Genomic DNA, 144,179 nt, shown 5'->3' with positions numbered 1-144,179 from the left:
GTTATAACATTCTTCATTTTTGTTGACACCTAATCTTCATGATTGGGTGAATTTTATGTAAATAATTAAATTAGGAATGTGATCAACCATCAATACCACTAGACAACACTATTGTGTCTTCACATAAGACCATAACCTCATTACACTACACCAAAGAACCATCACAACTTTGATCAACCAGGGTCAACCTCTATTCCAAAGATTTTAACTTCTCCAACTTACTTTGAAAATATCCAAGCAACTACTCCATTGTACCTTCCAAAGAAAGGAGCCTCCTTTTAAGGCCTAATGTTGAATGACTTTAGGCACCTCCACTACATGATCATTTTGATGGTCATTAGCCAACACAAGTAGATGTTGTAGTAGGTTGGTCCATAGTAGGAGTTGGATTGGTCGCCCTTGTATGATTGCAAGGCACATCGTAGACTTGCCAAGCACCCATGCATGATGACAAGGCACACTACAAACATTTGGTGTGCTTTAACTAGTTGTAAATGGTAAGACATGCCTAAGTGCCAAAGTGCTTGGAAAGAAATTTGGTTTTGGCTAAGTTTGGCAATAAGATAAGAGTTGCATTTTAGGGTTTGTTATAAATGTTGCATGGTGGCTTGGATGGGGAACATTCTTTATTCATGGGCATGCAGGCAACAATGAATTGACTTGGGGCATAACAACATAGTATATTGACATTTATGCCTTGTTATTTTGGTGTGCATTTCAAGTTGGACGAATACCTACCATAACTTGTAATGCAAGGAAGGGTAATTGGTGCCTTGAACTTTATTCAAGTAATATTCGACACATGAGACAACACCCTGGGTGCACAAGCAACATGTGTGGACTTAAGGGTTACAAGACCTTGTGGACAAATGGATGGATTGCACACTGGGTCCACTTTGGACATGGAATGGATTGCAGTCACCTTAGAGGAAAACACAAGGGAACTTCCACTATATAAAGAGGACACGTACAAAGTGGAATGTCATCAAACTCAAGCTTGGTCATTCACATAAGGTTGTGCAAGAACTCCACAATTTGTGCTAAGTTTTGGGGTTTGCATAATGAACTCTTTGTATGTTATTGGGACTAGATTGTGAAAAATCAAGACCCTTAAGAAGTAAGCCTATGAATTCTTCAATGATTGGATTGTGCTAGTGGGAGAAAGGCAAATTGACTTAGAATTACCATATATCTGTAGAAGAGTGGCTAGTAAGAGGTCACACTCTTTGTTGTATATGTTATAACATTCTTCATGCTAATAAAGATCAAGCACCTTCCTTCAATGTTGCCTATACATCTCTATTGTGGATTCTTTATGTGTTGGATGTTATTGTTGCATGCTTTGCTTTATGTCTGATAAACATTGAATAACTAGCTAAGTGTTAAAAGTATTGCTAGGATGTTATAAAGGCCATGACTAGATGTGTAGCTATTGCGCATGACTTTGCATTTCACTAATTGTAGCTTAAGGAAAAAAAAAAAGTGCAAAATGGTTTGAGATTGATGACATTGATGTATTCAGTGACTCCAAGGTGACTATTTAATGGGAAAATCAAAGATCCTCTGTAGGTGCTCATGGACCCACACATTGGATGGATAGGATTCAATCTTTGATCAGATCTTTCTCTAGGATTTTTGTCTCACGCATCTGCTAGGAACAAAACTCGAAGGTTGAAACACTATCTAAAGCAGGTGGCGTACAAGGCCCAAGTAAGTTTTATTACTCTGTATTCTATAGGTGCATTTTTCTGAGTTCAGTGGAGATTGACATCTGAGGGATGTCATCTACTATGCTATCTTTTTCTGCTCTGCGATGCTAGGTGACAGATTCTGGATGAACGATATTTTTGTTTTATTGTATTTTTTGGATCTGGATGATGGAAAGTGTCCACGTCTTGATTTTTGCTAGACTAGGATTAGCCAGTCAACTTTTTTTTGTGCATACCAATGGATATGAGACTCAGAGATGGTTTTTTTATCTAGTTCTTTTTTTGTATTGCAAAAAAAAAACTCAAGGAAAAGTTTTGTGGAAACCTAAATCAAAGAGGCCTAGCCTACTTGCAATAGGCATATGCTAGCCAAGCCCCTATGATGGAAGGCATGAGAGTGTCACATAGCCTCGGGTGCCAAAACAAACTTGGGCAACTCCAATTGTACAAAGAAGGATTTGCGAAGATTGTGGATCCATGATAGGTCGTACCAAAGCAATTCAAGCTATATTCATCATGCTTGAGCAAAATTTATGTAGAGAAACAAGTTTAGGGATGAGTTGGCTAGTGATACAATGGAAATTAGAAGGATGAAATGTACAACTTAGTGCCTTGAAGGAATAGGTAGCCAAGATAGTTTAACTGCGTAGGCCTCAGAGACTTAAGGCACTCTCCACCATGACTTGGAAAGTGTAACTTTATGCAATAAGCTTTAGTGACAGGTTGAGCAGGTGGACAAGAACAAACTTAAGGCAACAAAGTAAAATTGAGTCTATGAAGACTTGAAAAAAGCCCAACTACAATTGATTTTGAAGGCAAAGCCAACTTCAAAGGAGTACAAGTGCAACAAAATTCAAAGGCAACCCTGGAGATTCTCAATGACTTAGTTTTTTTCAAGTCTGAACCATGCAAGTTGAACATTCCTAAGCATCATGTCATTTCCCCCATTCAATGTACCAACAACATTGAGAGTTCACTCAAAGCATGTGAAGACTTGGCGAAACGAGGACATGACCTTCACGGATTACTAAGTGTTCACATGGAGGGATGACAACATGGTCTCAAAGAAGGTGATCAGTTGTTCAAGTATAAATAGCTCAATAAAGGCATGCATTAACACCTAAACATGCTACTTTGCATAACAAGCTCAACCCATACAATGACAAATAGCTAGTCATGATAACATCCTCTTACAAGGAACACATTCTAACAAAACAATCTTTGAAAACTTAATGTATTATATATTGACAAGCAAAAATCATCAGCATATTACCCATGAAGTAAAGCTATCATATATGCGACTGCACAAGGTGGATGACAATTCACGTGATTTGGTAACCTTGATGACTAACTCGTCCAACAACCTCAAGATAATCAAGATGTACTATCACATAGCAAAAATGACCAACAAGAGGAGAACAAAAGGCTTCAACGAAGGAAAACGCAATTTGGCAATCCAATGGATTATGTGTTCTCTACTTCAAGGCAACAACATCAATGAGTTCACTCAGTGTGTGAAGAATTGATGAAACAAGGACATTATCTTTAAGGACTACCAATTGTTCGCAAAGGGATGAGAACATGTTCTCAAAGAGAGTGATCAATCTTTCAAGTATAGATAGCTCATGAAAGGCATCCATTAACACCAACGCATGCTACTTTACAATACAATCTCAACCCATACAATGACAAATAGCTAGTCACGATAACAACATCACCTCTTACAAGCCAACATGTTCTAATAAAACAATCTTTGAAAACTTATTGAGAAACAAAAATCATTTAAATATTACCCATTAAGTAATGCTATCAAGTGACTTTCTCCTAGTGTTCAAAAACCATCACAATATCACACACTAAATAAAGTAGCCATATATGTCATTCTCCTAGTGCCTTATTACTCCATCAAAACATCTAAATGTTTCTAACAAATTTAAACACCTAAATGTTTCTAAATGTTGCTAACAAATTTATTCCCCATTTCTTTAACAAATTTAACCACCATGCTCATTTAGAGTGACTATCTTTAACAAATTTAACCACCATGCTCATTTAGAGTGACTATCTTTAACAAATTTAACCACCATGCTCATTTAGAGTGACTATCAACAATTCAACAGTGATAATAATTAATTAAGAAAAGGATAATTAATTTAACTTGTAAAAAATCATGCTATTACAATTACCTCACTATTTTATAACATTGAATATTCATATAAAAAAATAATAATTTAAATACATAAACAAATTCATGTCATTGTAAATAACTTACCTTTTTAGCCTCTAACAATTAGGGCCTCTACATCTCCCAAACATCAAATATTACACATCTTATGAATCCTTTAGAACACCTTTAAAAATATCCTATGGACAACTCGTATCTAAACCAGGTACTTGTTGTACACACGCAACTTTTCTAGAAAGTGTATCAATCACATCTCATTAATAAAACATAAAAAGCAATATAAAAACTATCCCTTTAGAAGCCATAGTTAACACTAGTCAATCAAGGGAATTAAGAGGCTGGGAGACTACAACAAACGAGGAAAAACAAACTAACCCACCCATATCTTCTATGTGCAAGTTTACCAAAGCAATAGGCTAACGCATTTTGTATTTACAATTTGAACAATGATCCTGACTATATCATGTGCCATCTTGAAAAAGCAAAGCAAAACGATGTACTTCAAAATTCTCGTTCAATCAAAACCCCCATTATACATTTAAGTAAAACTAAAACCAAGGAAAGCACACCATAGATGGTCTTCAGCGGTCGTTAAAAGAACATAGAATAAACAACTTCAAGATATTTTTGTTGAATATCAATAAGCAAGATGTTCTTGCTCTATGAAGATTCTTGAAAATAATAAACATAATAAACACAGCTAAAAGAATTTCAATAATGTATTCCAAAATTACAAACCAACCTGTGTATTTATTATCTGGTAGAATGAATTTGAGTGTAATATGAGACAATAAAGCTAGAAATAAGGATACAAGTTTCAAATCAGCCCGAACATTCCTATAGTAATGTCTATGCTCCCCACACAAAAGGCAATATCATAATCATCAAATACATTTATAATAACTACTCATGCTTTGCCATTTAAGCATAATGAGCTATATATAAATTAGTTCATTCCTAGCAGATTGGCACAATCAAACCCATAGAAGAAATTGAATAGTAGTCAAAAGTCAGTTTGACTGCACTTATTTCTTCAAACTGTCTCTGACAAAAATGAAATAAGACGACATTGCCCTACAAAATTCCAGGAACCCAGTTCACCATATTTCTTCAAGCCTGCAAAAGATAAAGGAGAAAAATTAGAAATTTCATCCGTTTTGTTGTTTTTTATAAAAACTCATTAATATAGGATAGCATGTGTGCTTTGCCTTGTTTGCAATGTTGTTAGAGAGCCAATCCAAGCCCTCATACAAGCCCTCGCCAGAAGTGGCACAAGTGCTTTGGATATACCTAAAAGCATAACACAAATTCAGTCAGACAAATCCAATCTTCAACACTGTTCATTGATTATTGACACTTGCATATCATGAATGTTATCTAAATTTCACTAGTAGCATGGAAGCAACAATACCTTGTCAATGAATACATGAAGGCATTTCAAATAGGTACAATACCAAAGTGGAAATCAATGGATAATAACTTACCAGTGGCGCTGCCTAAGGGAATGCAGCCCAAGTTTGTCAGTTATCTCTGCAGCATTCATAGCATTTGGAAGATCTTGCTTATTTGCGAACACAAGCAATACAGCATCACGTAGTTCATCCTGCAACCAGAAGGAAATAGCTGTCACAATCTCTTCTACAAGGAAACATACATAAACACAGGTTTTAAAGCATTGAGGTCAAGTTCTTTGTACATGATTGATTAAAATTAGCCACAACTTATTGTGAGGGAAGAAGCACTTCAAAGGTTCACTCATTCATAGCAAAAGGGGAACTATTTTATTGCCTACAGTAACAACTCAAATTTTACCGAAGGCTAGTTTTTATATACTAGAAATGCAAACATAATATAACCTAATTTAACAAACTAGTGCCTTAAATACATAAAATCTTCTAGTTTAATATACTAGCATAATTTAACATACCGGTGCCGGTGCCTAAATGCATAAAGTTGTTATCTTTATGTATATAAATAACGTCATTAATAGTATATTTTAACATACAATCGGCTTATCTATTATTCATTACTTATACATTTATTATTATTTCTTGTTAATATCCAAGTCAAAAATATTTCCAAATCAAAGATAATTGCTTCCCCTACAAAAGTCTTCTAATTTGATATACTAGCATACCTTCATAGTACCTTCCATGAGGTGTAAGCTCAAGTGACAGCATATAGGAAATGCATCATACATGGTAATAACAAGCTCAAATTTGAAACATGTAAAGTATTCTTTACAGAGAGATGACCATTGTAAAAAAGCATAGCTCTTTAAAATACTAGTGAATTTTCCGATAAGGATAAAACAGAGAGGCCACTGGTTTTGACCCAAAATATGTAGAGATCTGGTTTATCATTTATCTATCCCTCTTTGTTGGAAATGAAGACTAGTAAAAGTTTATGTCTGGCATTTTGTAACATTTTCCTGTGACAAATATGGCAATGTACTATTATGATATTAAATCTGCTATATGATCTTAATACGATGCAAACCCTACTGAATATTTGAACCAGTCAAGAAATTGCAGAAACATATACAAAAGAGAGTTTGCATAGCGTTGAAAATAGTACCAAGGAGGTGTTTCCTAGGCATTTCTCCTTTTGGCCTATGGAGACACATAAATCACCTTTGTCAAAGTCATATTATGAGTATATTAATATCAAGGGGGCTAATGTACTTTTTATGTGGAGATGTACTAGGTACTTTATTATTAAAGTCACATGTGATTTAAAAGTTACTTTATGTGGAGATGTACTAGGTACTTTACTATTAAAGTCACATGTGATTTAAAAGTTACTTTATGCGGAGATGTACTAGGTACTTTATTTATTAAAGTGACTTTTATAATGTAAAGTGACTTTATAAGGAATAAAGTGACCATAGTACTCAAACATTAAAAGTACTAGGGAGGCTCATTAATAGAAAAGGGGACCACATGAGGAGGCGTCAATTGGGGGCACTCATCTCCACCCTTGATCTATGGTTTGAGATTAAATCTCAACCATTAGATCTTAGGGATTGGGTTCCTATCTCATTGGAAAGACAAAGAGAGAAAAGGAGCTCATACTTCACTACACACTTGAGAGAGCAAGAGGAGAAGAGAAGTGAGAACAAGAAGAAAGGAGGAAGAGGTTGCTACAGCCAACATTTGCAGGAGAACTTAACAGCAGAGGAGCTTCTACAACAGCAGCCCTAAATTTGTGGAGGCGGAGTTTTAAGGAGCCCGAAAATTGTGAAGGTTCCAGAAGTGGCTCATTAGCTGTAGCAGACAAGAGGTTTGATTCCCTGTGTGTGAGAGCTGCCAAGAGAACGAATTCCTAGCTGGAAGGAGGATGACTGAAATTATCAGTCTATGATTTCTGAGTAAATCTGAAAATTCAGTGCGCACAATCTACCAGGCATATCAGCATTTAATGCTACAGCTGGTTGTGATATAAGTACTGAGTTATATGTACATAAACTTTATTTTCTCAAGCATATAAAATCCTCCTTAGAAGGCTGGTGTTAGCCAAGAGGCTGTGGGGTTTTTCCCGGGTCAGTTTGACCAAAAAGTAAATGCATGTAGAATTTATATCAGCATGTCAAAACATGTGGGTTGGGCCTAAACAAACACTTGCAATATTGCAAACTGGGTTAAGGGTTCAGAGCATATAAATTTTCTACACATGGATGAACAAATACAATAAACAAGTTACACATACATGATCCTAATTGAACATTGAACCGTCCAATTCATACTTTATGTTTTCAATGTTTTCAGTGTCATCACACTGCGTTCAGATCTACCTTACGCTATGTAATAACTTTCATTCTATAATTCTGAAACATTTTCATACTGAAATCTTTAACTATAGATATTTCATAATTTATCATTAAACACATCACATCATATAACATGAAAGTTACCTCATTCAGCATTCTATGTAGTTCATCCCTTGCTTCTACAACACGGTCTCTATCATTGCTATCAACCACAAAGATGAGACCCTGAGTATTTTGGAAGTAGTGTCTCCATAGTGGACGGATCTGTTTAAAACACAAATTAAAAGAGCAGACCAGGACGTGAGATATTTCAAGTCAAACAGAAGAGTATAAAACAAAATACGATGCACTTTTTAACTACTGAATTTAACAAAGGAACAGAGCAAAATTTAAAAATAAACAAGCATAAGCAATATACTATTGGAAAAAAGGACAATTAGACAACCTTGTAATAGAAAAGGACAATATAAATTTGCATATATTCATGGAAATCAGAATGAGATTGAAGAGAAACTTTAGCAGGCCTAAAAATAGAAAACTGTAAAAGCTAAAAGTGGTGGCCCAACAATTAGTGTCTAATATATAGATTTTGCCCCTGGAATCGTGATATTCTCAACTAATTATGGCTTTTGCTTCCATCATAGCACCCTCTCTTCCGTTTGCAATTGTTTACTCCGAGCATTTCTAAAAATAAGTCAAGCAGGGTCAAGCATCTTACTGTAGTGGGTGACTCCACAATTATAATCCAACATATGCGAGGCCAGTCAAACACATAAGACATTCACGTAGGTATGCCCATTCATAGAGCTCAAGGTCTTGAAAAGAGTTTAGAAAACATTAAATTTTTCAGGTCATGAGGGCAATTAACATCACAGATCAAAAGGCAAATGAAGCAAACATAGTAGAGGTGAGCATGATAAGCATAAATGGGTGTTCCAGTTATATCTCGCCTCGCATGAATTTATGTGTAGTATAGCTTGCAACATAAGTTTGATGGAAACATGATTTGATGACAACTGGTGGAGCAAATTTAAGTTTGAAGAGATGGGCATTAAAGCCCTTGTGTCCTCCATGTACTCACATTTACTCATGCATGAGGTGAAGGTCATCAAACTTATGGTCATGGTATGGAGGGATGAAGGCAGTATTAAGGAATGAATTTCAATATTGGCTATCTACAATGGATCTGTAGAAAATGGTGGAGTGCCAATCTTCAGAGAATTTGGTGGCCATCACTTGAATCATCACTGGAATCATCCCTGGAAACATGGTACTTGAACTCTGCTATCTCTGACAAGGCTTGTTATTCCTATTATTGTTTGGTTTAGTTATCTTCAGTTGTATGCTCTGTCTCCAATTTGGGTCAGTTGTCCCTTGGTGGACTGGTTCAAATAAGAAGTATCTGGTTCAGTCTAGTTATACAGAATCAATTATTATATTTATGAAGAACTCAGCACAGATGTGAATGCCGAGTAGTTGGTACTCAGGAAGATCTTTCTCACTTTAATGGCCAAATGTCTAGTGAAATTAAAGCTAAAAGGGCAACGGTTTCAAAAATTGTAAAGACATTATCTCATCAAAGCAATAAAATTGAGAAGCTAGAAACAAACTGTAATATGCTTTATAACTGGTCCTAGGCTTTACTAAGAGATTGCACCTGCTTGGAGAACCCTCATACTCCTTTATTAACCCTCCTAATGGTTCTATTGGCCATAGGAATTATGGTTAAAGATAAAGAGACTGTTAAACAATCTCAAGGCAACATTGAAATGTGAATTGCAGATCTGGAACCCAATTTTCAGGCTGGCATTAAACAGGAATTCCACAGTGGTCATGGCTTCAAATAAGTCCAGGTTTTTAAATGTATTGCAAAGTAGTTTCTTTACTGATTTTGGGCCTCTTTGGGAGACTGGATTTAGATTTACTATTCTCTGCTTTGTATTAACTTGCCATACAAAATGGCCATTGCAATACCACCTATAAGCATTTGATGATAACATATTAGTATATGGTAAGTTGGGTATGTCCATTGGGTTTTTCTCAGGTGATTGGGGGGAATGATTGTTATCCTCCCCACCCCGGTTCAATTCCCAGAAGTGACATGTTGAGCTTATATAGAGTATATTGTTGTAATGTCTTCGAGACATGTTGAACGGCCTTACCCCTGAAGAATATCTTACCCTTGCCTGCAGGTTGGAAGGCAGGGTGTTTGGTTACATGGAAAAAATATGGTAATATGGGTAGAGTGCATTACCATTTCATTAATTATAAGCAGGATGACATGGCATCAAGCCCCTGGTCCGACTGCCTCTACAGATATTAATGGGCCTCACTTGACGTCGCCGCTGGTTTAGGTTGCCAAAACTGCAACCGGCTGGTTTATCCCAGGTACCATCCTCAGAATGAGGGTGCCCAAAGGGTTCATCATGGTGTGTAATCCATCGTTTAAAAAAATTACCATATCATTATTTTAGAAATTAGTGGTAATGAATTATAAGGTGCACCAACAAGTGAGGAAGTAAGGGAGGTCAACTAAAACATATTTTATTGTGGAAAGTGAATGTTGAATCAAAGAGGAAAATAATTTACAGCCGAGATTCCTTGGTTCCAAGCAGTAGCAATTTCATGGCCAGCCTGTCTTGGGGCACTAGAGGAAAGAGGGATAGCCCAAAGGCCTGTTTAGCAGAGAAGAGGATCCCATTCCTTGTGTTGTGTAGGACCCAAAGGGTAAACAGAGGTTGGTCCATGAGATGGCTGTAGTAAAAATATGCCTAAGATATTAATTCCCTAGCTGAGAAGTAAGATGTAATTTGGGCTGAATAAGGAGAACCAGAGCCATAGCCAGTGAATTCATCCCCTGTTGTTTCATTTCCTAGCATGGGGGTGCCACCTACACAAACTGGTGCCTATGGCTAGGAGAAAAAATGCTCACCAGGAGCTGTTTCCCCAAGTGCAGAACTCATAATTCTGCTTCTGTTTTGTAAATTTAATGTCAGCTGTGTTCCATGGTAGTAATTAGCATCGTGGGTATCACCAAAGATACCAGAATAATGGATGTAATGTAATTGATAGTTATCAGAACTGAGTCAACTGACCCATGAAGCAACCGATAACATTCCTCACTATATCAGAATGAACATTTTAATGTGTTGAAATAGGTGAATATATACATGGGTATTGACAAAATTTGTTATGGGCAATGTTATTCCAATGCTACATATATAAGTGCCTGTAAATTCTATGTCATAATGCTGGTTGCAGCCTAATTTTCAAACTAAGCCATACAAAATCATATATTGCTTCACCTTTACACTAGCACTGATTCTCAACCATCATCATAATATCATATTTTCATTCAAATGATGATGCTACCGAGTTATCTTGACATAGTTGGCCTCAACATCAGCTACTGATGCCTCAATATTATATATCAGGTAAACATAATTGGCATGATTTCTGTAATTTTTACATCTGCAGCATATAATCACAGAATTGCGTTAATCAGGCATCTCTGGGGGATTCTATTTCACTCCAACTACATTCAAATTAAAGTCCCATGATTCAGACTCCAAAATGACTCAGCAAACCTATTATGAAGAGGTTAACAAGTTCCATCCACCAGGTGACAATCATTATCACAGGCCTTCACATGGAATGATGATGCTACTGAATTATATTGGTGTAGTTGACCTCAACATCAGCTACTGATGCCTCAATATTATATATCAGGTAAACATAATTGGCATGATTTCTGTATTTTTTACATCCTCTTATCTTCATAATGTAGCATATAATCGCAGAATTGCGTTAATCAGGCTCACTCCAACTACATTCAAATTAAAGTCCCTTGATTCAGACTCCAAAATGACTCAGCAAACCTATTATGAAGAGGTTAACAAGTTCCATCCACCAGGTGATAATCATGATCACAGGCCTTCACATGGACAAACAGGGTACTTAACGGCCCTTCCCAAGCACATCAATCTTAGAAGGGTGGACAGATGGATTGGCTTAGCTATGGGTATTAATTTGCAAACCCATTTGCATTCCCCCAATCCGCCATTCGACAACATTTAATTTGCAAATCCATTTGCATTCCCCCAATCCACCATTCTTAAATTCGCAGAGATGCATGGTGTCCTGCACATCAAAATCCCCATATCTGTAACAGGTTCTCAGATCTGTGGAGATCTGGTTTTAATGGTGCCATCAGAATCTCACCTCGAGAGAGGCATTGAGGATTTATGCAGTGAAAACCCGGTCTTTGAGCATCACCCTCTCTTGTTTCCAGGTGCATTCATCATCTCTATTTGAATTTGGAGTGTGTAGTCATGGGGGCTGAGGAGGTGCAAGCTCCGGAACTAGAGATGGATCGCTGGAAAAAATCCATTGAGAATTTATTCAGGGTGCTGATGGGAATGGTTGAGCTCACACCCAGAAGGTTGGAGCTTATTGAAAGCAAGAGGGGGGCGAGAGCCAACCTGGCAGAGAAAAAAATTGAATGGCTTCAAGCTAGAATGGAGAGAGTTTGCAAGTCTGGAGGCAGATCTGCTTTCAAACAAGTCAGAAGCAGCAGGCATTGAGCTCTACACAAGTGTTCCAGAGTTCAAGACTGGCAAGACAGAAACTGGCACAGACACACAGGAGGAGCAGGTCAGATGTGCTTCAACAGGTGGTGGATCATTCCATGGGAAAGAGGTACTTCAGTTCGGAGATGCTGAGGCTGGGACTTCCAGGCCCATTTAATTTCTCTTGCTGATAATGTACTGCCAATATGTAAAATTTTTGAGTCAATTTTGTAGACAGTATGGAAGGTATCAGTGTAGAATCCTAGTCCAGAAGGCCCATAGAGGCAAAAAACTCTGTTTTGGATTTGCTACATCTGCAACATAAGTTAGATCAGTAGTTAGTACTATCGAACCTATGTATTTGGGCCCATACTGGGATCATTATTGCCCTCTATGAGAAATCAGCATTTATGTCTATCTTCAAGGATCAGAATGTGCATTTCTATAAGGCGACAAGATTATGAGACTACTTAGTCCTCTGCTATAATTGGTCCTAGTTAGTCCTCTAATATGAACAACCCTAAACAGTAGAATAGCATATTAACGTATAACATATTAACGTATAAGGAATAAATATATTACCATAGGAAATTAATAACTACACTCATGTACTGAATGGACCAGATGGTTAAGTTATTAGAGTCAAGACTTAAAACTTAAAAGTAAAAAGTTAGTGAAGAGTCATAAGGACTCCCATTTCTCTATACCATCCTATCCATTCATTCTCAGTTGTCCACTCTCAAGATCTCTCTCGACATAAAAGGCACACATAAAGAAAAGAGCACCACAAGCTGAAATATTGCATATCTGTAAAAAGCCTCATAGTTCAAGGCATCAAATGTGGATTTGGCACAGTCAACTCTGCCCAAACACACCTAAACAATTCCATCTTGATGATGTAATTCATAGGATCATATGTGCACCTTACCAGCTTTTGAAAAACAAGTTCATACTTTATAGCACCATATGTACAAAGAGCATTTGAAACAATAATTAGTACTGTTGAGGTACTGAGTGATGTATATGTGTGTTGGGTGTGCCTGTCACAACAGTCAGCTGATTACCTTATTAAAATCTACAATTAGACAGAGATAGTTATAACAATTTATTAGGATGAAAAAGGAGACACCAATAGTTAGCAGTCAGATAAGTCAACATAGACTCGAATGACAAACATGCCCACATATATATTGACAGGATGTGACTGGAGTTTCCATACCTTGTCCTGACCCCCAACATCCCACACAGTGAAGCTGATGTTCTTGTACTCGACGGTTTCCACATTGAATCCTACTCCATGAAAGAACCAACTTAGAACTTGCCTCCCAATTATGCCAATGAAAAAACTAAGAAAAGGAAAGGGAAATCTGCTAGAGATACATTAACTGTTTTTTATAAGCCAAGGGAAAAGACACATGTAGAAACTAATACAAACTAATCGAATACACATGAACAAATAAATATATTCAGCACTGCAGATATAAACCTAAATATAACCCATGTTAGAAACATTAGAATTTAACAGAGGTAATATAATGGAAATAAATTCCTCGATATTGAAATGTGTTAAAAATAAATATTAATGAAAGCACACTACCCAATGATTGGCCATAGATATTTTAATTTTAAAAATTCGTTTGCAGGAGCATCAGCTTTATCCCAAATGGGCTTCTGTTCATCAATGCCCTGGGGATACTCGATATGATGAGGAAATACTGAAAGGCAGAACAAGGTGCTACTCCAGCATGCTATTTATTCAATATGCAACTAATACCATTCCTTTGAAAACCTGTGTGCCTAAACAAATAATCTCAAAAGAATTTTTGCCAACCTTATTTTTAACAGTGCCAACCTTATGGACCTTGTTTAGAATATCTAAGCAAACAGACGTGTAAAACTTATTTTGGATTTATGAATTATAATCATGCCTAGGTCCAAAATTTTATGAGGAAACATCAAATGATGATGGATGGGGAGTAGTTGGTTGTTATGAACTGCCACAGGTAGCCAGCCGGCCGAAGCCCGAGGATGACAACCCAGACCCTGAAGATGCAGTTGCCAGTGCCTAATTTAATGTTAATGAGTCATTCTGTTAATGTGCCGCCTAGGGCAGACTTTATTGATCTTTTGGGCCTTGTGCCAAGTTTTGGCTGATTAAGCTAGATCGCATGGCCATTTTGTTTAATGATAACCTACTTAGATTTGTAGAATTTTGATTTTCAAGAGGACAGTTATAAGTAAACCTTAATGACATGATGGTGGTGGCCTTATAATTTACCACATCATACTGTCATATTATTTAAGAGATGGAATGAAGCATTTTTACCACCAACCCCCAAAAAACAAATTCATTAATAACAATAAAATACCCATTTTTAACTCAAATCTAACATATTCTTGTCAAAGTATGATTTGAATTTTGAACTGAAGCCATCAACCTATTTCAATGTGTATTTACAAATGGTGGAGGCAGGGTTGGGACAATAGCAAAAGACCTGTATAGATAAATCCTGCCATTGGCATCGTGCTGTATTTCGGAAAACGATCGACTTACCGATGGTAGGGATGGTCGTAACGATTTCTCCCAGCTTCAGCTTATACAAGATGGTCGTCTTACCAGCGGCATCGAGACCAACCATCAGAATGCGCATTTCCTTCTTTGCGAAGAGCCGACTAAAAAGCTTGGTAAAAGTGAGTCCCATCTTGACCGCCTGATCAACCCCAGGTGCAGATCAGAACCATCATTAGAAAAATTCTTGTCATAGATCATAGATCAGAAGCTCATATTCTTGAAACATTTCTAATCTGATCAAACAGGGTAAAGACAATTGATCATAAACACAGATCTTACATTCGACGCAGATCTTAAAAGTACCCCTAATGTTTTTTCGTACACCCAAAATAAAATTAAGCAACAACCCACTTAGAACACATGGGGAAATCCCATGATTTATATACGACGAGGGGAATTCCATGAAAAAAGGAAAGAAAACACACGGATCGGAGAGCAGAATTGAATTGCTGTAGATCGCACTATGCTTCAGGCACAATAAAATACCAAATCGTAAGGAAAAATGATGAGAAAGGACCATGCCTGTTAGAGATCCCGAGTTGAAGGGTCAGATCTGAGATTCGAGGGGACAAGAATGGCTCCCCGCAAAGAGATCTGAGACGCCTCTCGAACACCTAGCACTGCTGCCGAAAAGGGGAGGAGGAGGGCAGGATATAGAGACTTGTGGGAAGAAATAGGTTCCTTCGCTCGTCGATCGGACGGTTGACTGTAGTTACAGTAGTCTGCTACCGTGATGGCGTTGCATGTGAACAAACCGCCTTTTGCGGGGCAAAGGTCCTGGAGGTTAAAGGGCTTAGGTTGGTCTCCTTTTATATATGACAAAAATTGTAAACATTTGTGATTAAAAATGGTTTTCACCATTGGTGCATATGTAATTATGAATCTAGAGGGTTTCTAGATTATCGAAGAGGTAATATTTAGTCTCAATCACCGGGTCAGAATTTATAAAATATTAATAAAAATGGGGAAATGGCGTTTTTTCTCCATTTCTATTTGTTATTTTGAAACTACCTCCCAAAGACAGTCTCTATGGATGGTTGGGTTGTTTTGAAATAGTTAATCTTATAACCTTTTTTTAATAAATAAATAAACTATAAATATTTTTTTATATTTTTTAGAAATATATTTTTTCTAAATAAAATATAATTATCTTTTTATATTTTTGAGAAATATATTTTTACTAAGGTTTAAATTTATTTTAAGTTAAAGGTTTTAATTATAAATCTAATTTTAGATTTTCAAAATTATCATTGTAAATTTAATTGCTTAATGTATATAAATTGTCAGGTGGGAAAGATATATTTAAAAAAGGATGGCTTTATAGTCTCGTAATTTTGCAACTTTTGCTTGTGGCCCTCTTACTTTTTTTTAGAGAATAAGGGTTTGATTTTTTGGGCTCACTAGTTTTTTCCCACTTTCTCGTTATCACCCCCTTCTTTTTCCAACCCTTTTTTGGTCACTTTGGCATTATGGAATATTGGGGGAAGATGAGGTGGACTACACATCTAACCCTGTCTCCCATCTCGAATCTATCTCCCAACTCGAGATCTCCATGTGCCACGCCAGTGCTCCATCCTGTCCGCTAGAAAATTTGATGTATGTCGGCCCCTCACTTTCCTTCGTGCTACTACCTCTCTCTAGCTCTTTCCTCCTCCCTCATCTCAATGTGGGTTTCCCTTTCCCTCCTACTTGCATGTCCCCAACCCTTTCCCTTTCGACACAATGTAATCCCTTTCCCCCTCTGCTTTAGTAGTCAACCCTTGTGCACCTTTGACTCATGATCTAAATAGCAAGTTGGGAAGGCAGAAGAAGAAATGCATTAAGCATCGACAGGGGTTGATAAGTTTTGTCATCGATAAGGATATCTCTCTCTTGGGTTTTGGACTTGTCGGGTAAAACCCTCGTAGGGCGCTTCAATGGCAGTTACAAGATCTCATGTATTGTTTTTTTTATTAAGAATTCTTGGGTGCCCATAACTGGATATTCTCCCACTTTTCATCTACTTGAATAGGGGTGGTTGACCTTCATATTCCAATGGAATGCTTATGGAGGGCCATTGGACCTAGGGAAAAGTTGGCCTCTCCCTCCAACCCTGATCTATAAACTTTGGCCCTTCCAAGGAACCTATGGATTTCATTAAAGTATGGGTTATTTTTCCTAGGCTTCCCCTCCCTTTTTTAAAAAAAATATACTCTTATGGTTATCTGTAACAAAATCAATTTTTTTGTCAACTTAGATCCTAGATGGTAAACTAAACCCAATTGTAGATGGGCTTGGATTCAGGTTGAAGTCAACCTAAAGGAAGGTCTTCTTGTTAAAATGGAGATTGAGATGGATGGTCGCAAATGGCTTCAGAAAATTAACTATTAGAAGATTCCATTATGATGCTTCCTTTGCCATGAGGTTTCCCTCCTTTGGGAGGATTTTTCGTTTCCTGATTTGTACTCTACTGCTTCTCAGAGGATGAACAGACAACGAATAAGGTCTCCACTTCCCCGTCATACCCTTATTCCTCTAGGCTAGTTGCTTTGATCATCACTATACTTCCTTCTCATGGTGGTTCAACCCCTAAGGGCTATGCATCAACAACTTATTTAGTTATGTCTCCATCTTCCCTCCCCTTGGCTACCCCTTTTCCCCCTAATGGGCCTTCCTATCTCTCGATCCCCTCGTCTTCCTTATCCCCTCTAGAAACATCCCTTCCCTTTTCCTACCCTCACTCCTTCCTCCCACACCCTCCCTCGATCCCTGACCCCCTCATCCCCTCACCTTCTTACTCCTCCTCTCCTTCGACCCCCTCCATCCACCCTTTAGCTCCCTCCCTTGCTAATAAAAAAAGAAATGCTTTTCACTCTTTTTCCAAGCCTCTGGAGCAACCTCCTTCTAGCAGAGGCCTTGCCCCAAACCCTTTAGTCATGAATTCGATTGGTTGCAAATCCAACCTCCATAAATCCGAAGAAAAGGCATTAATTGAAATAAAAAAAGGGAAACAAGTTCCCATATCCAAGGCCATTAGAGCTGGAAAATCAATTGCCTCTTTATCCAAATTATTATTCTATCTTTCAACGCTAAAGGGTTAGGGGTTGCATGTAAATTGTGGAAGTTTGGGGTCCAAACTCATGGCAAGATCCCTAGAGTGCTTTCTTTCGAGATTTTCTTTCTCGTCACAATTTAATTCCCATCGAGCCTATCAAGTTGATGCTAACATGGAGGAATGGATGATTTGATGGTGGTGAAGTAGTAAAGCATCTTGATCAATTTCTCATCTTTAAGGAACTATGGAGTTTTGGTTGTGCCTTTAAATATTCCATTGAATATAGGGGAATTACAAACCACAAGCCCATATTACTTCATATCAGTCTTAGGGGTAACAACAACTCATATCCTTTTTATTACAATCCCACGTGGATACAAGAGGAGGACTATCGCACACTTATTCACTCTTCATGGACACAGATTCTTCATATATGGCACAATTCATGGAGAGCCTCCTTACTCTTAAAAGGGTTTCTCGCACCTGGGCTAAAGCCCATGAAGCCAAATTGGTCACAGAACTAGAGGAGGTCAAAGCAAAGATCTTGAATATTCAATGCACTCTTGATTTCGACCTAGTCTCTTTGCCATCTCTACAGGAGCTTCGCTCTCTTAAAGAAAGAAGACATACCCTACTTCTGTTGGAAGAAGAGCGCTAACATCTTAGGAGTCGTGTTGTAGTTTGTCTTGAATCTGGTGACTACAAAACCAAATTATTTCATTAGTTCACAAACTTTCATAAGCAAAGGAATACCATATGGGAGATAAAATTAGAGGATAGTGCTACTTTACACTCCTTCGAGGATAAAGCAATTCACTCTTTCAGGTGCCTCTAGGATGCCCAATATGAGACATTCTACAATTGGTTTTTCTTTTCTTCTCATCCATCAATGAGGAAATGAATTCCTCTCTAACTGAGGAAGTAACGGAATCATGGATGGTTAAAAGAGATTTAATGGATTTAAGGATTTAACGCTTGCTCCTTAAATGATAAATCTATTTTATCTCATTCATCTAAAAAAATCACTAATTTATCAGATCTCATTCTAAATGAATCTATTATCAATCTTTTAGGTAAAGGGTTAAATTTCTCCATGACAGCTAGAAAAATCCCCATAGAAGACATCCTTTGTTACATTGAATATGGCATAAAAAGCATGCCATATGATACCAAAGAACAAATTAGACAAGTTTGTTCTATCATTCTTTGAAATTCCAAACCTCCCAAAAGGAACATCACAAAAGATGAATACTTGGCTCTAAAAGACCTAAATTCCAACCCTGACATTATAATATTAAAAGTAGACAAATTTGGGACCACAGTCATAATGAATAAGAAAGACTATAACGACAAAATGATTGATCATCTTAACAACAGTGGCTGCTACAAAAAGTTGGATAAAAAACCTTTAAAGAACATTACTAAAGAAGTTTCCACCCTAAATAAATCAAACAAAGAATCTGGTCTCATAATAAAAATAAAAGATTAGACAATTTCATCAACAGAGTCAACCTCCCTTATATTCAGGGTACCACTCATAAAATCTCCCATATCCTAAGAAAGCATAAAATCATGACCACCTTCAAGCCTATTAACACAATCTGTAGTCGCCTCAATTCGGCCAAAGATCCCATTGACCCTAAAAGCCAATAAAGGAGTTTATCTAATTCCTTGTTCCTGTGGGATTCCATATGTTGGGGAGACTGGAAGATCCATCAACACTCGCATCCTAGAACATTTTGTTGACATAAAACATAACCGGTTAAAAAACTCAACCCTAGCAAAACATTCCAATAATACTAAACATCACATATGCATTGAAAACACCTGCATTCTTGCTAAAGTTGACCACTATTTCCACAAAAAATTCAGAGAAGCCATTGAAATTAATAAACATCCCAAAAACCTCAACAGAGATGAAGGTTGGGTCATAAGTAAAAATTGGATCCCTACATTAAAATCAAAATCTTGAAATCTTAATACCCCTTAATCCTTATTTCATTTTCTTACTTACCCTCTTGTTTTGTTTTATATTTTTTTAGTTATTATTCCTAAAGCTTCTTAACCCTAATCCCTTAGTTATAAATATATCTCTCGAATATATATATCTATATATCTATATATATATATATAATTATAAAATTAAAATAAATTAAATTAAAGACATTTATTATACTTGAAATCTATAAAATACATTAATTATCCTTGAAATTTATAAAATACATTAATTATATTACATCAAATTATTAATCATATTATTCACTTTATGAATTTCAACATATAATTTTATTTAACCTAAGATTATTTAACCCTCGTTTAGAAATATAATTCTTTATAATGTTAATAAATATTAATTAATAAAATAATAAAATTTATTCTTGAAATTTATAATAATACATTAATTATTTAATATTATATCATAGTATTAATCATATTATTCATTCATTTATGATTCTCAAGAAATAATTTTATTTAATACATTATTTTAAATAATTACAAATCATATCATGAACATTCCCTTTGTCGGCCTTTCTCCATTATGATAATTTTCTTAGTCAGCGTTTTTTTACTCCGATACCTTTTTTCCTATTATTACCTAAGTAGATCAGTTTTCCTCACACACTTTTATCCTGATGATGAACCTTAGTTGCAGGTTCGAAACGTAGATTTTCAAGTCAATATGGATGGGATTTATTCAGAAAAATCACTACAACGAGTCAGCAATCCCATAAATCTAAAATTTGAAGATATAGGATCTATCACAAATTTTGCGTTGCGGATAGTCCTATTTCAACAAAGAGTGAATGTAAGGTGTAGGAAATAAGTTGAAGTTGTTGAGATACATTCTATTAGAAATCACTTGGCAAGCCAATGATAATGCACTCAAAATGGGTTTCCTCTCGACGTTTAAATGTATTATGGTAAATGTGGAGAAATTACATTTATATGAATTGCCCTTACTAGGAAGAAGAACTAGGTCTATCTACAATTGAAGATTTTGCACAAATGCACTCAAAAAGTTGGAGGTTGACAAAATAGCACAGAAGAAGGTATGAGCACTAAAAGAGGACATGAAGAATCATGGCAAGTTGAACTCAAGGGTGAAATTGCAAGAAGACAAAAACAATATGAGAAAATAAAATCTCTTAGTTGTTTCATCTTCTTTATTTTGGAGACCAAAAGCCTCCTATTAGAGAGCTTTGATCTGAATCATCAATGTCGAATGAGTAGATTGGATTAATGAGTATTGTTTTTAAGTGAATGAGTTTCTCTCTAGGTTGATCATAACATTTCAATGAATTAACTCGAAAGCCACTCATCATGATGGAATATCTAGGAAAAATGAAGTATTATCTAGTAGTTCTTATTATTCATAGTTGGATTATGGTACTCCTTTTCATTAAGTAATATCTTGAGAAATGGAAATGCACCCATTTATAGGTACGGAGTACATGTTGACTCCTCAACATGTATTAATTGTAATAAACAAAGTTGCAATTTATAAGCTCAAAGTTGATTCTCAGAGGCAAAACCCATCTTTATGAACCAAACTCACAAGACCACCATGTGATTTGCAATGGCCATCAAGCATGCATCAAAGCCAAATCCCATGTTCAAGGGATGAGTTTAATTAGGATCATAGTTGTGGACTAGTAAAAAAACCATGACCAAGAACTTGCAAAATTGAGCTTTGTTGCAGAGGATATGTGGAAAGCAATGCTTTGTTATCAATTCATTAGCTATAACCTTGTAAAATTTGTATTCCAATCTAACATTTATGTAAGAGCCCCACATCCCAAGAGGACAATGGTGATTGACCAAGGATGAATTGAAGGGAGATTGAATTATGATTTAGGATGATTTCTTGGTAGATCATTTCTATTCCTTTTTAGAAATCATACAAGGTGTACATACACATCCAACAGTGTTAGGTGGCCTCAACCCGCCCACTAGGAAACTCAGTCTATTGGCCATCTAACTATATTGTAAGCCATCCAAAATTTAAAGGTTCTCAAACTGTCTAGCAGTGCAATATAAGTATGAATATCCTTATTACTCCTAATATCTATATAGCTAAAACAGAGACAGAAAGACTGTAAAGCCATCATATTAACTACACAAAATTTTCACATAACATGGCCATGCTAATCATCTAGTTTACTCGTTGGAAGAGTCTATAGGCATCAAATATTTGGCGTTGGAACCTGGCCACTCTGTCTGAGGAAGGAAAGGGACGTGCTTCTCAATCCGGCTAAGGTGATCATTTTGGAGTTGGATTTGATGTTGGATCAAAATTAAAATTCCCTGTGAATTTCCTGGAGGTCTAAATCTGTTTTGGATGGCCCAACAAAAATGGACACAATTGCTTTTACCACTATGTTCTTCATAATCTAGTATCAATAAATTATATGTTGGAACTAAGTGTATCTTCCACAAGAGTGACCAGGGTCCTAAACTAAAGACTGTCATTCCTCCAAGTCCAAATCAATGTTCTCAGCTTGTTGATTTAGCTTTGTTTCCCAACTAGATATTAATTGACGGACAGGGGGATGCATATTGCAATGGTATGCCTAAGCAGCTTCCCAGGACTTCCCCACATTACCATGATGCCCTCTACCCCTAGATGGTGGAGGCTGAGCTTGCCCGCCCCCACGCTCTTGACCTTTGTTGCAGCTTTGAGCCTGGTCTCCCCACTATTGTTCCTTTTCTGAGAAGAGGGTCGAGCCATAGGAATAGTTTGAAGACCACACAAGGGTGTCTGAGACCAAAACCAAATACCAACCGTTCAGGAGCCCAACCAAGCAGATACCCGACCCATAAAGAGGTTAAAAAGCATAGGAGCTTTACCAAGCCAAAAATGAATTAACCCTGAAAATATGAGCAAACATGATACATAATAACAGTGAGAAATCGAGTTAGAGAACCCAGAATCCTCCTCAACTTTGTCCCAACCATGACCCAAAGGGCCATATTTGTTTGCCTTTAGAACCCAGAATCCCTTTGAAAACAGGGTTATCTGTCGGGCAAGGTAATTCTTCTTACAATTAACCCAGGCCGCCCAAAGAAGCTGGTCTATCATTAAGGAAACAAATTGCTTAAAATCCCATAAACCCAGAACACTATATGAAACCCCAACAATAATTGCAGAGTACAAAGCCATCAAAGAAAACATAATTCCAGAGAGAACAGACAGACTGGCAGGGAACACAGGTCGAAGTTCGAATTTAACAATTCTTTCTTAAAAAATGACCCAAGAACCCTCCAAACTTCCCAAACTTCTCAATTTAGAAACAACCATCATAATGTTCAAGCAATGACAAAGAATTGAGCTTGAGAGGAGAAGAAAAGAACTAACAAAGAGAGCATACCTCATCAATATTTTGCCGACTAGGAGACAAGGAAGCACAGGAGCCACTAGTCCATAGCCACGCTTGGAGCCTGGAGGAAATCCCTACCCACAACAGACAACCACACAACAATTTTGAAACAGAGCCTCAAAGTTGAGCTTGATAATCAGATTCAACGCCTCCCAAAACCCTTAACAATGTTCATCACCACCTTTTGCTTGCAAGGAGATAAATGAGGGTCATCATCCGACCACCTTGTTTTTTCTTTTGTTGTCACTGATACAACAGCCTCCAAAATTTTGGCCTGCACCAAATTTCAGAGCCTATCTTGGTCTTGCATGTTGTCATCGCAAACATTGAAGTCAAACCCATGTGTTCTCTTTAAGTGTTTTGGTCCCTTTTGCAAGAAAGGTAAAATGTCGTATCTTCGCATGTTGGTTGTCACATAATGTGTAGAAGCTTGTTTTGGTGGTATAAAGGGCTTATCTTTGTGCGAATTGGTTGATCTAACCATGTAAACATTTTTCATACTCATTCCCAAATTTTTAAGCATTGTCGCACAAGTGTCGTTACGATCGTCGCAAAGTGTATCTTTGGTGTCACACTTGTCGTAGGTCATTACAAAGTTGCCACATTGAAAGAAATGTGTGGTTCATGTGTCATGGATGATCTATGTAGTTGTGTTGTCAAATGTTTCAAGTGTGTGGTCACGGTCAAGTCATGCCATTGATCACATAATTTCATTGAACCCACACTTAGCCAATTTTCATAATTTTCCTAATAGCTTAGCCTCATCCAACCTTCCCCAATTGTGCATTGCGCAGTTTCAACCCTCAGGCTGCAACCTTGTCCCTTGCCACTGCATAATGCACAGTTCCTGCCTCCTAGGAAAGCACATTGCGCAGTTCCAGTGGTTAATCTCAGATCTTCACCCCCATAATTGTGCAATCTAATCATCCATCCTGGCTTCAATTGTGCATTGTGCAGTCTCTGAGCTCAAGCTCAGCCCTTGAGCTCTTGAGCTACACAATTGCGCAGTCACCCAACCTCCTTTGCCTCTCGATGTTGTACAATAGGTTGAACTAGTTCCCATCCCCTTATCCTGTCATACTGATCTCCCAGACTGTGTAGTTTCCTTCCTTAGTCCAACCTAGACTACGCATTGCCAGTATCCTTCCTTAGTCCAACCTGAACTACGCATTGTGCAGTTCCAAGGCTCAAGTGATTCAGGTGGATATTGGTGGCCACCCGCATATTCCATCAGTTTCATATGTTTCCTTGTTCATTTCAGCATTTACTATTTTTAGCAATTTTTCGGGTCCTGAACTTTTGGAGCAGTTTTGACCCCCTAAACGGCGTTTTTTTGGGGTCCGCAATAGGCCTATAGCAATAGGCAAGGGCTTGTGGTGAAACATGTAGTATTTAGAGAGACCTTTCCAACAAGGTATCATATGCGCCAAACAGAGATAATATGACCAAGTTACGACCCCGGGAAGTTGGTTGCCCGAGTAACCCCAACAGGGCCCTCAAACTCTTAATGTTACATCTCTTGGGGTTAGGGTTTTGGTTGTTTAGGGGTTTTTCAGGTTTTCCAATAATAAATAGGCCCTTGAGCCTCATTGTAACACAGTTCAGAGGCATGTAGATGACACATCTATTCTCATAGATAAGCTACCATCGCCCGAGTTATCTTATCTCCATTCTGTTTGTAAGCATAGTTCAATATTTTTCTATCAATGAAATGAAGTGTTTTTCTCCTGCATCTCTGTGTTTATGATTACATTTGTTAGTTGTTTTGTTCATGTTTAAGTTCATATCAGTGGTATCAGAGCAGTCTGCTCTTTCTCTGTTTTTCTTTACATGTCCCCAACGAGGTCAAGGTATAAGGAGTTAGGGCTTGATCTCGTTGAACCATTGCAAGATCAGCCTCGCAAAACCCGACGACCTCCCATGGCGGAAGAAAAGAAAGATGAGGGGGTAGGAGATCCTTTCAAAATGTTGCGCGAGGAAGCCCTCGAGCAACAGAGGGACGAGATGATGGATAACTTTGCCCTGATCCTTCGATGACTAACCACAGGCAATGCATCTTCATCTAGCAGCCACTCTGGAGGCACCACTCCTTTTAAGGTACAAGTTAACTTATATATTCCCATATTCGAAGGCATGATAGATGAAGACGTCATAGATAAATGTTTAAATCTATTGGAAGGATATTTTTCAGTTCATGACTTTTCCAATAGAGAAAATATTACTTTTGCACTTCTTAATGCCGCCCCACACATCAAGGATTAGTGGGAAACCTACTGTGAACAAAAGGACGAGAGTGAACCCTTGTTGTTTTCAACCGCATCCACTTGGAATTCTTTCTGAGACGCCATCAAGGAACAATATTACCCTGTTGTGAGCTACGAATACAAATACATAAAGTGGACCATGCTACAACAAGGAAGGGACCAAGATGTGCCAGAGTTCACAAATACTTTCCATACCCTTCGCACGAAGATGGGTATCAAAGATACTGAGCAGCATTTGGTGCTCAAGTACCATGGTTGTTTACACAAGTACATCCAGGACAAGATGGAGTTCCTAAACATTTACTCGCTTGGCACGATGTATTGGTACGCTATCAAGATTGAGCAGAAGTTTAAATAGAAGAAGCAGGACTTTGGATCTACAAATCCAAAGTAAGGAAAAGCGCCACCAAACCATAGAGCAAAGGACCAAGCTAAGGTGGGGCTACCTAGGACAGCCCGTCGAAGCCGCAAGAAAATAACAACACCCCAAAGACAAAGAAGGACACGGGAATATGGTGTGAGTTCCATAAGAGCTCCACTCACAATACAAGCGAGTGTCGAGCCAAGCAGTCACTCGTGGTTGAGCTAAAGGCTTTCAAATTAGACGTAGGTTCCAACTCTGAACCAGAACCCGATAAGGGAACTGAAGAAGGGAAGAAGATCATTGATGCAGAGCCCAGTGCCACTCTGACCACCACCAAGATCCAAAATATTGAGCTTGAAGATCCAGAGGAGGGGGAACACCTCTTCCACTCACAGATGTGGGTGAAGGGTTCTCCACTGCAGTTCATTGTCGATAGTGGGAGCCAAAATAATTGCATTTCAGCAGAGGTCGTGGAGCGACTAGGCCTAAAGACTATAGCACATCCACAACCATACACCATTGGGTGGCTTTACTAAGGACAAGATCTTCATGTCATCCAACAGTGTCGCCTCCCCTATAGCATCAAGCCCTTCATGGATGAGGTACTATGTGACATTGCTCCTCTTGAAATTTGTGATGTATTGTTAAGACAACCATACTTCTGGAAGCGACATGTTGTATATGAGTCTAGACCTTGCTCTGTGATTATTACTTTGTCTAATAAGTTGTACAGGATACTGTAGGTAGCCCAATGTACCGCCATCTCTTTGATCACTACAAAGCAATGCAATAAGATCATTTCCCAGACTAGGAAAATTGGTTTCCTTATGATTCCCCCCAGGGCAAGAAGAAGGTTGTGGCCGCGGCTTCCAGGCAGGGCTCCTTTTCACAGCAACAGCAGATGGACAAGCTCGTGGAGGAGTACAGGGATATTTTCGCCTCACCCATAGGGGTACATCTACATTGTCAGGTCAAGCACTCCATTGATATGACCCCGGGCATGTCACTGCCCAATGGACCGACCTATCGACGCTCTGTTCTGGAGAATTATGAGATCAAGAGGCAATTCAGGAACTATTGTAGAAAGGGCACATCAGGCCAAGCTCATCACCTTGTGGGAGCTCAATTGTATTAGTACAGAAGAAGGATGGGACCTGGAGGATCTGTATTGACTATCGAGCACTGAACAAGATCACTGTCTAGAATAGGTACCTAATCCCATGGATTGATGACCTTCTGGACCAGCTCAAGGGGGGCAAATATTTCTGCAAGATTTACTTGAAGTCAGGTTATCACCAGGTGCCTATCGAACCCTTCGATGTGTGGAAGACTGCCTTCAAATCCAAGGAGGGCCTTTTCAAATGGTTGGTCATGCCGTTCGGATTGATGAACGCCCCTACAACCTTCATGAGACTGATGGACGACATCTTGCGAGCCTTCGCTAATGCATTCATGGTGGTGTATTTAGATGACATCTTGATCTTCAGCCAAAGTTGGGAAGAGGACCTCCACCATATTCGACAGGTCCTTCAAACCTTGTGCTAACTTGGAGAAATGCACCTTTGGCCTGTCCCGGGTTCAATATCTGGGGTACATCATTGATGAGCAGGGTGTACATGTGGACCCATCCAAGATACAAGTCATTCGGGATTGGCCAACCCCAACCACTCTAACAGAGCTCCACAACTTTTTGGGTCTTTCCAATTTCTACCATAGGTTCATGTTGGGGTTCTCTCATATCACTTGGCCTTTAAGTCAAGTCACCAAGGGCGGAGTGAAAGAAAAGTTTTTTTGGTCAGAAACCTAACAACAATCGTTCTCCGAGTTGAAGAATTGTTTTTGTTCTGCACTAGTGCTCACATTACCAAACCTGCAACAACCATTTGAGATTGAGACAGATGTCTCTGACTATGCTATTGGTGTGGTTCTTACTCAACATGGGCATCTAGTGGCTTACCATAGTGAGACACTTTTAGACACAGTCCGAAAGTACCCCACTTACGACAAATAAATGTATTCCATTGTGCAGACCTGCCATTAATGGAAACATTACATTATGGGGAAGGAAATGGTCATCCACACAGACCACCGACCTCTACAGTTCATACAGACACAAGGGAAGTTGCATAACGATCACCATCAGAAATTGTCCACCTATTTGCAACAGTTCCATTTGAACATTATGTATAAGAAGGGCAGCGCCAATAATGTTGTTGATTGCCCCATCCGACCACCGGTCATGGCGTTGATCATTGTGCTTGACTCCTGTGGCACGAGACATCGGGGTGGCTGCATCTTTACAAGAGCGATCCAGAATTCGGCAGCATATACCAGACTGGAAAGGAAGCAAGTTCCAAATTTTCACCTTCATGATGCATTGTTATGCCACTTGGGACACATATGTGTTCCTTCAAGTGAGTGTGCCAAGATGATTTTGGAGGCGCACTACAGTCGGGTCACTGGACATTTCGGAGTAGAGAAAATAGTGGCGGTATTGTAGAAGTATTTTTATTGGCCGAAACTTCGTCAGGATGTTGGGAAGTACATTAGATCCTACACCGCCTGCGCCATTGCCAAACCAACCATCAAGAAGAAAGGCCTGTATACTCCTCTACCTACTCCTAGCCAGCCTTGGGAATCTGTCTCCATGGATTACATGTCGGGCCTTCCTTCTACTAAGCACGACAACGATTGCATTTTCGTGGTTGTCGACAGATTCTCTAAGATGGCCATCATGGCGGCCTACAAGAAGAGTATCACAACAAAGGCCACTGCTAAGCTCTTCTTTGAGCGAGTATGGGTACACTTTGGGATCCCACAGTCCATTGTCTCAGATCGAGGCAACAGATTATTAAGTACATTTTGGTCAAGTATCTAGTCGATGTTGGATACAAAACTTACTAAGTCCATGGGTTTCCATCCCAAACTGATGGCCAAACAAAGGTTGTCAACAGGATGATCGTACACATTTTGTGCATGTACAACTCGAAGCATCCATGCACGTGGGATGAAAGTCTCCCCTATGTCCAATACAGCTACAACAGAGCTCTCCACAACTCAACAAGCCACAACCCCTTTCAAGTAGCGTTGGGATTTCATCCATTGTGCCCCATTCATGTGGCCATACCATTTGCAGCCACTCAGGTAGATTTGGCTCACGTTCAGTCCAAAATTGAAAGGGCTAACAACTTCATTTAGCGCACTCAACACATCCATTAGCAGGTCCATGATATATTGGACAAAGCCAATGCTAAATACAAGAAGCGCCATGATCAACATCGAGTGTCGCATAAGTTCTAGGTGGGTGACAAAGTTTGGCTACATTTGCAGAAGGAGTGCCTTGCTGGACCCCATCGCAAGCTTCACTCACTCTGATATAGTCCATACATCATCACTAAGGCCATCAGTGACAATTCCTTTGAGCTCAGCATCCCACCATTCCTTGGTCTGCACCCAGTGTTCAATGTAGATCGCCTTCGACCATACTTTCCGCCATTGTTGGACACATCTGACATTGCAGAACATCTCACACTAATAGAGCTCAACCCGGACTACATGGAACAGGCCACAACTGATCAAATCATGGATACACAGATCAAGAACACTCACCAACAAAGGATACAACTATATCGAGTTGTCAAAGCAAGCCAACTCCTTCACCAGCGAAAGTGGTTCACTAGGGACTACGTTCAACAGAAATTTCCTCACCTCATGGAGGCTCTGCACGTAATGGGACCATTGCTTCCTGGGGGGGGGATGATCCAGGTGTATATTGGTGGCCACCCACCTATTCCACCCATACCCCCCAATTAGTTTCATTTCAACTATTTTTAGTAGTTTTTCAAGTCGTGAACTTCCATAGCAGTTTTGACCCCCTAAACGACGTTTTTTGGGGTTCTACGGCAAGCCCGTAGCCATAAGCAAGGGCTTGTGATGAAATCGATAATACTCAGAGAGACCTTTCCAACAAGGTATCGTACGCTCCAAACGAAGATAATATGACCTAGTTACGACCCCATGAAGTTGGCTGCCCAACTAACCCCAACGTGGCCCTCAAACTCTTGGTGTTACATCTCCTGGGTTAGGGTTTTGGTTGTGTAGGGTTTTCTCATGTTTTCAAATAATAAATAGGCCCTTGAGCCTGATTGTAACACAGTTCAAAGGCATGTAGATGACACATCTCTTCTTAAAAATAAGCTACCATCGCCCGAGCTATCTTATTTCCATTTTGTTTGTAAGCATAGTTTAATATTTTTCTATCAATGAAATGAAGTTGTTGTTGTTGTTTTTTTTTTTTTTTTTATCTGCATCTTTGTGTTTATGATTATATCTGTAAGTTGTTGCATTCCTGTTTAAGTTTGGATCATCAAGCTTCACCCCTGAGCTCTTGAACTGTGCAATTGTGCAATTACTGAGCCTCTCTCTCACCCTGCAATCTGGTTCCGGCTTAGTCAGTGATCAACATGTGCCATCTTAGTTTAGGGGTTTTATTGGACTGATGTTGTCTCTTCATGAGTGAATTACAGATGCAAGTACTCTATCATAATATGACAAGATGATGAAGAAGGAGATGGGGGAGGTAAACATGTGGAAAGACACCTGTGTAGCTTATTATAGAAGTTGATCAATCAACAAAAGACAAAAGGGATGTCAGTTTCCAACCACAGTTCAAGACTTGATATCATTGAAGGCCACTTACCTCTAAGCCATAAGGAGGTGGATAGAAGAGCATCCTCAAGAAGACATGTAACAAGCAACAATAGAAGTAGCTTAACATTGTGATGTCATCAAGCAGTCCATGTCAACAGTGTCAGTCATGTCATGTCATTAGTTGTCATATACCACATCATCATTGTGGATTATGTAATTATCTATTCAAAATGTATTGTAAATTGGAATTCCAAAGGACACATTCAGAATATGAAGAGTCATGAAAGGTCATAGGAGGTCAAAGAGTCGTGAGGGTAGTCAAAGAGTCACAAGGAAGGTGAAGCATCACCTCATTGGTTATATATACACCCTTCTTGTATGAGCAAAGGAGTTTTCACCTTGGCTCCTCCCGCATAACATTAGAGAGACAAGCTAGTTCTTTTGGAGAGCAAGGAGTGGCTCCAACACTTCATTATTGGAGCTAGTGATGTTCATTGTATACACGTGTCTTGGAACTTTTACTTAATATAAGAAGCCCCATGGCCAACACGTTATTCATGCATGCATTATGAATATTTGTAAGACTATTCTATGGATGTTTGTAATTCATGTTTGCTTTCATCTGTGCTAAAGTAGTTGAACTATTTCGGTTATTTTAGTACTTATCGGATTGAGAATGTGGTGTAATGGTTACTATTGTTGTCACATCCTTGTGGATTATTCCGCTGGATATTAGATAGATCTCTCTTGTTGATTGGTTGTTTGACCATCACATCTTTGTGTACCATTTTGTTGGGTGTTAGACGAACCCTTCTTGGTTACATGTGTCTCTACTAGGGTGGTACTATTATGTATCTCTTAGAGGCTCACTTTATTTTCTCCTTTCGTAGTAGAAGAACCTTGACACACTTACAACCGAACACCCACGAGGCACACTCACTTGCTTTTTGAAGGCACATTTTCATTCCTCTTTCTTGTTGATAGTTAGAGCCAAGGCAAATCTTTAAGACTCGGTAACTAGGCCTATATTTCGGATGGGGCTCCTATCTCAAACCATGTGAGGTCTAATTGGGACCACATATTGGGGAGACCCCTTGAATGTTGGAGGGTCCAACACCGTCAACATTTCTGGCGCTAAAAGGAGGGTAGCCAATTTTTTATGGCTGATAACCTCACCCACCCAAATCTTAATTCCTCCAGTTAAGGTAGTAATATCCCTAGCACCTCCCCTATGCATACTCTTGAAGTTGGTAATCCTTCTCTTCCTGAGACTATATAAACTTATGAGATCTCTTACGACTAGATTCGAGCCATCTGCCCTATCACCCGTAAGTTTGCAAGAGTTATTGAATTGATACCCAGAGTACATAATCTTCCATACTTTCCAAAGAGGAACCCAACCACCCCCACTAGGATAGTGGTTTCTACAATCAAAGATTTGGTTCTCGCCACCCTTAAAGAGTTAGCAGACTCTGAAGAAAATGCAAAAAAACCAGAGCAACCTCCATCCTTCAACAGTGGTGATGGTGATAACGTGGTACTCTTGGACGATACTTTCCGCGAGTTAGGTGGTGAAGAAGGAGAAAAAGACCAATTAGATTATGATGAAGAGGGGGGGAACTGTGACAAATACATGGCAGACCAAGACCTGGACTGGATAACTCAGGGCCCACTTGCATTGTCGGGTGTGTTACACAAGATGCCGAGGCACCCGGAGAAGTTGTTAACAAAGTATGACCATGAAAAAGCAGTGGAGGCCGAGGACCACCTGGAAACATTTTACCTGCATCTGCTAACGCTTGAGGTACATTACGATGATGTTGCATGTAAAAATTTTCCGTGAGCCTTAGTTGGTAGAGCAAATATATGGTATCACATCCTTCCTCCGAACTCGATCTAGAATTGGAGGAGTTTTAAGAAATTGTTTCTTAAAAAAATTTCTAATGATAAAACCCCCACCATGCTTTTAAGAGAGTCGGGCAGTCTTAAGATGGAGCATAAAGAGAGAGTGAAATATTTCAATCAAAGGTTTAACCATATAGCAGACATGAAACCTCATGACTCCATCACCATTGCTTATTTTACATATGCCTTACCAACAAGCATTGCGCAATTCATGAAAAGAACTACGAAGCCAACTTTGGCTGAAAAATTCAAAGAGGCAATCGCAGTTGAAAAGGACTTGCGTGCGATTGGAGTCATCACAAATGAAGAATCAATGAAGGACTCCAAAGACACGGGGAAAAAGTCTAAGGCCTCCATAAGAAATGCCAAGGAGAAAGAAGTAATTGATCTTGAGAGCTTGACCCACACTATCAATACTTTGTCGAACAAGTTGGCATAATTAAAATAAAGGTCAAGCGAAACCATCGCGAGCAACAAGCCTCCTAGGTTCAACATCCTGAGAAGGGCTTCTAACTCTAGTAGCAATAACAACCAGTCGGCCAAGTCTGCGCAGAGCTCGAATGTTGAAAGTATGGGCATGGATCAATATTGTTCGTTTCATCAAGAGTATCATTTAGAGAAGACATGCCCGTAATGGAACCACGTCATGAATGCTCTTGTTGCACACATTATTGATACACTACTTTTAGATGAGCAAGATGAGCCTAGAAAAGAGAAAGAAGAGAAGGTTGCAGACAAAGAAACTGCGAATTTTGGACACATAGTAACACACTCATTTCACAGCTGAGAAGAATAATGTTGCAGAAAAACCATTGAGTGAGGCCTCGACTCAACAATAGAACACTCGATACAATTTGAGAATCCAAGGGCCGACCTTCGCACAAGAGTTTATGAAGCAGAAGTTGAAAGAGCATTTGCTGAGAAATATCACACCACCAGTCAACTCATCTCAGAACACGCAGAGCAAGTATGACAATGCAGATACAACGAAAACTCCTTCCGCAAACAGTAAAAGTAAGCCCATCACTCTTGAAGTAGCAAATAAAACAACTCTTCCAGACACTTCGACAATGTCTCCCACACTTGATTATAACATAGTTGATGAGATGAAGAAAGCTCATGCAAATATTTCACTCTTCGAACTGATAAAGATCGTGAGCCAACGAGAACTACTTATCCACGCACTCAAACAATCCGCCTTAGGTAACGATGCTTCTTCGCAAAAGGGATCTAGTAAGTCCTATGGCTCCCTAGACTCTTTACTTAACACTTTAACAATTGATGCAAACACACTTTGCCCTCCATTTATGTTTACGTTCGAAATTTTTAATTATAATGTGCATAATTACATAGTTGATTCTGGTGCATGTGTAAATGTAATGGCTTTATCGGTAGCAAAGAAAATCAATGTAAAATGGGATAAAATAGATGCACAGATCCTCCAGCTAGACAAGACTCTTATTCATGTGATTGGTGAACTCAGAAATGTGCTTATATGCTTATCATCTTACCAACAATTTCACCAATGTATAAATATAGTAATTGTGGACATCTTGAAAGTATATGGTGTATTGTTGAGCAGAGACTGGTCTAGCAAGTTACAGGGGTATTTTGCTACAGACTGGTCACATGTGTGGCTTCCGTACAAGGGAAGAAACAATTAGATCTGATTGAACTCAGAGTGATACATGAAACACATGGTAACTCCCTTAAAAGGAGAAAATGAGCCAATGGCTTTCGTAGATCTTATCTTTGGAAATTTCTTTCCTGAAACTGATCTAGGGTGCTATCTTGCTTATCCACCGCCAGTCCCACCAGAAACATAGTTGGAACTCCTTCCTAGTCCAACTAGCGGAAATGACACCTGTATAGTTAGTATTAGTAGTAATAATAGTACTAGTGCAACACATAGTCCTTGTACATATGATGTGTGGACATTATACTTTGATGGTTCTAATACACAGGAGAGCTCTGGAGCTAGTTGTGTTTAAATAGACATATGACAAAGGAAAAATCTGATTTGCAACCACTTGGAATTTGAGTGCACCAATAACACCACAAATTAAAGCACTCATCTTGGGTTTGCAAAGAGCCATCGACCTTAAGGTTGCGGTCCTCAAAGCAGTAGGTGACTCAGAAATTGTCGTACAACACGTACGTGATACTATACACTATGTGTCACCTAATCTAAAAGGGTATCAAGAGGTATGGCATTTAATTTCTTGTTTCCAAGATTTTAATTCTAGCATTTGCACCTAATGTTGCAAAGGAAACGCCGTAAGGCATAGTGTGTGGAAGAATATTGAAATGTGAATGGGCTTTTCTGAAAGCAAGGGTTGATGATAATGAGTTTGAATTGAGGAAGCCATGCCGAAAACCCTATTCGGGGGTTAAAGTGGCTATGAAATAGAATAAAAGTAGTCATAAATATCCATTGAACTTGTTTAGATACCTTAAAGATTGCCTAGTTGAAGGTGAAGTTAAACAAATGAATTCACGCGAACAACAACTAGGTATCCCTATCGATATACAAGGCCACCAGACATGCTTTGAAACACGGGGATAAAGAATGGGACCAGGTAAAACTTTCTATTTCCCTTTTCCTTTTAGTTTCATTGTTTAATATAGCCTCTCCTCTGGATATGTAGAGAAGTCTTATTCACTGAAATGCTATAAACCACCTTAACTCAGGGTTTCGGAATGCCAGACATGCTCTGAAACACGGGGATAAAGAATGGGACCAGGTAAAACTTTCTATTTCCCTTTTCCTTTTAGTTTCATTGTTTAATATAGCCTCTCCTCTGGATATGTAGAGAAGTCTTATTCACTGCAATGCTATAAACCACCTTAACTCAGGGTTTCGGAATGCCAGGGTCTTGGGCATTATGGGTTGCAACAGAGTTGTTTACAACGGTGGTCCCCTAATCCATAGTTTTTGTTGAATGTTGTTGAACAGATATACTTGGCAGATTATAATCATGACAAGGCAGAGCAGTCTGTTCTGTGGACCTTAAGTGCAGATGTTGGAAATAGGTATCAATGTCTGAGGCCTGTGAACAACATTAATTTGAATATGGATGCGAAAGCTGCAGATAGCCATGTTGGAGGAATACATGATGGAAATGAACTCATCCTCTTTGAGTGGAAGAAATAGAGCAACCATAAATGGAAGCTCCAGCCCATCTATTGTAAGAAATCTAACAATAACAAGTTGTCTTTCAAGCTCTTTATTGAAAGTAGCATCATTTCTGTAAGTTTATCAATAGAAAGGACGGAGGGTTCATGCTACTTGAAAGTTTATCATTTTTGACATTTTCTGTAAGTTTTTCTGGCATCATTTTCCACATTCTTTTGTTTGCAGGTTTGGGTGTTCATCATAAGTTTTCTTGGCCTTGCACCTCTTGCTGAACATATAGGCTTTGTCACCGAGTAAGTGAAAAATTGCATGGTATATGTACATAGGTTATGTGTAATCTATACCTTGTACTGCAATTGTTTATACACTTGGAATGGTCACTGCAGTGCAGTGACTTCATAAAATATTATGTTTGTTGGTTCTACAATCTGATGTTTTGTTGTAAATTGTTGCAGACAAATTGCATTCTACACTGGACCAACAAGTGAGATTCTTATATGTATATGGACTATGTACTCATATTTGTGGATACAAGATATGAGCTAATTGATATATATGAGAAAGTGTTTGACATTTCAAAGTAACTGATGCAAATATATTGTTAATTAATTCTCCTATAGTTGGCGGGCTGCTCAACGCCACATGTGGAAATGCAACAGAGATGCTCATTGCAGTGTTTGCACTTTACCATGGCAAGACCAATGTGGTCAAGTATTCTCTACTAGGCTCTGTGCTTTCCAACTTACTTTTTGTGCTTGGCACATCTCTCTTTTGTGGAGGAATTGCCAACATGAAAAAAGAACAACGGTTTGACAAGGCATGTGATATATTTTTAGTTTTTCTTTAACAACCTAGGCCACCAAAACAAGTCCGACCTGCTCATGATATTCATTCATTAGGGCCTAACCATGGGTGTTGTATTGCTATATGACGTAGGTTATTTCTGGAATCGACTCCAGTCTTCTCATGATGGCTTCACTATGTCTCATGCACCCTTGGCCCTTCAACAATCTATGGCATATAGTGAAGCAGCTGCATCAACATTACAACTGTCTAGAGTTAGCAGCATCATCATGCTGATAGCTTATGCTGCATATTTGTTCTTCCAATTAAGGACACAGACAATTGTTTGAAGAAGGCCCAGAAACAAAGGAGCTTTTTCTCTGAATCCTCAGCAGCAAGAATTCTTTGTCTTGGGTGGTTCCACTCCATCCCCATCTCCATATACATCCATAATATTAACTCTGTTGAGAGACAATTGAGACTTATAGGAATCTGAATTCAGCATTTTCTTGACCACAATTTGGAATGCAGGCAATACATTTGTATTATCCAGAGCCAATTCATAGTCAAATGAATCCATGCATGATTGACTACAAGCAATGGCTTATATAATCATGATCCAGTGTTTGAAGGCTGCCAATTTGACTCAGAGGAAGAGGTAAGTGACGCTCCAATGGTAATTGGGGATCTCCTTCTAGATTTGCATGACACTGGCTTGGAGCTTGCAGCTCTGGATGAATCTATGTCAAATGGCAAAATTTTGTATCGTCTCAGATCGAAACTAGAATGTGTCTTGGAAAGGAGAGGCAAAAATGGTGATTTTTGGCACTCTAAATTTCTCGATTTCTTAGTGGCATTGTCTGATAGACGGCGCGATCGTGTTGAAAAGTGGCTTCACTGCAACACTGCAAAATTTTCTGGGAATGCTGATGTACAAAAGTTGCAACTAGAGGCAATTTTATCACTTGCAGAACTGAAACAGGGACTCTCTGTATGTGTTTGTAAATGTTCTGTATGTTTTTGGCGATGTGTTCTAGAGAAGGGCCATTCCTCTGATCACTCTTGTATGGGTAACCATTGTTGCGATGAAAAGTGCACATATTGCTCTCTTGAATCACACCAAGGAAATGAATTGGAGGAATGCCGAAACTTGGCAGGTCATGATGGGAGTCATGATTGCAAAAAGAAAAATCATACATGTATGAAGCTCTGTTCTTTATTTGATAAATCATCTAATTGTAACAAATTTTGTTGCTTGAAGGTTGGCCATGAAGGTTACAAATTGCTACAAATTGGCAAATGCCTACAAATTGTTCATTCTAATAAAATGAAAAGTTATTTGCAGGTGGGATGTTGTCTTTTAACAAGTAGACTTCCAAGGATTGCCAAACTAAAGTCCCCATATGGATTATTAAGCAATGATGCATTTGAGATTAGGACAAATTCTATATCAGCATATTATTATACAACCTTAACTAATGCATTGACTAGCTTTTCCACTAGGCAATCAACTAGTGTAACGGATTTCACTTCGAGTGGATCTTTTCCAATATAATTGACTACAAGCAATGGCTTATCTAATCATTTGACTATGAATTCTCATGGTGAATCTAATACAAAAATTCCATCTATAAGGGACATTTGTCTTTTCCAATGGTTGACTAAGACAATTGAAGTTGTCAATGTTAATGTAGGTACGATAAATGACTCAAGAAAGACTTGATAGAAATAGTGTGTTAGTGTCGCTTTCATGGCATGTATCCTAAAGGAATTGATCTCAATAGACATTCAGATGCACAAGTTTAATCTAAATGGGAGAATGATATGACTAAAGAGTGCAATTACTTTGATGAAAATAAAAGTTGACTTAGTTCCCCAGGCATAAAGAAAGAATGTGATGAAATGTCTAATGGTCTACAAGACTAAATTTACCATCTGCATAAAGAAAGAATGTGATGAAATGTCTAATGGTCTACAAGACTAAATTTACCATCTACAAGTGTTATTGAGAAACATAAATTTACTTGTGACAAAAATCTTCTCTCAACAAGATCATATTCATATTGACTACATTGAAATCTTTGCACCTATTGCAAATATGAACTCTTATCTACTTATTCTTTCACACATTATTCATTCTGTATAAGAGTTATAACATACATCCTACTAAAGAAATCCTTTTACACTTTGAAGCAAGCCTCCATAGTGTGGTATAAGAAGATTGATTGATTATTAGTTTTGGTTTCAAGCATCATGAATTTGATTGTAGTGTTTATATTTTGCAAATGATGATACTTACATGTTGGTGACTTAATCATAAATGTGCAAGCGATAATACTTACATGTTGGTGACTTAATCATAAATTGAAGTAGTGTCAACCTAATTTTGGGTTTGAAAAAACAATAAATAGAGATATTTAGAATTACAAACCTGAGTGTGTTGTATTTTTCCTTATGGAAGCCAAGTTTTGCAAATGGATAACAATATATTTATTTACCTAAATATAAATCGCCATTCATTATACATGTTTAGGATGGAACAATATAAACCATTTTTGGCACCATATCAATCAAGAGAGAAATTGACTGAGTGTGCCTTTGAAAATTAATGGTACTCTCTACAAGAAGACTACTGGAGCCTCATTTACTTGATTCATAGCAGATTTGATATATTATTTGATGTTAGTGTGGTCTACAAATCCATGTAGGATATGAAAGAGAGCTGCTTAGAGGCCACAAAAAGGATTGTTTATGAAAGATACATATTAGCACAGTATGAAGTACTGCATTAAGAATATGAAACTAGTCAGTTACTTTGGTCTTGTAAGAAGCAGGCAGAACTATTGACCACTAAAATTGAATATAAGGGTGCATGTTGGTGGGTCGAGGTCTTTTGGCCATTTACGCATTGTTTATTTTTTATTTGAGTTACTTCGGCTCTGTTGTTTGGGTCTTTAGGACCCAGTTGGCGGGTTTTGTATTTTGGTGTGGCTTTTACCTAGGGCTAAAAGGTTTAGCCTGTGGTTGTTTGCATTTTATGTAATTTTACCCTTTGAACATTTTGAATAGAAGGCACGACTCTTGAAATAGCAAAAAAAAGATAAACACCATTACCTATGTATGTTCATGTAACACATTGTGTACAAACTTGGGGCCACAATAATGACATCATTTAAGTCCATTTTAGCTACATTTTTCCCTTGCAACCATATCCCATGTGCATACAAATTGCATGAATTGCACCATCTACTTCAATGTTTTAGTATAGTCAAACATATTTTGTAAGTGACCTTTAATTAATTAACTTGGTGATAGGATATTGGGTTTGCAATATCTAGGTTGATATTTCCATGTCAATAACATTTTTCCTTGTTGAAATTAGTATGCTTAAAATATAGTGAAATAATATCACATCTCAAAATCAACAATGTTTACTCTATGCAACATTAGGGTATGGCACAAGTCCATTAAGAAATTATTTGATGACAAGTTTATCGTTTCTCTCTAGTAATGGAGCTTTTTGACATCCATATTAATTATCTTAATTAATTCACACTTACATTCATCACTACCCGAAAATTATGTGTAGTGATTCAACCTAGACATTAGTTAGAAAAAGTTACATCCTTATGTAGAAGTTAAAAAAGAATCACAAGCATGCATTTAATTTTCCATGTTAATCAATCAAGGGAACTTCACTTCTATGCTTTGTCAACCTAAAACCTAATTAAATATTATATCGTGTATTCTTAATCACGGAAGACTCAACCTTCAATATATTCTACCATCAATCCAACCCAAGTGATGGCACACAATCCCTTGAGTTCCCAATATTGTATGTGCACTTGCCTAGCCTAGTAGCATTTCCATGTGTGATGCAACTATAGGAATTGAGAAACCTCATCGTAATTTAGTTCATGTAACACATGCATTTCATTTTTTTTCTTACATCACAAGGTTGGAAAATTCTTTCAACGCCTATCTACATTATCCTCGTCATTCATATAAGTTGTTTGTGTTAAGGCAACCAATGTAACACAAAATGAAAACTTTGTCATACAATCTATGTTTAAGTGTTAAAACTAAAAGGTATGCATGTGTCTCCCACACACTTGGAGATGATACAACGCATAGCAACCTCCCATGAAATAACAACATAAATCTTATAAATCAGACAGAGAAAATCAACATTGCCACGAAATACCTGAAGTATCATCATCGCCGTTACTTCATAAAAAGTGCCAAACATAATACAAAGAACAATAGCACAAACAAGCACCACACACATTTGTAATAAACTTTTATTATTATGGGCTGATAAAGAAACAGAGGATACAGAGCTACACAGAGGCCAACCCCCAGTCAAGTCGATCACAAACAATGAACTATGATCATCCAGAGGCCAACTCCATTGAATTTGCTATACAATTATTTACATATTTTACATCATCAATACAACGGTATAAGAAGTGCAAGTGATCAGAAGTGCCAGTGGATTCAAATGATTTAAGAAAGAAGGGGGAAGCATTGTATTAGCTGATCCAGCGAAAACATACCACTGACCAGGAATCTCTAAACAGAAAGGTGGGGTGCAGTTCCTATTCGATGAAGGAAAGCAAAAAATACCAGCAATTTCCCCAAATTGTCACCTCATGTTGTACCAATCTCCTACCAAATCACACTCCTTTCAAATTCAGATGTTCAGCAAGAAGTCCAGAATCCAACGCCTTCTCCATTAGTCTGCCCAGTTCTTACAGATAAACTTGGGATCGTGCCTTCTACTTTTCAAAGGAAACCTCCAGTGGCTAAAAGGAGTATTTTACTTCCTACAAGGCCAAGAAGTGCTAAGAATCTATGTCAAGCACTAGAATCTATGTTAACACTGTGATTCATCAATGGTCTTTACCTGTGTAGTTTGAAGAGTTGTCATTTTGTAGAACAAAGACTATTTATCAGCTTGTAATTTGTACAACTTGTATAAGCAATTCTAGATTAGGTGGATTTAGTTCCTTTCTCCTACCACCACTGTAATTAGTGTTGTCTTCTTTCAGATCTACCAATTTTGCACACTTCTCTATGATGAGGTCAATTTCGCAATTCCTGGGTCATCAAATGACAGGGCCATGTTCGGCCAGTGTGGTGAATAGTTCTCCATTGCTGGTCTTCTATTCGATGATCAACAAATCATATTTGGAAAATCCCAGTGGTATTGTGCTTTCCAGATCCTGGCATTGCTGTACCCAATTTCTGTCTTTAGCAAGGTAATTGTCACAGTGGAAAACAGATGAACGACGATGGTTTTTAGAGAACCATCGTCCATACATACAACCTTCAAAGGCAATTACTTAATTCCATTGCAAGAGGCCCAAAATACAACATCTAAGAATAGGATTTTATCAATCCAAGACTGTAGAGAAAACACTCTGACTTTGATTTGAAGAGATCACCAAGGGAGAATCGGATGGCAGGTTCCCTTGGAGGAGATTTTGTATGCATACAGTCGTCTTTTACTTGCAAGATTGTTAGTCCAATTTCTTGGCGAACAACTTCTACTGTCTTGGCATCAACGGGGTTTCCAGCTGTATCAGTCACATAGAACACATCAGCTACCTTATCACCCCGCGTTGACACCTCTGCTTTTGTAACTGACATCCCATTTTCTCTAAATATGTGAGTCACCTCCGACAGAAGCCCAACATGGTCGTTGGTGCAGAGTTCTAGTCACATACCCTGAATTCATAAAATATCATCAACAAAACTCACACTAAGTTGACTAAAATTTAAAAAGGATCAAATTTGAATGCACCGGGAATCCCAAGTCTTAGGGTTTTGAATAAATTTCCACCATGGATTCGATCCTTGGACTCATACCTCTGATGTTCTTCGTCTAATGGCAGCCTCCAAACACTGAATCACACGTTGCTTCTCTGCTTCTGAATACACGGGGCAACCATCAGTATGCCTGATGTAGTACTCCTGTATCACAAAAGGGAAGAACGGAAATAAATACCCCAACTCTTCTTTAACCTAATTTAGATTCAATATTAATCCCATTAGGGATGTGATCTGAAACCACCTATACCTGGTTTAACAAAATCAAATTAGGAAATAAACATTTGAAAAAAAACAAAGATCCTATGAAAAATCAAGTCCCTTGTAGTTGCTGGAGCGATACCTGAAAAGTTTGTGGGCCTTGAGAGTCTATAGTGGCATGAAAGACAACATACTCCATATCTGTCAAGCTGCAAACATTATCAAAGAGAAGCTTAGGTCTGTCTTTACACTGAACAGTCACCACAGAATACCCCCTCTCCAAACAGTTGTCAACAGTCACAAGAGGCTTGGCGTTGTCGTTGTCGAAGTATCTAAGATAGGTCCCCAAGCTTTGCAAGTCAAAGTATCTAAGATAGGTCCCCAAGCTTTGCAAATCAAAGTATCTGAGATGAAGATCCAAATGCATTTAAGATGATTAACGTTGATTGTTTTCCTATTTTAGATGAGTTACTTTTAATTTTAAGCCATGTATAAATCATACCGATTGTCTTATCATTAAAATTATTTAGTTATCCATTTTATGTCAGGCAATGCTTACTTGTACTTCAACACTGTAAAGATATCTTTGAACACAACATTTTCTTGAAATTCATTATTCTTCGTTCCTGTAAGTCCACAGCTCTCTAACAACCATTACCATTGACTTGAGGACATTTAAAGGACATTGTGATATACTTAAAACCCTAGTTTTAAAAATAAGACATAAATTCCTTGAGAATTCACTTTCTTTAGATCCTTTGAAAGCTCATTTTCCATAGGAGTTCACGATTTGTTGTTAACTATCCTCGGCTGCACTTGGAGATGATACAGCGCATAGCAACCTCCCGTGAAATAACAACAGAAATCTTATAAATCAGACAAAGCAAATCAACATTGCCACGAAATACCTGAAGTATCATCATCGCCGTTACTTCATAAAAAGTGCCAAACATAATACAAAGAACAATAGCACAAACAAGCACCACACACATTTGTAATAAACTTTTATTATTATGGGCTGATAAAGAAACAAAGGATACAGAGCTATACAGAGGCCAACCCCCAGTCAAGTCGATCACAAACAATGAACTATGATCATCCAGAGGCCAACTCCATTGAATTTGCTATACAATTATTTACATATTTTACATCATCAATACAACGGTATAAGAAGTGCAAGTGATCAGAAGTGCCAGTGGATTCAAATGATTTAAGAAAGAAGGGGGAAGCACTGTATTAGTTGATCCAGCGAAAACATACCACTGACCAAGAATCTCTAAACATAAAGGTGGGGTGCAGTTCCTATTCGATGAAGGAAAGCAAAAAATACCAGCAATTGCCCCAAATTGTCACCTCGTGTTGTACCAATCTCCTACCAAATCACACTCCTTTCAAATTCAGATGTTCAGCAAGAAGTCCAGAATCCAACGCCTTCTCCTTCAGTCTGCCCAATTCTTGCAGATAGACTTGGGATCGTGCCTTCTACTTTTCAAAGGAAACCTCCAGTGGCTAAAAGGAGTCTTTTACTTCCTACAAGGCCAAGAAGTGCTAAGAATCTATGTCAAGCACTAGAATCTATGTTAACACTGTGATTCATCAATGGTCTTTACCTGTGTAGTTTGAAGAGTTGTCATTCTGTAGAACAAAGACTATTTATCAGCTTGTAATTTGTACAACTTGTATAAGCAATTCTAGATTAGGTGGATTTAGTTCCTTTCTCCTACCACCACTGTAATTAGTGTTGTCCACTGTAATTAGTGTTGTCTTCTTTCAGATCTACCAATTTTGCACACTTCTCTATGATGAGGTCAATTTCGCAATTCCTGGGTCATCAAATGACAGGGCCATGTTCGGCCAGTGTGGTGAATAGTTCTCCATTGCTGGTCTTCTGTTCAATGATCAACAAATCATATTTGGCAAATCCCAGTGGTATTGTGCTTTCTAGATCCTGGCATTGTTGTACCCAATTTCTGTCTTTAGCAAGGTAATTGTCACAGTGTAAAACAGATGAACGAGGATGGTTTTTAGAGAACCATCGTCCATACATACAACCTTCAAAGGCAATTACTTAATTCCATTGCAAGAGGCCCAAAATACAACATCTAAGAATAGGATTTTATCAATCCAAGACTGTAGAGAAAACACTCTGACTTTGATTTGAAGAGATCACCAAGGGAGAATCGGATGGCAGGTTCCCTTGGAGGAGGGTTGGTTTTTAGAGAACCATCGTCCATACATACAACCTTCAAAGGCAACTACTTAATTCCATTGCAAGAGGCCCAAAATACAACATCTAAGAATAGGATTTTATCAATCCAAGACTGTAGAGAAAACGCTCTGACTTTGATTTGAAGAGATCACCAAGGGAGAATCGGATGGCAGGTTCCCTTGGAGGAGATTTTGTATGCATACAGTCGTCTTTTACTTGCAAGATTGTTAGTCCAATTTCTTGGCAAACAGCTTCTACTGTCTTGGCATCAACGGGGTTTCCAGCTGTATCAGTCACATAGAACACATCAGCTACCTTATCACCCCGCGTTGACACCTCTGCTTTTGTAACTGACATCCCATTTTCTCTAAATATGAGAGTCACCTCCGACAGAAGCCCAACACGGTCGTTGGTGCAGAGTTCCAGTCGCATACCTTGAATTCATAAAATATCATCAACAAAACTCACACTAAGCTGACTAAAATTTAAAAAGGATCAAATTTGAATGCACCGAGAATCCCAAGTCTTAGGGTTTTGAATAAATTTCCACCATGGATTCGATCCTTGGACTCATACCTCTGATGTTCTTCGTCTAATGGAAGCCTCCAAACACTGAATCACACGCTGCTTCTCTGCTTCTGAATACACGGGGCAACCATCAGTATGCCTAATGTAGTACTCCTGTATCACAAAAGAGAAGAACGGAAATAAATACCCCAACTCTTCTTTAACCTAATTTAGATTCAATATTAATCCCATTAGGGATGTGATCTGAAACCACCTATACCTGGTTTAACAAAATCAAATTAGGAAATAAACATTTGAAAAAAAACAAAGATCCTATGAAAAATCAAGTCCCTTGTAGTTGCTGGAGCTATACTTGAAAAGTTTGTGGGCCTTGAGAGTCTATAGTGGCATGAAAGACAACATACTCCATATCTGTCAAGCTGCAAACAATATCAAAGAGAAGCTTAGGTCTGTCTTTACACTGAACAGTCACCACAGAATACCCCCTCTCCAAACAGTTGTCAATAGTCACAAGAGGCTTGGCGTTGTCGTTGTCCTTGAGAGAAAGAGATGCCCTGTCTCCAGTTCCATCGAGTTTATCATAGTAACGGTCAGCAAACATCAATTGATAAAGCCGCCTTTCTGTGTGAGTGAATCCCATTGACACCACCGTTTTAGCTTCTCTGTGTTAATTCAATTGTCGTATGTTCAACGGCTGCATCTAGACCTACTGGTTTTCCAAACAAAGGCACTACGCAAGGGTTTGTTGCCAACCTCTGCAATACAACGCATGGATGATTCAGAGGGATCCAAAGCGGCCTGGAGGGATCCAAAGCGGCCTGGAGGGATCCAGGGGAGGCAAGTCCTGACGCCCACCTGGAGAACACCACTGGAGAAACCCTACCTTTGGATTGGCGATTGGCACCCCGCGCTCTTCATTACCTGGACCGTCTCAGTGACTATTTTGATCGACGGTTCACGTGTTTGTAATCGTCTAACATCTAATCGTACGGTGTCAAAGGAGGACACGTAGGCAAAAATGGGGATGGATTCCAGAGGGAAACGCCTTACGGCGTAATTATTTATGTTCCTAGAATGCGTAACGCAACTGTAGATGCATTAGCAAATGTTGTTTCTAGGTTGTCACGGCTTAGTGACAATTTTTTTGTAGAGATTATTTATAGACCATATGTCCCTGGCATATAGCTAACTTACACATTTTTAATGATGACCAATAGATATTGTTCTTTATGGCGAATGTTTATGTATTCAAGGACGCAAGTATCGACGAAAATGAGCACGAGAAAGTGTTGCAAGATGCAACCCATGCAAACAAGGAAAACCCCATGCCAAAGGGTGTGGTATCACTTGAGAAGTTGTATGACATGCAAAATTGCTTCCGTGGGCCAGCGAATGCAAAAACCCATAGGTCAACATTATCGTACAAGCAAATAAATCTTGGAACAGAGAAAGATCTTATATTTTTCAATCTCGGTAATTGATGTACACCACAGGCGCAATAAGTTTTCATCCGCTTGTTTAAGTAGTACCAAGATGTTTTCACGTGGACATATGACGAGCTTAAAACATATGACACATGAATAATCCAACATGTTATTCCAATCAAAAAGGGGCCAAACATTTCCAACACAAGTTGTGAAAGGTACATCCAATGCTTGAGCCTATGATTCAAAAGGAGTTTAGGAAATTGTTAGAGCCTGACAGAGTCAAAACTACATTTCGCGTGAAGTGGGGCACGTTCGTATTTAGAATAATCCCATTTGGGTTAGTTAATGTCGGCGCGACATTTCAATGCGCCATAGGCATCGCAATTCGTAGACTCATCGAACAGAGCATAGTGGTCTATATTGACAATGTCATGGTGTTTTCTAAGAAGAGATCTGACCACTTGTGCCATTTGAACAAAAATTTTGAGCGATGTTGCAAATACAGGATATCTCTTAATCCCAAAAAGATCATTTTTGCAATGTCCGAGGGTAATTGTTACAAAACATTTTGTCACTATCCCTGTACTCCCCGTTCCATGATCCTGGAGGACCTCTACAGTGAACCCTACATGTTTTCCCATCATGAAGAAACTCCCATTATGTCCCTCTTCATGAGCAGAACAATTCCCTTTTGCATAATTTCCCAAAAATCGTCTGTTTTTCCCACTTTACAAGACCGACGCTAATGACCCGTGTCCTCCTTGTGCCGATATGCAAGGATTACAACTGTCCCTAGCGCTGATCGAAGTGACTAAGCCTTGTTCTAGTCGCGTCGATCCTCTTTTGGAAAGTTTTTTAAATAAGGGGTCGAAGCTTCCAGCTCTAAGAGCTTCGTAACGGAAGTCTGGTAAGTGGTTAGGCTGGATGGAGTCGAGGAGATTAGTTTGGGATCCTTTCCCCTATTAGGATGGAACTACCTCAAGAGATAAGACCTTCTCCCATGAGAAGAGGAACCATCTCCCTTCCATCCATGCTATATAAACCTCCCTTTTTCCCAAGCACAAGCTAGTTCTAATTAGGCTCTGGTTAAAGTTTTGATTGTGAAGTAATCAACAAGTTATTCATAGTTGTAGCTCTCTAGTTGTGTGTGAGGGAGAAGTGTGAATTTGGTTTAGTGTGAAGACTAAAGGGAAGAGCCTTAAAACTACCATTGTTGAGGCCATCATGGAATGCTAACAGAAGTGTGTGGGAACCCGGATTTGTTGGAGGAGAACAACAATGTCAAGACAACGGTTGTAATCTCTTCTTGATTTAATATATATGCAACTATCAATTGATTTCCTACATAATATGTCATCTCACATGTTTATGGCTTAATGTTTCTTGACTTGTTAAGTAGGTTGAATACAATTTGTCTATTATCACGGTTGTTGTTTGCTGTTGTTTACTTGTTTCAGGTGCTCGAAGAAGGAAACAGGAGATAGTTGGAGCGAGCAAGCAAGGTCATCACCAAACGGGATAAGCGTACTAAGAGGTAGGCCCTCTTAATTGGTTCTAACCTAAGGAAATCTTCCATATAATGTCTTGTTTGTGGCTAGACCTGCTATCGGGCTAGAGGAATTGTTTGTGTCCGCACTTAGAATTTTACTTCACCACAAATTGGCGACTCCACTGGGGAACCAATCCTTCTATTTGTTTGCTTGGAATTTCATGGTTTTGTGTGAACTTTTCTAGTTTCGCCATTTCCCTTTAGTTCGGTCTGCTTTGCTTTGTTTGCTGCCCTGGATCTGAAATTCACAATAGCAATTTTGGTCTCAACTTTTGAAATTTTTTATTTTTTTCTTTGCATCCTCGCTCAGCGTGCTTATTTCGCTGACAGTCGTGCCGATCAACACGATATGCTCAGAAACAGTCACGTCAACCCCCTTCTGGCACTTGTTGTCAGTTAGGCAGTTGCGCTGATGCCTGTAAGTGAAGATTAGGGTTCACCCCAGATCTTGGCCAGTGTATCTTGCTCTCCTGATTTCTGCCTCGTGGCTCGTTTAGACTATGTTCTCCTTGAATGGAAAGCTACATTTCACTTGGTTTATTTGCTTGTTGATTTGCCTTCTTTTCACTTGATTTCTTGGGTCATTGGATGGTTTGTGGCCCTAGGGCGTCTAGGTTGTCATCCATTCAGCTAATTGTGAACTCAGTGAGTCAAGTTGTTGGTGCATTTACTCCTTGCATTTCATTTATAGTCCTCTTATTGCTTTGGTCTCCATTACACAAGTTTGAAAAGTTTCGTTTGCTTGTCTAAACGTCTCTTTTCCGGCATAGATCACATTGTTTGTCTTGTTTTTGGTAGAGTCATTGCGTCATTAGTTTGAAAGAGATTCTCTTTTTGTGTTTTTCATTTGCTTGAGAATCGATTGTCTCGAAACTTTTTCATTGAAGTGTTTTATGAGAAATTCATTTTTTCATTTCATGAAAAGTACATAATTCTAGTTTGTTGTGTCAATATGTTACGTTAGTAAGCATCATTGAAGACTAGGATTGCATTCGCATTTGAAAAGAAAAAAGAATTCTCTTTACTTTTGAAAGGACTGTTTGGAGTGTACTTGTTAGGAAACTAGGAATTGGAATGAATTTTTCATTAGTTTATTTTTTCGAAAAGTGAAGTAGTGAAAAATCATTTTGCTTTCGGTTGCTTGGTTGTTTGCATTTGATTGTGTTTTCTACCCTCTCTAGTGTAGAAAATTCATCGAATTGAAAGGGTCTTGTCTCATTTAGCTGCATTTAGGGCTTTTCAAGTCACATCGCTAAGGCCTGAAAACCGAGACATAATTCAAGATAAACTTTAAAATGAACTCAATTAACCTAAGGCACATTTGAAACCTAATGATCACATCTAGAAGGTCTAGGCTAGAGACGTGTTCTGGTGTCTTTAAACCTAGCAGTTGTCGTTAGCTTCGGCACTAGACAGTGCTAGTACAGACTTATGCTCCTTGTATCATCGAGTATATAAGGGAGACCCCTCTAGGCTGCAATCCTTTATCCATAGGAAGCCGATTCTACCGCCTTGCAAACGTGATACACTGAACACAACATTTAGGGAGATTCTCTTCCCGTACTTCTCGATTCACCGGGAGGTATTATACAGTTCACGATTGCCTGGTAATCCTTTTACCTAGATCATCCGGAGTAGTCATTTGATCTTTTTGACTCATTAAACTTAAAAGATCATTCGAGCGCTTATCCTTTCGAGCTCATTTCCAATCGAAAGTGATAGAGTCATCTTTGCTTCTTTCTTGACTCTTGAAACATGAAAGAGCACCAGTTTATTTATGCGTCTTAAAAAATTGTTGCCCACAATCTTATCACATCCTGTTTTTTATCACATCCTGTTTCTAGACCAAATTGTGAGTTTTTCTTAAAGTACATTTTAAAGCCTTGAAATTTATCTCTCTTTTCCTGTTAACTAAGACAAGGTCATCGTGGCTGAACCATCTGGTTCACCTAGTTCCTCTTCCTCTCCTCCATCTAAAAGATTGTCTAAGGAGCCTTTTCTTGAATTACTAGAGTCACTCGAGGACCAAGGTGTTGAACTTGGAATCGTTCTGAGTATTCAACCTTTGTCATCTCGTCCTCCACCTACTTCAGATACTGGGTCACCTTCTGATATTGGCCCGGAATCTCTGGACAATCCCGTCCAGACTCTTAAGAGTTCACCGACTACTGAAGGTCAGCTTGGACTGGTTATATATCCTTTGAATCCTTTGTTCGACCCTGTTGTGATATCATCGCAGTGTCCATACAGTCCGTATGATCAGCCGAGTGTTCCTTTGGAATTATCCCCTCGTACATCTTTGGTCGTTCGTCATTGCTTGTTCCCAACTATGGAACCCAAAGCCGACACTCCAGTTACCTTTCCGGATCAATTGGAAGTTTCTACTCCACACACTGTCGAAGAGGAAGAACATAAATTTCCTCTTGAAGGTTTCCCCTATACGGGGATCATTCCCATCAGTGTGTATTGCGATTTGCCTCCTAATTATTTGACTTTAGCACAATTGGTCTCAGGTACACCTAGTGCCTCATCAATTTATCACAACTCTGTTTGGGTGTCTGGTGCTATGCCTACCACAGGTTTGTTTATTCAAAACCTGACCTCCCAACAAATGATGATTTCTACAGTTACCTCAGTCCCAGTACAACCCACCATTCCGAACCCTCTTGTCTCGTTCGTCCAAGTCACCCGACCGGTTTAACCGACGGTCTCGAGGCATGTTGTTATCAGTTCTTCGACCCCTCCAGTAAGTGGACAAGCTGTGCCATCGCCTGGGGGGTAGAATCTAAGTGTTTCTATGGTGTCAAGCACAACCAATGTGAGTAGCTCACAGGCTCCCATGGTTGGGATGAACTAACCTTCTTCTGGTGCTATTCAAAACCCTACTGGTCCTGCTGGATCGAGAAATGTCTAGTACCAATAGGTCCAAAATCTCGTTGATCCGTCTAGGTCAATCAATTTCTAGTATCAACAGCCTTATGAGGCTCAGATTCAGTACCAAGCTCCTTATGTTCCATATGGTTCCCAAGGAATGGTCAATTCGCCTTACGCCCTTCAGCCTGGATAGTATGTTCAGCCGGGTCTGTCCATTTTTCCTGGTGGCTATGGCTAGATATAGTTCGGAAATTTCCAAGGTCTTAATCTAGGAACTGTTCCAGTACCCTTGCAGTAGCAAGGACAGCCTTTGTAAAAACAAGGGAACCTTTGTCGCAGCAAGGGACGTCCACACAACAGTAGGGACGTCCGCATAACAACAGGGGTAAATGATGTTGCAGCAAGGAAAACTGCAACAACCACAGGGGCAACCCTCACAACAGTTGCATCAAACCATGCATGCGCAAATTCAATATGCTCCACAAACCTCCCAACCTATGTCTTCGCAAGGCCAACCTCTGCAGCTGCAGGGACAACCTTTGCAGCCGCAAGGTCAATCCTTGCAGCAGTAGAGCCAACCTGGGCAACAACAACCCTTATATACATATCAACAGGGTCAACCCTTGCAAGGACAAGGTCAGGGTCAAGTCCTGCAACAGCAGGCCCAAAATCCTAATGTCCAAGGGCAATAAGTTCCAAATCCTTTTTTTCAAGGGCAACAGGTCCAAAATCCCTATGTCCAAGGATAGAAAGCGCATAATCCTTATGTCCAAGGATAGCATGTCCAAAATCCTCTTGTTCAGGGGCAACAGGTTCAAAACCCGTATGTTTAGGAATAATAGGTGCAATATCCATATGTCCAAGGTCAACAGGCTCAACAACATTTTAACCTGTATGTTGCTTATCAACAACCTCTGGTCGGACAGTTTCAAGGCTTTCAAGGTCAAAATCCTCCCTATGGCCAAGGTAACCTACAGTGGGGACAAAATCACATGCCATATGGCCAAAACCTCCACTATGGGGACAAAATACTTACCAGTAGGAATGGGATTCTTCGGTTGGACCCGCTTATCGACCTCCCATGCCTTTCAATACTCAATTGTCGTTCTTGGCTACACTAGAGTTGCCAGATGTGTCTCGACTCACGAATGATCCAATTCTTCATTCGCCATACTGGCCTTCGCTTCCATCCAAGATCCCGAGCGATTGTTTGAAGTTCAATGGGAAAGAAAAAGAAGATCCTTAAGCCCATGTGATGACATATCACCTCTGGTGCTCTTCGAATTCCTACATTGATGATTCTATTCATCTCTGTCTTTTGCAACGAACCCTTACAGGTGTTGTAACCAAGTCATACATCGAACTTCCTCGAAGTCCTTACCATGACCTCAACTCTTTAGTCATGGCTTTCCTCATGCATTTCCAGTTGTCGGTTCGCTATGAAACTAGCACCTATTTGCTTACATCGCTTAAGCTAGATACTACGACGCACATCTCCAATCAAATCCATGAATGGAGACGTAGACGTCGCCTGATCAAATTCGAGATTGTTGACCAGTCGCTCCAATTGCTCGCAATATAGCTATGGGTGGATGTGTTACTAAAGAACAAGCCATTTCTTGTGCCCAATACTAGATCTCTTTTATTCTCAGTTTGGAACTTTGTATGAGTTGTTACCTGATGCTCCATGGCCATCATCTGATCCAATGACATCAAAGTCACAAGCTACACCTCATGTTAATGGAGTAATTGGTTTAGTGTCCCAGACCCCTGCGAAATCTTCTTCTAAACAGAAGTCGGTCTCGAACACTGCTTCCAATAGACCCTCCCAAAATCCACCTGGCCTTGGTAAAACCTCAGAGGTCCATGTTGTTCATTCTACCAGAGTGGAAAAATCCTTGAAAGGTAAGAATAAAGGCAAAGGAAAGGGTAAAGACGATGCCCCAAAATAGGTTCCTCCTAAGTCGTTTGTTGGTGATTCTTCACAATGGAAGCCTAAGTATTCGTGCCTCATTTGTGAGGAGGATCACTATACTAAGGATTGTCCCCAACGATCCGAAGTTAGTCGTTTTCTCAAAGGGACCCCAGCTGTCCTAAAAGAGTCGTTTCCGTCTCAAAAGACTCAAATGGTAGACCAGCCTCAATCGTCTGCTTCCTCAGGATCACAAGTGTTCATGATGAGTACGCCTATTAATGTGGCTACTAGATCAAAAGACTATCAAACTCCTACTCCGACAGTCGAGAAAGAGAAAGAGGCCACCCCTTCTTCTTCTACCCGAGTTCTGGCCCTCTTCACATCGAGCACCCTAACCCTAATTCCGCCATTTGACCACCTTCTCGAGGTGTGCTAAGGAAGTCCTCGTACAATCCCAACGCTCGAGTCGCTCAACACTATAATATTGTTGAGGATCTGGCTCAGGCACCGTCAGCTATGTCTTCTCTCGAGGTACTCCAAAGCTGTCCATCTCAGCGGAAATCATTACTGTCGGCTATTGGAGGTATTGATCCTACCGATTCCAATTTGATATGTTTTGATCTAGAGAACCACGTTCCGTGACTGCCTCATTAGATTGCCTTTCTCATTCAGGTAATCATCAATGAGAAAACCATTCATAGGACCATCATCGATGAAGGTGCTTCTACCTGCATCATGTCAGTCGCTTGCTGGAAGGCAATTGGTTCTCCTACTTTGAACCAATCCCCTAACACGTTGGAAGATTTCAACGGGCGCGATTCACGACCATTCAGTGTCTTACCCAACCTTGTCATTACTTTGAAGGGCAAGACGGTACACGTTGAGGTGGAGATTGTTGATGCTAATCTCAATTATAATCTTCTACTTGGACGAAGTTGGACCCATGCCATGCATGTTGTAGCCTCCTCCCTGTTCCAAGTGATTCGTTTTCCCGATCAAGGGAAGATTGTCACAATTGACCAACTGTCTTTCTTTGCTTCTTCCTCCTCAGATGGCAATGTTTTGTATGTCAAGCACACCGGTGCTCCTTATGAGAGTGTGGGGGCCGGACTTTTTAAAGATTCTGCCTTGATGTGAATTTTTCCGCTCCCACCTCCTCATGTTGCTTTTGTCAACATGATCTCGGTCAAATCTGAACCTTGGGTCATACCTTCACCATATCTTGTTGATACCTGGGGTGAGGTTATGCTACTTAGTCCTGCCGAAGTCAATTATGTGGAAATTGTTTCGGCCTCAAGTTCCGTATCCTCTGATTTTCATGTTTCGAGGACATCTCTCGAGACATATTCTCAATCCCCGTGGCTTGGTGCTTCGACATCTCCTGATCCCTTAGCCGAGAATTTTCTTGCTGATGAGAGTATCATGGAAGTAATGTCTCTGGAGGAACCACCTTAGAACGATACTCATCATCGTTCCTCATTCCTGCCTCGCCTGACAATCATGTCTATGTGTTTTGAGACGTTCTCTTCTCCGCTGCTTATTGACATGTCAGTTTCGCCGTCCATTTTCAAGATCTTTCAACTGAGGGCACCTTTATCCCTTCATGGCTTCAGGTTTTTCTCCCTCCCCAAGTTTTTACCGATTTGCTATTATTGCAATGGGGTTTTCATATGACTCGTAACCCTCCCTCGCCCAGGGGGCATGGGGGCAAAGCCTTATATGAGTTCTACTCTATTATTTGGCCGAGTTGATGCTTACTCGTCATGACAACGGTAAAACTCCAGTGTTCATCTATGTTGATTTCTTACTCGAGTCCGAGCATGGACTCTCTTAAAAATTAATATGCTTAGGCCATATTGCATGGTTACTTGTGTACATTAGTGTGTCATTCATTTTTGTGCAGTGCGTTTTGGTTCATTAATTTTCAAACAACTTTCTTGTTTACTATGTTTTTCCCTACTTTGCAGATGTCTGTGACTCCTCACATCGGTTTCACTGATGGTGCTTGCCGTAGTACCCAGAATCTATCCTCCACGGCATGGGCCATTTATGACCCTCATGGTGAGTTGATTGATCTTCAAGGTATCTGTTTAGGTCGTACAACTAATAACATTGTTGAATACAACACAATTATCGAATTGTTGTCAGAAGCCATTGCTCTTGATGTTCGAGAATTGGTTGTCAACCTGGATTCACAGCTTATTTTCCTTCAACTCACCGGGCAATATTCCGTCAGAAACCCTTAGATATTACGAATGTATATACGTATTCGTCTACTGGAAATAAATTTTAATTACATTACATATCATCATATTCCTAGACACATGAATACATTGATATATGCAATAGCTAATTATGTGTTGGATAGACATTTACGAAACATGTGAAAAGCTAAAACAAATCATTTGTACCATAGTAAGCAAGAAAATACAACATATATAGATATGGCGATAATTTTTTATCCATCAAAACCCCAAAAAATAATGTGTGTGTTCAAATAACATCGACGGCTCGCAGGCTTCATATATCCGTGGCACACAGGCCTCAAAAATGTAAATTATGGACCTAGGAACTAACTAGCATGGTGATCATGGTAACATGAAACTGCTCATGCTACATGAGTCAGCAATCGGCGGATCTGATCCGATACCCCCATCGTATGCCTCTAGTACTGGCGTGGGATGTCTCCCACCCAGGCATACTCTGGGATACCACGAGTCAACCCCTCAAGGTTCCTCGCGATCTCCTCCTCGTTGTCGCTTCCTTCCTAATAAGGAGCGACATCAAACTGGTGAGCGACGTGCCTAGCTATCGGGGACATCCCGATAGGACGCTCTGGTCCAACATCTGCATTGATAAAACAAAATGTTATAAACACACATATATATAAAACAATTGAAAAATCAAAAAATCAAAAATTGATTTTTTACCTTCATCGTCGAAATCCTCCCCATCTGGAAGCGGCATATCCAGATCTCCGCGGAATTTGGTACCGCTGTACGACCAATCCTCCACTACATTTAGTTGTCGTTGTAGACATGAGAAGAAGGCGAGCTTGTAGGACATATGCTGGCCCCCAGTGATTCTAGGCATCAAATGAATCCAACGGACCATCCATGGGTCTCGTGGCATCGACAGATCTACCTTAGTTATTTGGTACTAGAACAACGGAACCCGCTCCAGGAAGAAGGTCACTAGCACAAATTCGAAGCAAAATTGCGTCAAATTCCTCGCCTTAGCTTTTGACAGTTGGCGTTTCATGTTGATCTTCATGGCTTCCGCCCAATTGAAGATCGTCGATGTTGTATAGTCGATAGCATATAGAAATTTTGACTTGTTGGTTTCGTGCTTTGCTTGGGACCCAGCCACTCTATTGATAGTCAACAATAGCACTCTCAGTGTAAGATCTCGCACAATGGCAATCTCAATCTTGCCGCTCTTGGATTTGAGGGCTTCTGGGCAATGTTCGGCAAGTAGCATGGATATTCTTTCCCCAATCAGCCGTGACCCATATAGGTTGACTGGTTCCCTCTCCGGGACAGTCTTGTGATGAAATAGATGTCTGAAGTTTCCAACTCCAGCTCCTGGTCACCAATGATAAAAATTTCCCGATTTATGTCCCAGAGACTAATCAGGTATTGAAGCAGCTCAGGTTGAGCCCGCATCCCTGGTGTGAGAAAGAACTTGAGGAGCCCACAATTCCTCAAGGCATCCAAGCAGTTTGGATCATTCATTGCCTAGGTGTCCACATCTTCGTGCTCACGTTCTTTCCAGTCTACCATTTTCGACAATTCTTTCCTGCAAAAACCATGTATTCAAGTCAATAATCATTTTTGGCAACTAAAATTTGGATTCAAACGGTGGATTTAAGAGAAAAAATGGTTTTTCCTTTGTTCACAGCATCGGCATGCCTGTTTTAAAAATAGTTGCGCCAACGGCGCGGTTGGTCATTTTAGCAACCCTCAACCGGCGCGATTTTGTGCCCGAAAGTCGCGTTGAGCGAGGGCGGTTTTTTTTTGCCAAAAACTCTCTCAGAAATCCAAAAAATGGATAAAAACAGGAATAAACAGTATGGAAATGAAGCTTAGGGACTTGGCTCTTACCTACAACTAGCGGCTCGGCGAATGACCTCTCGGATCTCCCGCAAACTGCTCCGGAAAAATTAGGGAAAAAGTGGGTAAAAAGTTTTTCACAATAAGGTAAAATGGTAAATGGTAAAAAATATTTACTTTTCCCTCTTTTTATTCAGTTTTTCATGAAATATTAGGGTTTTAAAGTATTTTGACCTATTTTGCCTCAAGAATTGGATAATGCATTTTACCTTTTTGCACAGCGACAGGTGATGGATGTTCGACGATGGTCCTGAGTCACGTTTTAGCTCTTTTATCGACTCGTAAAACTCGAATGAAAAGATTGTCGAGTATTTTCCCTTTTGACTCGTAAAAGAGAATAAAATGGGGGTCCACTTTCAAGCTCTTTTTTGACCCTTTAAACACGAAAAGATTGCCGAGCTCTTGTCGTTTTGAACTCATTAACAGATGCGAAACGTCATGCGCCCAGTATATGTTTACCCCTTTTTCGGGTTGGGATGCACTATTTACGAAAAAGGTACTCCTTGACTGAAATGGTCAAGCGGTTCCCTCAAGTATCGTTTTCTACCTTTTCGGGCTCGAGAGACACAAATGTACGAAAAGGGACTATGTGGAGTTTTATTTTCCATGTCTTTTTCAAACTCTCTAAACATGAAAAAGATACAACGACATCGAATTCATCACCATGACGAACATGAGCTTCTCCTTCCTAGGGCTCGTTAAACTTACTACGTCAGATTCATTTGGAGGATGGACTTAAAGTGCAAGCATATGCTATCCCCTTCAAGATCGCGATTAAAAAATAATTGGGGTACCTGCGATAAATGGTGAGGGAAAATTTGGAAATTCAATCAGCCGTGTCGGCCCACTCTTGAACATGACACTTTTTGCTTTGTGTTGGGTTGGGATATCCTCACTTCATCTTCAACCTTCCTGGGTTGGTCCGTTTATTTTTTCCTTCCATTTGATCCCTGGCACGTCATTATGACCACTGATCCTATGGATCCAAAAGTTGCCAAACTTCCAGTCGTGTCACCGATATGTTCAAGAGTTGTCCTTCTGCAGTTACACTTACCCCTGATTCTCTGTATCATCCAAAATCATTTTGCATCCCTTTGTCTCGCGTTGATGATGTGGGATACATTATGGCCCTCCTTTGAAACGGTCACTTCCTATCGACTTCGGCTCATTATCCAGGAAGTTGACCGAGAGACTCCCTTCCAATACCTTAGAGCTTGCATACCCTAATGGAAAGTTCTTCGCACTCGATGACAAGATCACATCATTTGCTTTCGATCGGGTGATTTCACAGGTGTTCGACTTCAGTTCCTTTATTCACATTCCGTGAATTGTGCTGATGGTACCTTGAGGACCATTTTCATTATTGGTAGTTTCTCTCGTGCTTGTTAACATTTTACATCATCGGCAGTAATCAAGCGATTTTCAAGAATGTTTGACATCAACACATCTATTCACATGTTAGAATTTGTACTTTGATTGGGTCGTGTTGGAGCGCAAGACCCTGGGATCAACTTACACAAGTCCAGGTTGCAAGGCGGTGTGACGTGATTATGTTGATATACATGTCTCTTTCATATTGGTAGCTGCGACCATACCATGAGTTGTCATATGTGATCCTTCTCATTATTGGATGGCTGCCACCATACCTTGGTTTCAATATGATCCTCTTTATTAGATAGTTGCGCCCATGCCTGGATCCATTTGCATGTTCATTCTTTGGATGGCTGCGTCCATACCACGATTCATGTATCATTTGACAAAGTTTTCAGTTATGTATATGTATCTGTACTTGCTTTCAAGTTTTCCGAAGGCAGACTCTAGTTCCCCACACTGGGTCATAAAGAATTTCACCCCTCACTCTAGTTCGGCCTTCACGCTTTAGGGGGCATCTGTTACACATAATTTTTTCACTGTCCATGTACTCCCCGTTCCATGATCCTGGGGGACCTCTACAGTGAACCCTACATCTTTTCCCATCATGAAGAAACTCCCATTATGTCCCTCTTCATGAGAAAAACAATTCCCTTTTACATCATTTCCCAAAAATCTTATGTCTTTCCCAGTTTACAAGACCAACGCTAATGACCCGTGTCCTCCTCGCACCAATATGCAGGGATTACAATTATCCCTAGTGCTGATGGAGCAACTAAGCCTTGTTCTAGTCACGCTGATCCTCTTTTGGAAAGTTTTTTAAATAGGGGTTGAAGCTTCCAGCTCTACGAGCTTCCAAACGGAAGTCTGGTAAGTGGTTAGGCCGGATGGAGTAGAGGGTATCAGTTTGGGCTCCTTTCCCCTGTTAGGATGGAAATAACTCAAGAGATAAGACCTTCTCCCATGAGAAGAGGAACCATCTCCCTTCCATCCATGATATATAAACCTCCCTTTTTCCCAAGCACAAGCTAGTTCTAGTTAGGCTTTGCTTAAAGTTTTGATTGTGGAGTAATCATCAAGTTATTCATAGTTGTAGCTGTCTAGTTGTGTGTGAGGGATAAGTGTGAATTTGGTTTAGTGTGAAGACTAAAGGGAAGAGCCTTGAAAATACCATTGTTGAGGCCATAATGGAATGCTAATGGAAGTGTGTGGGAACCTAGATTTGTCGGAGGAGAACAACAACATCAAGACAACAATTGTAATCTCTTCTTGATTTAATATATATGCAACTATCGATTGATTTCGTACATAATATGTCATCTCACATGTTTATGGTTTAATGTTTCTTGACTTGTTAAGTAGGTTGAATACAATTTGTCTATTATCACGGTTGTTGTTTGATATTGTTTACTTGTTTCAGGTGCTCGAAGAAGGAAACGGGAGATAGCTAGAGCGAGCAAGCAAGGTCATCACCAAATGAGATAAGCGTACTAAGAGGTATGCCCTCTTAATTGTTTCTAACCTAAGGAAATCTTCCATATAATGTCTTGTTTGTGGCTAGACCCGCTATTAGCCTAGAGGAATTGTTTGTGTTCGCACTTCGAATTTTACTTCCCCACAGTAATCTGTTGGGCCATATTATCGCCAAGAGTGGGATTAGAGTAGACTCAAAAAGGTTCAAAGCCATTAAGCATATTCCCTTCCCAATGGACAAGAAATATATGCAGTCCTTCCGAGGAAAGATCAGTTTCCTCCACAAGTTTATCTTCGATTATGCTCAGATTGTTAAACCCATATAGGAGATGGTTAAGAATGAGCCGATATACAAATGGGATAAAAGGGAAAAAGACGTTATTTTTCATATTAAGCAAACCATTGAAGAAGCACTCACTTTGTATAGCCTAGACTTCATCAAAGATTTTCTGCTCTACACCTTCACTTCTGATACTTCTCTTGCTGCAATGCTTACTTAGAAGGATGATCAGAATAATGAGCGACCAATATCTTTCATGAGTGACAACCTTCAAGGACCCAAACTCAACTACCCTGCCATTGATAAGTAGACATACATAGTTTATAAGGTGGTGAAGCACTTCCGGCCTTATCTCTTAAATAACCATTGCATTATCTTCATGTCGCACCCAGTAGTTAGATCATTATTTGTTCAGCAAGAGTTGGGTGAGAGAAGAGAAAACTAGATTATTGGTTTACATGAATATGACTTAGAATTCAATATAGTTCATACAATCAAGGGCCACATTCCTTGTCGGATAGCATCAGAAGCAGTAGATGTGAAAGAAGAAGATTTCTCCAGTGGGGAGCATGAACTCGAAATGTACAATGTTGAGCGAGCTTCCCCCATTACCATTACAAAATCTTGGTACATGGGTGTGCACCAGTGTCTCGAACACGACACCTTTCCCTCTCACTTGTATGCATGACATAAGAGGGCACTCATGTTAAAAGCATTATCTTATCAAGTAATGCATGAGGTGCTTTTTAGGAAGCACCATAACAAAGTTTTTCTCAGATGCTTGGAAGTGCACAATTCAGAGAAAGTGTTGCCTGATCTCCACGAAGGATCAACCAAGGGACACTTGTGCATAAGGTTATGCGAGATGGTTTCTACTGGCCCACATTATTCAAATATGCACTCGCCTATGCCCACAAGTGTCTAGTCTGTCAAAGGTGTGTTAGCGGAGGAAAGAGGTCAACTGCCCCATTGTAGCCTATTGTAGTGGAAGAACCATTTCAACAATGGGGCTTAGATGTTATTGGTAAAAAAATTATGCACTTGTCAAAGAAACACCACTACATCCTCACTGCCACAAACTACTTTACGCGATGGACAGAAGAAATTCCGCTTAAATAGGTGAATGATCAGGAAGTCATCAGCTTCCTTAAGCAGAACATCATTTCCAGGTTCGACATTTCAAATTCACTTGTTTTTTACAATGCAATGTATTTATCATCGTTAAAATTATATGATTTTGAATTGGAAAATGGAATTGTATTGAAACATTCATCAAACTACTATTTGCAGGGAAATGGTATTGCTGAGTCTACAAATAAAAACCTCATCCTCATTATCAAGAAGACCATTTTCTCTAAACAGAGGAACTGACACTCTACTTTGGTGAATGCTTTATGGGCTGACTGATTCACGCAAAAACCTTCTTTGAACACCTCTCCTTACTTCCTGGTGTACAAGAAAAGAAGCCATCCTACCCTCGAACATCTACTTGCCTGCCCTTCAACTTTCATAAGAATCCCAGGGCAAGCCATGCTTATTGGTTCAGTGTAGGATAAACACTCTTCACAAGCTGCAGGAAGAAAGGCAAAAAGCAAAATAAAAAATTTCACTTCACCAGAGTCGTATCAAGAGGTGGTTCAACAAGAATTCTGTCAGGAAGAATGAATTCAGTGTGGGTGACTTAGTCTTGAAGTGGGACAAATCCCACGAGGACAAAGGCAAACACACTAAGTTCCAATCCTTGTGGATCAGACCATTCACTGTACATGAAAAGCTTGGCCAACACACATTTCGTCTGCAATCACTAGACGGGAAGATTGACTCTCTTCCTATTAATGGACAAGACTTAAAACATTATTTTCAATGATGATATGGCATTGTGTCCTGCCCTATGTACATAGTTTATTTTCTTCCTTGTTTATTTGTTGGTCTTGTTTTGTTTTCATTGTGTAATTAAGCGTCGTGTGTGAATGTGTTTTTTGGCTTCCTTGCATGTGGCTGAATTGAAAAGAGTCTTGTGACACCACAACATTTGGCTAACTTTCATCCTCCTTCTTTGTTTTGGGTCACATCTTTTGGTCAATGAAGTTCCGACAGAAAATATGATCCATCTGTAAGGAGAGTTTTGGTCAAACCATGATCCTTGTGTCTATTCTGGAAACCTTATGCCACACTTGGTTCTTATGTTTTGTAGTTTTACGCTTATCCAATCAGTAGATGAGGAAAATGGGGAAAATCTAAATGATAAAATCTAAATTAGAGGTCTCTATATGCTTCTTTGAAGGAACAACCTCTCCTGCTCTCAATAAGTTGAGATCCCTCTTCTACCCACAAAATGAATAAGTGTTGATGCATAATCCTCTTTAAATATATAAATAAAGGTGAGAGAAGAGAAAGGCTTATTGCACAGAAAGGTGAAGCAAGCAACTCCGTCAGGGTACTGTCCAGGCTCGTTGGCAACAGAACAATGTTTATGTTCCTATAGTGACTCCACCATGGTACTGTCTAGGCCTAGTGGCAGCGGATCAACACCAAAGATGAAAAAAATATACTATGAAAATATAAAGCTCACGAACTTCACTACCCTTTCTAATTCGAAACATTGTGATATTACTAAATCTTATGCTTGTGTTCAACCGAGAAAGGCACAAAGGGGACCATGTTTATTCATAGGGTGAGTGGGGAAGCCAAAGAAACCTACATGATGAATCAATACTCCCTAAGGAACTGAGACCCTGCAAAAACGAGTTGACTGAGACAAAGAAGTTGGAATTCCGCCAGTGTATCGCCAAGTAGTTTCGCTACTACAACACCCTCCAAAATTTTGGCTTGCACTAAATTTCTGAGCCTACCTTGGTCTTGCATGTTGTCGTCGATAAAATTGAAGTTTATCCCATGTGTTTTCTTTGAGTATTTTGGTCCCTTTTGCAAGAAAGGAAAAATGTCATATTTTCGCACATTGGATGTCGCATAATGTGTAGAAGCTTGTTTTGGTGGTTTCAAGGGGTTATATTTGTGCGAATGAGTTTATCAAAAAATGTAAACATCCGTCGCACTGATTCCAAAAATTTTAAGCATTGTCGCACAAGTGTTGTCACCGTCGTCGCAAAGTGTATCTTTGGTGTCACACTTGTCGTAAGTCATCACAAAATTGTCGCACTGACGGAAATGTGTAGTTCATGTGTCAAGAATGATCTATGTTGTTGTGTCGTCAAGTGTTTTAAGTGTGTGATCACAGTGGAGTCGTGTCATTGATCACATCAGTTCACTGATCCCACAATTAGCCAATTTTCAGAATTTTCCCAGCAACTTAGCCTCATCCAGCCTTCTCCAACTGCACATTACATAGTTCCAACCCTCAGGCTGCAACCTTGTCCCTTTCCATGTGCAATGTGTAGTTCCTACCTCCCAGGACTGCGCACTGTGCAATTCCAGTGCTCAAACCCGAACCTTGGCCCCCAGAATTGTGCAATCCATTCCTCCAGCCTGGCTCCAATTGCAAATTGCACAGTATTTGAGCTCAAGCTCAAACCTTGAGCTCTTGAGTTGCGCAATTGCATAGTCACCCAACCTCCTTTGCCTCCTAGAACTACGCAATAGGCTGAACCAGTGCCCATTCCCTCAGCTTGTCACACTGATGTCCCAGACTGCGCAGTTTCCTTCCTCAGTCCAGCCTGGACTACGCATTTCACAGTATCAAGGCTCAAGATTCACCCCTGAGCTCTTGAACTACACAATTGTGTAGTCATTGAGCCTCTCTCCCACCCTACAATCCGGTTCCAGCTCAGTAAATGATTGACATGTGCCATCTTAGACTAGGGGTTTTATCAGACTGATGTTGTCTTGTCATGAGTGAGTTGCAAATGCAGGTACTCTATCATACCATGACAAGATGTCGAAGAAGGAGATGGAGGAGGGAAACATATGTAAAGGCACCTGTGTACTTGATTATGCAAGTTGACCAATCAAGAGAAGACAAAAGGGACACTAGTTTGCGACCATAATTCAAGACTTGATATCATTGAAGACTCCTTACCTCTAAGCCATAAGGAGGTGGATAGAAGAGCATCCTCAAGAATACATGTAGCAAGCAACAACAAAAGTGGCTTGAAATTTCCATGTCATCAAGCAGTCCATGTCAACAGTGTCATGTCATGTCATGTCATGAGTTTTCATATGCCACATCATCATTGTGGATTATGTAATTATCTATTCAAAATGTATTGTAAAGTGGAAGTCCAAAGGACACATTCAGAATATGAAGAGTCATGTAAAGTTGAAAAGTCATAGGAAGTCAAAGAGTCATGAGGTTGGTTAAAGAGTCACAAGGAAGGTGATGCCTCACCTCGTTGGTTATATATACACTCTCGTTGTATGAACAAAAGACTTTTCACCTTGGCTCCTCCTACATAGCATTAGATAGACAAGCTAGTTCTTTTGGGGGGCAAGGAGTGGCTCCAACGCTCCACTATTGGAGCCAGTGGTGTTCATTGTATACATGTGTCTTTGAAAATTTTCTTAATATAAGAAGCCTCACAACTAACATGTTCTTCATGCATGGATTATGAATATTTGTAAGAATATTCTGTGGATGTTTGTAATTCATGTTTGATTTCATCTGTGTTAAAGTAGTTGAACTATTTTGGTTATTCTAGTACTTATCATATTGAGAATGTATTGTAATGGTTACTATTATTGTCACATCCTTGTGGACTATTGCATTGGATATTAGACAAATTTCTCTTGTTGATAGGTTGTATTGACCGACGCATCTTTGTGGACTATTCCGCTGGGTGTTAGACAGATCTTTCTTGGTTACGTGTGTCTATACTAGGGTGGTACTGTTACCTCTCTCTAGAGTCTCACATTCTTTTCTCCTTCTGCAGTAGAAGAACCTTGACACACTTACAACCAAACACTCACCAGGGACACTCACTTACTTTTTGAAGGCACATTTTCATTCCATTCTCTTGCTGACAGTTAGAGCCAAGGAAAATCTTTAAGAACCAACAATCGGGCTTATATTTTGGATGGGGCTCCTATACTGAATGGTGTGAGGTCTAATTGGGACCACATATCGGGAAGACCCCTTGAATGTTGGAGGGTCCAGCACCATCAATAACTTCATAATTACCCTGTCTTTGGCTTGGATCCCATCGAGACCACTATGCCAACTCGCACCCTGATCGGGGAGGTATGTACAATTATATTTAAAATTTAAATAAATAAATAATATAATTGAATAAGGTTGATGTGATAAAAATATTAAGCAAATGAAATTTCATCTAATAAATTAACTATTGCTACCTTTGCATCTCGAAATCTTATCTAGGTGTCCATACTTCCAAGAACCCAATAACAAAGGTTTTCTTTTGGAATGCATCTAATAGGTCATTTTGTTGGTTTATAAGCCCCTTGCATGCTTGTTTTTGTTACTTAGCTCAAATGTGTAAAATTGTTTATCAATAGTAGTAGCTTTATGTAACAAAGCTTATAGTTAATATAGATATGTAGTATGCTGAAACAAGTAAAGATGCCGTCCCAACTCAAACATTCAATGAGATTACAACAAACATGGATATGTAACCATTCTAAATTCTTATCATCAACCTCAACTAGTTATTGAATTCAAAAGACATGGGTATAAATGTGTTGGTGGCTTATAGTCATCTCTATTATACCTATTGGTAAAGACATTAAAAAAAAACTATATTAACCACAATCAGATTTACTGCATGGAGAAAAATATAAGCATCAAATTGTCTTTTGCAAAAGATATTGGAATTTAACTCTCAAGCTATTTTTCAAACAATCCAACCCCTACATATGTTAATAATATAATGAGCTAATGAATAAGATTTCCACTTCATGGCCAAAGTCTAGTAACCTGTACATAGTTACATGTTGCTATTATAAAGTAGCATCCAAAAGACTGCCCTTTTCCATAAAATTCTTTGTGGTGGGATAACCCACCTTAGTACATCAAGCAGTGATGAGGAGAAACTTGAGTTTATTTAAATGAGAAGACTTGACATTATCTTTTATATATCTTAATAACCTCCCCCTTACAAACAAAAGAAATTAATTAGGAATCAATCTTTGGCTTTGTTCTTTCAAAGAACAAATTTCCAAAATGAAAGACTAAGGTACTAATCCTCCCCATCTATCACCGCCATCAACATAGTAGGGATTTGACATCCTTATGAGATGTGCATGTTAGGGAAGTTGTTGGGTTGTTTAGTTGCATATTAAATAACCAAGAGGATGATACATGGCAACCATTTCCTATATAGCCAATTGAAGAGAGAGATGTAAGATACACATTCATTAAATGCTCTAGGGTTTTAAATTATGGGAAGTGTCCATTAATTTTTTTAACAAAGATGAGTAGAGATTGTATTAAAATCTATGCCCAGATGCAACAAATACATGAGAGATTCAATACATTGCATTTTATTTCATAGGATCCTTTGAGGAGGCACTATCTGGTGTATTAAAAAGACTATATTTGAAATAGACTACTATATCAAATTGACACACATAGACCTTACAAAATTGTTCGAGCAAAAGGACACATTTATAGTAGGAAATCATTAAAAAAGTAGAATGAAAGCCTCATCTAGAGGCTTGTTAATATATAACTACAATTTCCTTTGGGATGGCTCAAAGCAGTGTCGGTGAAGTTCTAGTTCTCTATTGCTTAAGGTGGTTGCTTCAGGTCCTCAATCTGCTGCCGAAGTGCATAAATTTTTTCTTCCTGATCAAATAGCTTGTCCTTCAGGGATTGAATTTCCTCCATGAGAAATATGAGAGAATTCATATGTTGATGAAGTTTCAAATTGATGTCCATACTCTCCAGTGGAAGGGATTTTGTTTGTTGACTACATTCTTTACAAGCACTGATGCCTCCAACAATAAATGAGTTTACTTTCCCAATCAACATGATTGATGATGTGGAAAGGGGGTCCAGTTGACAAAGAAAGTTGGGATCAGGGAATTAGAAGCAGGATAATAGAACTATTAAAGGGAGTATAGGAGATGTTAATGGGCACTGAGCGGACAAAGATTAAACTGACAAGAGGGGTGACGTCATGGGAGGCCAACCTAGTTTCAGGGCTTCCACGATGATTCACAAGGCTAAGGATTGACAAAATTAAGCCAACAAGGGGCAGGGGAAGATTCCAAATAGAGATAAAAATCAACCAAGAGTGGCGAATTACTGGGGAAACTACGGATTTCACCTCAGGGAACAAAGGAAGCCAAATAATAACAAAGCTTAGGTAATTAAAACAAACATGTCAGACAAGTCACCCACAATCTTTGAATTCCAGGCTACTGAAGCAGCCATGAATCGGGCAACTACCACTTCTTCACACACATTGAGAGACCTCGTGAGCCATTAAGAGGATATTGCTCCAATTTACATTGTTGCGGGAATGGGAGAGCCAATTACAAGACCCACTGTCACACATAGAACTTATTGTTACAAAGAACTATTTACAAAAACAACTGCCACCAAGAGAAGTGAACCAAGCAATATTTCCTTAATGGATTAGCGCAAGATGCTCTTGGGAGTGATTAGGAAGTAGCACCCATTGTAACTGCACCATGTTTCAACTATGAGGCTGAGCCATACACAAGCCAAGGATTTAATGTGGGAGCCAAAGGCCTCACATTGAGAGACCATCGTATCACCATTAATTTTCATGATGCCCAACTTCCTTGAATTCACCACAAAGTGAACTGTCGGGTCAAATCAAGGTGGACGATTCTGTCTGAACACAAAGATTTGGGCATGTAGATTAAATGGGATGGCCTCCCATGCATGGTCCATGCTCATAGTTGGAGCCATGACACCTATAATAAAAAACATTTTCCTATGATTATCGGACCTTATGTTTTCCATTATAATGCGACCATGATTGAGATGCGTCAATTTTGACGTAAGATTTCTATGCATCATCCTTATGCCTAAGGTATAGTTCTCCAACCCGTGGAACCATTTATTTCCATCTTACCCACATTGATGAGGCAGGTCAGGTTAACTTGATGATCTACTTCTATATTTTGTCCTTTAAGAATATGAAAGAAAGTCTTCAAGAGAAAATTTTCTACAAAACGTTCAATTCTTTGAAGGAGCTTGAGGTGGTTCTCTTGGGAGATGACCTGTTGTTCATATGTTGTATTGTAAGTAGAGAGTCTCCCAAGATTACAATCTCCAGGATTCTCATATCTTGAACCTATATTATACTTAAAAAACATAATAGATCATATATTTTTACTTGATTATTGATCTTCTTACCAAACCATAAAAATACTTAATGACTAATTATCCTTCAAAATTAATTTTAACCTCTCTGCTCGTGCCACTTCTAAAAATTTCCATTAAATTTTACCGATAACATACCTCTAATTATAGCTCTGATTTTTAAAGTACACCATCTCATCATTAATATGTTTCATTTCCTACTTAAAAAATAAAAATATCACGCATCACACATGAAAAAAATAATAAAATAATAATAAAATAGAAAACAAATATCACGCATGTATTATGTAAGTTGGGATGAAATGTGATGAAGTACAATGATATAAGTTAAGATGCATTATACATATTGTGGCATCACCATTATGTACACATAATGTCCCATTCATAAATTAAATTAAATTACAAAATAATGAAGAGATATTAAACTTATTTTTTGATTTGCATCTTTTTAATATGTTTAACATAAAAGGTAGTAATGTGGAAAGGAGCTACGTGGTTACATTCGAAAGTAAGGAAAGTTTAAGGCTTATTAAAAATAATATTTAAAATTTTTAATATAAGGAAAAGATTGTATTATTTTACAAATGAAAAAATAAATTAAACAAGTGTTATATAATAGTTAGTATTTATTGTTTAGTTTAAATATAGTTAATTGGAGTATGAATCGTTGATAAGTTGTGAGATGATCAATTAAAGTTTTCATAAAAATAGAAATGAAAACGAAAATGTTGTGTTAAAATATTTTTTTTGGTGAGCACTCTATTTTATTAGTTGTAATGAAGCTTTATAACCTTTTTTTTTGTAGTGTTTGGTTCAAATTGATATGGAGAAACTTAGTTTCAACTCAATGAGATGTCAATTCCAAGAAACTTGTTTTGCACAACCAATTGTCTCCTACAAAGTTCAAGAGAATTAAACATGATTGAATGCAATTGTGTTTGTGACATGAAGGCATGGGAATATGAAACAAAACTTTTATTGTTATCACTCAAATGGCATCTCTTTCTTTTGCAGAGCAAAATTGAGTTGAGATGATCTATAATTTGTGATTTAGTATTAAATTAATTTTTAAATTAAATTGTAAAGACATGTTAATTAATATTTATAAATAATTCGTAATAACAATTGTTTTATTATTAATTTAACAACTAAATTATAACTAGCACAATTATATAAATTAAATCACTAGTTAACTATAGATGAATATCAAAACACAAGATTTCTAATCAAAATACTTAGTTCCTAAAATATTTAGTGAAAATAAAAATAAAATTCATTTAAAAATTTTAAATATTAAAATAAATCAAATATATCGTTAGCCATTTTCATTTTTTTCTAAATATTATACGTTTGTCTATGATTTGTGATTTAGTACTAAATTGATTGAATTTATCAATCACTTCGAATAGAACCAGGAATAATGTTACAATAGATTAAACAACTTTAACAAAATTCACACATTAACTTTTTGCATGATAACTGAGATCAATCTTTTGTGTTTGATTCGAGGAAAGAAGATAAAACAACTTTAACAAACCAATTGAAGCAAATGAAAAATTGAAGACTAACCTCCCAATAAATGTCGAACAATCTCCAACTACTTGAAACAAATCCTTGGACCTGCGAGAACAATAGACATTAATCAGAGACATGAAAAGAATTAAAAAAAAATCTTGAATTCAAGAAGCTTAATTTCTTGAATTTTTGATATACTTGGAGGCAAAAATTATAAAAACTATGCTTAAATAAAACAAAATTCAACAAAGTTAGGAAAAAATGCTCACAAGATTCTAAAACCTAATAATTAATTATCATAATAGTTAAAACAAATTATGAGTAATGCAAATGGAATTGAAAATAGAGAAAAAATTAGAAAAAAAAAGAAGACAAAAGAAAATACAAATCAAATTTAAAAAGTAAGAAAACTAAAAGAAAAATTAATGGGAAAATATTTTTTAATTATTTTTTCCTCTTTAAAATTTGTCATCTTAAAAAAAAAACCATAAAAAAAGACAAAAAAAAGAGAAGTCAAATTAAGAAGTAATAAAACTAAAAAAAATTACTAGAAAAAGTTGTTTTCTTTAAAAATTTTCATCTTAAATTCAAAATATGGAGAAAAAACTATAATTCATGAAAATGGAAATAATAGAAAAAACGAAGAAAAAAATTAAAAAGGAAATAAAACTAAAAACATAAAATTAGTAACTAATAGAAATGGAAGTTACTAAATAGCTCATAATAAAAGTTCAACCAATCACCTTACAAATAAATAAATTTAATGCTAATAAAAAATATAAAAAAAATGAATTCCAATTTTAGACTATGGATAAGTGGCATAAATTTATGGTCGAAGACAAACTAAACAAATAAATAAATTTAATGCTAATAAAAAATATAAAAAAATGAACTCCAATTTTAGACTATGGATAAGTGGCATAAATTTATGGTCGAAGACAAACTAATAGGCAGTCAAAGGCAAAATTGAATGCGTAATACCATGCCAGTGACAAGTATAATAAATAATATTTTTACTCATAGTATATGTTTATATATATATTTTTAATGTAAAAGATATAGATAAAAAATTCTTATGTCCATCAATCATATAGTATCCATCTTTATTAATTTAATTTGATAGTAATTTTAAAAGAAAAATCAAGTGTAAAGTTAAATATATGTATACAAATTTTTATTGTATTTTTTGTTTTTTCTTAATATCTTTCTAAAATTTTATTGGATGGTTAGAGAGGACATCATGTCTCAATTTTTTAGTCTTATATGGGGCGGTGTGATGACGTCCTATTGCTATTATTTTTTCTCTATGTATATCATCCTAAATTTATCATGTATATTTGTGTAGATATTTTGGATACATGTGGCTTGAGATTATCATCGTCGGGGCCTCTACAAAACTTTAATGTGTGATTTCAATCCCTGATTTGGTATTTCAAGGGTTATGGTGAGATCTGACAATTATGTGTTGTTGTCATTCAATCGTCAGGTGATTGTACTGTCATTGATCCAGGGGATCAGTAAAGTGCTCAAAATTCAAAGTGTCCAAAAGTGCTTGAAACCTATGCCAAAGCATATATCTCGATGACTTGAATCCAACACAACTTGAATCACTCAAAACCAATATTGTATGCTCCCGATATCGTGTTTTGATCGTTTTCCTAAAAAGGTAAAAAAATTGCAGGTTGGATGTAGGACTACGGACTGGGCAATCCATATATTGACTGGGCAAGGTGACTGGATTTTTCGGGCCAATGGCAGGCTTCTAAGTGGCCTCTCAATATTGGTTCGAATCTGCTGTGTTTTGATTGGTGATTTAATTTTTTTATTTGGGCTAATGGTGGGATGCCATGTGGTCCAATCATGGGCTGCCACGTGGCACCCTGAGGGTCAACAAAATATGGCAGGGTCAACCAGAGACCCGTCCGGAATTGAATACAAGACTTTCGAATTGGCAGCATAGTGCCTTACTGCTAGGGTGCAGGGTGGAACTTAACATATGTAGTGGTGAATTTATATTTAAAGTTTTTGCATTGTGATCTTGGGGGACGGGGTCAGGGCTAAGCCCTGGCCCCTGATCACCTCATCACCCACAGGATCATAGGTAGGGGGAGCCGAGGGCTCGGGCTTAGCCCCAACCCAAGGTTTTGACACCCACAGTTGTTAACCACGAAACGAGGGCGGAGGAATAGGGACCAACCCATGGTCACCATGGAGCCATGGAACCATGACGGACCACATCGAAGAGCTCAGTAGTGATAGGTGTGAAAGAATGAGGATAGGCCCTGGTTTTATGGCAGACATGGAACTGAATGCCTAAGTTTTGGGGGCTATGCTAATGGGGGCGGGCGGTTAGCCCCAACCCCTAGTCACATGGCCCCATGTGGACAATATTTTCTGCCATAAGCCTTATTAGGCATTCAAACAAGGCAAAATAATGCACCCAATTCAATGCGAATCTTGCTAACGCCGGGTGAAATTGTCACTTGGTGGTTCTAGAAAAGGTAGATTCGTAGGATGGATAGCAGATCAGTGCAGTTTATAGATTAATGAGTAGGGAAAACTTCTAGGGAGCATAACTTCTTCAGTTTTTGGCCAAATTGAGCCCAAAAAGAGTCCAATTGGGGGTTTTTTACTGTTTTGAGGCCATTGGAGACATAACATTTACATTTTGAGCACTTTAAATCTATGTAAACACAAATTTGAGCACTTAACGAAAGACCCAACATTGGAAGTTGGACTAGGAGATGTAACCCAAGAGAGGGGTGAACTCCTTTATCATTTTTGTTGTTATGTGTTTCTGATATAGTATATTTGTCTATGTTTATGCTATTAACTAAGTTTAAAAACCATTATTTTATGTGTTTTTCAAAGTGATCCATTGCCTAAAATACATAAAAATTTACTTGCAAGTTTTCCATCACCTTCAAGTTTACATTACAGATCAACCACTCTAAAGGTATAGATCTCAGACTATATGAGGAGTGAATGAGCGCGTACTTCGATTGAAAGGTTGTAAGTCTAGACGCTATACACTATTATTAATTAATCAATTTGTGGGACAACTACATCACCGATCGTTTTCCATCACCTTCAAGTTTACATTACAGATCAACCACTCTAAAGGTATAGATCTCAGACTATATGAGGAGTGAATGAGTGTGTACTTCGATTGAAAGGTTGTAAGTCTAGACACTATACACTATTATTAATTAATCAATTTGTGGGACAACTACATCACCGATTAGACAAAAAATTAGCTATAAACTACTTCAATATTTTCTAATACGTCAAATATGAGACCAACGTATTTTGTTTGTTGTTTACAAATTAATGGAAGTGGGAAATTTTGTAGTGTTACAGAGATGATAAGGCCTATTGACTTCAATCTTATTGTAGACTATTAGCAGCAAGATAAGTGGAGTGGTCGATTCTCAGTGAAATGGCATATTGTAAAGGATGTTCCTAACGATCAACTACACCACATTATTTTGGAAAATAATGACAATAAGCCAGTGACAAACAATACAAATACTCAAGAGGTAAATTGATTGATTTCATTTCAAACTCCCACTTGAAATGCTTCTTCTCTAATGCTATGATTATATTACTTTAAGGTAATTTACGTTGTTGTATTCAAAGGTAATGTTAGATAAAGGTGTAGAAATGTTGAATATTTTCAAGGGTTATGTTTCCAAAACGTCTATTCTAGATGATTTTATATTCTCAACATGTTTTTTTAGTATATCCTCAATTTTAATAAATGTGGGTCTTCTAAGGAGTATGCATAATGGGTACTCATTGGATGTGAAGGTCGTCAAAAAACAATGCAAGAGAAAAGAGTTAGACAACAAGTACAACAACAACAACGACAAGCAAGTATTAAAAAATATTTTTTTGTAAATAATGTTTCGTTGAATTTTTATGCAGGTCTAATATTGCTATTTTGAGTTGTTGGGTTCACCTCAAGGCTCTCAATTTTGACCTGAAAGTGAATTTAACAAGTTACACCCCAAATATGATGCATTGAGAACACAAGATGAAAAACAAAAAAGACATTCGTTGAAGATAAAGATGTTAAATCTAAATTTCAATAATCAACTAATTTGATTTCACTCACCACTTCCATAATAGATAACAAAAAAAATGGACAAAATAGTCCAGATATTAAAATAGTCCAAATATTTCATCATCTTCAGAAGAAGAGGTCATATATGAAGTATCTAGAGAAGAATGGGTAGACGTGAAATTTGGATTAAACTTATTCATGGTATATTGCGAAATTTTTACATAATACTAGTGAGTGTAATGGAAATTTTAAAACCACAAAATATAAGTTTAAATAATAAGTTGATTTCAACCTTATCTCTATTACTTTCATGTTATTGGTTTATTATAATATGACAAATATTGATGTTACTTTTAGGTTATAAGTCTAGTTGATTTCAACCTCATCTCTATTACTTTCATGTTATTGGTTTATTATAATATAAGTCTAGTTGATTTCAACCTCATCTCTATTACTTTCATGTTATTGGTTTATTATAATATGACAAATATTGATGTTACTTTTAGGTTATAATTCTATTAGGGTGTGCTACATATGTTTTTATATTACTTTCATATTATTATTTTATTCACATGTGACCAGATGTGACCAATAATGTTGTCACTTTCATGTTATTGGTTTATTATAATATGAGAAATATTGAGGTTACTTTTAGGTTATAATTCTATTAGGGTGTGATACATATGTTTTTATATTACTTTCATATTATTATTTTATTCAAATGTGACTAATATTGTTGTTACTTTTACTTTCATGCCATTGGATTATTATAATATGACAAATATTGATGTTACTTTTGGGTTATAATTTATTTTATTGAAATGTGACAAATATTGTTGTTACTTTTACTTTCATGTTACTTTTATGTTATTGGTTTATTATAATATGACAAATATTGATTTTACTTTTGGGTTATAATTCTATTGGGGTGTGATACACATGTTTTTATATTATTTTATATTACTTTCATATTATTGTTTTATTTAAATGTGATAAATAATGTTGCTTTTCACAGCGAAAAAACATGATTATATTATATAAGATATATAATGAAAACAAATGGTACATCATAAGGCTTTAGTAAGTTGGAGAAATCTAAGTCAAAACAAAACTAGATGAGATGGGAAGCATAATCCCAGCAAAGAAAAAGATAAGATGTCCATCCAGAGAAACAACCTTATTGAGTTGTCACAAAGCTTGCATATAAAAACCCCTTAGCTCATGAAAAAAGGATCTTCTGAAATATAACAACGTTGTTCAAAAGATGCTTCGACCATTCATAAACCAAAAGTATTCATAAGGGAGGAGAGAAAGCAAAAGAAACAAAAAAACAATGACAAATAGTGTTGTTACTTTTAAGTTATATTAGAGTGTGATAAATATATTTTTGTATTATGAATATGGTAAATAATTTTGTTAAAACAAAATCGCTTATTATGGTAAAAAATTTCAAATAAATCAAAAATCTAAATTATGATCAATTTTGTCAACATTGAAGCTTATAGTAACACAATGCATGATACTTTGTAATAAATTACTCTTTTTTGGCACTAATTATGTAGAGGCAAATATAAGCTTTGCTTGAATTTACAAATAGATTTTATATAATTTTGATATTTGAGTTCACAACATTTTAAAGTAGTCTTGTTGAGAGGATGCTTTAGCTTGCTTTTTTCTGAAAAAAGTGTTATGAAATATTTGAAATGTTAAAATCTATATGTGTGGTCTCAGTTTCAAATTTCCATTGGCTAGAGATTTCTAGCAGGTATGTTTTTTTGCTACGATTTAGTTCACGTTGTCATAAAAAAATGTGTTGATTTAATTCGTGCATCATTAAAAATCAAATTCGCTGGGAATAAGTCTCACGATCATTATATTTTGTTATATAATTTTAATTTTAGTAAGGACATATCTAGAAAGATATATCCAAATTTAGAGTATATTGAAATAACTATAGTTGAAATGAGAGGAATTTTATGCTAATATCATTCGAGAAGTAATTAAATTCCAGATAGTGGAATATTTTGTAAATTCAATAGACTCTTGAAATATTTTGAAATTTGTAATTAATATAAAAATGATTATTTTGAAAATTCAATATTTTTTAGAAAATTTTAAAATCTATAATTAATATAAAAATGATTATGAAAATTGTAATAATGATTGGATCTGCAATCCATATAAAAATGAAAATAATTAGAAAAATTAACCCTATATTCAATCATAAAAAATAACATTACAAATTATACCATTATAAAATTCTTTTAAGAGAGGCTATAAGACTGAAATTGCTAGAAAACAATGGTTAAACATTTAATGGTTTGCATTTTAACAAACTATCCACTAAACATTAAGAATAACTTTTTTAAAATATAGACTAGGATCTAAATAAAAATGAAAACTCTGTGTTACAGGGAGTTGTGTCGATGAGTCCTTGATAGTCATTGACTTTGAACATTGGCAAGGGTGTTCATTTTGTGCCACTTGGGTGTTAACATCCAAAACATTGTGCACAAGAAATGGTGATGTGAAACTTCCAATCCGCCATAGGTATTATGTCGAACTTGTTTTTGTCTTCTCCACACTTGCCTTGGTAGAAATGTTTGGATCTCCATTTACATTCTGTTAGCCTCCTATTGCAATAGGTGTTCATATTTCATGATTGACAGTTGAAAGTGCCAAATATGTCATATTTTCATGCTGCAAGGTTCCATATTTCCAGAAAGAGGCCAAAGAAGAGGCCATGAAAGTGTGCCAATCTAAATGCCACTACTGTATTCCAATTTTGATGAAGTTATTCCATTTTTGAAGAATTTTTCAGTTAAAGGAAAGCCAAACAGCTTAATCTTGGCTTCCCTAGGTTTCAATTGCTTGTTTTAGAATATAGAGAATGAATATCTGTCCAAACTGTTTAATCTTGGCAGATCAGTAGCTAGGTAGAGAAATAAAGGAGCCCAACTGCTTAATCTGGGCCCTTGGAAGATATAAGGGTACGTTTAGATAGGAGGGCAGTCAAAGGAAAAGAAGATAATCAGGGTCTGCAAGTCCAAGTGCACCCATGCAAAAAGAAGAAAAAATGCTAGGTAAGTAGGCTGGGTAAGTAGTTTTGTGGTTGCAGAATCAAGCTATGTGATCCATTTCATGTTTTTAAGTGTTGTATCTATTCAGATCACAATTATGAGGCACTTTTTCATTTGGAGGAGCTCAAGCGAGGCATGTCTAACTCCCCCTTCTTCTCATTCCCCAAATCACTCACTAACATCCCCTTGAGGACCTTGGGATCTGGCCAACCAGTCCTGTTACCACTTCATTTTTGTAAAATACTAAGTCAAGCTTTGACTTTCTTCAGTGAAAAGAAGCCACATTTCTCGTGTAAAAATCATTTCTCCACAGTCCATTCACTTCCTATGCCTAAGTTTCAGTTCACAAACTTAGCCCCTTACACTTCACCTCACAAACTCATATTAACTTCTAAACATTATTATGTAAATCCCTATCTATTTCCCCTTCCCCTTACTAAAAGCACTAAATAGCTCCCTTATGTACATATTCCCATCCCCTGGCACTATAGCCCTATAATATCTGTTTGGGGAAATGCTGAGTTCATTTGGGGCTTAGCATTAGCCTTCCGCGTCCTAACCCTGGGATTAACTTAACATTTGGTTAAGGTTAATAACCTCTTTCCTCACCCCTCTACCCATAAACCTTAAATATTTTACCCTGCGCGCTCACATTTTCGGGTTTGGTTTAAATATTTTGATTAAACTTTACCCCCGGCGCGCAAACCATGTATAAAACCCACAAACCCAAAGTCTAAACCCCCACAGCATTGTATAAATATTCGAATATTCCAGCGGGCCCCGCGCACAAACCTGCCGCCAGCTCCGCGCTCCGTCAGCCCTCCGATCCGCCCTCCCAGATCCGACGGCTCTCGGCGATTTCGGAGCCGCCCCGTCACTCGACAGTTAGCATCCGATAGCCTGGCGGTTTTGTCGTCGTACAGAGGGACGCGTGTCCACCCTTGATTGCATCGGAGCCCCTCTGACATTTACCACCCTCGTACAGAGGGCGGTTCGATGAAACCACAAACCGCCTTCTGTCTCTCCTCCCCTAACGACAACACCAGGTCAGCGCCACGTCACCTTTGCGTCGACCCCCCACTGCTACGTGTCACTGCCACTACATCACCCTGCCGTACTACCACGTCACCCTGCCACATCACTGCCGTACTAGGACCCACCGCTAACGTCATGCTGACGTCATCACCGAAAAAGGCGCGAAAGGCGAAAATCGCAGCAAAGGATGCCCGGAATGAAAAACTGAGGCAGTTTTCGATGCGCGCATCGCTAAGAAAAAATTATTAAAATGGAAAGCTACCTGTGGCTAGGCTACCAGCAGGCCCGAAAATGCGCAGCTTTACATGATTTCTTCATGAAGGTTCAGAAGAAGGGCGATTTGACAAATTCAAGAGTATCAAAGGAAAGACGAAGCCTAGATTAAATTAAAAGAGTATCAGTGAAGCGGCAAAGAGTATCAGATCGGCAATACCAAAGCAGGTGAACATTAAAGGCCCCCAAGCAAAGTCAAAGAAAGCGGTGAAGCCATTTAAGGCTCTCAAATCACAGTTAATGCACATCAAAACCACTTGAGAGCAGGGGATCAAAGCCCAATGCACAATTAGGGCTAAATGAACAACATTGAGCCAAAAGGACACCATATTAACTCATTTTGATACCGTTGCCTCCAGCGCAGCTCAAAGATATTTTCCTGCATTAAATTCAGGACAAAAATTAGGTTAAAGAAGTTATTTCCCTCAGACCTGTTTTAGGTCTGCTGTAATAGATATTTTAGATATTTTCCCTATATAAACCACCCTAATTCATTGTTTAAAGGGTTGGTTGACTGATATTCCTTAGGCTGGACTTGCGCTGTATTTTTGAGAAGCTCTGTAATCAAAGACTGCTGAAATGCTTTGGATGAAGAAATGACTGTTGTGTTATTAATGGTTAAAGAGTGACTGTGGAATTCCTGTGCTACTACATGGCTCAATAAGTTTTTCTACCTCTGTTTACAGTTTTATTATGTTTATGCACAGTTGTGTTACCATCTAAATAGCAAGAAAAAAGAATAGCTTAGGTTTTGCTTGACTGCACCTTATGCTTAGTTCTTGTTATTTCTATATGTTTTCCTCAGAAATGGTTATGAATATGCATACTTAAATGATCATGTTTACCCTGTTTCTTTCACATATGGCTGTTTTTAGGAATTTTTTACTGCTCCTAAACAAACTTTCATCCACCTTCCCTCTATGTTAGCTACTGAAAGATTCTTAGTTGCCTTTCATTTCTGACCTTCATTCCATCTTTATTCCAGCCTGATGTTGTTCTATGTGTAGCTATCCTGCTCTATATTCCTCTTGTGACCAATAAAACACAACAGCAAGCCCTAATCCATGACTCCATGCCCAATGGTTTGAACTTCTCACAGTATGCATCCCAACTCTGCTTGAAAACATCTCCTTCCCACCAAAATCAAAACAAAACCCTTGTACACCATAACTAGCCTAAAATCAACCCAAAACAAAGTTAAATCATAAAGAGAGAGCCCTCTCTGACTGCAGGTAGGCTAGGACCTGCAGCCCAAAGATTGGTTTGTGGTTACCTCGGCCGTATCCCTTAAGGAGCTAAGGGACAACCTGAGTGTTAACATAATGGCGACTCCACTGGGGACAATCTTCAGATAATTTCACAAATCAAGTTGGAAAGCTCCACTGGGGAAGAATCTGACCTTCAAAAGTTTCTTTCTAACCCATTTTTCTTAGAAAAATCCAAAAAAAAAAAAAAAGTTAGAAGCTGGCTCCCAAAAGGAATTCACGTTATACAAGGTCAAATCCAGACCCAAATCCCCCAGTTGCTTTTGAAAATCCCAATATAATCCCAAGGAACCTCAGGAAGCTAGAGCGAAGAGAAGATTTTGCTGATTCTAGTCCTGAAACAGTCCAGCCAAGCTGTGTTCCAACCCCTGTCAAAGTTTTATTTCATTCAAACCCTGCTTCCCCTAGTTCATCATCCACCTCTCAAAGCACTCCTTCCACACCTCCATTCACTGCACATACTCCCATTACCACTATTATTACCGCTGTTCCAGTCGTTCCATTTATCCCTGCTGCTCCACTTATCCCTGTAAATATGGCTAATAGATATGCACCGTTGCAGTTGCCAGCAAATCCAGGGGCTATGCCTCAGGATTATCAAACTAAAATCACATATTTTGATGGTACTGGTTCTTGCACAACCCTGCAACATACCAAGAAGATGCAAGACTATTTTGAGAACTACAAGATAGATGATGACAATGTAAGAATGAAGATTTTTGTCCAAAGTTTAACAGGAGATGTAAGGCCCTGGTTTAGAAGCCTTGCTGCAAATTCCATAGCTAACCCAGAGGCCCTTTACCAAACATTTCTTAACAGATGGGACAAAAAGAAAGATCCCTTGCACATATTATCTGAATATGACACCATCAAAAGAGGCCCTCAAGAGGCTGTCTTAGACTACTGTGCAAGATTTAACAATGTTTATAAATGCCATACCACAAAACCTCAGGCCTCCACATGATCTTGCTTTGTATAAATTCCCTGATGGTTTTGATACTGATATGGCTTATCAGTTAAGGGAAAGAGCCCCTCAAAGCCTAGTAGACATGCAAAATGTTGTTGTTAGCGTAGAGGAAAATCTAATTGCTAAAAGAAACAGAGCTAGAACTGAGAGAAGAACCACCTTTAAGGAAGAACCCTCAGCCTTAGACCAAAAGCTGGATGCTATTATCAGTGGCATGCACAGGCTGGGAGATAGAGTGGAAAGCGTTGAAAGGAAATCTACATGGGAAGGACAACAACCCAATACCATAAGGAACCCAAATTTCAGGAAAACTCAGAACACAAACGCTGGTAGGTCTAGCCCAGACCAGGATATAAGGCCTCCTTTCCAAGAAAACTATACAGAAGCATCCACATCTAGTGAGCAGACAGAAGACACTCATATAAACTTGATGGATTTGAAGGGTGAGCAACAAATTTTTCTAACCCAACAGGACCAAGATGAGCATGACTTTAATCAATTTCAGACTCAGTCTGGTGAGTCTTTTGACTTTAAACAAGGTTATGATTCAGCTGTTTATGAGGTCCACAAACAGTATAAACTGAGAACTAGAACAATTGATGTGCCTGAGGCCATCAAACAGAAGGAATCAAAGCAGCCTAAGAAGATCAAAGAAAAGGCTGCCCTCATAGAAACTGCTGATAAAACAGTCCCAAATCCAAAAGAAGTGACCATAGAGGATATCACAGATGTTCAGCCCTCTGAAAATCAGCCTTTTGTATCTTTTCCCTCAAAGGAAAACATAAACAGCACTCCTGAAAGCCTTTCCAAATCAGAAATAGTTCAAGAAATCAATAAAGAACAAGAGCAAATCGTTGATACTCCCATGGAAAAAGGGAAGCCTGCCTATCACAACACTAAAACCCAATCAGAGAAAACATTTGATTTAGAGGCAGAAATAGGTAAACTTAAGATATCCATCCCTCTATCTGAACTTGCTAAGCATGATGTATATAGACAGCAAATCAAAAGATCGCTGCAAATCCCCGAGAACAAGGATGATGTGAATGTTCTTGATGATCAGCCTGAGCTGTTGTTCGGTCCAGAAGTTAATGGAAAATCAACATATGGATCTGTTCTACCCTTTTATGTAAGCCTGCACATACATGATAAAGTCTTGCACAATGCTATGTTCGATTCAGGAGCATCGCACAATCTTATGCCCAAAGTAGTTATGGAGAAGCTAAACGTTGATGTCACAAGACCCTACAAAGACTTATTCTCCTTTGACTCAAGTCACGTCAAGTGTTTAGGCTTAATCAAAGACCTTTGTGTGTCTTTAGTCCAATTTCCCAACAAGACAATCCTAATGGACGTGGTGGTTGCTGACATTCCACCAAGGTATGGCATGCTATTATCAAGATCTTGGGGAGCAAAACTCCAAGGATCTATCCAATTAGACCTCTCTTATGCCACTATTTCAGTCTTTGGACAACCAAAGAGACTATATAGAGAAACACTCATGAAATATATGGTAAGTAGTGAGGAAAAGCCTCAAAACTTCCCTATCTATTCAATCCATTCTGATATGGATTCATTTATTTTGTTTAATGATGATATGTCTCCTCCCACTGATGATAAGCGGTTGGCTTTAGAACTGGACACACACATCAATGAAGAATTGGTTTCCCATACTTATGATACTGTCAAAACAACCAATGCAACCAACATACTAGAAGAACCTCCCCAAACAGAAATTTCAAATCTGCCCAATCCTAAAATGGCTGAAACTCTTAATACTAACCACAAGCAAGAAATCAAATGGTATTTAGAGTTTGATGGCTCTGTCAACAAGTTAGGAGTAGGGGCAGGGGTATGGATTCACAATACACATAACAGCCATGCAGAGGGTCATGCTTACAGACTAAACTTCAAATGCACCAACAACATGGCAGAATATGAGGCTCTCATTTTAGGCCTTAAACTGCTCAAAACCCTAGGAGCTGCAAAAACTTTCCATTCTAGGTGACTCCGACCTCATCATCCAACAAATAAAAGGCAACTTTGTCACAAATGGCAATAGGCTGAGAGCCTATAGGTCTGCTGCCACAGAAATACTCAATTCCTTCACTGAAACCAAGCTTGCAAAAATTTCTAGAAGCCATAACATACATGCTCATAGTCTAGCTACTTTTGCCAGTACTTGCAAGCTTCCCTTTGAGCCCAATCACCACTTTACTGTTGAGATAAAGCACAGGCCTGCTATCCCTAACAATATCAAAGATTGGCAAGTGTTTGAGGATGATGCTCAAATCAACAATTTTCTTACTTTACGGCATGAATTTTTAGGCCTAAACATTGACATGGATGCCATGGATGATTCCTTACAGCAAACAAACGAAAATCAGCAGGCTGTAATAGCCAAACAAATGCTAAACTCAACTGTTTTTGACAAAGCAAACATGGAAGAGCTGAAACAGATGCAATTTGAGGAAATAACCAAAGCAGAGGCCGAGATCATTGATTTAAAGGACAACTTTCTGCCTGCTAGCCTCACTCCATTAGAAGACATGTTTGATGCTAATGATGTCCCCAAAAAGCCTAAGATGCAGCCCTTAAACGCTGCCATAGAAGAATACAACATTGGAACAGCAGAGAAGCCCAAAATGATTAAATTGTCCAAAAATCTGCCACCTGATCAAAAACCAAAGTATGTGGACCTGTTCAAAGAGTTCCAAGATGTATTTGCATGGAGTTATGAGGACTTGAAGTCCTATGACACCTCAGTTATTCAACATACCATCCCTATAAAACCAAATCAAAAGCCCTTCAAATAGAAACTAAGGAGAATCAATCCTGTGCTTCTCCCTCTGATTGAAAAGGAAGTGAAAAGAATGTTTGAAGCAGGTATCATAACACCCATTAGATTCTCAGAATGGGTATCAAATCTTGTTCCCACAAGAGAGAAAACAGGTGAGATTAGGCTTTGTGTAGATTTGAGACACTTAAACCAAGTCTCCCTTAAAGACCACTACCCATTGCCAAAGATGGACCACATCCTACAAAGAGTAGTGGGGTCATCTAGAATCTCTTTGCTAGATGGCTTTTCAGGTTTTAATCAAATACTTGTTCACCCGGATGACCAAGACAAGACAGCCTTTACAACACCATGGGGAACATTTAAATATGTCAAAATGCCTTTCGGACTTAAGAATGTAGGTGCTACCTTTCAAAGGGCAATGGACATTGCCTTCGCCAAGGAAATCCATGATTTCCTGGTTGTCTATCTTGATGACCTTACTCCTTTCTCCAAATCTGATCAAGAGCACCTAAAACATTTGAGACAAGTGTTCCTAACATGTAGGAAATATGGCATTTCCTTGAACCCCAAGAAGTCTTTATTTGGCCTTGAAGAAGGAAAATTACTAGGCCATATCATTTCAAAAGATGGCATTAGGATTGATCCGGAAAGAATTCAAGCCATCCTTCAAATCCCATATCCAAGAAATATAAAAGAGTTGCAAGCATTCCTTGGAAAGATCAACTTCCTAAGGAGATTTATCCCAAACCTGGCTGAACTAATAAGAATGCTAAGCAACATGTTAAAAAAGGATGCCAAGGTAAAATGGTCTCTTGAAACCAAGCAAGCCTTTGAGAGTATCAAAGCTGCCTTAACCCAAGCCCCTGTCCTCACAAGCCCTCAATTTGATAAGGATTTCATCATTTTTTCATTTGCCTCCGAACACACCATTGCTGCTGTCCTTTTGCAAAAGGATGATCAAGGAAATGAAAAGCCAATTGCATTTTTCAGTCGAGCCTTAAAAGATGCCCCTTTGAAGTACCAAATCATGGAGAAGCAGGCCTATGCCCTTGTTAAAGCAATCAAAGACTTCAGAGTTTACATTTTATATTCACATGTGATTGCTTATGTGCCAAATGCTGTTGTAAAAGACATATTAACCCAAGAGGGGTTAGAAGGCAAAAGAGGCAAGTGGATTGCTAGCATCCTTGAGTATGACATAGAAATAAAACCAACCAAGCTCATAAAGGCACAAGGTTTAGCCAAACTGATGTCCGAAACAAACTTTCAAGCCTTAGACATTAACTAGCTAGACAATGAACAGGAGCTGGCGACTCCACAGATCAGTGAAACCTTTTTGCAATCCCCATGGTATGCTGATATATGCTTTGTATTGTTAAACTTGTTTGCTCCCCGAGGATTGTCCAGGACCAAAAAAAGATTTTTAAAAATAAAAGCTTCAAAGTTTTGTGTCGTAGATGGTGCATTATTTTGGAAAAATCATGAAGGCATATTGCTTAATTGTTTAACCATGAATGAAACTAACAATGTCATGAAAGAATTCCATGCAGGGGACTGTGGAGGACATCTATATTGGAAGTCCACTGCTGGTAAAATTTTAAGGGCTGGTTTCTATTGGCCCTCTCTGTTTGCAGATGTAAAGAAGTTTGCTATCTCATGTCACAAATGCCAAATCTTTGAGGGCAAAAGAAAGCTGTTACCTTTGCCTCTTAAGCCCATCTCAACCGAGAAGCCTTTTCAACAATGGGGTCTTGACTTCATTGGAGAAATCCATCCCTCTTCCTCAGGCCAGCACAAATGGATTCTAACAGCCACAGACTATTTCACCAAGTGGATTGAGGCCATCCCATGTAGGCAAGCTAATGACACCACCATTATCCAATTCCTCGAATGCAACATCCTTTCTAGATTTGGCTGCCCTGAGAAGATCATCACAGACAACGCTGCTGCCTTCAAATCCAAAAAGATGATCAATTTTTGCCATAAATTTCATATCACCTTAGGCCACTCCACAGCCTATTACCCTCAAGGTAATGGCTTGGCCGAATCATCCAACAAAAGCCTGATTAACATCATTAAGAAAGTGCTGGAGGAAAACAAGAAGAACTGGCACAAAAAGCTGATAAATGCCCTATGGGCAGACAGACTCTCAAACAAGAGATCCATTGGGATGAGCCCTTATGAGCTAGTATATGGTATGGAGGCCAGATTTCCCTCATCCTTGGGCATCCCTGTTATCAAGCTGTTACAGGAAATTCAAGCTGAGCCAAATGATATACAAAGGAGGATAAATCAAACAATTCATTTGCAGCAAACAAGAGAGCAGGTCTATGACAGAGCTCAAATTTTGCAAGAGAAGCTCAAAAGGATGTTTGATAAAAGAACAAAGGCTGAAGATTTCTGTGTTGGCAACAAAGTTCTAAGGTGGGACTCACGAAGGGAAGACAAGGGAAAGCATGCAAAATTCGATTTCCTTTGGAAAGGGCCATTTGTTATCTCTGTTGTTCAGGGCAATAACACATATTTCCTCAAATCTACAGATGGCAGCACAGCTGAAGAAGGCCCTGTTAATGGCCGAATGTTAAAGCATTATCATGATCCCTTTTGTTGAATATAACGTAGCTCTGTGTATATCCCTTTGTAGATTGATATTTGTATATTATCAGCACTTTTATTTTTTGTACAACAAGCAGAATATTAGAACAGCGCAGCGAAGTTCTTTAAAGGCAGGTTCTCAGGCATAGGTGCATGTAATGATAGAGCACGCAGAAGAAAGCAGGCGGTGCTGCTATTGTATAAAAATACAGTTTATGAGAACGCTATGTTCAGGTTTCAAAGTTTCAATCATTTGACAGCCAGCACAAGGGAAGTTTCAGTCTACAGCAACAATAGAAGATCAAGGCAGTCTGACCTGCTGTTCTTGGCTTTTCACAAGGAAAAGACATCCCCAAGTGGAGCCACTGTTAGCCTCCTATTGCAATAGGTGTTCATATTTCATGATTAACAGTTGAAAGTGCCAAATATGTCATCTTTTCATGCTGCAAGGTTCCATATTTCCAGAAAGAGGCCAAAGAAGAGGCCATGAAAGTGTGCCAATCTAAATGCCACTAATGTATTCCAATTTTGATGAAGTTATTCCATTTTTGAAGAATTTTTCAGTTAAAGGAAAGCTAAACAGCTTAATCTTGGCTTCCCTAGGTTTCAATTGCTTGTTTTAGAATATAGAGAATGAATATCTGTCCAAACTGTTTAATCTTGGCAGATCAGTAGCTAGGTAGAGAAATAAAGGAGCCCAACTGCTTAATCTGGGCCCTTGGAAGATATAAGGGTATGTTTAGATAGGAGGGTAGTCAAAGGAAAAGAAGATAATCAGGGTCTGCAAGTCCAAGTGCACCCATGCAAAAAGAAGAAAAAATGCTAGGTAAGTAGGCTGGGTAAGTAGTTTTGTGGTTGCAGAATCAAGCTATGTGATCCATTTCATGTTTTTAAGTGTTGTATCTATTCAGATCACAATTATGAGGCACTTTTTCATTTGGAGGAGCTCAAGCAAGGCATTTCTAACTCCCCCTTCTTCTCATTCCCCAAATCACTCACTAACATCCCCTTGAGGACCTTGGGATCTGCCCAACCAGTCCTGTTACCACTTCATTTTTGTAAAATACTAAGTCAAGCTTTGACTTTCTTCAGTGAAAAGAAGCCACATTTCTTGTGTAAAAATCATTTCTCCACAGTCCATTCACTTCCTATGCCTAAGTTTCAGTTCACAAACTTAGCCCCTTACACTTCACCTCACAAACTCATATTAACTTCTAAACATTATTATGTAAATCCCTATCTATTTCCCCTTCCCCTTACTAAAAGCACTAAATATCTCCCTTATGTACATATTCTCATCCCCTGGCACTATAGCCCTATAATATCTGTTTGGGGAAATGCTGAGTTCATTTGGGGCTTAGCATTAGCCTTCCGCGTCCTAACCCTGGGATTAACTTAACATTTGGTTAAGGTTAATAACCTCTTTCCTCACCCCTCTACCCATAAACCTTGAATATTTTACACTGCTCGCTCACATTTTCGGGTTTGGTTTAAATATTTTGATTAAACTTTACCCCCGGCGCGCAAACCATGTATAAAACCCACAAACCCAAAGTCTAAACCCCCGCAACATTGTATAAATATTCGAATATTCCAGCGGGCCCCGCGCACAAACCTGCCGCCAGCACCGTGCTCCGTCAGCCCTCCGATCCGCCCTCCCAGATCTGATGGCTCTCGGCGATTTCGGAGCCGCCCCGTCACTCGACAGTTAGCATCCGATAGCCTGGCGGTTTTGCCGTCGTACAGAGGGACGCGTGTCCGCCCTTGATTGCATCGGAGCCCCTCTGACATTTACCACCCTCGTACAGAGGGCGGTCCGATGAAACCACAAACCACCTTCTGTCTCTCCTCCCCTGACGACAGCACCAGGTCAGCGCCACGTCACCTCTGCGTCGACCCCCCACTGCTACGTGTCACTGCCACTACATCACCCTTCCGTACTGCCACGTCACTGCCATACCAGGACCCACCGCTGACGTCATGCTGACATCATGCTAACGTCATCACCGAAAAAAGGCGCGAAAGGCGAAAATCGCAACAAAGGATGCCCGGAATGAAAAACTGAGGCAGTTTTCGATGCGCGCATCGCTAAGAAAAAATTATCAAAATGGAAAGCTACCTGTGGCTAGGCTACTAGCAGGCCGGAAAATGCGTAGTTTTACAAGATTTCTTCATGAAGGTTCAGAAGAAGGGCAATTTGACAAATTCAAGAGTATCAGAGGAAAGACGAAGCCCAGATTAAATTAAAAGAGTATAAGTGAAGCGGCAAAGAGTATCAGATCGGCAATACCAAAGCAGGTGAACATTAAAGGCCCCCAAGCAAAGTCAAAGAAAGCGGTGAAGCCATTTAAGGCTCTCAAATCACAGTTAATGCACATCAAAACCACTTGAGAGCAGGGGATCAAAGCCCAATGCACAGTTATGGCTAAATGAACAGCACAGAGCCAAAAGGACACCATATTAACTCATTTTGATACTGCTGCCTCCAGCACGGCTCAAAGATATTTTCCTGCATTATATTCAGGACAAAAATTAGGTTAAAGAAGTTATTTCCCTCAGACCTGTTTTAGGTTTGCTCTAATAGATATTTTAGATATTTTCCCTATATAAACCACCCTAATTCATTGTTTAAAGGGATGGTTGGTTGATATTCCTCAGGCTGGACTTGTGATGTATTTTTGAGAAGCTCTGTAATCAAAGACTGCTGGAATGCTTTGGATGAAGAAATGACTGTTGTGTTATTAATGATTAAAGAGTGACTGTGGAATTCTTGTGCTACTACATGGCTCAATAAGTTTTTTCTACCTCTGTTTACAGTTTTATTATGTTTATGCACAATTGTGTTACCATCTAAATAGCAAGAAAAAAGAATAGCTTAGGTTTTGCTTGACTGCACCTTATGCTCAGTTCTTGTTATTTCTATATGTTTTCCTCAGAAATGGTTATGAATATGCATACTTAAATGATCATGTTTACCCTGTTTCTTTCACATATGGCTATTTTTAGGAATTCTTTACTGCTCCTAAACAAACTTTCATCCACCTTCCCTCTATGTTAGCTACTGAAAGATTCTTAGTTGCCTTTCATTTCTGACCTTCATTCCATCTTTATTCCAGCCTGATATTGTTATATGTGTAGCTATCCTGCTCTATATTCCTCTTGTGACCAATAAAATGCAACAACAAGCCCTAATCCATGACTCCATGCCCAATGGTTTGAACTTCTCACAATATGCATCCCAACTCTGCTTAAAAACATCTCCTTCCCACCAAAATCAAAACAAAACCCTTGTACACCATAACTAGCCTAAAATCAACCCAAAACAAAGTTAAATCATAAAGAGAGAGCCCTCTCTGACTGCAGGTAGGCTAGGACCTGCAGCCCAAAGATTGGTTTGTGGTTACCTCGGCCGTATCCCTTAAGGAGCTAAGGGACAACCTGAGTGTTAACACATTCAAATTATAATAAGATTGGTTGTTGGCATGCTAGTGGCCTCTATAGTACATGTCACTCTTTGTAAAGATAATAGTTTGACACAATTATGTAATCAAATTTGTTACGATGTCTTTCGGGAGTGTCTGCATTATAATTCCTCCACTCACACAATTTTAGGAATTGGTGTTTTCTTGTCAAAAAATGGCAAGAATAAAATCTTGATATCTTATAAAAATGTGAGGTTTCCAGGCTTATGTATTGACATACTCGTCTAATTATTGGAGAAGAGAAGCATTATGGTTTTGTTTTTTGTTTTTTGTTTTTTCCAAGAGAAAACAAAATGCTTTCTTTTCAAAGGAAAAAAAAGGCTTTCTTTTTAGAGGAAAAAATGCTTTCTTTTCATTGATAATTAAAAATAGAGTACATTTCTTGACATATATCTCATAGATTCGTCAGGTCTCAATAGTAATTTAAACATGTTTGCTCTAGTTTCCGTGTTACTTCTACATTTCACTCCATACACATGTTGTTATAACTCTATTCTAAGAGCACTTTAATGTGTTGCGCATATCAAAAATGACCTTGGTTGTTCTAATTTGGGATTTATTTTTTGGATCCAATGATGATGCACAAAATTTGTTTCGTTAATTTGCTCAGGATCGACTTTAAAACCATTAATGATCAACTACAGTTGTTGTATGAATTTGTGTGATGAATCAATACTGTAGAGTACAAAACGAAGTCCCTTGGCTGCTGACCAATAGAGGTTTGACATCATATACAATTTGCATATTATGACAAAAGAGTGCATAAGTTTGCAGCCAGATCTCTCTACATGTATAAAAGAACCACCATCAGACGAAAAGAGGGGGTTCTCACCCTGTCAAAGTTTAAAAGGAGGGGAACCCATGTCTTGAGTTATATATCAAAACAACCAGTACACAAGATCAAAAATCCAGATCAAATGTGGGAGTACCTCGTCATTTACAAAATCACTACAGGTGAGGTCCCTCATAGTTGTTTTTGGTTTCCAAAAAAACATTGGAGGTTTTACCGCTAGGGCCCGCACGAACCTTCACTTCATCTTTAAAACGTCGTCTTGTATATATTTCACTAACAAGGCAAAAATCCTAATATATTGTAAATATTTACACCGAAGGTGTTCCTTTGCGAGCTTGGCAAGGCAGATTCGGCCAATCACATCTTTTGATTTTTTTCCTCCTCAATACAATCAGTTTTTACCACGTGGCTCATGTCATCGAGGCCCTCTAGTTCGAGTCTATGTTGGCACTGATGCTTTTCCCACCTACATTCAACCTATACATGGTATGCAGAACATCGGTTTGCCACCCTTGACACATCATAGTAGCTTTATCGGTTTTGGATTTTTCTCAAAATTATTTTCAATGTAAAAGGTAGGTTCACGCATAATATTGTGACAATTTTGTTTGAGGAGTCCAAAAATATCAGTATTGCTATCTTGACAACCCTATTTTAGGAGTCCAAAATTATCAATATTGTTGTGCTACAAATACCCTTAAAATATTTCATTCCGGGATCTAGACTTGGATGGCGTTAAATTCTAACCTTTCATCTAAAAATAAGCATCTATGCTTGTGATATGTATTGTGAAAATTATGAGGGGGGATTTGAATTGAAGAAGATCCAATCCAAAATGTAGAGTGACAAACGCCCTTTCTGTGGTTTGGAAGTGTTGGGCATTTATGCCTCCTTGTTGGGGATGCAGATTAGCTATGCAGTGAATGATGTTCTTGTACGGTTCAGGAGTTATCAAATGGGTTGAGCCCTCTGGAATTCATTGTTTATTCCAATGTAGTGGGGGCAGTGGTGCTTACACCATTTGCCCTCTTTCTTCAAAAGTATGCATGTGGGAATTTTTTTTCATTTCATTGGATTTCCTTTGTAACTTTGCAATGTTGAGTATTGTTTTAATTTCTTAACATTTCAAATCCATTGTTTCATCTAAGGAATGCCGGAGTTTAAAATCCATGGTTTCATCTGAGGAATGCAAGAGGAAGCCGCCAATAACAATGAGTTTACCTTTATTTGGACAGTTCTTTCTGCTGTCTCTTGGGAGTTAAGTTGAGTATTTTAAGTCCACATTCTGCATCCCAATTACTATTATTGCTCTATAAATAGAATAGGTATGAATTCTCTTAAATATTTTGTTACGATGTCTTTGCATTTCAAGCAATCTTGCTCATGGGATTGAAGGATATGTCTCCTGCCTTCGCTTCGGCAATGACCAATTTGGTTCCCGCCATTATTTTCGTCATGGCATGGACTTTAGGGTTGGTATTCGCATTTCTAACTCATTTGTTCCCCTATTACTCACTATAAATTTTCCCATAAGTTTACAGATTTCAGAAATTAAACATTCTCTACCTTCCCATGGGCTTACAGGTTTCAGAAATTAAACAATATTTCTTCCCATGGACTTATAGATTTCAAAATCAAACACTATACTATGTGCATGATATTTTCCAAAGATTAGACAGTTCTTGCAAATGAGGAAACAAAAGTAAACAAGAAGTGATACTCTGACATTCACTAAAGAGGAAAAAATTATAATAATAATAAACCCTTTTAATGTGCAAGTTGAGACAATGAAGAAGTATCCGGCCCCATTATCCCAATCATCGATTACTTCCATTCTAGGCTCCATTCAAACTGTTGTCCTAATAACGGTTCTGGACAGAGGAATGAAGCCAACATCATGGGTACTAGATAGGAGCGGGATCTTCACTATTGTCTTTGCAGTAAGTCTAGATTTTGATCCTCTTTCCCACCTTTTAACATCCCCCAATAACGTAATTTGAGAATGAGAATGCAAGACCTTGTTGCTGATTTATTAAGGATTTAATTTCACAGGGAATCAGCTGCAATGGACTCGGACTTGCATTGCAATTGTGGTGTATGCAGAAACGAGGGCCTGTATTCGTTACAATATTCAGCCCAGTGTCTACTGTGTTCTCGGCAATCTTATCATCTTTGTTTCTGGGAGACACACTGCATCTGGGAAGGTAGGTGGTTAGATTTTTAGATTTTCAATGGATATGCAATCTTATTGATTATATACATATCTGGGTTGCAGAGGCTTCTGCAATGCTGAAATTTTTATTTCAATATTTTTTTCTGAGTCTTACATATATCTTAGTGACCAGGAAAGTACTGTGTTTACAAATTAAGAAAATAATTTCACTAAGTGTTTGGTTGGCATATTGTAACAGTATGATGGGTGTACTACTTATATTCGGTGGTCTCTACCTTGTTCTATGGGGCAAATCCCAAGGCAATGTTTCCCACATCAAACTATCTTCATAGAAAGAGGAGGATTTGTACATCCCAGGAGAAGAACAACATCACCATCCTTCTTCTTCCCAAGTATTGGATGTGATGATATGATAAATACAAAACCAATGTCTGCTCCAAGAGTATTGAAAATTCCCAAATTCTCTCTGAAAATTACAATGTTCCAAAAACATGGAAATAAGAAATTTGATAAGAATAGTGGATTGCCACAGATATACTCATTTCCCTTATCTTCTTCTCCACAAATTCAAGCTACCTTGTCTTCTGTGTTAAAATATTTGGAATCATATGGAATAACAACCATACGCTTTAGTGGGTGTTGACGTGAATGGACACTGTAACTAGACAGCTTCAGAGTTGCCATTCAATTATCGATAAATATAAATTGCTTTTTGGTGAGTGCTTGGTTTGACGAGGAATGCAAAAAGGCTAGGAGAATGTGGAAAGAGTCAAACACTGATAACATAAAGCTCAAATCTTACAAGCATATATTAAGAAAGAAAAGGTCAATTTCATGGTTTCAAGGAGGGAAGAACAAATCTTCTTTGGGAAAAAGGATCCCAAATTATTTTGGAAGGAGCTCCAACCGAGAAAGATGCAAACTGGAAATAGTATTACAACTTCTAAATGGTTTGACTATGCAAGACAAATCTATGAGCAGGATCCCAAGATTGACCCTCCCCCCTTGGTCAACATTGATACTGAACTCTTCATGGTGCAAGAGGTAGATATGGGTATCAAAGTTGGGTGTTGGAAAAGCAAAAGACTTAACTGAACTCCAAGCAGAGTATCTAAAGTGGGGCTCAAAGATTCTTGCACCTCGCATTACAAAAATTTTCAACAACATCATACAAAAGGGGTTCCCCACAGATTGGACAACTAGTCTGGCAATACCTCTTTTCAAGAACGGTGACGTCAATAATCCATCCAATTATAAGACCATAATGATAAACCCTTTATTTGCAAATCTATTGGAAGCATGCTAGAAAATAAAATCAGCAAGTGGGCAGAAGAAAGAGATAAGCGTGCTAAAGGGAAAGCAAATTTTAGACCTAAACATTCCATAATTGATCATTGTATAAATTTAAGGCACATCATTGAAAAAGTTTGGGAGAAAAAGGAAGAAGTCTTATGTTGCTTTGTTGATTTAAGAAAAGCGTTTGACACGGTTCCTAGGGATAAGATTTGGCACAAAATGGAGGAACTTGGGGTTCCTAAACATTTGAGAGTAGCTGTGCATGAGCTGTATGAAGAGGTGAAAGTCAAAATTGGAACTTCAGCATGCATTTCTGAAAGTTTGAGAAGCGATATCGGGGTCAAGCAAGGTTGCCCATTGTCTCCTACCCTTTTTGGTTTATATATCGACAAGCTTGAGGAGTGGTTAAATTCACAAGGAGGTGATGGTATATATTTGGGCAAGTTTGTTACAAGGCTTCTTTGGTATGCAGATGACCTTATTCTAATTACTTAATCTGCTCTTGGTTTGCAAGAGCACTTACTATCCCTTGAGAATTTTTGTAGAAGGGTGGGGATGCAAGTCAATATTAGCAAAACGAAAGTAGTGGTTTTGTCTAAAAAAATAAAACCTAACTAGCATAAGTTCTACTTTGAAGGCAACATTCTAGAAGAAGTTGCAGAATACAAATACCTCGGAATTGAGTTCAACAAAAATCTAGGTTGGGATGGTTGTAGAAAGAAAAGTACTTTGGGGGGTTGGAAAGCATTTAATGCTTTTCAAAATAGGTGTAGAGAGGAAAAGTTATGGGACTAAAAAATGACTCAAATTCTTTTTGGGCTTCTAGTGATTTTAATGATTCTCTATGGTTGTGAAATGTGGGCCAACAATACATCTGACATGCAGTGGAAACAATTTGAGAAAATTCAGAAGCGTTTGATTACAAACAAATTCAAAATCAAAAGTGTAGTTCCTTATGCTATCTTGTTAAGTGAAATAGGGGTTGCTCCTATTGAAGCAATTGCTATGATGAGAGTCATAAGGTATTTAAAAACAAATTGAGCAAATGGAAGAGGGAAGATGGCCTAAGGTTGTCTTTATTGACATATTGTACAAAAGAAAAAAGACTTTGATGTAGCAAAATAACAAATGGTTTAGTAAATCGAGTATTTGCTTGAACACATGACCCATAAACAGTAAAGAGATACAAGCTTTTGTTATGGATAAGTTCCACAAGTTTACTTGGGATAAGGAGCTAGGGAGAAAGAAAAAGTACTATATTGAAGTGTTTAATCCCACTCATAGTCATCAACAACAAGCATACATAGGGGCCAATATTTCTTGGAGAGCCAAAATTCGTATTGCTTAGTAAATGACTAATTCTCATCAACTATGTTACGAAACAAGGTACTGGAAAGACCAAAATAAGTGTGGGAGGAAAGAGTATGTATTTTTTGTTCTTCCGGAAAAGTGGAAACAGAAAAACATTTCATTTTAGAATGCGAGGCCTTCAAAGGCAACATGGAAAGTTATGCAGATTGTAATATCCCCATTTGATGTTTATTTTACACAACAAATATTAATTAATATTCGGTTATCCTTTTTCTACATGACAATTGTATTATAATTCAATTAGGGCACGATTCTTGATAATCGCCCTTTCGTTCTTTTTCTTGGTGTTCCACTTAAAGAAATTGTTGCAGAGTGAAATGGGAGGTGAATAGTCGATTCACTGCCCATTATGACAGTTGAGCATGGTTTGCACCTAGGGCATAATAAATTCAGCGAGACTGAGGGATCGCTTCATTGAAGAAGACCTGGGATTTTTTTGTGTCTCTCATCCATTGTTTTAATAGGTATGTGGTATTTTAATGATATTTCATTGTAATATTTTATAACAATGAATAAGGGATGGACTCCCTTATAAGCTATTGAGTGAGGGGTGAACACCCTCACGAGCGTTTAATAATAAAATTAAATGTTTGTTGGTTTTCACCCTACGACAATAATGATAGGAAGGATGGTGATTTGTGCAAAAGACAAATTATATTTAACATTGTAGTAGATAAGAACTAATGGTCCATGCTGATGAGTGCGAGCTGCAGGATGGTCCACTAATGGAACAATCATACCACAAGGATGTAGAGAGTGGTGATATGTAGGTAAATGATTTATTGACAACTATAATAACTTTTAGCTATGTATGTGGTATTTTAATGATATTTCATTGTAATATTTTATAACAATGGATAAGGGATGGACTCCCTTATAAGCCATTGAGTGAGGGGTGAACACCCTCATGAGCGTTTAATAATAAAATTAAACATTTGTTGGTTTTCACCCTACGGGGTTTCCAGGGTATATCGGTGTTCAATGATGTGATTGCTTATTATGTCAGTTTGATGATGTGATTCCTTGCATAATGTGATGTTGATAATGTCAAGTATGTGATTAATTAATGTGGTTGAAGGAATCATGAAATGGATGCAAGGTTACATCATACAATTTATGTTAATATACTACAAGAGTGGTTGTTCATGGCTATGAAATTTACTATTCCTCTACTGAAGTTACTTTTTTTTTTTAACAGAAACGGTTAGAATGATATATTAATTCTTGGCTGGAATGCCTCAATTCAGATTACAAAGAGGTAGGAAGGGCTCAGATTTCGCCTCGACCAGGAACCATATGACTTTCCCACTAATGAGCCTGCGAATTTTGCATACTATATTACTTGCAAATTTCTCTATCTTTCCTAATTTGTAGATGCAAACAAATTGCTCCAATATTAGACAGTAAAACATTTTTATCAAACAATTAGGGGATGGGATCCCAACCTTCGTCTCCGTCTCTTAGAAGAACTCCGAGAGGGAGAAGAACCGCTTTATTGGCTTCGGCATCGGCTTCTTTGTTGTTGTCTCTCTTTACGTGAAGGAATTCCAGACTCTGAAAGGAGTTTGTCAGGGAATTAATTCTGCTCAGCAATCTTGATAGTCTTAAATCTGAAGGAGAGGACTTGTCCACTATGGCCTTTATAATAGTATGCGAATCCCCAATTACAACTGCATCTTTGATACCCAGGAACTTGAGCATCTTGAGCCCCTGGAGAAGAGCTAGTGCTTCAGCTTGAATGCTGGTGTTAAAGCCCACTCCCCAAGCGTATCTAGTTTCAATTCTGCCCTCTGCGATTTTAATAACACCACTTGCTCCGGAAATACCTGGAATGCCTTTTGCTGCAGTGTCAAAAAAGAGAACTTTTCTTGCCTTCTTGATGCAAAACTCAGCAAATTCTATATCCTTAAGACGGATTTGCCAATGTTTTAGCGGAGGGGGGATCCTAACTCTATCAGTGAATTGGAGATCAAGAGAGGCGCCCCATACAATTTCTTGTTCACTGAGATCTGTCCTGTCTAGCTGGTTTCCCAAACAGTCTTTTAGGTGGCTTTTAATTTTTACCCAGGTTATCTTGGGATCACTCTTCTTGTCCCTAAATATCCTTTGATTTCTTTCCAGCCATATGTGCCAGCAGATTAATTTGGGAAGGGCGAGCCAGGCTTCTTTGATATGGGAATTCTGAGCAGTGCCACTAGGGTACATACGCTGCCAATTTGAGAACAGTTCTGAGCAGTGATTAGGGGGAGCGAAGTCAATGCTCCATGGGCTTAAAGCCTCCTTCCAAAGGTCTGCAGCAAATTTATAGTAGAGCATCATATGGGAGGCATTTTCTTCATGATCCCTGCACAACGAGTAGCGAGAGGGTCCTATAAAGCCTCTTTTCCGGAGCCTATCCTCTGTCAAAATTCTATGGTGGCAAAGAAGCCAACAAAAGGAGTCGATCTTGGGGAACGTTGTCTGTGACCAGATCCCCTGCCAGGGCTTCGGATCAGGCAGGACATTAGGATGCCGAGAGAGCTGTCTATAGCCCTGCGAGACAGTATAACTCCCAGGGATCGGACCCCATCCCCGAATGTCTGCTTTCTTGCTATTCAAAGGGGCTTTGCCTTTTAGATGGGAGAGGAAGGTAGCATAATCTTTGGCAAGATTCAACGACACCTCTAAGTTTTTCCATCTCTGCCTGTCGTCATTCTCCTAGTGTGATAAATCCCACAGTGTTTTAATACCAGCTCTGTCCATCCACTCTTTCAATAAGACCAGAGAGCGATCATCAGCGAGGGGGTCGCTGCCCATAATGCGATCCTCCCAGATTTGGATGCGCTTTCCGTTTCCAGGAATCTAGTGCGCATGAAGATTAATTAAGGCGGAGGCTTTTTCACACAGTTTGTGAATCAACGTTCCGGTGATTATCTTAGGTTTGTCTAGGCAGCGTGCTCTCTGCCCACGGTAGTATTTTTTCCATAGAGCTAGTTGCGCCCAACCCGGCTTTGGGGCGATTATCCTCCATAACAATTTCGCACCCATAGCTATATTTTGTTTGCTGAGATTCTTAAAGTTCAATCCGCCTTCCATTCTGGCTAATGAGATTATGTCCCAGCTTAATAAGGGGATTCTCTTCTCATTAGCTTTGCCACTTTCTAGAAAAAGTTTCTTATATAATCTTCCATTTTCCTCGTGATGCCAATAGGAGCCATCATAACTGCTGCCTGATATATGGGAAGACTATTCAAGACCGCTTTTATTAGCACTGTCTTACCTGCTAGATTGAGCCAGTTGTATCCCCAAGATTGAATTTTAGATTTGAATTTTTCCAACAGAGGTAGCCAGTCTTTGCTGAGAGCCCTTTTTTGGAAGACAGGGAGCCCCAGGTACTTGAATGATGACCAGGAAGAGGAGGCTGCAAAACCAAAACAGTTAGAAATGGCTTGGAGCGATCTGGCTGAGGCATTCCAACAGAAGACATGACATTTGCCTTTATTGAGGCTGCTTCCTGAGTCTTCACAATAGACATCCACCACATCTTTAAATCTTTTGGCCAAGGCCAAGGAGGCAGAACCCAGCAAGAGAGAGTCATCCGCGAAGAGCGCATGATTTATGCTTTTGACACCTCTTGCGATGTTCAATGCTCTACTAAAGTTACTTTATGTACTAATGAACATTCTATTTAATGGTTAACGAGGAATGTGGAATAGTGATTTAGATAATTACCGGTGGGTAGTTTGTATAAATTTTTTCTAACTTCTTGCATTTTCATATGAGGCTGTCGAGGTATACTACACACATATTCTGGTAGTTATGGGATAATCTATTTATCTTTCCCATAAGCTATCTTTAGCTTCGTTAAAATAATTGTCTTTTTTTCTTAAATTAAATTTTATTTTTATTTTTTCAATTATCCCAATATTTTTATTTGAATAATTAATTACACGTATAAGATGACAATATTTTCGTTTTAATATTTTCCGTTCTTGTTGGACTAAAATCACTTATTTACCTCTCTTGAAATCATTTTAATATTTACCATTCTCATTGCACTAAAATTATTTTTTTAACTTTTTTGAAAACATTTTAAAATTAAATTAATGTATAGCCTTCTTGGTATTAATTACAAAAATCGTGTTTCCTTTAAATTACAAATAAAATAATAATTATATTATTGAGTGATTCTATCGTTCTTATAAATTAATGTATAGCCTTCTTGATATTAATTACAAAAATCGTGTTTTCTCTAAATTACAAATAAAATAATAATTATATTATTGAGTGATTTTATCTTTCTTGAAATTAGTTATAGGAAATTTATAAAATATAATTTAAATATTTAAATAAAAATGTATTTTTTTATTTAATTAAATCAATATAAAAATTACTGAAGATAATAAAATTTAAAATATTTAGATATAAAAAAATAATCATAATAATTCATATGGACTTGTCCTATTTGAAATATGTGAATGTTTGAATAGTTTTGTTTAACAACTTATATTTGAAATATATTATTTTTTAATCTTTTGTGAAATCATCATCTATATGGGTATTACAGATTAAATTTTTATAGTATGATTTGAATCATAATTTGACATATTTACTTGGATTTATTTTTAAGTGAATTTTGATGTTAGAATTTATTTTTAATCAAATATATTTGAAATATATATATTTTAATCTATTTAGATATATTTTTTAGTAAGTTGTTTTCAAATATTTATTCCATTTTCAAAGTAAAAGGTATAAAAAATTTATTTATTTTTTGAGTATGTTGTTTTCAAATATCTATTTCATTTTTCAAAATAAAAAATATAAAAAAATCATTTATTTTTTCAGTAAGTTTTTTCAAATATCTACTTCATTTTTCAAATTAAAAGCATAAAAAAAATTATTTTTAATATTATTGTTACCAATTATCTGCCGAGAGTTTGAAGTTTGCTGATTTTTGTACGGGGCTTCCCCTAAATTTATTTTATTTATGTAAATCCATCGACGCAACGATTTTCAAGCTTCAAAACTATTGCGTGTTGTCAAAACCATGAGCGGTCCAGACATTGATTATGTGTTGATATCAAAGAATATACCAATTTTAAACTCAATTATGCCCTAAAAAATTATGATTATTCGTGGACACAACAGACAGAAGAAATGCCTAATACGATAATTTTTTTGTTGCAAATTCTAATATTTGTACTTATAAATATTCAATGAAGTTGCAAGGCCATAAATAATGGAATTAATATAACTGTAGACAATTTCAAACCCCTGTTAAAATCCAATTCATCCTTATACAAAGGTGGAAATTGCACTTGAGTGCATGGTCACGCGGCCGGGGATGACGGTTTTCTCGCACCCGGTCCGTTCCAGCCCCATTTGTAGCGCTGCCGCGGAAGCAACTGATGTATTAATTGAGGATTGATTGTGATGTGATGATTGTACATAATGTATATTGAATATTGAGCCTAATACAACTTTTTAATGGGACCTCGCCCTCCCCATTTTTTTAAAAAAAGTGGAAATTATAGAATGAATATAGATACAGAGATTTGCAGTAGAGATAAATGACAGATGCCCAATAACTGCTATTCAAGCTAAACGCCAGTAACAACCTCTACATATTAACAACCTATACATAATACATAAGAAAAAATAAATTTGAGCAACAAATCAAATCATACATTTTATAATTCATTAAAACTTATATTTTTATGATTAGTTACAATTGACCATCACTATAGTAACATTATTGTTTATATAATTAAAATAAAAGATAAAATTATCATAAATTATAATATTAACCATATTAATTATGTTTTTTATTATTTAAAATTAAAATTAAAATTTAAAAATCATAATTGCTATAATCATAATTGTATCAAGAATGCTATGTTATGTCCATAAGGTATATTGGTGAGTTCTCTATTAAAAATACCATGTTTTTGTATAATATGTTATATAAATGATATGTGGAAAGATTAGAAATATATATACAAGTAAAATTATATTAATTGTAATTAAACTTTAATTTAAAAGAGGTATGTCTATTTTGAAATAAGATTTGGAGGATGGATCGTAAAACTAAAATTGGCAGCTGCAATTTAACAAATGTTACCTTCAGTGGAAAGGGAGCAGCTTCAGGGAAGAAGTCTCAGCAAAATTGTGAAGGTTGGGTTGTGGTTTCCGGTGGGGAGGATCACTAGGTATCTGAAGAAGGGACAATATGCCAAGCGAGTTGGAGGCGGAGCAATCATCTGCATTGTCACAGTCCTCAAATATCTTACCACTAAGGTGCTGGAATTAGCTGGAAATGTAGCCCGTGATAACAAAAAGATTAGAATCATCCCATGCCACATTTAGTTGGCAGTTGGAGAAATGACGATGAATTGGGGAAACTTTTGGGCAAAGTGACCATCGCTAGCGAAGGACTGCTACCAAAGATTGTCAGCAAAGTGTTTGTTGAAATCTAAGAAATATATACTCACTAGGAATATGGCAAGGCATGCAAAGTGTTCGTGGAAAGTCTCCAACTAGAGTTGGATCCGGAAATTGTAGGTACTGGGGACCTGGATCATCAAAAAATTCCAATCTTTGTTCGGTCCATGTTTGGTAAGTCCCCTTGTTTTATGGCCACCAAATCAGATGGAGTGGGAGTGTTGGCTGTCAATATTCATCAACATACAGGTACCCATGTGGGTGAGATGAGGCTCCTCTATGGAGGTAGGCAACTGAAGATGGAAAAATTTCTTAGGCATCATGGAATTAAGAGGGATGCCACTATCTTTATAGTGGGATTCTTGTTTGGAGGTGACAGGACTCTACTCTCAGTAGCCCTAGGCAGCTCCCAAGGTGTTTCAGGTGGATAAAGTTAAGGAGGGCCCTATGTTGAAATTTCACTCCCATCTCTAAAGGAATACTTTTATCTATACATTAAATCAAGCCTCATTTTCCCTTTAATGAATTTTGGCCTCGTATATAGGATCTATACAAGTGGATTCATATGGTCTAGACTAAGAAGTGGAAGGTCATCTTCTACTCTAAAGGTTTTTTTATAGTGTTGTTTGCTGACTAGGAAGATTATTAGAAGGCCTTAACTTGGGGGCCTTGGTTATGGGGTAAAGTTGGTTGTTCATAACTCCCTGGTTTCCAGACTTCGATCCCTCAATAATAGTCATTACCAAACTACCAATTTGGGTTAAGATTCCAAATTTTCCTGCCCATCTTTTACACTATTCGGTTTTTCAGGGGATAGGTAATTCTTTGGGTTGTTATCTTACCACAAATCCCTCTCGAGGGAAGTGTGGCCTATACACCTACAAAAGAATATGTGTGGAAATTGATATTAGAAAATGGCTACCAAATCAAATATTTAAAATCGGTGATTACCATTGGACCTATTAGCACTCAAACTAGGAGGGGTCCTAAGAGGGGTTCCTATAGAGAAACTACTAGGTCGATGACAACAATGGAGCGATAGCCCACTGTCACTTCAACTAAGGCTCCTTGCTCTTTACAGACTTTCACCGATGGGAGGAGTCCCAGTATATGAGGATTCACGAGAATATATGGTCAATGGTAAGATAAAGAAGATATTCCTAGCCTATTCATAGAAGACACTCAACTGAATAGGTTGTTTGCTTTAGAAGCAAGGTGATGGGTTCTTTATGAAGGGATAAGAGGGATTTTGAGGTTAGGGTTTAAGAATAAGTCTTGTCATGGAAACCCCTAGACTAAAAAGGTATTATGAATGGTTGGCTTCTAAGTGATCTTGGCGGGACCGCAAAGGGCCAAGTGGACCCAAAATTAGTTCAAGGATTTGGAGTTGATCAATCAAGGATGTACTTGGCCTAATTGGGGAAAGGAAGAGGATCAAAGAAATCATTTTTCTTTGATGATTTGTGTTATGATCCCATTGAGGTTACTAGCCAATGGGAAACCAAGGGCAAGAATTGGTCTTCGAGCTAAGGTTTGAAATATCTCAAAATCCCATTGTCAGAATCTCATGAAATTTGGAGGGCTTCTTGAGGACACACCAACGCAATTGTGGGTAAGAGATCAAATTCTTTTTTATGGATAAATCGTGATAAAAGTGATGTACTTGACCTAATTGGGGAAAGGAAGAGGATCAAAGAAAGAATTTCTCTTTGATTATTTGTGTTATGATTCCAATGAGGTTACTAGCCAATGGGAAACCAAGGGCAAGAATTGATCTTCGAGCTAGGACTTGAAATATCTCAAGATCCCATTGTTGGAATCGCGTGAGATTTGGAGGGATTCTTGAGGACACACCAATGCAACTGTGAGCAAGAGATCAAATTCTTTTGATGGATAAACCGTGAGAAAAGTGATTCCCTAGGTAACCTATGGAGGCTAGGAATAGAAAAAGAGGGGAAGGTGAGAGGAATTCTCTTTGAAAAAGATCACCTATGGAAGGATCACTGCCTAATCCTTTGGGGAAGATGGATTCAATATACAAATTGTGATTTGGAGGAACTACACCTAATCAATGAGCCTCCTAAACAACTTCACGTGGCAATAAGGGAACGAGAGCAACTTTTGGAAGAGTTTATACTTCAATGTGCAATAATTGATGGCTTATCAAGATGTGTTCAATAGAAACAATCTCTAGGAACATTCACCCATTCACACATGATACATGAAATGATGCAACGCTATAAAAGACCAATATTTCCACAATTTCGCATAAGAAAAGCAGTAAATTTTAGACCTAGTATAGCGAAAATCCCAACAACATTCATGTATTAAAGTAAATAACAAGAATATACATGAAAAGATCACTTACATGTGTAAAAGAGTATATCCAACCATCATATTATGCCAATAGTGAAGCTCCAAGACAAGAGATAAAAGATCCAAACATCAAAATTCATTCATATCATCCAAATTCATCCTCCAAAAGGAATAACGAAAATCTCACAAGAGAGAGAGACACAAAATCCAAGTGATGATGATGAAAATGAATCATCTCACTTCTATTTATACACTCTCTAATGAATTCGATTTAGCTAAATTGGCCTAATTGAGCCCCTAAAATAAAATAATGTGCATAATAACAATACTTTTGGTGACAAGCCCACCAAATAGCTCAATAATGTAAAGATAAGCCTCTCAAGAGCGTTGAATGATAAAAAAAATGAGTCGTTGGACCTTTGAGGAGGCCTAATGAAGTCCAAGGGGTGCCATGTTGTAGAAATGGACTTTGAACATAGTGGACAAGGGGTTGGTCCCTTGTTTCCAAACAAGAACCTGTGGTGCTCCCAAGTGGGTGTGGGGGCACAAGGACGTCCTCATGGGTGTAACACCCCCTCCCAGGTCTACCCAAAGTAACCCTGCCAACGGGTGTAAACATGAGACGAGAGGTTACGAAGATGGGATTCAACCTCCTATTTGTCCTTAAGGAAGTGGAAGCGAGAGAACATCACACATCTAGTGATGCCCTGACGCAGGGTTGCCCCTGCTCTGCCCACAGTATGCATATAGACCTATGCATAAACCATTTTCTGCCTAGGAATTTAACCCTCTAAGGAGTCAAATCATCAATATTTAAGGTTTAAGGCCCCTTTCATTAGAACTCATGCGGAAACATATTAATAGACTAACCCAAAGTCTAAACCCTTCCAATCCTTTCTATCGGCGCTTTAATACATCCTCATAAACCTTTGTAAATCCTATGGCCACACATATATCTCTTCCCACTCTTTAACATTGGTTATATATGATTAACTCATAAACCCTTCTTATCGCGCCTTATTTCTATTATAATTCTTTATAATAGAAATGCACTAGTAACATACGTAACATACCTTTTCCGCCAATCCTTAGTCTCTGCACATTTACCGAGATTACCTTTATCGCTATCGCAATATCAGGTTCTCCGTGGTCACACTACATATATGCTCTTATCACCCCTCCGACTCCAATATGTGACTATCGGGAGCATTTAAATAATGCTTAAGCCTTAAAAGACTCGCACAACACTTTAACGAAATACAAAGGAATTACATTGTAATTCCACTCCGAACCACATAACCAGACTTCAAATATTGTAGACCCGCATATATAATTATCGTCGGGTCCGTTGACTCTAAAGATTTTTCGTTGCGCTACTCCTCCTCCAATCTCCGATCTCCGAAACGCTCGACCTCGATCGCCCATCTGCCCGATCTTCGATCAACGCTTATCACTATCGCTTGGTCCTTGCACTTGACTCTTCCACTTTAAAACTCCGATCCGATATGTATTTCGGACCCGATGGGTTCTAGGTCACATTCGATAAGGTTTCGGGTCCGGCTATGCATCACATGTCGCAATCGCTTCCTCCCTTTGAAAGATTGCGATGCGATCCCGATTTTTCCACTCTTGCGATTTAATCATGGCCATTGATCTATGAGATCTAATGGTTGCTGTGCATTGACACTTTACTCCTCCGCTACTCTATTTACTTATGTTTTTACGCTATTTCTTTAGCGTTTCTGTGGTTCCGGGTTTCTTCAAGGTTTCGGCCTTTCTGTTGTTTTACTGCGCGATTCCTCTTGAGCTTTGGCTTTGATCCCTCTAATGGATTCAACGATCCATTATGATCCTCCTCATCATGTTCCTCTTTGTGTAATCGTCGAACTCCACCTGCAACTCTCTGTTACACAGGATATGCTAATTCATTCATTCATCATTCAATATTCAACGACACACTTATACAACTTGGAATTGAATCTCTGTGCATATATATATATATATATATATATATATATATATAAACAAACAATTACATGACGAGACTCTTTGTCTCTCTTCGGCCTGATCTTCTAATTAATGGCCTCTGTTCATTATCTGCCCGTAGGCTTACAAACACAACTAAATATCTAACTCTCTCTCTCTATGTCTAACCTCTCTAACCTCTGATCATGCCTTTTAGGCTTACATTTATACAAAGGGATTCTAAAACCAATTCCTGGTTTAGATCCATAAGCTTCTCAACAAAATCCTAAAATCTCTTTCTCATCCCTAAGGATTCTCTCAAATCCACAAAATCATGAACTAACTCCTAATCTAAGATTTACAATCAATTCTCAATCCTCTCATCACTCAACTATCCTAAATCTCTCATGTTCTCCTACATTCGAGAACATTTACAATTATGCCTCACAATATTCAATTAATTCCTATTCTCATTAAAATCACTCAAAACATTAAATAATTACATTAATTCAATACTTAGGAAACCAACTTCCTTGAAACACAAGACCCCCTATGTCTACTAGAATACAATAATGATGTTGAGCTGAATGCTCCTGCATCATGCCCACTAGGATATCTTTGCCCAAAATTCAGCTTGGAATAAGTGTCCCTTAACCGTGGTCTTATTTTTCCTTTATTAACTTTTATTACATGAAATTTTCACCAAGGCTGTTACACAACCCTCCCCCTTTGGGAACATTATCCTTGGTGTTAAACCACACAATGACCTCAGCAAAACCGCTGAAAAGCAAACATACTGCCCATGGAGCTTTATAACTTAGCTTGACGCAGTTTTTACAATGAAAGACCTGCTCAAAAATAAAACATCATGACAATATAACAACCATAATAACATGATACCCATACTGCTTATTGGAGCTTTATAACTTAACTCGTGGTGGTATTTACATCCATATACATATACATACATATACCAAAACAACAACAAAACATATGCCAAAATATACCAACATCAAATCAAAACTGCTTTGCCTCAATCGAAAAACAATGAAGGATATAGGGCTCACATATGATCCGCCATCTCCCATGTAGCTTCTTCAGGCCAAAAGTGTTTACACTACACTTTAACTTGCTCTATGGCTATGTTCATGAGCATGAGATGTTTCTGCTGCAATATGCAATGAGGCTTCGGCTGGAACTCTCCTTCTTGCTCCATCCGCAATACAAACCAATCAATAACATGATCAACATCCTTTATATACTTCTTAAGCAATGAAATATGGAAAACATCATGGAATTTCATTGTTGGAGGCAGTGCAAGTCGATATGCCATTGGTCCAATCCACTTAAGGATCTCGAAAGGCTTGCAATATCGTGGTGCCAACTTAGCACATGAAACAATCTTCAAAGAGCTTTTCTTTGGCTGGATGCAGAAATACACATGTTCCCTAACCTGAAACTCCTTGAATACCCTGTGTTGATCAACATAACTCTTCTGTCTATCCTGTGTTGCCTTTAGATTCTTCTTTGTAACCCGCATTTCCTACTCCATGTCCGCCAACATGTCAGGTCCAATAAGCACCTTATTCACTGGATCACTCCAGCTAATGGGAGTATTACAACTTCGCCCGTAAAATGCCTCGAAAGGACTCATCCTCAATGACTCATGATAACCATTATTATATTCGAACTCCACCAATGGTGGATACTCTTCCCAGTTCCTCTGTTGGTGCATCACATACATCCTCAACATATCTTCCAAGATTTTGTTGACCCTCTCTGTTTGTCCATATGTCTGTAGAGGATAAGATGTACTGAAGGCCAACTTTGTACCCAAGCTTGCAAGTAGCTCCATCCAAAACTTGGAAGTGAACTTTGCATCCCTGTCGGACATAATCTTCTTTGGAACAACGTGTAGTGTCACTATCTCTCTGATGAACACCTGTACTACCTCAATGGCTGAATATGTAGTCTTTATTGGAATGAAATGAGCTACCTTGCTCAACCTGTCAACCATGACCATAATAGAATCATGTTGCTTCATTGTCCTCAAAAGCCATGTAATGAAATCCATGGAAATGACCTCCCGTTTCCATTCCAGAATCGCTATAGGCTGTAGTAGACCACCTGGATGCTTGCATTCCGCCTTTGCCTGCTGACAATCTAAACATCTAGCCACGAAATTTGCCACTTCCTTCTTCAAATTTGGTAAATAGTAAAAATTATTCACTGTTGTCAATGTCTTCTGATATCTTGGATGACCCGAGTATGGCTTTGCGTGAAACTCCCTCAAGATAAGCTTCTTGAGTTCACTACAATTCGACACATAGATCTTGTCTCTAAACCTCACTAAACCATCTACCATGAGACGATAGTCTGCATCCTGATCCCTTGTACCTGTACCTACACCTATACTTGTACCTGCACCTGTACATGTACCTATACCTATACTCTGTTGTAACCTATGCATGATCTCCATGTATTTGTCATCTCGCTGACCTGCCTGCAAGATCCTATCCTGTAACTTTGTCCCATAAGATCTCATAACTACTATATGATTTACCTGTACCTTCCTGCTAAGAGCATCTGCAACCCAGTTCTCTTTCCCTTTGATGTATCTGATCTCGAAGTCGAACTCACTAAGAGTATCCAACCATCTAGCTTGCCTGGCATTTAGATTCAGTTGGTCAAACAAATACCTCAACCCACTGTGATTGCTCATCAATGTGAACCTCATGCCCAAAAGATAATGTCTCCACATCTTCAATGCATGTATAATCGCTGCTAGCTCAAGATCATGCGTTAGATAGTTCTGCTCATGCTCATTCAGTTTCTGTGACTCATAACACACTACCTGTCCTTCTTGCATGAGAACTCCACCAAGTCCTCTCTTGCAAGCATCTGTACATACTACAAACTCCTTGTCTAGATCCACAATCTTTAGCACTGGTGCATGTGTCAACAACTGCTTAAGCTACTCAAAACTAACCTCACATTCTTCTATCCATTCAAACTTCTTACCTTTCTGCTACAATGATGTGATATGATATGCAATGCATGAGAAGTTCCTGATGAACCTCTTGTAGTAACCTGCCAATCCCATGAATGATCTCACCTCATCCACATTCTTAGGAGATGCCCACTCCATAATAGCCCTTATATTTTCTGGATCCACTGTTATGCCATCCTTGGAGACAACATGCCCCAAATAATGTACTTCTATCTAAAAGAAGCTGCACTTGCTAAATTTAGCATACAAATGATGTTCGCATAACAACCTCAACACTGTTGCTAAATGGTCGACATGTTCTTCCTCATTCTTAGAATATACCAATATGTCATCAATGAATACAATAACAAACTTGTCTAGATAAGGATGCAACACACTATTCATTAAACACATAAATGTAGCTGGAGCATTAGTCAAACCGAATGTAACAACAACAAACTCATAATGCCCATATCTGGTCCTGAACATAGTCTTGAAGATATCCTCTTCCTTGATGCGTACCTGATGGTATCCCGATCTCAAGTCAATCTTAGAGAACACTGATGCTCCCTTTAGCTGATCAAACAAATCATCAATCCTTGGAAAATGGTATATGTTCTTCGTTACTTTGTTTAGTTGCCTGTAATCAATGCACAATCTTAGAGTACCATCTTTCTTCTTTACGAACAACACTGGCGCGCCCCAAGGTGATACACTGGGTTTGATGTATCCTTTGTCCAGAATTTCCTTTAACTACAACTTCAATTCTACCAACTCAGGTGTGCTCATCATGTAAGGTGCTTTCGATGTTGGAGTTTACCCTTGCACCCACTCAATAAAAAAGTCTACCTCCCTGTGAGGTGGAAACTCTGAAATGTCCTCGAGAAATACATCCTGAAACTACTGCAATACTAGGTATCTCTTTAAGCTTAACACATCTGCATCCTCAACCTCCTTACCCTTGTCACTAGAAATGTGTACTGAAAACATCACACAACCTTTTCTGCAACTACACTTACCCTGCATAGTGGTAACCATCCTCACTGATGTAGGCTTCTTCTTTCCCTACAAAGTCCTCTTCTCACCACTATCATCCACACACTCAATGGCTTTGTCGAAGAAATCCACTTTGGTTCTGTGAAGGTATTGCCAATCCATACCCAAAATCATAATACACGATCCCAATGGAAATACATTCAAATGTGTTGTTGTAGGCATACCATTTAAATCGAATGCACAAGTTCTTACCCAATAGTGAACTCGCTTATTTGTACCTATAGCCAACTGTACCAACCAAGATTCTACATGCACTTCTTTTCTCAAACCACAATTATCCTCTAGGTTAGGGTTAATATAACTATAGTTAGATCCAGGATCAATCAAAATAGAAACAACTTAATCATAAAGCTTACCATCCATCTTAATGGTCGATGCTTGATGATCCACCTGCGTGCTGCTCTCCATTTCCTTTCTCAATTGTATTGAATCTATTGTAAGGAACTGCATTTTCTTTCTCACTTGCATGTTGAGGTCTTCCTCTCTTTGGTGGCCATTTTCCTTTAGCTTTGTCATTTCTTTTCAAGTCATGCTTAGGCTCAACTTTACACTTCAACTGCTCATAACAATGCTTCAACTTTCGGATGGCCTCCTCCAACGATCTAGGCTCATCGAACTCAATTTGGTCTCTGTATGCAACTAGAAATCCACTGATGAATCTTTGAACCTTGGCCTTCTCCTCCTTGAGGTAAGGCACATATCTCAATAGCTCTAAGAACCTACTAGTATACTCATCATTTGTCATAGAACCCATCCACAACTCGTAAAACTCCTTAGCTTTGTCATCATAGTATCTTTCTGATAAATACTTCTTCTTGAAGAGCCTTTCAAATGCATGCCAAGTCAAATCATCTTCATCAATACCTTTAACATTCTTCACATCTTCCCACCAAATATCTACTTTACCTTTGAGACTGAAAGTGGCTATTCTTGCTTTCATGTTTTTTGAGTAATCATGCAATCTAAATAATTTCCTCATACCAAGCAACCAAGCCTCTACATCTTGCAATTTCTTCATTTCCCCATCAAAGGTAGGTGGCTTCACTTTCTTAAACTCATCTGGCAAGTATGCTTTATCACTCCTCCGGTAAGGATGATAACGATGACGATCATTATGCCTGTCAAAACCAGAACTAGAATAATATATATGCCCAGTACCTCTCCTATACGGAGTGTTAAACATCCTTCCATCTCTGATCGTGTCAGATATATCTAACCTGTGTTTACTATGAGACCCACTGCCATATGCCCCATTAGTCTTGTCCTCCTGTCCATGGTTGATCCGAAGTGGTCCCCGTCGTTGCAAATCTAAAAAACTATAAAGTAGTAGCGCATTCACCTCTGCTTGTTTCTCTTGTGCCTACATGATTTTGTAACTGTCTACTTTGCAACTCCTTATGTCTTCCTTCAAGCTTTTCAATGTAACTGCCAAATCAGAAGGATTCCCACCACCATACTGCTCTTCAGATTCATAGGGAGAGTCTTTGTAATCAACCATCTTGCTAGCCATTGATGTTTCTTCCTGCAATGCATAATATGTCAGATAAACCAAATCACAATAAATTGACATACCTTAGCATAGCTCGGGGAGGATACATGTCTGCAAGATCACCAAATCAACGTGATACATGTATAACATAATCATAACAACATATAGACATACGTGATTAAATGTATCAATACATAAGCATCACTCTAGTTAGGTCCAGTCATCAATGCAAGGCCATATCAACACTACATGCTACGACCTCATGCATGACAACAACCATTACTCCATTGTACACATTGCCACATGCAACTGTCAATATGCATAAGCAATGCCTAGTCAACTACACATACACATAAATGCATGTAGTCGAGCATAAGTGATCAATTATTATAATCAACCTACAAGACTAATACATGTAATCAAAATATTCAAAACTGTAACCTAACATACAAGAATGTAGTCAAGTTGCATAAAATCAAGCTGCACATAATCAAGTAACTTGTCATGTACTTTTGACGATACATTCCACAAAATCAATCGTCAAATTCCCCATGACACCTTACTACCATCATGATCAACATGATGCAATGATTCAAGCGCATGGAACACAAGTGTAAGAGACACACTGTTATGAAACCAGCTCAAGAAAAGATAGAAAAGATAGATCAACGCCTTAGAATTCAGCCTCTTCGAGGGGGCAACCTCCTTTACATTACATAAATGAACAATTCTTGGATGATGCAAATGAAAAGACCTCCTTTCTATATATAGGAGTCTAAGGGGTCATAACATAATCAGAGCCGACATAACAATAATAATGTAAGGGCACAATAATAACAATAGTGGGCTTCTATGTGGCACAATAGTAACAATATGGGCACTACATGGGTACATCAATATAATAAGTGGGTTGTACTAATAACAATAAGGGGTTAGACTAGTAGTATAGGGTCCTAACATGCCCCTCTCCTTCAAAAAGCGTTGTCCTCGACGCTTAAGTAGTTCTTGATGCTTCTGTATAAAATTATTGTCCTCCCATGTGGAATCTTCAGCGGGTAAGTTCTTCCACTTGATGAGATACTCTGAAATTGATCGATTTTGTAGTTGTCGGGTTCTTGTTTCCGTGACTGCTCCAGGTTCCAATATGATTTTTCCTCCCTCTTCAATTTCTGGCAATATTGTTTGAATTGGGATCTTTTGCAACTTTTGAATAAGTGGCCATACTTCTTCGTCCTTCTTCCATTCATCCCTTGCTTCGTTTATCCAATCTGGTTGGATAATAGAAATAGCACAAAACAATGCTTCCACATCCTCATCCTTGAAGAGTCTTCCCATTCGGTAAGGTCGCCATTTTTTAAGTGTATGTAATATTGCCCACATTTTCTTCTCATAAATAGCTTGCTTGAGATGCAACAATAAAAATACCCAATCACCTACATCAAATCATTTTTCACTATGATGTTGATCTACCTGTTGTTTTGTTTGATTTTGCGCTGAAGTGGCGTTATCCTTTAAAAGTTGGAGAACTTGTTGTTGATTCTCGATGTGATCTTTCTTTGCTTGAACCTTTTTCTTCTTGATATGTCCTTCTATCTCTAGAGTTTGAGGAGTGGTAATTTCTTCCAATCCTTTACAAGATATGGTCTGGTTCATTTCTTGATGCTCGATATGATCTTTCACTTCTTGAACATTTTTCTTCTTGATATGTCCTTCTATCTTGATAGTTTGAGGGGTGGTAATTTCGACCAATGAATTACAAGATATGGTTGTATTCATTTCTTCTTTCTCGATGTGATCTTTCACTTCTTGCACCTTTTTCTTCTTGATATGTCCTTCTATCTTGAGAGTTTGAGGAGTGGTAATTCTTGCCAATTCTTTACAAGATATGGTTTGATTCATTTCTTCTTTCTCTGGGGTGGGGTCCTGGCGTATATCCTCTTCTTTTGATGTTTCTTGATCCTTTTCTTCCTCCTCTTCATATTCTATGTAAAATAATTTCTTCTCAGCACACTTATGACCTTTAGTGCATTTGCTATCACAATTGTAACAAAGCCCTTTTTCTCTTTTTTCTTCCAATTGTTGTGGTGTAACCCTTGTAGGTTGTGGAAGGCTGGGAGAAACAACACTTCCATCTTTATAGTTGTGAGGGGTATGCTTCCTAGTTTCCATAATTTTGCTTTCCACTATGTCACAAAGCCCTTTTACTCTTTCCAATTGTTGCGGTGTTGCTCTAAAGAAGGTGTTGCTCTTTGTATCCTCATAATGTGCTATCATTTCCTCCGTGAAAATTGACCATGTAACAAGTTGTTTACGAGAACAAAGCCCTTCATACCATAAAAATTGATCCGGTTCTAAATATGAAGATGCAATACATACCTTTTTAAACAGTGGTACACCCTGTAGATCAAAATATTGCTCCATTTGAAGTATCCAATTTACCGGATCCTTGCCATCAAACTTCCTCATCTTGTTTTTTCTTGATTTTAGGAGCTCGATCTTGAAACGACTGTAACTCTATACTTTCGGATCTTTAAGTTATAAAATTGTGGCTTGTAGTAGCCCTCTGTGTCCTCTTTCCAATGCCACCAGTCTGATCCAAATTGGATTCTCCAAGAAAGAGTTATGCACAATCTCCCAAAATGACCTGATTATAGATCTTTCCAGAAGAGCGAACTTGTATGAAGTGCCACGTGTCATTGTTTCGACCATTTGATCTGAAAAATATATAAGAGAAACTAAAGTCTGTCCTCTTTCTGTACCTTCTTATGAAATTTCAATCCGATGCTCAGAGAGAAAGTTATGACGATTTTTCCCAGGTCACCTGTTTGGACTGTAATTCAGGAGTCTACAAAAAGACCAACTTCCTCAGATCATATCTTCGCAAATATAGAGCAAAAAGATCTGCAATTTGGACCCGAGATTCAGTGCGATTTCTTTTCAAATGGGTTTTTTTTTTAGCTTTTGAAATGGTGCAGAAAAAAAGTTATAGTGAAAATGCCATGATGACCTGTTTGGAGCAGCGAAACCCTAGAATCCAAAGCTTTGATACCAAATGTTATGAAACCAACTCAAGAAAAGATAGAAAAGATAGATCAACGCCTTAGAATTTAGCCTCTTTGAGGGGGAAACCTCCTTTACATTACATAAATGAACAATTATTGGATGATACAAATGAAAAGACCTCCTTTCTATATATAGGAGTCTAAGGGGTCATAACATAATCAGAGCCGACATAACAATAATAATGTAAGGACACAATAATAACAATAGTGGGCTTCTATGTGGCACAATAGTAACAATATGGGCACTACGTGGGTACATCAATATAATAAGTGGGTTGTACTAATAACAATAAGGGGTTAGACTAGTAGTATCGGGGCCTAACACACACATGCAACTGACATGAATGCATGACCAACACACACAGCCCATCCGGTCCGAGGGGTGAACTATGCTATGATACCAATCTGTAACACCCCCTCCCAAGTCTACCCAAAGTAACCCTACCAATCGGGGTAACACATGAGATGAGAGGTTACTATGATGGGATTCAACCTCCTATGTGTCCTTAAGGAAGTGGAATTGACGAAACATCACACACAGTCATTCAACACCATCAACAAGCCCCTCAGGAGACAAGTTAGCTACTCAAACAGTTTGTCCCTAAGTTCCACTGTTGTTTGAGAAACTTAGGGCAGAGTAATGCACCCTAGCAACAACTAAGGTGACTTATAATGCTTCCCTGCCTTCAGCCAACAATGTTAGTCTCTAGGGTAACACTCTGTGGGCCAACATCCCGGGACTGACATTTTGTCAAACACATGGCATCAATACAACGTACGGGTCTAGGATACAAGACATAGCATAAATGACTGAAATAACTTATGAAACATAACCAGAAGGATCACCTCCTTCTCCAATGAACTATTATATCATCAATGAGGTCTTGCATCCATTCATTTAATAGTTACAAGTAAATACATAAAATAACCATGACATGAACCAGTCATTTAACCATGCTTATAACTAGCATAAAACCATATAAATATCATAGATATGACAACCATTAAATCCACATATAAATCAGTGCAAAAGTAAGATAAATTAGCTTTTATTAATCATAGGAAAATCCAACCAAGTTCGGGACTTCCACGTACCACCCGACCATAGACATGGTTGAACCAAATCTCTCTTTCAGTCAGTCACCCTCGTGCCATATTCCAAGCATGAATGTGGGATCTCATAGAACAACCAATACAAGAACAACCAAGGGAATCCAGAGGTTAAACCACCTCCACCCTCATCAACCGTGATCACACCAAAACCGATGCTCCGATCACAACCGAACCAAACTTGGAATGCTATCCGAAATCCATTACTATCCTTGAGGAATTTTTTCCTCTCCTTGCCTCTCAGGTTTTACCACAATCCAAACCGGATCACTAGGCCCTAAAATGATACTAGTCTCTCACGCTTTACCGTAATCCAAACCTGGATCACTAGGCCCTAAACCGAGACTTCTCCCTCGGGCTTTACCGTATATCCCGCTAAAACCAATCAAGGGATTCCTAGGCCTTTGGGAATGGACTTGAGACCACCTCCCGCCCAGATTCCGAAATCCATCCAGCAAACCAAAGTTCAAAAACCAAAATAAACATCCCAACACCATGGCATCTGGAATAAGGTAAGGCTAGGTTGAAATCCACTGTCATAACCCGGCAAAACCATGCCACCAACATGCAAAGAACCATACACCAACATGCAAAGCCATGCATGTCCAAACTAGCTAGGAAATCACACATGCAAAAGGTTACCTACAAGTATTCCTGCTGAAGCTACTTGATCCTTCTTTCCTTCCTTTATCCTTTGCTTTCCTTCCTTTCCCTTGCTTGCTTTTCCTTCCTTGATCCAAAGCTAGAGTGCTCTAAGAACAACTCTAAGTGACCAAGAGTGAGAGAGAGAGAGAATAATGAGAGAGCTCTAAAGCTAAAATGACAAAAGGTTACCAACTGATCCTCAGAAGCATTTTTATTAATGAGGCCTCTAATTTCTTCATTTTCCATTATTTTACTTCAATTTCCTCCTCACATGCAACATGTGACCTTTTACCTTCCTTTTCTTCTAATTTCATTTATTTTCACAAATAAATGTGCCAAAAATGCCTTTTTGCCTTTTAATGCCTTTGCCAATTTTCCTTAGCCAAAACACACATCCATTGATGCCCTCTAGGATATCTTTCCCCAACATTCAACTTGGAATAAGTGTCCCTTAACCGTGATCTTATTTTGCCTTCATTAACTTTTATTACATGAAATTTTCACCAGGGTTGTTACAATGGGTCTCCAAACGGATCAAACATGCTTGTAGACCATCTGTAAGAGCTGGAGTAATGATACAAGCCCTCACTCTGTAGCAAGAAACATTCTCTGGAACCTAGAACATCTGCAAAGTGTATGGTGCAATTGTGGGATCGACTGGGCATGGTGAACCAAGTGCATCATCCTCATACCAAAGGTGGAACATGAGCAATCAATAAGTGTTGTTGGGGATCCATGAAATAATATATTCTATGGCGGAGGTCCATTGCTCTCAACGCTCACCCTACAAGTGCCAATGTGGCCCTCTAGAGGGCTAGGACCTCATATACGGAGACCAAGCCCCAAGTGAAGAACCACCTTCAATCCTGCATAAGATATAATGTGTCCCATTGCCCTCCAATACACCAAGTCATTATAATAATCAAGTAATAAAGCTTACAAGTCATGGGATCAATGGGGCACTTCATGGTAGCATGGCCTTCCATAGTGGGATTTGGCATGTACAGGTGTCTCCAATCTCAATAGGGGGTTAACCAAGGGCCTTATTAGGTGGTTTCAACCTCTAAAGGGGGTGACATGTCCATGATACATCCCTCAAGTGGTAGGTGGAAAATGATATAATAATGGAATGAAGTGCGGATGAGGGGAATCATCTAGACCACATGTCAAGGTGCAAGGGTAGCTATAATAAGGGAAGCCCACATGTGGGTTTATGTGTAGGAAGGAGTAAATCATGGTACATGAGTTACCTTGACCTTTGTTTTTCCACCTTTCTTCATATGTCTTTTGTCTTTGATTGATTTTCTTCATAACTGCTCGGGGCTCCAGGGGATGGAGAGCATGATATGTAACCTGTAGCAATGGATATCTCCTTGAGGTGGGGCAGTTCATCGCCCACCAGGGGTTGGGACAATCATGAGTTCCTTAATGATGGAGAAGACACATCTAGGGCCCATAGGAACCAGGGTGATGACCATGGATAAGTGGTAGAGCTCATGCTTGGCTTTTTCCCAAGTGCTATACTTGTGTGTCCCAGCCATATTTTCCATTTTGTGGTACATTTCGTGTTGAGAGTGGCCAAATTATGCTTTTTATTTTATTTTAGCTGCATCAACCTCTAGGGCATTGTTTTAGGCCTAACGCAAGGTGTAGACGAGGGGAGAGGGAGGCTAACCCTATGTGGACCTAGTGGACACATGTGGAACCATATGGGAAAATAGATGAATGGGGCTAAAATGAGTGGAAGGGGAGTGATGTAGGTGGTATCGGGAAGCGGGACCACACAACCAAAATCAATATTTCCCATGTAGTGCCAACCCTAAAGCTAATGGCCAGTAAAGGAGATCAAACGAGACTAGGATACAAGGAAGACCATGAAATCAGGCAATGGAGACAAGAATACAAACCTAACCCACTCTTTCTGCCAAATCCCCCCACCAATCCATGCCCAAAAATGCCCATGACAAGTAAGAAAAATGACTCAACTACACCAATGAAAGCCATACCTTTGGGGTCGAGAGGCCCACCTTTAAACATACATTCATAACAGATGGGCGAGGGACCACATGGTTGGCTCAAGTGGTGGAGAAAATGACACATCGAGCTATCTGGGGGCTGCTACCTGCCGGCTAAGGACCATCTAAGAGAAAAAGTTTCTCCTATGCATACCACCCACAGGTGGTGGGTAACTAGACCCAACCTTTGGATTATGAGAATATTGTGTTTCAGTGTCGCGTTTGTCTTCAAACTAGCCATTTACAAAATTTTTGCCCTCTGTCAAATTCCATCAAGAAACGACACTTCAGATCTTCAAAATCTAAAAGTTGGAAACCTTGTAACCCACCCCCTATGGAGGATGAGACTTCTTCCATTTTATATCACGAGGAGAATGGTGTCGATGATGATATGATTCCAGGGGATCAGGATCAGATTGTTGCTCCTCACCAGCCTTATGGGGTTTTAGCAGGGATCTCAACACCACTTGCAAATAAGCAGCTAGTAAGTCAAGATGCCTCTTTGGGTATTTTGAAGTGTGCACATGAATCAACTTCTTCCGAATTTGATAGGGAATCTCCTTCGAATCTTAACAATAATCTACAAATTACTTTGGTTGATATGCCTTCTATTGCTTGGAATAAGGTTATAAGAAAGAGAAGAAAAAAGAGTCACTCTGAAGATCATCCCCAAGTCGAGTGATTTTGTTGGGTTTGTCAAAGATCTTAAATAAACAATTACTACAACAATATATTTATATTTTTTTGTGATTAAATAAAAAAACAAACTTTAACCCAAAAACTTTTAAATCTTAATTAAAATTATTAAACACACTAACAAAGGGTAATACAGTGAAAATTATTTAGCTCTTAGACTTTAACCTAAAACTTTCAAATCATAATTATTATAGGAAAAGAACACTCACAAAGGCAAATACAGTCAAAATTCTTTAGCTCTCCAAACTTTTTTAGGGAAGATTCGTAAAGCATGCATCCAGAATGTTGTGTACAGCGTATGAGTGCATCCTAACATTTTTAGGTAAATTATATGCAAAGAAATTACATGAATATTGAAAATGGGGAATCAGGGTGGTCGTTTCATTGCAGTCAATTTTCCTTCTCCGAATTCAAGCCAAGCTTCGTAAAACAACACAACTGCAAAATATGGAGTACACAAATTCTTCGAATTTATGGATTGTGGATATTTGAATGATTGAAAAATCATTGTTTTACTAATGTAAATCCATCGATGCAGCAATTTTTAACCTTCAAAACTATTGCGTGTTGTGAAAGCCAGGAGCGGTCCAGACGGGCTCTTCATCTGAGCTCAGAAGCTTCATATAGGCATCGGAGGGGCTGTCCATCGACGGAAATTGAAGGCTCGAAGGTTCGATCCACATAAAAACCAAGCAGTAGCCTGCCATTTTTATAGGCCGAGATCAGCCCATTTGAAAGAGAATTTACAGAAAGAGAAATTCCGTGGTTTCAATTTGATATAGGATGAGCTCATTGTGTGGAGTTTTAATTGCCCACCTCAGGATGCTGGTGAGTCCAGACATGCCATCTCGGGCAGTGGTGATAATCACCTGCCTCACAATTATGACAAACCCGCATTAGGCAATGATTTCTCGGTGGGATCTAAAAGTAACGAGTGATTTCTTAATTGTTGGTTGTATCTAACAGTAACAAGCAATTCACAGTGGATTTTCTTGAGCATGAAAATGTTGGCCAGTGTTGGCAATTTTCCCATCTCGGAGGTCAGCATTAGTCGGAAGGTCAAATGCTCGAGATATATTTTTAATCGAGGAGTGTTAGTCGACCGGAGTTGTTTTCGTCCTCAACTCTGTCATCTCTGAGGTTCCCATCTCAGAAGTTTGGGAAGGAGGTCAAGCGAAGGAATTGCTGAGATCGGAGGTTCCCATCTCAGAAGTCTGGGAAGGACGTCCAGTGGGGGAATTGCCGAGATCCGAGATTTTGACAGAGAAGTGGAGTCTAGTAACAAACAAAGAGGGATCTCCGTCTCGGAGTTTGTCACCCGGGATTTTCAGAGCAAGTTTTTGGAGTTGTCTTTAAAGAGACTTTTTGGAAGCTTTTCCGGTGGGTTTTTCCAGTCAAAATCTGGCAGCAATTTATGGAAATCGCAAGTTTGATAGCTAATTTCTACACAATCAAAGCGTCCCAGAGGTTTTTCAGGGTGCTGAATCCAAATATGCAATTAAAAAACCGTTTTAAATAATACAAATCAAGATTTAACCTCAATTTTTCTGTCGGATTCCGTCACCGGAATCTCCAAAAAGTTGCACTAAAGACAACTCCCAAGTTTTTTGCGCTAGAATACAAAATGGTGGGGTCCCGGGTTTCAAGGGCCTAGGTCACGAGGAGAAGTTGCATGAGGTTCCCGGTTTAAGTGTCGAGGCTGATTATTAGTGTGAAATGAAATAAAAATTTAATGTAGGGGACATCAATTTTTTTGCTTTTTACTTTTTGCAATTCAATCATTTTATTACTCAAATTAATGATGATATGATCCAACCTTCTAATAGTCGCCTCGCTGAAAAGATAATGCCAAGGAACTGATGCTAACATATTGTTGTCACTGTTTCTTATGTCCTCACTGGAAAGGTAATGCCAAGGAACCGATGTTAACATATTGTTGTCACTGTCTCTTATGTCTCTGAAAGCATCACACTCCAAATGAAATGTTTTTCCGATTCCATTGCCCCAGAAGTGCAAAAAGTACACACTTGTTCTTCCTGAGCTTCTTTAGGTCTTTTCCACCGACCCCTTTTGCAGCATAGTAGGTGCGAGTTAGTTCCTAATTGAGCAATAAAAATCTTTTCTCTCCATGGAATGCTAGCTCCAATGTACTCTTTTTGTTGGAGATCACAACTGGGGTTGAATTCCTGAACATAATACTTCTTCTTTCTACCCAACTCTTTTCCCCATATATGCTTACAAAACTTCTCCATAACAAAACTCTTTAACTCCTTGCTATTTGTGGGACATGCATTGAGATAAATATTCCATTTTTGCATCCATTTGTTGTTTTGCCTCATCCATGATTTCTTTTTTTCACTCATTCCTTCATTGAAGATAACTTTAGGCCATCTACCTTCTCCCATTTGCTCAATATTTAGATGCATTGAGGTAAATATTTCATTTTTGCATCCATTTGTTGTTTTGCCTCATCCATGATTTCTTTCTTTCACTCATTCCTTCATTGAAGATAACTTTAGACCATCTACCTTCTCCCGTCATTCTTAATTATGTGTGCATCATTTAAAAGTTTGCACTTGCCTTCTAACGTAAATGGGGGCTCATACTTGGTTATGGTGGCTTTAAAGTGTTTGGACTCGCTGGTTTTAGGAAAATTCCTGCAGGAAGGAATTGTGGTTTTAATGACATACTTCCATTATTTTATTTTTTATTTTTATTTTTATGTTTTTAAACAACGTGGTGAATCAGTAACTGCCAGACCTAATCTAAGGAAGACCTATGATCAATTATCGTAGCTGCCATTATAACACCAAGAGTACATCCAACAACCTGCAAGCAGATATACTAATTTCTTATGATTTTGGCAAGAGCCGATACTCCAGCTAGTGGGGAGTCTACTCCTTGAGCCGCACACCACAACAGGACAATATACTCCATGTGATTTGAACCATGACCTTGTGGGTTTCACCCAACGAACCCAGACATACTTCCATTATTGTACAACATAACATAAATAAGTTGTGGGCCATAACCCACAAGTATCGGGATCAAGAAAAAAAAATTGATTTGAAGGACCCTACAAACCATTTTCATTTGGAACCTTGCGAGGTAATTTTCTTATTGCTCATTTCTCCGTGATTCTAATTGTTCAAAGGCTTCAATATTGGCACTCTTCTCACCATTGATAAGCCTCGAAGATGTATTTTTAATAGAGGGGTAATAATAAGTTTTGTCATTGGGAATTGGATTTCGATTCATTTATTGGTTTTGTCCTCAGGAGGGATCGATGGTTCAGTTCGTGAGCAACAAGAGCCCGCAGATTAATATACTTTATACTATATAAATACTAGCCTAGATCCATCTTAACTATGAATCTACCAAGCATCGAGAGGGATCAAATCGATACAAACCTCTTTTAGAGTGAAAAGAGATTTGATCCCTCTGAGCACCTGTAAATCCGGAATTAAGATGGATCTACATTGATTTTATATCAACTTTATAAAGATAAAGTAATTAAAAGTAAAGAAAAATGTTAAATTTTTCTTTATAATATTTTAATGAGACTTCAATTATAATTATATATATAATTATATATATATATATATATATATATATATAATTGAAGTCTGATTAAAATATTATATAGAAAAAGTAGTTAAAAATAAAATAATTCAGTTATCATGTCGTAATGAGAGGGAGAGATGTGTGATTCATTCAATTCTTAATACCAGTATAGATCCATCTTAACCAGATATCTAATAAGAGCCGAGAGGGATAAAATCCCTTAGGTGCAACCCCCTTTTAGACTGGAAAATTTGAATAAAAGTTTACACACGAAAGATTTGACAACTTCGACTAGATCTATAATTAAGATATATATATATATATATATAGTCTAACTTATGAAATCAACATTTTCACTGAAATCCAGAAAAACAATTTCAAGAAAAAATGTTACTTTTTGTTGTTTAAAATGCATTTTTGAATGCATAAATGGATTCAATCCCTCAAAAATCTCATGGGAAACTCCAATTCTACAAATGGAACTTGGATTGTGTACACTACACACATTAAACTTGCAATTCAAACACATATTTTCTGGATTTCAAACAAAATTGACCAAAAGTTTTACATATTTTTTTTTTCAATTGCTTTATATAAAATATACATAGTTTTCTTTAATCATATATAATATATACAAATTTCTACTATAAGTGAAAATATAAAATTCTCTCTTTTGTTTTTTGTTTTTTAACTTTTAGTTGCCTTATTCTCTATAAAGTTGATATAATATTATGATATTTCATATGGACATCTAAATATTTAATTTATGGTTGAGAGTGAGTGTAAAACATGTATCTTTGTTTTTGTTTTTTTGTTATAGCTGACATTTTTTGTAATTTAAATAATATTTTTTAAAAAGAGACACCTGCCAACTTGAGGTTCTCTCTCAGGAATGTAGAATGAACCTCTAGACATTGAAATTTATTTATAAATCTTTAAAATAATAACATAATAATATAACCCATCTTATAAAATAACTAGTAATAACTATTTTCTTAGTACTAGTGATAGATAAAAAATGGATATTTATCTTAAAAGTAGTTATACTCCTTTTACCCTTTTAATTAAACAGGGTTTCAAAAATCTACAAAGGTAGAGGGCTTGACCACAAAGATCCATTTGTAGCCTTAAAAGTGGATATTGCATCATATTCGCAGCTAGGTGAAGTCCTTATAGTGGGTGATTTCAATGCTAGGACTGCAAGTGAACAAGCTAACATTATTTATTGTAAAGATGATTATGACCCTATTTGGATTACAAAAGAAAGTAATCATCAGTGGGAAAGAATTTCAGAGGACAAGTGCTGCAATCTCTTTGGCGAACAATTGCTTACTCTATGTGGGGCCTTTGATTTAGTCATTTGTAATGGCTTGACTAGATGGGCAAAGTCGATAATTTCACTTGCAATACTTACAATGGAGTAAGTGTGGTAGATTATGTAATTTGCTCGCATGGTTTGTGTGAGAAAATGGAGGAAGTTTTGATTGGAGATCCGCTGTGGGACTTGAAATGAGATCACAAGGCAATTTATTTATGTGTCTCTTGGATTGGAAAGAAGCAATTAGAGTAAAAGATTCAGCATGTCCAGGAAAAATTCTTTTGACCCCAGAAAATTGTAATACATTCAAAATGACGCTAGAGAGGCTCTTCGAGAAGGAGAAAATTACAATTCACAGCCTTCCTAGTCATGAATTAACACATTTAATTCAATGCGCACTTGCAAAGTGCAAAAGAGAAAAAATTAAGAAGTCTGAAACAAATTGCTTTCTAGTTAATGCTTGGTTTGACGAGGAATGCAAAAAGGCAAGGAGAATGTGGAAATAGTCAAACAATGATAACATAAAGCTCAAAGCTTACAAGCAGTTATTAAGTAAGAAAAAGGTCGATTTCATGGTTTCAAGGAGGGAAGAACTAATCTTCCTTGGGAAAAATAATCCCAAATTATTTTGGAAGGCGCTCCAATCGAAAAAGATACAAATTGGAAATAATATTACAGCTTCTAAATGGTTTGACTATGCAAGACAACTCTATTAGCAGGTTCCTAAGGTTGACCCTCCCCCCTTGGTCAACACTGATACTGAACTCTTCACGGTACAAGAGGTAGAGATGGGTATCAAGAAGTTGGGTGTTGGAAAAGCAAAAGACTTAGCTGAGCTACAAGCAGAATATCTAAAGTGGGGCTCAAATATTCTTGCATCTCACATTACAAAAATCTTCAACAACATCATACAACAAGAGCTCCCCACAGGTTGGAAAACTAGTTTGGAAATACCTCTTTTCAAGAGCGGTGACGTCAATAATCCCTCCAATTATAGGACCATCATGATAAACCCTTTGTTTGCAAAGCTATTTGGAAGCATGCTAGAAAACAAAATTAGCAAGTGGGCAGAAGAAAGAGATAAGCGTGCTAGAGGACAAACAGGTTTTAGACCTAAACATTCCACAGTTGATCATTGTATAACTTTAAGGCACATTATTGAAAAAGTTTGGGAGAAAAAGGAAGAAGTCTTTTGTTGCTTTGTTGATTTTAGAGAATCGTTTGACTCGGTTCCTAGGGATAAGCTTTGGCACAGAATGGATAAGCTTTGGCACAGAATGGTTCCTAAACATTTGAGAGCAGCTGTGCATAGGCTGTATGAAGAGGTGAAAGTCAAAATTAGAACTCCAATAGGCATTTTTGAAAGTTTTAGAAGCGATATCAAGGTCAAGCAAGGTTGCCCACTATCTCCTACCCTTTTTGGTTTATATATCAACAAGCTTGAGGAGTGGTTAAATTCGCAAGGGGGTGATGGTATCTATTTGGGCAAGTTTGTTATAAGGCTTCTTTTGTATGCAAATGACCTTATTCTGATTGCTAAATTGACTCTTGGTTTGCAAGAGCAATTACTATCCCTTGAGCATTTTTGTAGAAGTGTGAGGATGCAAGTCAATATTAGCAAAACGAAAGAAGTGGTCTTCTCTAAGAAAAGAAAACATAACCAACATAAGTTCTACTTTGAAGGCAACATTATGGAAGAAGTTGCAGATTACAGATACCTCAGAATTGACTTCAACAAAAATCTAAGCTGGAATGGTTGTAGAAAGAAAAGAACTTTGGGGGGTTGGAAAGCATTTTATGCTTTTCAAAATAGGTGTAGAGAGGCACAGTTATGGGACTGGAAAACCACTCAAACTCATTTTGGGCTTCTAGTGATTCTGGTGATTCTCTATGGTTGTGAACTATTGTTCAGCAGTACATCCGACATGTAGTGGAGACAAATTGAGAAAATTCATAAGCGTTTGATTACAAACAAATATAAGATTAAAAGTGTAGTTCCTTATGATATCTTGTTAAGTGAAACAAGGACTGCTCCTATTGAAGCAATTGCTATGGTGCGAGTCATAAGGTATTTAAAAAAATGAGCAAATGGAAGAGGGTAGATGGCCTAAGGTTGTCTTTAATGAAAGATTGTGCAAGAGAAAAAAAAATTGGATGTAGAAAAATAACAAATGGTTTAGTAAATGGGGTATTTGCTTGAACACGTGTCCCATAAACAACAAAGAGATAAAAGCTTTTGTTATGGAGGCCAATATATCTTAGAGAGCCAAAATTCTTATTGCTCAGTTAAGGACTAATTCTCATCAACTCCGTTGTGAAACAGGGCGCTGGAAAAGGCCAAAGGAAGTGTGGGAGGAAATAATATGCATTTTTTGTTCTTCCGGAAAAGTGGAAACAGAAAAACATTTCATTTTAGAATGTGAGGCCTTCAAAGACAACAGGGAAAGCTATGCAGATACGCTGGTAGCTAGCTCTTGGGATAATCTATTTAGCGATGGGTTTGTCGAGAAGCTGGGAGCATTTATTTTGAAGCTTCACAGAAAAAGGGTAGAAGAATCAATCTATCCCATAGGCTATCTTTAGCCTCGTGGATGTTAAAATAATTTATTTATTTATTTCTTTCTTTCTATGAACCAACCTAGATCCATCTTAGCTCTGGATCTACCAACTGCCCATAGGAATCAAATATCTCGAGATGCAAACCTCTTTTAATGTTGTAATGTAATGTTTAACATTTTAACTAAGTCAAATTACATAAATAAAATAAAATAAAATAAAAAGATTAATGTAATGTAAACCTCTTAACTCAGTACAAATAAAATAAAAAAATAAAATAAAAAAAATAACCTAATAAAAATAGCAATAACAATAACAATAAAAATGACCCATGGTATTGAGAACCCATGTTATTGACCCGTGGTATTCATGTGGAACATAGCCTATTTAAAGGGGAAAATTAAACCAACCTAGATCCATCTTAACTTTGGATCTACCAAAAACGGAGACGGATCAAATCTCTTGACAAGATATTTGATCCCCAAGAGATTTGATCCATCTCGGCTCTTGGTAGATCTGAAGTTAAGATGGATCTAGGCTTGTTATTATATTATATTTTATTTTTATTTTTAAACATTACAACATCTCTACCATACTAGACTCGACCTAATTAAATATAAACTAGCCTAGATCCATCTTAACTCCCGATCTACCAAGCGCTGAGAGGGATCAAATCTCTTGATATGCAAACCTCTTTTAGAGTCAAAGAGATTTGATACCCTTGGGGCTAAGATGGGTGGTTTAATTTCCCCCTTTAAATATGCTATATTCCACATGAATACCAAGGCTTCTCAATACCATGGGCCATTTTTATTTTATTTTTAAAAGTATTTTTTATTTTTTATTTATTTCTTATTTGTTATCTATTTTATTTATTTTATTTTGATGGTTATTTTTATTTTTATTTTAATTTGACCGAGTTAAAATGTTTACAAAATAAAAATAATATTCTCAAAACAATTAAATCCGTTAAAAATTCTTTCTACGTTACAATTTTGCTCCTAAACTTTCATTCATTGAAAAATATACTAATATGTCTCTATTTATTATAGTTTACTAACTTTTTTTTTAATAAATTAATTATACCTATAGACATTATATTGTGAGGTTGTTGTTGGTGACACTGTTGAGATTTGTTGTTATGTACCTAGGGGGGGGTGATATGGGGTACCAAGGGAGGTACCCAAGGTAATAATGTAATAATGGGATGGGCCATAGTAATAAATAAGGTGGTTAACCCATGTCATGTAAGGGACCACAAGTAGTTAATAATAATGTAATGGGCCCATGGTATTAGTTGATGGTATGAGGAAACCATGGTAATGATGCATGGTATTGTATGTATGAGGCCTATATAAAGGCTAGAGACTCCACATATGAAGATGAAGAGAAGGATTATTGTATGAACATGCATATGGCTTGTGGAGTGTTCTCCTTCCTTAAGGAGTGAATGTATGGTGTTGCCCTACCTTAAGGGTTTGATCAATAAAGAATCATTTCATATTATTTCTGGGTTTCTTTGTATTATCTTATATTTTCATATCAGATCTATAGTATTTCCGGGTTAGATCTACAACAATTGGGTTAGATCTACAACAATTGGTATCAGAGCTCTGATACCACTTTTTGTAGCTCTGATACCAATTGTTGTATATCTGATTCAAAAGATATATGATAACAGAAATAAACCCAAGAAAGAACAAGATCAAAATAGATATAAATGATTCTCTTTATTAATCAAAACCCTTACGGTAGGGCAACACCATACATTCACTCCTTAAGGAAGGAGAACACTCCACAAGCCATATGCCTGTTCATACACGGATACTTCTCTTCATCTTCATATGTGGAGTCTCTAGCCTTTATATAGGCCTCATACATACAATACCATGCATCATTACCATGGTTTCCTCATACCATCAACTAATACCATGGGCCCATTACATTATTATTAACTACTTGTGGTCCCTTACATGACATGGGTTAACCACCTTATTTATTACTATGGCCCATCCCATTATTACATTATTACCTTGGGTACCTCCCTTGGTACCCCATATTACCCCTCCTAGGTACATAACATTTGTCATCCTCAGTCATCCTCAGGTGTCATAAATCTCAACAATGCCCTGTACAACCTTAGGGGTCATGAATCTCAACAGTGCCCCCGTACAAGAGATCACTTTCTCATTTTACGCAACCGAGCAATGAATGCAGTCTGTGTTTGATGACAGATGGCTTGTGCTTCCGCTATTTGTGCTCCCGCTGTTAGTGATTATGTTGCAGAAAATGCATCGCCTCCATTTCATCAACACATGTCCCACAGGTCAGGTCATTGTCAATGACCTCCATGAGCTTGACATAAGTGAACCGTGAAGTGTCTTCAACAGAGATTCCTCTGTTGTTTCGTCCAAATGCCTTATTCAGTTAAACTGCCTCTTTTTCTCAACTCTTTCGCACAAGTATGATCTGTTAATAGGTAGAGGAAAAAGCAGCGACTACCAAGCTCAATGTGATCCCAACTATGCTACTAATGCTCAGGGAATTACTAGACCCGAGGTTCTGCTTCCAGGCAACTTATTGACTTTGATATAAGGAAACTTATTGAGGACCTTGCTATAGGCCATGTATGCCTGGTTCCTAGTCAATTTCAGGCTCAACGATTGCCTGCCTGCAAGGTAATAGGACTAGGAAATGTTGTGGAAGGCAGCAACGGTGCAGGAGCAATTGGAATTGCAAAGGCTCCTTCATTTTTTGACCATGGAGACACCCGCTTCAGGTTCTAGGAATTCGTTAGGATAATAAGCCACATCGTCGAGGAGCATGAAATGGTGGGTCGCTGATGACTGGTTGCACGAGGGTTTGCTCAAATTGATCACGCATTTCGTAGCCTGACAGCTGCATTGGCCTTTGTCATAGATACCATAAGCTGCCATACGACCTGTAGGCTTTGAGAAGTAGGAAATTCTTATTAGATTGGTCCAGTTTGAAGTCCATGCACGGATATGAGACATTGTGTTGTCCGGGCACTAGAGAGACATGTGGAAGCTAAGGTTGCCATCATTGTCCAGTCTTAGGAATCTATACTCATTTTCATTATTAAAATTAGGAAGAGATTTATTGAAATTAGGAGGTGGTATTGGCAGCGATTGAATCCCATTAGTGAAAGAATAAGAAGATGATTTTCCTATAGTTTCATTGAATGAAACTTGCTTAGTTATCTCTGAAAAGTGAGGGTTGCATGATATACTATGATTTGAAATATTTTTTTGATTGTATTTAGAAAATAAGTGTCGCAATTGCTTTCTTATGTTCCAAGTGTTGACAAAGGTGAGAAAACATAACAACTTGCGACTCCTTATCCAAAACAGGGTGCAAAGGGCCAAACAAGGTCTCCATACTTCTTGGTGTCCCTGTGCCCAGTGACTTTGTCTTGATTATGGACTACTTCACCACTTGGTCTCTACATCCTAAGGCACACCAAACTATCCCACTATATGTGTTATGGGGCATATGGCGAGCAAGAAACATGCTTATTTTTTAAGATAAACAGCCTCATGTCCAACTGGTGGCATTGAACATTGTTGAATATTTCCAAGAAGTCGGCCCCTGTATACACTTGGATCCTGGAAGGAACATCACATTGGTTGATCTAGACAACATCTTCCCCATTTGCCATTTTGATGGGGCCGCCTCGGGGGGCTTTTGTGGCTGTGGGGTTTACCTTTCACTTGATCGCACAACTCATTACCACTTTCACTGGCATGGTGGTGATGGCGACAACTGCAGAGCGAAATTGATTTCTTTATGTGGTGCACGACAAGTTTCCTCATGGTTGGACATGGAAAACCTTCTGATCGTGGGTGACTCACTGACAATGATCAACTAGATTAAGGGAAAACACTCGTTGGAGGTTCCCTCACTAGATGCAACAAACCAGTGATCTCCTGACGACCTTATCCATTGTCAACTTTCAGCACGTATGTTGTCAACTTTCAGCACATATACCATACTGGGAACAAAACACGTTGGCCGATGCACTTTCCAAATGAGGTCTTCCTCTTCCCCCGACTTCATGGTATACGATTTGGAGGTGATGGCTAGGAGTGATAACTAGACTACTTTGAGATCTAATTTTGGAGTATCATCTTGCATGTTTTCTTGTATATTTTCTTATCCCTAAGAAGATTTTTTATGCGAATTGTTCCCCTTGATGGGACCAGATTTTAACATTGTCTGGTTCAGTTACTAGACCATACTACTTTTTTTTTTTTTTTCTTCTGTTGCAATGTATCGTGCACTGGTCTTGTTTCGAGTTTTCTGATGTAAACAAAGTTCGTACTCTGCACCACACTGGCCACACCTAGACTGGTATACACTTGATATATGTTCTTTGAACTGTTACAACTGTTACAGGGGATAAAGCACCTTGGCATTGTAAAACTTTCACACTTAAATGAATGAAAGTTTTGTTTTTTTTTCTTCTAAAAAAAAGGCCAAACAAGGTGCAAAGGGCCCTGCCTCATGTGTTAAGGGAAAATTAACTCCACTTGGATCAAAACAAACACTTGGTTCAAAAGTGGCAAATCTTATATATCTCTAAAAACACATTGGTGGAATCTTAGTGCATGCCATAGCTTGCCTTATCTAATTTTTTTTTTCAATAAAATCTGCAGAACCCCCCTTGTCTCTGGCCTCTTGCACGACATTACTAGCACTATGTGTTGATGATAAATGTTTCAATAAAATCTACAGAACCCTCCCCTATATCTGGCCTCTTGCATAACATTAGTGGCATTGGGTGTTGATGAGAACCCACTAAGCGGGAAAGTGCCTCCAGGCTTGTGGAGTTCTCCAAATCTACAAGTGTTGCAACTTTCTCACAATAGTTTTGAAGGTCGAATTCCTTTGGAGATCACCAATTAAAACCTTTCGTGCTTGGATATCTCCAAAAGATGATTCAGTGGAAGCATTCCTACAGAAATTGGACAATGTCAATTTCTGAGTATTTTGAAAGCATCCAATAATAGATTTTGGAAGTATTCCAGAGGAGCTGACGGGGTTGAATTTGCTTAGTTGGGTTGATAGGTGTTCCTTTGATGAGGTTATTCCTGGTGATATTTTACAAGAATCTTCGTCCACCATGTGTCCTCAACAACTTTCGTCCTCTATGATTTCCAGGACCCAGATGTCTATTCTGAGTTTCCACCATGTCAGGGTTTTCCAATCACTTTGGCATTTTAGCTCCTTGCTAATTACTAATTTCCTTGACTTAGGATGGACGTGGAGAAGCTTATAGCTCCATATAATCCCATTGCCTACCCTTTGGTATTCGCTGATGATCGTAATGGATGGCACTGGTAGGAACTTTGATGATGTCACGGACAAGATTCGAAACTGCCACGCTCGGCCTCGAATATATCTAATACCTATTCCTATACAAGGGCCTATATTATTTCCTTCCAAGACTGAATTCATATATAATATTCCTGTAAATCAAATATATATAAAGAAGGCGCATTATTTTCTTTCCTTCCTGCGGATGTGCAAGGAGTTCATTCACTTATGGCCATCTGTCTCAAGCAACACTGTCAGTGAATTCACAGGTTTTCGCTTGTGGATCTCCATATTTACGCTCAGAGGATTGAATTCCAGAGCCCAAGTTACATAGGACGAGACTTCTCTAATCATCAATGGGCAACAAAGGCTTACCATTTCAAGAACCATTCACTACCCACCCAACACCCTCGAGGTCAGTTTTTGTAACATGATTTGCCTGCATTCAAATCTACATTTCTTGCCTCCTTTTGCTCTGTTTAGATCACAATATATACAGTGAATCTATATTTCTCCTCCTCTCTTTTTTGTTGACATATATACAATGTAGGGGAGAGATGTCTAATGTTGTGCAGGGACCAGTAATTGATATAGTACTGGTCCCACCAAACCACCAGAAATTGAGACTTTTGCAACCAATATTTAAACAAAAATAAATAACATTAAGTGCAAATAAGTATTAATTTATGTCCAAAATTTCCCAAAACATTGACTGGGCCCACAACAATCCATAAATAAAATCTTAATACTTAAGAGTGCAAACCATATTGACCGAACTAGAAAACAAATAAAACCATAAATCCTTCCAAAATGGTCTATTCCAGAAGTACAAAGTAGCAGTCACTTCAACCCCCACTCATCAAAACTGAAGCTATGTATCCCAAATAAATATCCATACCTGCACATAATAAAAGTGAATGTATGTCAGCCATAACTGTTGTGTTATTCAACATTTAAACCCCTTGTGTTCAATAAATGACACCCAACCCAATAACATTTAAACCCATTTTGTTCAATAAATGACACCCAACCCAATAACTTCAATAAATGACACCCAACCCATTCTATTTCTCATTAAGACAGATCAAAGCACATGGATCAACAATTAACAAATCCCCAACCATTAGATCACATCAAATTAAATCCATATCACACATTCAAAATGAAGCCATTGCAATCCATGTCCATCCTTGCCACCAATTAAATTCAAGTGCCAAAAACTATAAAGGAAGTTCAACCACTGCTGAAGTTGCATGTTATGCTTTCAAACTATTCACCAACCTTGGAGACAAAACATCACAGAACAATTTCCAGTATATCCAGGTTAGTTATTTCAATTACAACACATTTTTATTACAATTCTATTTTCCTTTATCACAGTTCTTACAGTTTCAGTTTTAGTTCTTACAGTTTCAGTTTCAGTTTCATGGAAATATATATTTTTTCTATTTTTCTATAATTGTTGGTGAAGGCACTTGGTAAATAACAATCCTCAATATGCTAATCTACAAGCACATGTTGCTAATAGAAAATACATGGAAGATGCTTTTGATCAGAGAGAGGGAGTGACCAAATATGAGATCTAGGCTAAAAATGGATCATAAAACCATACCCTTCCTCACAATCCAAATCTAGAGCCTCAAAATCATGGCTTTGGTCTAAATAAAAAGGGGTCCATATTGTGGATATGGGGCATATCTGCTTCAAGTTTCATCTTCTTGCTCCATCAACTAGTTGCATAAAAGCGAGATCTATAAAATGAGTAAGAGCACAACATCATTCATATATGCCCATGGACCCAAATCACATATTGAGTTATTCACCAGAGATTGGACAAAGATCCGAATAGATGCCATTGGATCTATGTAGTCCAACTATAGAAGGAGTTCATAGTAGGCCCCTTTTTCATACTTCACTAGTGATAAACAAATCTCAATGGCAATTTCAAAAGAAGTGTATCCTCCGTAGATTCCTCCACCATAAACCACTAAGATTTTCTGATTCTCTTCAAATACTTTGCCATCATAATCCATAGATTTGATATGAAGCTCTACAACATATGCAAATAAATTGGTATCTACAAAAACCCTAGCCATTTCCTTTCGAAAATTTTCCTCCACCTAAAGTTGGAGCTTCCTGTTGATGTAATTACATGGAAGACAAATCTATCAAATCTGCTTGGTTGTTTTATTAGATATGAAAAGTAGTAAATTATAATAGTATAGCTCAAAACATAAAACATCCCAACAACAAAGTAATGTGCCCTACATCTTAGAGAACGAGAAGATGAGGGAATGTACAATGCAGTTACTCACATGCATGAAGAACTGAAGGTGACCTAGTCAAGCCCTAACCCTATTCTAAACACCAAATAAGCACACCTCAACTGGAAGAAGTCAAGCATGCATAATTGGAAACTATTATACAAGCACAATCTAATAAAATAGATAGCAGCACCCTCCCCTTGATAGATCACACATGGTGAACTAGAACTGAATTGAACTTAGAACTTAACTAGATGTTGAACTGAATGGGAGTCTGATCTAAAGACCTACAAAAGCAACACTCTAGTTCACTGAAGGTGACACATGCATGCACCCTCTACCAAACATCAGCCTATATTTCTATCTAACTGCACCCTCATTACTCCTATTCACTTTATCTAATTTGATATATGAGGTCAATAATTACTCAAAACTTTACAAATTGATAATATGCTTACCTGATTTGAGAAAAAGGCATGGCCTCTCTTATATATGGAGACAAGATACAAATAAGAGTTGTAGTTGAAATGAATGTTTACATGACTAGAAACTTCAACTGTAAGTGACATGAGGAAAAAATTGTTATGGTGCCAATTTGTGATCAAGAGTGCTTCAAGGGGTCTCAAGTTGGAGCCTTGGTCAAATTAAATACCATGCTTGGTTTGGCCAATGATAACTCCTTGAGGACCAGAGATCCATTTCTGGAGAAGTGCATCCTTATAAAAAAAAAATAGATAATGAATGTTAAGAGGGATAGGTTGTAGTGGGAGGAAATTTGAGGCTAGTGATAAATGTAAGGCATGTAGTGAGCATTGCTTATTGGTGGCATACATGTCCAAACACTCAAAATTAATGAAAAAAATTTGAGTGCATTGTATAAAATCCACATGTTAGATAGAAGCATTGTTAGAGGCTTGAATACACAAGAGAATGGAAGAAGTGTCTCATTGTCAAGACAAGACAACAATAGTCCACCCCGTGTGAACTATCTATGAGACATTAAATTAATAATTGAATAAATTCAATATTTTAGCTTGATGGATTGGTTGTCTCAAAAAAGAAGATGGAATAATTTAAAACCCCGATTAGGTTTCTTGGTCATACAATCTTAAATGGTCAGTTGATACTACAACATGCTAGAGAATTTACTAACAATTTCCCTAACAAGATCACAAACAAAACACAAATCCAAAAATTTCTAGGTAGTCTAAACTATGTGGGCCACTTCTACAAGGACTATGATAATGATAGAAATTTTTTAAATGATAGGCTCAAAAAGGATCCTCCTCCATGGACTCTAGTACATACGAGAGTGGTGTAAAACATAAAAACAAAGGTAACACATCAAAAAATCATAAATAAAAAATCTTAAGCATAACACATAAAAAAATCATAAATCATAAATCATGGCTATTCCCAGGACCAAGCTCCTTGAGAGATTAAATCAAATGCTGGGCATGAAAGCCGAAATCTTGATCAAGGAGAAGTCCGTATTTGGCTTCATTTCTTCAAAAATCATAAGCATTCCCAGGACCAAGCTCCTTAAGGCATTAACTCAAACGCTGGGCATGAAAGCCGAAATCCTAATCAAGGAGTTAGTAACAACAAAGAGTCTCTCTATGTATTTTGTGAACCCGCAAAGAGTCTTCTTGAAGATCAAAGAACAGACCTAGAAGGCATTATGCAAGTCCACTTGGTGAGACAACGGGGGCCATGAATGAATTCAATTGCAATAACAAACAGGAGTCTAAACAAATTAATTCAAACAACAGTAACTACCAGATCTTCTCATGGTATCTTAACTATAAAGACAAGTTATCAAAACAACAAAATGATATTTTAAGTAGTCAAACCGAACAAGAGGCACTATTGGGAAATGCATAACAAAACCAATCAATACAGTCATGGTATTTTAAGTGTAAAGACAAGTTATCAAAACAACAATAATTTTGAAGACATAAACAAAATGATTCTGTATATTTGATTTTTCAAGGATACTAACATACATGTTGATAATTTCCTGTAATAAAGAAAAAGTATTTTTGCCTTGTATGAAAGCATAATTTACAAATATTCTTATCTAAATGCAAGCAATAATTCTATAGGTTGTTGCATCTATGGAAAAAGTTAGTTATGTTGCTCGTACAAGGAGAAGTGGCAGGAGAGTGACAAGGTGTGCGCAACTGCAATGCCCATCGTCTGATGAGGACATGAAATGTGATGTCAATGCCAACAATGCCCCAAGGAACGTTGTTGAGGATGACCATGCGACTGAAAATGATGTTATCATATCATCACCCACAGAACCACCGTCAATAACATTCCAAGGGGCAAGTTCAACTAAAAATATCAGCTCTATAAGAGGATGGAAAAGAAAAGAAATGTTAGTTGCAATTGACGACATAGAGTTTAATGGATACTCAGTTCAGGCATCTGCAAAAAAACATGGTATTCCTCCCTCATCAATACATTATTAGATAAATGGACTGACGCATACAAAACGTAGAGGGCCTCTTATAGTTATGACAGAGGAGGAGGAGGCTGAGGTGGTTGAGTGGTGCAAAGAGATGTCCCAATTGTGACATGGGCTAGAGTTGATACAACTCAAATTAGTTGCTCAAATCTGTCAAGGGAGGCCAAACCCATTCAAAGATGGGTTTCCTAGTAAATCATGGTGGTTTGGGTTTAAAAAAAGGCATCCAGACCTTGTATTGCGTACTGTTGAGGGCCTTGACAAAGACAGAGCATTAAATTTGCGCCCTGCAATTGTGCAGAAGTTTTATGACACACTTTTTAGTGCTTACGATAAACATTCTTATGGAGCAGACCATATATGGAACTATGATGAAACATGTTTACAGCCAGGAAGGAATTGTGGCATGTGGGTAATTGCCAAGAGAGGGAGCTGAAATGTGCCAAAGATTTTTCCTAAGAGTAGGGAGTGGATAACTATTTTATGTTGTGTCAATGCAATTGGTACTTCAATCCCAAAATTTTATCTATTCAAAGGTAAAAATCAACTGAAAAACTATATACAGAACTGTGAACCAGGTGCATGCATGGCTGCACATCACCATGCATGGTTGACTAAAGAACTATTTTTAAGTTGGAATTTTCACTTTGCTGCATCAGTACCAAGTGGCATCTTGCCTAATAACATACACCTATTGATATTAGATGGCCATGGGAGCCACATGGTTGTACAAAAAATTGAGGAAGCAAACAATTTAGGCATCGACCTGTTGACATTGCCTGCTCATACCACTCACAGACTACAACCCCTTGATGTTAGTGTGTTTGGCGCTTTCAAGAATTATTTCAGGTCGGAGCATGCTACATGGATGGCAAAGAATTCGGGGGTTGAGGTGAAAAGGTTCGAGCTAGCAGAGCTTGTAAGTAAAGCTTTTAAAAGGGCTCTGACATCATCAAATATCAAGGCTAGCTTTAGGAGGACAGGAATCTAGCCACTGAATTATGATGCTCTTATGCATGATACTGGTTGTAGCCAAGCGTTTCATGTGGATGGCTAGGAAGAAGGGAATGCTCGAATATGTGGTTAAGTGCAAGAAGTAGATGACCAAGATGATGTGGTTGCAGCTGGTAACATGATTTCCCTCTCTCAAGGACACTTATATGATGAAGATGATGATATTGTATGTGAAATACAGTATAATCATGGACAAATTCACAGTAACATGGAGATCGTTCCACCAACTCAAGAACATGAAACTCCTGTTGTTGATATTGTTAATGACATTGTTGAACATGCAGTTGACAATGACCAATTGACATTTCCAAGCCAAGTAACCCCACCGTCATGGCTGGAAGAAGAAATGATTAATATGAATGCACATAGTGTCTCAACAACCAATGAACAAATCATGAGCACGCCCTCACAACCAGCAAAATTGAATAGTGAAATTGTTCATTTTTTTGTGGACAACAGATCAATGGAAGAAGATGAAGCACATAATGAGGCATCAAATGAAGATAATGATATAGTTCAATTAGTTGTCTCAGATACTGAAAGGGAAGTACCAAGCAATGACATGTAGGTGGGAGGGGTGGAGAAGATACTTGGCCGGTTCCTAAAGCTACCAGTAGAGAGAGTATCAATGAAAAAAAAGCAAGGTACATTGGGTAGTCTTTGTTTGGGCCGAAGTTCACAATTACTCACCTCAGAGGACTATATAAACCTGTTAGTTGAGTCTGAAAAAAAAAGAAATTTGAAATGTAGGAATTAAAACAGAAAAAGAAGGATCTAGTCAAGGAGAAGAAGGCAACAAGGATTGTTGCAGTGCAACGTCGAGCAAATGAAAGGCTTGAAAGAGATAAAGCAAGGCAAGTTAAGGACCAACAAAAAAAAATGGCAAGACATGAAAAGGAATCAAGAAAGACACAACAAATGCTTGAAAAGGAATAAGGGATGATCAATATGGTTGACAATGATGCAAGCATAGTTGATGAAACCAAGATTATTTCAAACTCATTGGACCATATTGTAGATAATACACCATTATTCCAAGATCTCATAAACATTCAAGTGCCTCACTATCAAACTGAGGGTTTACCCACTTGCCTTATTCCTACCAGAGGAGGTGTCAATTCTATGTATGCTCATTACACACCTCCACTTAATGCAGGGGTTAGTAGTGAAAATGTGAGGTATGGGTACTCAATTCCTCCATGGTTGGACGCTGCAAATTGGACTCAATCATATGGCAGGAATCAACCATTTCCTAATCAACTCTTTTTAGGTAGGCCAACCTACCTGGCTCAAGAAGGTAACTCGCCGAGTTTTGGCACTCAAGATTCTCAGGGCCATAAAGAATAGGGGTTTCATATGTTTTTGGTTGTAACCACATTATGATGTGGATTTTGGATGGATTGTATCTTTTTCTTGTCACAGAAACATTTTGGCTTACAACCTAGGTTGTTTTATTTCATACTGTGTGCGGCATTGTAACCAAAATCCATTTTAGAAGGAACATATATAGTCTATTATAATGTAGAAATCTTACATGAGAATGCAAATGGGATTTTCTATTATGGATCTACACACCAAATGATTTACACAAGTGAAACAATGACAACATTCTTAGTTTACATTTCCTGAGATTGTAGCAATACTTCATGATGAAACAACATATAATGCACATAATACCTATAATTAAAACATAATACAAATGGGTAATACAACTAATGCACCCAACCAACCTCTGAGAAATCTATTGATTGATTAACTAAGTTACAAATGCAGATTACTTTACGATAAAAGAGACACATGGCTACAATAAACATTGTAGAAACATTGCTTAGTAAAATCAGTAAGAGAGATAACAATACCAAAATTTCACATTTGCAAGCACAAGGACAATTATAAACACATTGCACATATGAGATAATTACCTAATCAGAAATAACTCACTTAGAAAAGTACCAAAAATAAAACAATTTTCCATGCAACAATTTAATAAAACCCCCTAAACCCCTATCGATACCATTAGAAACTGCATACTTTACAAAATACAACTAACGATCAAAGTTAATGGTATAAGAACTTAAATGTTACGAAGGGAAGGAAGATAATTGACTACTTGCATCCCTTTCATTTTCTACTATACATTTTGAACTCTCCATATGTTGTCTGGTTGCACACAACATTATGAAAGGAGTTTATTCACTCCTTGTCTTTTTTGGCTGAACATTGTATAAAAATCCTCTCTGGAAGCTATGCAAAAAGATCACTGAACTGATAATCATAAACATCAAGAAAACACAACAGAAATTTGTCTATAGAAAGTAACTTTGAACCATTACAAATGAGTGAAAATTATAGTTTTTTCCTCTCGAAAAATCTTGCTTCTTTCCAAATAGTACACACACAAAAAACCCTGATTTTTGTTGAGAAAAAATATGAAACAAGTCAATCAACTTCATTATTTGCAATATAGTAAAATCACTAAAAAATTAACCAATACCAAAAGTACCACTAAAAGAAATCAAAATATTTGAATGCAAAATTAACACATAAAATATATATAGCATCTGAAAACCCAAATCTACTAGAAAAAATTAAAACTAATAGACCTAACAAAACACAACAAGTGTAAAAGCCTGAATGGACTACCTCCTTGATGAAAATTAAACTCAAATTTTCAATTAAATTGGTCATTTTTTACTGAGAGAATATATCGAAAGTGTAAAAGAACAAAGATTTAGAGCCATTGAAATAGCAATATGCAGGAAATGGTCAACATTCATCCCCTGTAGACAAAAACGCAGGGCCACAGGAAATGGCTCCAATAGTGAACATGAGCAAAAATGAACAAGTGCTCATTATAATATTGTCCATAAGAGGGGCCAAAGCGGCCCTATATACATCCATGCATGCACTTTCATTGGAAATAATTGGCACCATAAACCCTACATACCCAAACATTTCTAACCATAAAAAGAAAGCAGATCCACACCAATCTATTTAATGGCATCTAAGATGGCCAGAGATCACCAGAATGAACTCCCCAAGGTTAGGATGGACAAAGTGTTTTATGGTTAAAGGTAGTTTGCTGCAAGCACATTCTCTACCACATCATGTAACCACTATATGATTGAGATGCATAAACAAGATTGTGTAAGCATAATCAATATGATGAGTGTGTTGCTTGCAAGTTCAAATCCATTAAAAAGTTCACAATGCTTTATTTGTGAGAACTGTTGGTTTTGCCTTGGCTTGGAGGACAGATTCTACTTCACCATAGCTACTCCTGCTACTCCTTTTGGCACCACTAAAGAAATCATTTACATGTTTAGTTATTGTGGCTCTGAAATATTCTATGGGGCTATGGCTCAACTTCAGTCTCTGTGACAACTAGTGCTTAGTTCCAATGTACTTAGCCACCTTTTTGTTGTCAATCATATTGATCCCTTCAATGGTACCCTATATTTTGTGGAAGGAAAAAGGTTGGCTAGCTTGTTAGTTTACTTTCAAGAGCATGCCTCCAACACATGGTTTCCTCTGTTATAAGTTTATTGGTAGTTTATTTTGCTAAATGTCAATCTCTATACTTGACACTTCCAACTGTCCAATTTCAAGTTTTGGAATTGAGTTCGTTGTTACTTTTAACATGCTCAAATATCCACATTTAAATATTAGATTCAAATGCCTTAAGAAAATGTTTTTACTTGTTACAATTGTTGCCAATAACTTTGTGGTTCATTAAAATATACCAAATACAAATTAAATTATAATTGACTCAGGCAACACATGATGGCCTAAAGAAAACTATAAACGATGTAACCATACCAAAACTCAGTTAACAATCTTCCACCAACACAACTTATAAATCAATATATCTGGGAACACACTACCAGTTAAATCTAGTGTATAGCATAAACATCAAAACTCATACATTCACATTAGGCATAAGCAGCAAAAATATCCAACTGAATATGAATCAGTGAAAAACCTAATTCACCCAAACATGATAAAGTTGCATCCGAACAAATTCCATCCGAAATGAATAAATTAACACACCCTATTGTTTAAGCTAAGATAGGATAAATACACAGGCCATGCTTCCATATGCGTCGATGGCATGGACCACCCTTTTCATAAATAAATGTCCTTTGAGAATGAATCAATTATAGAGCATAATGACAGTTACAATAAGAAAATAGTTTATGAAATTTGGAGTAAAGACTGAGGACTTACGAAGTGGGAAAGCCAATGCACACAAAACCATAATGAAAATAAAAAAGTAATCAAAATTGTGAAGAACTCTAAAAGTTAAGAAAACACCTAAAGACACACAAAACCCTAAACCTGCAAAACCTACAAAACCCTTTGAAATGCAACGGGAGATTGACTTAACGCAAAGTGACTGAAACTCCAAGAGCAAAAATAACAAAAATTCCAACAGGAAGGTGAGGTGTTGAAAAACACAGTGGCAATGGCTGGTAGGATTTTTCCTACCGGATAGACGTAGAAGCCATGTCCAAGCGTCTTCCATGTCCAAACCTTCTCCAGAGCTCGCCAGACCTTCTCCAGAGCTCGCTAGACCTGCAACCAACTTGGAAAACATGAAAAAAGTAGGAAATTAGCCAATGGCATAAATATTCAAAGACAATTCGAAACAAAAACCATAAAAACCTGTAAATTTACCTTCGACCTCGAACTGGCTAGAAATTGGTACTGTCTCCTTCCCAAACAATAGGCCGTGCAAATGAAACAACTACCAAGGTATCTGTAAACCCTTTGCGGTCTAGAACGAACAACACTTGCAGGCAGAATGAAACAAGAACAACAGAAACCCTATTCTATTAATGAGCGCGTGCAAGCAAACTAGTCGGGTTAGCAGGTCAACAATTGTAGACAAGGCGCACAGGTAATGGAGTCATCCCGTGCCATCATTGGCGGAGCGTTTCGCCCACACACTTGACCCCAATAGAAATACACGGAGAATAATAGACATCGAGGCAAATAGGCGGAAGCAAATGAAGGAAAGAGTTACAATTAGGCTTTTGAAGGCTGACAACCACCACAGCACGTGGCAGGACACGTCAAGCAGGTGTCGTACAAATGGGAGTGGCATCCACGTGCCCGTAGCTGAGGTGGAGGGAGGGCGCACAGGTAATGGCGTCCCTCCCATATATACATATGATATCAATTGTGAATCTATATTTCTCCTCTTCTCTACTTGACGATATATATACATTGTATATACATATGATATCAATGTTGAATGATGGTTACTATTTGTGTAACTGTACAGATGTGGCCTGGGCTAATATACAAAGCTAAAGAGGGAGGACTGGATTGCATTCAGACCTATGTTTTCTGGAATATGCATGAACCAGAGCAGGGCAAGGTAAGAGCCAATGGAAACTCACCAAATTTTCTATATAATTTGGGCAATGTTTTCATTCGAAGTGTGAGAGTTTGACTCTCAAGACATGTCAATTTTCGAATCGTATTAGAAACTATAGAATGTCTTTTGAAATTTTTATTGTTTATCGAAATCTATAAAATGTTTTCTGAATTTTTTATTGGCAATGTTTTAGGTAACATTACTGTCCAATATTTGTTATTCAATATGTTTAATTTTCTTCATGGAAGCATCATTTTGAAATGATGCTATATAGAAATCTGTCATCCATGACTTTTGACCCAAGATGTTTTGTAGCATCATTTTCCCTTCAAAATGTTTTGTATCCTTGATGATGGTAATTCATTGACCATGTTACATTGTCATCATAATTATTTTCACTCAGTCATGCTTTTTGTAACTATACTTTATGATGACACCATTTTTCCCTCAACATGTTTTATATTTTTTATCATGGCTATCTACAACTTTTCCACTCACAAATGTTTGATGTAATTGTACTTGATGATGACATCATTCCCTTGTCATGTTTTGTATCTTCTTGTATTTTTTATCATAGCTATGGGCAACAATGATTACATTTTAACATGATAAGGAACATTCAAAATGAGGTATATTCTTCTTAAAGTTGTAGTCTTTAAGATTTTTATTTTTTTTCCATATATATTTTCCAGTTAGTTTTATTGAAAATATGACAAGGATTTGTTATTTGGTGTTTCAAGGATTTTTTTCAAGACACAAGAATCCATTATACATTCAAAAACACATTTTAAACAATAAAACATCATAATTTTGGTTAAAATTGTAACGTAAAATTCCAACCAAAAAAACGAACTACATTCATCTACACTTCTAAATAATAAAACATCACAATCTTGGTTAAAATTGTAACATAAGATTCCAACCAAAAAACAAAATATAGAAGTAATAGACAAAACCTTTTTCATATTCTTTTATATAAAAAAATTTGGTTGAAATTTTAACCTAGTCACATTTAAAATAGGGAAGTCTGATTATTCGAGGTTTTTGTCTTTTCATAAAAAAGATAATTCTTGTTAAAATTGCTATTTTTTATTACTTGACCAGAAAGGGAAAATCAAGAGTTAATGAGTGGATAAAACATCAAGCACATGATCTAAACTATAACCCAGTCAATAAGTGAAAAACACACATAACCTAGTCAAAAAATCAAAAACACACTACACTTCTAAACAATAAAACGTCACAATCTTGGTTAAAATTGTAACGTAAGATTCCAACAAAAAAAATATAGAATTAATAGACAAAACCTTTTTCATATTCTTTTATATAAAAAAAAAATTGGTTGAAATTTCAACCTACTCACATTTAAAATAGAAAGTTTGTTTATTGGAGGTTTTGTGTTTTCATAACCAAGATAATTCTAGTTAAAATTGCTA

The 144,179-nt window shown here is 38.0% G+C and overlaps 4 protein-coding genes and 1 pseudogene across 4 annotated transcripts; 2 read left to right on the top strand and 3 right to left on the bottom strand.

Annotated features, from left to right (window-relative positions):
- Window positions 1-4,624: 4,624 nt before the first annotated feature.
- On the bottom strand, window positions 4,625-15,572 carry LOC149167072 (ADP-ribosylation factor 2). The gene is made up of 7 exons (XM_089432853.1): window positions 15,326-15,572; window positions 14,786-14,942; window positions 13,451-13,521; window positions 7,808-7,927; window positions 5,379-5,497; window positions 5,103-5,184; window positions 4,625-5,010 (listed from the first exon to the last, which is right to left on the bottom strand). The coding sequence occupies exons 2-7, from the start codon at window positions 14,931-14,933 to the stop codon at window positions 5,005-5,007; spliced, it is 546 nt and encodes a 181-aa protein (XP_089288979.1). The 5' UTR covers window positions 14,934-14,942; window positions 15,326-15,572; the 3' UTR covers window positions 4,625-5,004.
- Window positions 15,573-35,680: 20,108 nt separating this feature from the next.
- On the top strand, window positions 35,681-36,502 carry LOC149167071 (vacuolar cation/proton exchanger 1-like). The gene is made up of 4 exons (XM_089430352.1): window positions 35,681-35,716; window positions 35,760-35,827; window positions 35,990-36,018; window positions 36,155-36,502. The coding sequence occupies exons 1-4, from the start codon at window positions 35,681-35,683 to the stop codon at window positions 36,379-36,381; spliced, it is 360 nt and encodes a 119-aa protein (XP_089286478.1). The 3' UTR covers window positions 36,382-36,502.
- A 4,584-nt stretch (window positions 36,503-41,086) lies between these two features.
- Window positions 41,087-42,838, bottom strand: LOC149167070 (ACT domain-containing protein ACR4-like). The gene is made up of 3 exons (XM_089431457.1): window positions 42,493-42,838; window positions 42,189-42,293; window positions 41,087-42,047 (listed from the first exon to the last, which is right to left on the bottom strand). Exons 1-3 carry the CDS (start codon window positions 42,775-42,777, stop codon window positions 42,039-42,041), a joined length of 399 nt encoding a protein of 132 aa, XP_089287583.1. The 5' UTR covers window positions 42,778-42,838; the 3' UTR covers window positions 41,087-42,038.
- Window positions 42,839-44,643: 1,805 nt separating this feature from the next.
- Window positions 44,644-45,727, bottom strand: LOC149167069 (ACT domain-containing protein ACR4 pseudogene; annotated as a pseudogene).
- Window positions 45,728-46,316: 589 nt separating this feature from the next.
- LOC149167068 (auxin-induced protein 5NG4-like) lies at window positions 46,317-92,733 on the top strand. Its single transcript, XM_089430351.1, has 4 exons — window positions 46,317-46,560; window positions 91,966-92,168; window positions 92,281-92,432; window positions 92,640-92,733. Exons 1-4 carry the CDS (start codon window positions 46,317-46,319, stop codon window positions 92,731-92,733), a joined length of 693 nt encoding a protein of 230 aa, XP_089286477.1.
- The last annotated feature ends 51,446 nt before the right edge of the window (window positions 92,734-144,179 follow it).

This window comes from Pinus tabuliformis, chromosome 5_1, assembly GCF_031772625.1.
Source record: "Pinus tabuliformis cultivar Carrire ecotype Pingquan chromosome 5_1, CPIR1, whole genome shotgun sequence".
Classification (NCBI taxonomy): domain Eukaryota; kingdom Viridiplantae; phylum Streptophyta; class Pinopsida; order Pinales; family Pinaceae; genus Pinus; species Pinus tabuliformis.
The sequence above is the reverse complement of the archived record's forward strand: the minus strand, read 5'-3'. Positions and strand labels throughout refer to the sequence as shown.

What these genes read in the sequence shown, in the direction of transcription:
- LOC149167068 (XM_089430351.1), top strand. Translation starts at nt 46,317, where the DNA reads ATGGCGAATGTTTATGTATTCAAGGACGCAAGTATCGACGAAAATGAG. An exon ending in TCTTATATTTTTCAATCTCG is followed by an intron (nt 46,561 to 91,965) that starts GTAATTGATGTA and finishes CATTCACTAAAG; the next exon opens with AGGAAAAAATTATAATAATA. An exon ending in TCTTCACTATTGTCTTTGCA is followed by an intron (nt 92,169 to 92,280) that starts GTAAGTCTAGAT and finishes TTAATTTCACAG; the next exon opens with GGAATCAGCTGCAATGGACT.
- LOC149167072 (XM_089432853.1), bottom strand. Translation starts at nt 14,933, where the DNA reads ATGGGACTCACTTTTACCAAGCTTTTTAGTCGGCTCTTCGCAAAGAAG. An exon ending in TACGACCATCCCTACCATCG is followed by an intron (nt 13,522 to 14,785) that starts GTAAGTCGATCG and finishes TTCATGGAGTAG; the next exon opens with GATTCAATGTGGAAACCGTC. An exon ending in TCCCTTAGGCAGCGCCACTG is followed by an intron (nt 5,185 to 5,378) that starts GTAAGTTATTAT and finishes TTATGCTTTTAG; the next exon opens with GTATATCCAAAGCACTTGTG.
- LOC149167070 (XM_089431457.1), bottom strand. Translation starts at nt 42,777, where the DNA reads ATGCATTTGGATCTTCATCTCAGATACTTTGATTTGCAAAGCTTGGGG. An exon ending in AAGGCCCACAAACTTTTCAG is followed by an intron (nt 42,294 to 42,492) that starts GTATCGCTCCAG and finishes TTTGTGATACAG; the next exon opens with GAGTACTACATCAGGCATAC.
- LOC149167071 (XM_089430352.1), top strand. Translation starts at nt 35,681, where the DNA reads ATGCTACTTGAAAGTTTATCATTTTTGACATTTTCT. An exon ending in CATATAGGCTTTGTCACCGA is followed by an intron (nt 35,828 to 35,989) that starts GTAAGTGAAAAA and finishes AAATTGTTGCAG; the next exon opens with ACAAATTGCATTCTACACTG. An exon ending in ATTCTACACTGGACCAACAA is followed by an intron (nt 36,019 to 36,154) that starts GTGAGATTCTTA and finishes ATTCTCCTATAG; the next exon opens with TTGGCGGGCTGCTCAACGCC.